A 142390-nucleotide genomic window follows, 5' to 3' on the forward strand; every position below is an offset into this window, starting at 1 on the left:
CCTGTTCCAGTGCTTGACAACCCTTTCTGTGAAGAATTTTTTCCTCTTTCATCTTGAGAAGATGGTCATAGATGAGGTACTAAAAATAGTCAGATTTAAGAGCGCATGCTCCCTCGAGGGGATCAAAGACTGAGATGCTGTTTAGACATGCAAACAACCAGAAATATCAAGAGCAGGAAAGAGTGTGGTTGAACCAGTTAGTGCACTGATAAAATCTGCTTACTTCTAGCTTCAGCACAATTTGTGAAAGTGATAGAAATGGAGTGCAGAACCCCAGGGAAAGAGATGAGTAAGGCAGTTCCTGTTGCCTATCCTGACATGCCTAAAGGAGGAAGAGAATTTTTCCTGTGCTATTGAGAGATTAAATGCAGAGGACGTTCTGTCAGAAAGTAATTCAGAACCCACAAGTATGGCTTCTGCTCTGAAGCATCTCTACAGGAGCCTGGCACTATTTGCTGATTATGTAGGAGACTGAAGTAAATTAATTGTGTACCTTGGTATTAAACTTAAGCAGGTGTAAAAACCCAGTCCATGCAGGGACACTGCAAAGGCAACTTTGTACCTGGGTCTACAAACCTAATATTGATAATGTTCTTTCCTTGTACGCCATCACCTTGGGAAACTTCCATTTTCCCCTTGGATTTCTCTTTCTGTTCTTTATATGACATTCAGATCTCGTGTGCAGAGGCTGAATAGTTTGTCTGAAAGACAAAGAAAGTCAGTGACAGGGAGTACCTTCCATCTACATGTTGCATTTTTATCCGAATCCAAGGTCAGGCAGGCTCAAGGAGTTTCCTCTTCTGTGTTCCTTCCTAGAGATGGGAGGTTTTTACTCTCGTCAGGATTGGCTTTTGTAGAAGTCCCTGGCAAAAATCATAAATAGTGCTGTTTAGTTCAACAAGATCTCTGAAAAATAGAGAAAAGTTTGTAATCTAAAGGAGAGCAATAGTTTTTTGTGCCATATCTGATTTAATAAGAAAGCAGTATTTACTTGAGAAGGAATATAAGTAAAATCTGGCTTTTCATTAAAATGGATGAAAAATTGTTAACTCAAAAAGGTTTAAAATTTTTATTTTATAGTTGAACATACTTTTTTTTTTTTTTTAAAATATCGCTACTGAAAGTTTTGCATCTGAGGCCTGGCTTCAGAAGGTCTGTCGCGTTCTCTGCCCCTCGCGTCTGACTTGCGGCACTATTAACACTTTTCATGTCTCTCTGTTGCACTTGTCTTGTTTAATAGACGACAAGGAGCCGTGTGGGTGACAGCTCTACCCCAACAGAGCCTTACCGACAGATGCTACGACTTCAGCTTGATACTCGCTCTATGTTTCACTTACTGCTGCAACTGGCACTTAAAAATACAAGCGCCGGCTTTTTTTCCTATATATATCTCTTCTATAATATACGTTAAGGAACAATTTCATATTAGCCAAAGAATGAGATAGGAATATGTTAATTCTTTTTTGTAATTTTGTTTGATTTGATGTTTAGTTCTTGTGTGAACAAGAATTGTCAGTTTTGGACGTAAGGTCAGTTGATTAACCAGACCATCCGTGGTCCCACAGTACTCCGTAATATAAAGGAGAGAAATAATTTCAGTTAAAATAAAAATTAGAAACACTGAGTGGAGATGCCCTCAGCCAGAAAATTAGGAACAGAAACCCCTCATACTTAGCCTGGAACAGCAAAGTCGTAGTGGGTATATTCCCTGAAAACTGAAAAATTAGGAATTGAGCAAGGAAAGAGATGTTTCTGCAGTATGGTAATTCAGTCTTGGAGGTGATAAAAGAATGAAGCCAATTTTTTATTTAGGAGCCTGAGTATTATTTTCTTGCACATGTAAATAAGGGTAAATATCTCTAAAAAAAATGGATTATCTCAAGGAAAAGAGCATAAGGATAAATAAAGAAATGGTTTAAATATATAAAGCAAGACTTGTTCAGTGAACCGCTCAAACATTTGTAAAAAGTGAGCAAAGTGGTAGCACAGACCGCTAAAGGGAAATGCATTTTAAAATCCTAGCAGTTAGACTTTAACTTCTAACTATAACTAGAGTGAACACGGCTTTGGAAAAGTTATACATAGAGACACAAAATATCCTCAACCCTGTGGTTGAGAAATGTCATGAATTTGATGGAAAAATACCCTAATGCTGTTCAGGGATGCGTGTTTTGGGGAGAGAAAATTCCTGTTTCTCTGATACCTGTATTCATAAACAATGAATTAATCCAAGCCCTTAAAGCGCACGAAACCTGTGTCTGTTTTGCTGCGAAACTCTTCTGGTGCCAAAGAAAACACGTACATGTATAAACCTACTCATTACACCGTTGTTAAGCTTTAGTGTTCTTTTCAGGGTTTTCTTTAATGTGCTTTTTGACTGAGAGCGTAGCTATGAACGTGTTCTTCTCCAGGCAGAGCTCCGGGTGAGCAGGGACCCTTCCGCGTCCCCAGGGCCACCCCTGTGTCATCCCGTTGGTTATTTCTGGTGCCGGCAATCCCTCTGGGCTCCTCTGATGTGGGTTCTCCTACACCCTGGCTGATAACGAGCCTTTCAGCTGCCTTTAGACAGACCCGTTGAATGTCCCTCTTTGACATCAGCTCAGCTTTGGGGACCAGTTGGTATTTTTCATGTGACCGATAAGGGGAGGTTTCCTGATACAGCCTTTCAAAGGAGCAGGAGAAAGAAGCCCAGCAGGATTCTCTGGGGGACATCATCTTTGATACTTGAAAGGGACCTTTTCATCTTGGGCTCTGAGAGACTGCGCCCAACGTGCTAAGGAGATTTAGAACATCCTTGTTTAGATTTTTGCCTCGGGAGATTACTGGCTGATAGTTAAGAACGAACAAAATCCAAGGTAAATTCTAAGTGTTTAATTGTTAGTGGAGAAAAAAAAAAACGCTTCACGTGAATTTCAGCCACGTGCACAAAACTCCATATGCTCAAGGTGTCAAGTGTGTTTAGGGAGAAAAAGGAAAACTGTTAATAAGGGGATATTCCTGAATGAAAATACCACACACCGTCTCTTCGGTAATTGGTGTTTCTGGTTAGGTGGCTGTATTGATACTTGTTATTTGTGTAAGAAACCGTTACGACTTGTGTGCACATAGAAAACATTGTGTGTTGTACTACATACACAATTTATATTTAGTGTAAAAAGAAGAAGGAGGTGGGACGCTTCATAAATGGCCAAGATAGAGATTAACGGTTTGGTAGCTGTGACCCACATATCAAATGGAAATGAATATTTAGCCTCCGTTATCAGTGCAGCTGATGAGAGCAGTGATAATTCTATCATACGAATTATGATGATGCACCAGAAATGACAGCTGCTGGCACGGAAGCAAAGCTTACTGGGAAAACCAATTTAGGTGATGCAGGTAATTCCCAGAATGCTGAAGAAACTGCAGTAACGGGGGGTTTGTACTAAGTCAGTTTTTTATTTTCTTTGGGTTCTTTGGGAAATTGGCGGGTTTTGATTGTTTGTTGGGGTTTTTTCCTGTGACTGGAAAGAAGTCCTGCGTGGGGGGTTGGAACTAGATGATCTTTAAGGTCCCTTCCAACCTAAACCATTCTGTGATTCTATTAAAATAACAAGTGTGGACCTATTTTGGAATAAATGACAACATTGTTTTCTCAAAGGTAGATCATAATGCTCAATATACTGATTTTTTTTTAGGAGTAATAAAAGGGAGCTTAATCCACTTAGATTCCAGTAACCGATATCCCACAGCAAATCGTTGTTGAATTTGGAAATGCTGGTAGTGAACACAAGAATTGCAAGGTGGCTAAAGCGTGGACTAAAAATAATATTCAAAAGAAAGTGACAAGGTTGGAGAAACATTACTAGCTGTGTTTTTCTGGGGTTAGTCTTGGAACCTGTTGTATTTAATATATTTACCATTGTATTTCCTCGCTTGCTGGTAATGTGCTATAAGTAAGTAGCCATACGTTTTGGCTTCAATAATAACTTCATCTCTAACCTGGGCGTTTATGAACTGGAAGTAACAGGGATGGAAGGATGAATATGATTAGACGATGGAGTATAATCATGGTAGAAAAGAGAAGGCACCCCTGGAAGGTAAGAGGTTTTTAACGGGAAGGAGGAAATATTGGTACCGTCTTACAAGGAGTGCTAACTCCTTCTGAGTTAACTCTCTCCTACAGCTGTGTTTAGCTATTTTCAGGCAAATGAACTTAAACTGTGAGAGGTGCAAAGAAGAGCTACAGGATGAGCCAGGGAATGAAGCTCCATCTTTTGAAGGGAAATTAGAAATGCCTCCTGTACCCAACCAAATGGAGGTATCCAGGGCGATGAATCATTCGTTAAATATACTGAGAGCAGGTATCAATAAATCAATAAGTTTAGTGTCCATGATCACCCAGTCTTTAGTCTCTCTGCTGAGACCGCTAACAAACCTGCCAAATGCTGCCCGTTCTATTAATTCGGTGTTAATTCCAAAAGTTCCTACAACTTTTGGCTGTGCCCCTGACAAGAGAATGGCTGGTGAGGCTATATTGTTATTAGTACTGTGAGAAGTATTCAGCAGCCTTACAAAATGCATACCATTTTCAAATCTTTGGCTGCAGGTTACTTACAGAAGAAAGAATTATTCTTTATTTGAGATCTTGTTGAACATCCTCCCGTTTGGCCTTCTGGGCTCGGCCCTGGTGGTGTCCCCTCCCTTCCCCTTGCCTGGGGAGCCGGCTCACTGCGATGACAGCTCCTGCCGCCTGGTTTTGACTTTCCAGAGCTCCGTAAGCGCGAAGTGTAATGACATCATGCTCCCTGGGGTGTCAGTTATGAGCTGCTAAAAATAGTCACAGGCAAACACAGGATAGAAAAATCAAATGTCTGCTTAAAACCGCTAGTAAATGGGAAGGTAAAGAGATAGAGCTCGATTGAGGGGCTTTGTATTTAAATTCAAGGGCAACGATGCTGGACTGCAGCCCTGGCAAACGCTGCAGATGATGCTTTAGGACTCGTGAGCTGGGAGAGCCCACAGCGACAAGTTCATTCCTGGTGCAATTCCCAAACTGTCATGGTAAGTGAGCTTTTTGTGTTTATTTCCCACTGGTTGGGTTATCCGATGTGAGTAATCTGTGTTTTGCAGTTCTTAATGCTGTGGGATTCACAGCACGGGAATGATGTCAGTGTTACTGCCAGTATAATCACGGTTCTATTCAAAAATAAACCCCAAAGCAATATTCATATTGTAAAATGAAGCGTTCAAAGGTTAAAAAATAATGTACAGTAAAAACTATAGGCAGGTGTAAATGGTGCCTCCAGTCTCCAAGTTCAGGAAAGCATCCTGCTCAGCATGGGTATGTTTGGGGGCTGTTTTGGGGTTAGTTGGTGCAAATTCTTTTGACACCACTTATGACCTTTAGGCCTTGATTACAGACTTAGGAGCTAAGACAAGCTTGAAGAGACAAGTCACATTTTCGGGTTTTAATTTAATTCCAGTTTTGTAGTGTAGAGTCCTGTTCAATGTTCCTGTGGTACCAGCAAGGTGTTTCAGATATTAAGCTGCTCCAAATTAAAGCTGATCTAATAAAGAAAACACATAGAAATACAGAAGCAACGTAACATGAAAGTTAAGATTAACGTAGGACTGGGTGTCTCACAACCTTTGCAAATCTCGTCCTGGGTTTTTTATTTTTATACTGAGGCCATGGGCAGAAACGTTCAACTAGGCTTGTTGTTAGAAGATTTTCTAACCTGAGCTACTCGTAACTGTCTTTTCTGCATTTCTTAAGTGACTGTCTAAGGGCAGGCAGGGGTAGAAATATGAAGCTGTGACTCTTCCAGACAAACTCTTCCAGAGATTCTCATTCCAAGTTACAAATGCTCGCCCTTGGGCCTGAAACTCCCTTGGCCAAGGTATGATCTATTTCTCACCTCTTTGGAGTCACCTACAAGAGCTTCCTGGTGATTCGAAACCATCAGAAATCACTTGTAATGAGCACCGGTCCCCTTCTCAGGGAGAATAACCTCTTCTCCCTCCAACTTTTGCACCCTGGCCCCAAACCTCCTGGTCTCCAGTACACAAGCTAAAAACCCAAGTCTGCTGATCCTCCAGAGCCTGAGTCACGTCTCTGCCAGCCCCTCGCGGGAGCCTTCCCCAGAGGGAAGGAAGAGCTTGATGGATATTGTACTGCAGGTTATCAGAGTGTGTGCTAATGAAGCCACAGATCCATTACAGTATTTATCCATTTTGCAAGATCCAATTACAGGAACTTTGTGAAGTATAAAATAGTTTGATTTTACCCTGTGTTCATCCTGTAAAAGATGATGTCTCTAAAAGATATTCCCATGCTCTCATTATTTCCTTGTGCTGATTCATCTTGTGTTCAAGATTGTTTGGAGCCAGGATTTGATTCTGCCTTGTTGCTGATAATGGTTTTTGTAAATCCATTTGATAATTGTTGTGGATAAAGCTGAAGAATCCCCGGGTCTTTCACTTGTGGGGTGTGACATGTAAAGTAGAAGTTTTTCTTGCAGATCAGAAGGCAGGGGACGGACGTAGGAATTATTGTGTGAAATTACATTGTCTCTGTTATGTAGGAATTCAGATAGCGATTGTGATAATCCCTTTTGTCCTTTGAAAATGAGAATTTATGACTCAAAAGGTGCTCCTCTGTCAGTCACAAAATTTTTACCGTTATACTGAATCTTATTGTTAATGGTATAATATCCTGTCCTTTTGGTTGCAACTGTGGTGTTTTGAATGCAAACTGATTTACAGTCATTTTCTTCTGTCTGCAAAACAGGCACACAAAAAAAAGATGGAAGAAGTTCTATATTCAGTGGTGGTGGCCGGAGGGCGAAAATATAATATAATAAAAAAAAAGCCCTTATTGAAGAATTTTTCCTCTTTGCGTGGGTTTGTGAGACTTATTTTTTAATAGGAAGAGGGCTATTTTTAGGTGACTCCTTAAAACTACCTGAAGGAGTAGCATCTGAAAGAGAATGATAATAAGAAATAGAAATACAGGGAAGTTTTTACAACAGAAAATGCATACAGTTTTTAGCAGGTGGCCAACCTGTTGTTTAGAAAGAGTTCTTGCTGCATTGAATTTTCCTTACTGTATCCCCCCAGAAGGCTGAACGTTGCCATCTCCTGCAGACAATGCAGCGGCGCCCTGATTTCGTACCAGCGAATGATTTTTCTATTCACAGGCTGTTTCGGTATTCTGGAGCATCTCACCGCTCCTGCATGCATTTCTCTGAATTTAAAGTAATTTATTCCTAAAAAAGATTATTCTCTCTTGGTTTGGGGGTTGCTGTTAGGGATAAAGGCACGGGCAGTAGCACAAACTGGGGTCTCTTGGCAGATTTTTTGTCTGCTTAACGCTTTCTCTGATGGCCTTGACACTGATTATAATTCCAACAGAGTAAAATATCCTCTACGAAATACAATTCCCTGCTGGCAAAGTAGTGCTGATGAGGCATACGCTTCCTGCGTCATCTGTAGGTGATGGCACTGTCTTCCATGTTCTCTTTTCAAGGTTAAACAAAGAAGTGTAAGGAATACTCTCAGCAAGAAGTAGAACTACCTGAGCCTTAGGTCCGGCGGTAGCTGAGCATCCAAAGGCTTGCGCTATGCTTTTTCTGTGCAAATTGACCTGCTGTGGGTGGAAATTCTCTCAGTTTAAATAGAAGGAACTGTGTAAATTAATCTGAATGGGTCTACCTAATTTTTGTAGCAAATCTAAAGATGGTGGACCTAAAAAAATCGATAAAATTAGGGTAAAAGTCTTTGTAAAACACCAGTGGAAGGACATATTTATCAGTTTTACATATCCCAAGCTAGATCACACTGAAACAATGGACAATTCAACAAAATATATGCCTGGAATGTATTTAGATCCAATAGCAGGAAGCTGAGTGCAGATAGAGTCAGAGTGGAAATGAGACGCATGTCTCGATTAGTGTGGGTCATTAAACGTTAGCATATCCAGGCAAGAAATGTGGTATTTCACACGCACAGTAAATTGAGGGGTTGTCTGCAGTTAATTGAGGGTTTATGTACATAAGACTACACACATGTAATCCGAATTAACATGGAGAAGTTAAGGGATCTGATGTAGGAACTACTTAGGGAATACCATCGACTCTCTTGCTGTAAAATGTCAAACGAAAAGATTAGAATAATCTCCCTGGGTGGAAAATAGACGAGTCCATCGCAATAGCTCTGTCCTGTGTGCGCACAGCAGACAGAGAGTGAGGAAAGGTTTTCATTCTGCTGCAGAAGATGTTAACAGCACCGTCTCGCCAGCAATTTTCACAAAATTAGATAGTTAGATCGTGTCAAATGTTGGCTTATCACCAAGGCTACCCGCCATAAAATTTCTGACGCCAGAAGAGGGACATCTACATTAAAGTGAAATTTGAAGACTGTCAAATAAGTAAGTTTGTGAGCCGGAGCACTTGTCCACAGAAAGAGTGTTGTCAGCAGCGCTGGTTGTTTGAATTAAAGCTGCAGATTGGATCTAGTCGTTGATGCTGATCTCAACTTTTATGTAGGACATAAATTGAATACATTACATTTCCTAACGCGCCGGGCCGGCGTTCTCTGACGCACATACCCAAGTAAATGGGAGCAGGCAGTGTTTTCCAGCCTGAGGTGGCAGGCCATTAGAAATTTCAGGTGCCTAAATGTAAATGTAATATAGATATCCAAGTTGAAAGATGTCTCGAAAATATGTCCAAAGATCTATATTATTTTGACAACACTCTGGAACTGGCTATTACTTCTGACAATGTGCCAACCCAGCAAAGGAGTCTTTTGATGTATTTCAAGAAATGTGTAACTTCAGCGTCCTGTAAGTGCATCCGTAACCACCAGCCTCTCAACTTGAGAAGGCTGGGTTTTGTTTTTTAATCGTTAACTTTGCACTCTTGTGCCTTCCTTCCTCTCTAAGCTTCCTTTTTGTGAAGATGAAACCTAGTGATGCAGTGTTTGCCTATAGGCATCCTTTTTCCTGTGAACGTAGAGAACCCTGAAGAATAAATAAACTTTTTAAGTTGCTGATCCTGCACGTTTGCAAATTCATTGGGAGATTTGGCTCACATGTAAGGACACAAGGATCCGGCTCCTGGGGAATAAACGTCAAAGAACATGAAAAGAAAAGCCTTAGTAGGCACTGGGACTATAAGAACAAAGAGTGCTTCCAGACTGCAGTAGTGAAAACCACTGGGAAATGTGGAATAGTCTGACAGAAGCAATAAGAATGATGGTTCTGAGTCAGGCACTGAATAAGAAAAAAAAAAAGAAGGAAAAAAAAAAAAAAGAGGCTTGATCCAAGTGAATTAAAGCCACTTATATTCCTGGAAATGAATTATTTCCTCTTTATCGAAAAGGAAAAAAAAGACAAATAGGTTAAGAATGTAATTATAAGTTGCAGAAAGAATTATATGGCAATTTTGGTCTGCCACGCTTATGCTCGGGGCACTAACCAAAACTCTGACACGCTGACAGAGTTTCTGTAGCGAGTCTCAGCCGCGCTGCCTATTTACTTTTCAGTACTTCCTCTTGGAGGCTTTCTTTTAGTCTGTGTTCTCAGCAGGGTTTTAGAGGAAGCTCTGGGTATTATTTTGTGTCCAGAATAAACAGAAAGCACGGTGCTGTCTTCTCTGCATAACCTCTCTCCTTCCCTTGGGAATTTACAAATATTGTAGGAGAACAAAACGATCACAGAAATAGTGTTTTGTTAAATGATCACTCAAAAGTAGTGCTGAGGACTTGGTTCCTTGCTTTGTCGATGAGTCTGAGCGTATCAGGTACATAATTTACTATTTATGTCGTGAAGAAGCCTCGTGTCAAAGCCTCTCTCCCTCCTTTCCTTTGTTAGGCGGAGAATATTTTCATTCCATCCATCTCTCCTTAGATGCAGAGTGTCTGAAGACTGTTGCAGAGTGTCTGTTTTCAACACACGCTGATGTTTTGCCAGTCCTATATCATGAGGGAGCGTAGTCCCACTGGTACGAACGATAGGACCATCAAAGAACGTGACCAGTAACAGAATCACAGAATGCTATGGGGTTGGAAGGGACCTCTGGAGATCATCCAGTCCAATCCCCTGCCAGAGCAGGTCCACCCAGAGCAGGTTGCACAGGAACGTGTCCAGGTGGGTTTGGAATGTCTCCAGAGAAGGAGACTCCACCACCTCTCTGGGCAGCCTCTTCCAGGGCTCCGCCACCCTCACGGGAAAGAAGTTCCTCCTCATGTTTAGATGGAACTTCTTATATGCAACTTTGTGCCCGTTCCCTCTTGTCCTGTCACTGGGCACCACTGAAAAAAGACTGGCCCCATCCTCCTGACACCCACCCTTTAAGTATTTATAGGCGTTGATCAGATCCCCCCTCAGTCTTCTCTTCTCCAGACTAAACAGACCCAAGTCCTCCAGACGATGGGTAGAAGTCGGAGGGAGTATGTTTTTGAGCGAATATGTGTTTCAGTGCCTTGCTCATCAGTTGCACAACACTCCTAAATTTGTTTCCTTGCGTTTACAAATGAAATTAAATCAAGGTTGTAAAACAGCAAATTACATTCATGCTCTTTGTAGATTGATGATGATAGATGTACCGTAAAATGCTAAAAAAGAGATCAGCTGCAATTAGGCTAGAGAGAACCTAATCACCAATATGAATTTGACAACCAAGATTTCAAACAGTTAACTTCTTTCTGTCCTATATACTCACTAAGAATGGCTTTTTGTCTTGATTTCATTGATGGCTGGAAGTTGGTTGGAAAGAATTATATTAAGATTGAGTTATTAATGAAACTGTATCATTTAATAAAAAAAAAATCTGTTTGTTTATGAATGCCTTTAGGTTGCTGCACTGAAGGTACCCAGACTCCCATCCTCCAGTCATCGAAGAGGGTCTCTGTCATTCTTAATTAGCTGAAGAGTAGAAGATGACTGGGGCAATTCCCTGTAGAGGTTTTTTCTGGCTCTCCTGGTCCAATGCCCTGAAGTAGGTGAGATGCTCCTGTATCGCAGAGATGACTGAGTTAACCAGGATGTAATTAAGATTACGAAAACAACCCCAAAAGCTTTACAGGGTTGCAAGCAGCATTATCTCTCATTATCCCAAAGAAAGTTTATTTCTCGCTATTTCCCTTGAGAGAAGAGTTAAAAATTGCTCTATTGTGGGATGAGGACTGCCCGATAGAGAGCCAAAAAAAGCCATCTGAGAACTGGCATGGCCAGTTGGAGCCCGGCCAGTGGAACTGGGACTGGTCATCCCCCGAAACAGGACTCTGGAGAAGGCATCCCCTTACAGGTGCCACCGAGAGATGCCGGTGACAGCCTGGCCTGCCAGAGTCCAAGATGGAGCAAGGGGAACACTGGGAAAAGGAATTAATCTTTATTTTGTGTGCTGGAAAGACCAAACCGCATTGCAGAGTTGCAGTGTTTTGAAGTACATTTTGTCTTAGGACCTGGCTCTCCTTATGCCAATTTAAGCCATCAGTTTAATACACAGTGATGCAAATGAGCATCAACCTCTTGCTTGTCTGCTCATACAGACAAACATTCATGTTGGGTCCTTGCTTTTTAGCACAGTCGGGGAACCAACGATGCTAAAACACCCTTTGTTTTGCTGTGTGGAGGGAACCAGCTCTCCCTGGAGCCACGTCACCAAATCACATTACAGCCCTTGGTCTAATGACATTTGTATAGATCTCCAGCTCTCCACTATTTGTCACTAATCAGAGCAGTCTGAAGATAAATCATCCAGGGACATTATCCCATTTGATGTTCCTTCCCTCTACCTTAGCTAATCATCTCTACCGTGCACTCACAGTCCAGCGTATCCCAACTTCTCCGGCTCCTTTTGCTATCTTTATTTTTCTTTCTTTTAGCAGAAAGACTTGAGAGATCAATGAGGTTATTGTGCCAGGTCTATTGCTCAACTCCCCGGCTTCCTGTTGCGGTGGGATCTAGCAGGAAACTTGAAGAAATCCAAAGAACAGCCAGATCTCTTCTCGTGTTTGCTCCGAGAGGCCTACCCTGCCTGTGCAACGGGGAGAGTCGAGCATGATTTAGCCTTAAAAGGTTAAATACCTTTTCATTACAGTATCTCTCGTCCCAGTGGAGACAATGTTAGGGTTTGTATTAGCACGACTGGGTGCTTTTGTTTTCTCTTTCTGTTTTCGCAATGCAACCCAAAACTTCCCTGTTACAGGTGCTTGAAACGGCCATGAATTTCATGAAGTGAATGGAATTGTTTAGGATTTTAATCAATGCAGCTGCAGGATTTGACCAGCCAGCTCAAAACCATTGCATTTATTTTTGATTCAGAATTTTATATTGATAATTTCAACAATTGTAGGGGATATCCTGTCGTATTGACCTTGATAATGTTATTAAACATAGTAAATGCGGCATTTCTTTGCTAAAATGGAAAGATGAGATGCACAGTCACTTAGAGCTTCATATGGTAATTGTCGGGAAAACAGCTCCTTTTTCAAGCACAGCTGTCAAACTGACAAGTTGCAAAAGAAACAGATTCCCAGCTACTCAGTAGTTAGAAAAAATCAAGATAATCCACTTTAATCAGACCGTGGAAGAGGGAGACTTGAATTTGTAGAATTCAAATCAGGTTTTTTTCTGTTTGCTCACTTAGGCTGGTCCTAACCCCGGGTTCATAAGAAATTCCTAATAAACTTCTGAGCTGTTACTCGTTCCGAGAGGGCGCTGACTATCTCACGGCTGTCAATTATGAGGTGGCAGAATAAAAATGCAAGTATCTTTTTTTTGAGAAACGCTTGGGGTTGATTGGAACCGCTTTGACATAAGGTGCAATTCTCCACGGGTGCAGAGAGCAACTGATTCTGGCAATCTTCGTACGGGAATTTTTCCAGGGGTATGTGATATAAGCAAATGGCTCTGAAAATAAGCTGCGGGTGCGCTAGGAGGATCATTTAGAAGTCTTTTCTGAAAAAAAAAAAAAAAAAAAAAGACCCCTCTGCGTCTGCTCTAGTTTAGAAAAGATTGTATAACTTTATCGATTCCTGACCCTTTGTCCCTGCCTGTTGCTCAGCCTCCACCACTCGAAACCAGCCTTTTCTTCTGCCGAGCTGTGGAAACCTTGGGCTGGGTTTTTTTTTTTTTCACACACTTGTGAAACACACTTATTTGCCAAGATACTTAGGACTTCTTTGCAAAGGTGCTGCTGCTCTGCTGATTGCCATTCAGCACGGGCAGGCAGAGCAGGCCAAGGAAAGAAGCAAGAAGCCAGAAAGGAAAAAAAAAACTTCAATTTTTGAGTTCTTATTCCAAATGTCTTTGAATCAGCAGCTCTGGGTCCTTTCCAGCTCTTGAAGGAATGCCAGTTCAGAACAGTGAGTGAATAAGGTGTGTGCGGGGGCGACTGCTTCTCTGTCAGTTGTGAGAAGCTTTATTTTAAAAAGTGCCTTTTTTTTTTTCTTTTTGCCGGCGTTACAGAGGTTTGAATGGTCTGGAGGAGCTGGTAATGGTTTAGGGAAGCTTTCTTGTTTATGGCCCGTTGCCCAGTCAAATCCAGCCCGGGTCATTAGTGACTAGAAACTGTTACCATGTTAACACGGTCTGATGGATGATGTGAACCGTGCCTGAGTCCGGTTTCTAGCAGAAAAAGCATGGCAGAAACCGGTATTGCCGTTGTCCCTAAGTGACTCCTTGGTGAGCGAAGGGGGACGGAGCTGAGCAGGGATAAACCTTCCTCCGCTGCCACACATCCTCCCCCTCCCTGCAAAGAGACAGCAGCCGCCCGCGAAGCTGCCGAGCTGATGCTTTCCCCGGCATCCAAGTGACACTTGGGGAAAACAGGCAGGCAAAAGGAATGAAAATTAAGGAGCACCTTGGTTAAGGAGCGCTGATACCTTCTGGTAAAAGCGACATGGAAGAGTGTGAATGGTTTCATTCAGAGTTTTGGACCAAAGCCCTGTGTGTATGAGGAAAATCATTAAACACGCCATTAGCAGTCATGCGTTAAAATGGAAATTACTTCTTTATTGTAATCTCTAATTTTATTTTATAATGTTTTTCTTTTTTGCATTTTGCTTATTTGGACCCCTGGTATCGGTCATTTTCACTTTGCTTACATTTAATTTCACTCCTTCCTTCGCCTGTTTGAAAAGCTTTCCTGTGGGGTACCTTGCCGGGCAGGGAGGGTAGAAGGGAGGCAGGTGGGCAGGCAATCTGAATTCTGATTTTTGGCTCTGCCACTGGTTGCTTGGCAAGCTCTTTACACGGCTCCATGCCTTACTTTCCCCCGGAAAGAGGCTCATAGTTGAAGAACAGTTTAAAATCTTTGACAAAAAAAGAACTGTGCATCCACTAGTACTATTTACTGAAGGAAAACACAAATTAAACTGAGTATTTTATTCCACGTGCTCCTTAAAGTAGATACGAATTAATTTAAACCCAGTGAGCCTCTGTTCTTCATTTTCCTTTCCTGGTTTGGGTCTAGATGTTGAGTCATCATCGACGTACGCATCAAACCACCACAGACATCTTAGCCTTCAAGTTGTAAAAAATCCCAAACGTTCTAGATTCTTCAGCCCGTTTAGCAGATGTGATGCGCAAGTAGCAAATCCCGGTAACCAGTGAAACACAGTTACAGCACAGATCTGAACTGGCACTGCAGGGAGTAGGTGTTGCTCTCTCCCTAAACATCAGTGTTCTCTCTATTCCTTCCCCCCCAATTTAATTTGGATAAAGTGGCCGCCAACAGGGCACAGTTGCTGTATAATTTTATATTACTTACAGTCTTTTAAAACTGTTGCAGATAACAATAGGAATAGTGTTGTTTTCCTGCCGAGGCCGCGGTGCCATTTCCAGTATCGTTAATTCTCTAGAACTGAAACCCTTTTCCCTCGGGAATGGCTGGGGTCACAGCAGCGACGTTGATGCAGATGCAGGTTGAGAGCCAGCAGCAGCATTATGCTGAAAAGCTTACTAAAAATTCTCTCTCTCTCTTTAGACCTGGAAAGCCAGCCTCTTGTGTCAGGTTTCCTCCTTCATGACCATAAAACTCTTCAGGTACCAAAAGTTCTATAAATTAAATTGCAAAACTTAAAAACTGCAAGCTTGAGTAATACTCCCGACAACTCAGTGTGAGCTCAGGCTCAAAGTTCAGAGAAATGATAAATATATCTGGAATTTGTCTAATGTGCAACGCTTGAACGTAGTGAAAAGTTCTTACTGCAAAAAAATTAATTCTTTCCTGGAGGTTAATTTAGATTCTAAAACTGAAGAATAAATAGCTTTTGCCATCTTTAAAGTAAAGCAGCTGCGACTCGCTGAGTTAAGCCCTTAGTTCTTGTATCGATCTTGGCCAAAGCGTTTGCCAGTGGCACTCTGCACTCTGCAGTTAGCAGCGTTGAACCGTGTTCGGTGGCCAGTGTTTTATCTGTACACAGTGGGGTCTGGCTGTGTAAACACCTCATTTCTTGGTGGCACCATGCGAATACATACGCTAAACCCCACATATACTATTACACCTATTATTTTCTAAGATATTGGGTGGGACGCAAGAATCTTCCATTGAAAATGGGAAAAGCCATTTGATTTTGTTGTGATTGGAAACCAGCTTATACTCGTAAGAATTTCTAAAGCTAATAATGGATCGTGCTTCTTCAGTTGGCTTCCTGTCTTGTTCCATCAAAGGGCCGAACAGTCTCTGAACAAAATAATACTTCTTTAATATGTCTTTCTTCCTAATTCTTCACACTTTTACTACCCATGTCAGTTACTAAATGCTTTGTTAAGCTCCTTTTATGACTATTCGCCTTTTCTCTTTTGTCTCCACTCATTCTGCTTTATACCAGGACCACGACTTTAATGTACATCACGCTCTTCATGTGTTGAAAAAGTAACTGAAAACTCACCAAAAGCGATCACTTGCTGTTCTGTGTGCACCCAACTACTCCATGTTTGCTCCTGGTTGTAAGATTCTTGGGGTTTAGGATCAGGTTAGGTATATGGTAAAGTAATTGTCACTTCCAAAGCCGGATCTAGAAAATACCATTCATGGTAGTGAGGGGAAGAGCTATTTAGCAGAAAAGGATTGGGAGATTTTTCAAACTGAGAGTTAAAAAGGGATCTTCATTGTTTCTGCCCCTCCCATCTGCTGTTCTCTGCAGCTGAAAATGGGGCAGAAAGCCAAGAGGATGACATTTGAGCAGACAGCAGTTTATGGAAGTGTCTATTATGATTCCGCACCCACACCCGTGGTCGAAAGGAGCTTCTCCCTGGCCGTTGCAAGCAAACTCTCTGCCAGAGAGTTACAGCTGATGGGAGGCTTCATCCCCTGAGCCTGGGATTTGTAGGCAGACTCTTAACATTTTTCCCTGTAGGTTTGAAATACAGCTTTCCCCTTCCTCTGCTTGCCTACTCCTCTCCCTCTCCAGAAGAAATCAAAAGAATCTCCAAAACACGCTGTAGAGTTTCCTCAGCCCTCGCGTGCCGTTATTACCGGTGGGTTGGACTGCGGCGGCGGGGAACGTGCAGAAACAGGGTGATTAATACGAGCATCCTCTTTTGCCTCTCTTAGGGATCTTAAACACTGGGGAAACACCTTGCAAATGACAGGAGGCGCGAGAAACCCGCTACTGATCTCTCAGCGCTGCAACTGGTCTTAGAAGGGAACAGTAGAGATCAAATGGCTTTTTCAGCCCACTTGATTTTTGTTGCTGCTTTTTTTTTTTTATGATGAGCACTTCCAGCGAGTATCCTTCATCATTCTCTCTGAAAGAAATATTAATATATATTCTTCATAAATGCATGCATACATATAGGCCATTCTTAAGGCATCTCTGCGTACATATCCACTCCCCTTCCTTCTATTTAAACAGCGTGCAGTGATTGTTCAGTTCTCTTTAAAGGATGAGTCACCTGGCTCACTCCGGAATCAGGAATCTACACTCCAAACTGTACAACCATCCAACTGTTGTAGCTTCCTCCGTTGTTTTACCGGACTCAAAAACTAAATGACTTCTGTGACATCCACTGTTCCTTCAGTCTCCTAAATAACAAGAAAAATATTATTACTGTTTCTCCCTACGTTCTCTTTCCTTGAATTAAATATTAGAGAATAAAAGGAAGTGAATTATGCTGGATTTGGCAGCCCTAGAAACTGAAGTTCCCCGTTTCTTGGTAGCACAAGGACATGAGTAAAACACAGCGAGGATACTCCCCTTTTGTGTCTCTGGCTCTTCATGAGGCTTGAATAAAGAATGACATGAGATTGATGGTTAATCACCATTTTAATTCCTAGATCTGAAGAGAAAGATGGAAACGTAAGGGGGGAAAGATGCAGCTTAGCGTTATCTCACCTGAATACCCGCGTGGATTGAGGGCGCAGAAGCGCTGTCAGACATCAACAAAGAGGGAGGACAAAGCCAAAGGAGAGCGGGCGATTTAGCCAGCGAAAACAACAATGACAAAAGGAAACCATCGTTGCCATTAGAGAGGTGTCAAGAAAGTGGATTGCCACATGGGTAAATTAATCCTGAAGCCTGAATGAGCAATTTGTTTTTTCCTTTTGTTTTCCTAAAGTCAGTGGGAGGGGCGGTGTGATTCAGTGACTGAATCCAGCTGAGGGGATTCCCTCTGCATCTCTGGCTCTCACTTATCTGGGTTTAGTGTTTTGGGTTTGGGGGTTTTTTTTTCGCTCTAACTTGGCTGCTGAACAAACACGATCACTTCATGTACCTCCTGAAGTGTTTCGGAAGGAATTAGATAAAGGGCTGATGAAATGTGAGGGGGCTTTCTGGATCGCGGAAAGTACCAGGCTGACAATGAACTCTGCGTTTCTCTGGAACCGAGACAAGACATGCAGAGACTTTAGCGGTATTTTTAGCTGTTTAGATTATATGTGTGTCTGTCCATCTTCATGCCTTTTGCTCTCAGGCCCTGCCAATACTGGAGGAGATTTTTAGAAACCATCTCGTGGCTTCCTAGTACCCGTTCGCTGTCCTGACAGGCAGCGTTTCACTGAATTTCCACCAAAAAGATGTTTCGGGTGCTGCTGGCGCAATCTTGGCCGAACTTTTCGGTTACAGCTGAATCAGCACAATCTCCTAACAGGTTCCCTTCCGCTGGAGATCTCTCCCCTTGGAGATGTTTCAGGGCAGGAATCCAAGCGCTGGGGGCCTCCAGTAGCATTTAATCTATCCAAAACCGAAGTTGCTGTGTTGGCTGGAACAACTCATCATTCAAAGAGAACCTGTTAGAGAAACGGATCTAGATATTGATTTTAAAACTCATCTGGCACCGTATCTCGACGTTTCTCTTTTCACCGCAGAACAAATTGATTCCTTATATAAATCCTAAACCAATACAAAGCATATTGCTGAACTGGCATAAGACTGGGTCTGTTAGGGGTAGCTCTGATTTTGCAGACTAGGGTTTGGCGCGTGAAACCGGGTGATCAGAAGCAGAACTGGTTGTAAAATATTGCCAGTAGCAGGACTGGGGGTTTCTGTTTTATTAGGAATTCCTAACTTTGTATAATAAATGGCTAAACAGACTGCACAATAGGTGGGGTGAGTTTTATAAGGAGAACCAAATTATTTTATTTGTATCGGTTGGTCTAAGAAAAGATATTTTTCTTTGCAAACTTCGCTTTGCTGTTGGCCTTGGACCACCAAGATGAGTTGCTGCAAGATGAGTTCCCTGCTGAGAACCCTGTCCTGCACACTTCATTTTCCCAGTCTGCAACTGAAGAAACTTCCCCGTCTCCCAAATGAGTCATGAGCATAAATTATGTCATTTTTTCATAAAATGTTTTAATTTGCTCCACTGGAAGGACAAAGACCCATAATTTCATAATATATAACTACCCAAATACCATCTGAACTTTTCTGGGGCTTTGCTTACTGCCTGTGATTTTCCAGAGCTGTTTCAGAACAGGAGATGAGAAATCACAGAATCACAGAATGCTGTGGGGTTGGAAGGGACCTCTGGAGATCATCCAGTCCAATCCCCTGCCACAGCAGGTCCACCCAGAGCAGGTTGCACAGGAACGTGTCCAGGCGGGTTTGAATGTCTCCAGAGAAGGAGACTCCACCACCTCTCTGGGCAGCCTCTTCCAGGGCTCTGCCACCCTCAAAGTGAAGAAGTTCCTCGTCATGTTTAGATGGAACTTCTTATATGCAACTTTGTGCCCGTTCCCTCTTGTCCTGTCCCTGGGCACCACTGAAAAAAGACTGGCCCCACCCTCCTGACACCCACTCTTTAAGTATTTATAGGCGTTGACCAGATCCCCCCTCAGTCTTCTCTTCTCCAGACTAAAAAGACCCAAGTCCCTCAGCCTTTCCTCATCAGAGAGATGCTCCAGGCCCCTCATCATCTTTGTAGCCCTTTGCTGTACCCTCTCCAGCAGTTGCCTGTCCTTCTTGAACTGGGGAGCCCAGAACTGGACCCAGTGCTCCAGATGGGGCCTCCCCAGGGCAGAGCAGAGGGGGAGGATGACCTCCCTCCAATCTGCTGGTCACACTCTTCCTGATGCCCCCCAGGATGCCATTGGCCTTCTTGGCCACAAGGGCACATCGCTTGGCTCATGGTCATCCTGTTGTCCACCAGGACTCCCAGGTCTTTTTCCTCAGAGCTGCTCTCCAGCAGGTCAGCCCCAACCTGTCCTGGTGCAGGGGGTTATTCCTCCCCAGGTGCAGCCCCCTACACTTGCCCTTGTTGAGTTTCATCAGGTTCCTCTCTGCCCACCTCTCCAGCCTGGCCAGGTCTCGCTGTGTGGTGGCACGGCCTTCAGGTGTGCTCATTCTGAGACCATCTCTTGTCAGCAGTCGCTACTTGGAGAGCTGAAAATCAAATTAAGAAAAACATAAGGGAGCAAGCAGAGTTTAAGGGACAACTCCCCTTGTGCGAATTCTCCCTTTTATAAGAAGTTCAGCGACTCGTACAGCGAGACGGTGACTCTGAGAAAAGGCTTTTTCACTGAATTTCACTGAATTTTTAGAGTTGGAAGGGACCATAGAGATCATCTAGTCCAACTCCCCTGCTGGAGCAGGATTGCCCAGAGCATGTCAGAGCATGTTACTCAGGGCTGCATCCAGGCGGGTCTTGGAGATCTCCAAAGAAGGGGACTCCACACCCTCCCTGGGCAGCCTGTTCCAGGGCTCTGGCACCCTCACCGTAAAGAAGTTTCTTCTCATATTTGAGTGGAACCTCCTATGTTCCAGCTTGTGCCCGTTGCCCCTCGTTCTCTCACTGGCAACCACTGAAAAGAGTCTGGCTCCCTCCTCCTTCAACCCACCCTTTAGATACTTATAAGCATTGATAAGGTCTCCCCTCAGCCTTCTCTTCTCCAGGCTAAAGAGTCCCAGCTCTCTCAGCCTTTCTTCATAAGGGAGATGCTCCAATCCTTGAATCATCCTCGTTGCCCTTCGCTGGACTCTTTCCAGTAGTTCCCTGTCCCTCTTGAATTGGGAAGCCCAGAACTGGACGCAGTATTCCAGTTGTGGCCTCACCAGTGCAGAGTAGAGGGGGAGAATGACTTCCCTCGACCTACTGGCCACACTCTTCCCTATGCAGCCCAGAGATTCCGTTGGCCTTCCTGGCCACAGGAGCACACTGCTTGCTCATTGGCATTTTCCTCCTCGAGTACGGCCCAACCAAATCAAGCCCGTGCCTTGTTGATTTTTGCTGCGCGGTCGCTCGTTAAATGCAGAGTAACCATATTGCTGAGTGACACCTGTCCTTCGGAGGCGGGCAGGACGGAGGGATTGCCCTGCGGGAAAGCACAACGTAGACTTTGCAACCAGGACAAAGCTATTAAAATAATGGCTTCGAGCCAGTTGAGGGAAGCGCACGAATGTTTTTTAAAACTGATTTAAGGTAAGCAATGAGGTGTTTCTTCGCAGGACGGACTGTGTGTTCCGGTACCTGCTACCATTAACCCCGAGCCATTTATCAGTAACGCGCTAACAGCTCCAAGATGGCTTTACCCGCGGGAGTTACCACACTCGTGTGAAATATTTGACGGAAACCTCGAGACTGGGTGGTGCTGGTGGTGTGGCAGATCCCTGCCGAGAGGATGGCCGATGCCAGTGTCCCGTCCTCGGTGTCGGAGCCCTGACCTGGGCCGAGGCAGTGACTTTCCAGAGGAGTGTCCCTGCGGCGTCAGGGTAAGCGGGGCCGCCAAGATTCGGGGAAGGTGTGGCCGGAGCATCCCGCAAATTCATAGATTCATAGATTGGTCCAGGCCGGAAGGGACCTCCAAAGGTCATCTAGTCCGACCTCCCCGCAGTCAGCAGGGACACCCCCAACTAGACCAGGTTGCCCAGGGCCTCGTCGAGCTTCACCTTGAATATCTCAAGGGAAGGGGCCTCAACCACCTCCCTGGGCAACCTGTTCCAGTGTTCCACCACCCTCACGGTAAAGAATTTTTTCCTAATATCCAATCTAAATCTCCTCTTCTCCAGCTTAAAACCATTGCCCCTCGTCCTGTCGCTGCCGGCCTTTGTAAACAGACCCTCCCCAGCCTCCCTGTAGCCCCCCTCAGGTACTGGAAGGCTGCTATGAGGTCTCCCCGGAGCCTCCTCTTCTCCAGGCTGAACAACCCCAGCTCCCTCAGCCTGTCCTCATAGGAGAGGTGCTCCAGCCCCCTGATCATTTTGGTGGCCCTCCTCTGGACCCGCTCCATCAGGTCCATGTCCTTTCTATATTGAGGGCTCCAGACCTGCACACAGTGCTCCAGGTGAGGTCTCACCAGAGCAGAGCAAAGTGGCAGAATCACCTCTCTGGATCTGGGATTAGCTACTCCGGGTGTGCGGCTGTGATTCCCTGGCTATGATGGGCAATTCGAGTGTGGGATGTGGAAGGGCAGGCAGCCCCGTGCCGAGACGGATCAGTCTGATGGCCTTTCCGCTCGCGTGTCACGATAGGGACGGCTGCGCCAGGAAGGGATGCGGGATCCCAGCTCTGCGAGGAAGAAGAACTGAGTATCCGTTCACACTCACCCCTTCTACCTCGTTACTGACCCGCAAAGCTCACTGGAATTACCGCTCGTGACAGAGAATCACCGCAGCCCACTGGGCGCTGAGGGCGAGATGGCACTTTCGCTGCTCCGCCAGCGCTGCCCACGGGGAGGTTATCCCAAAATGCGGCGCTTGGGGCCTCACCCGGACCCCGACACCCCCGGCCAGGCCCTCGCCCTGCTCCCCGGGGGCTCCAGGGCACCGAGGAACCGCGGCCGTCGAGTTCGGGGGGGCGGGGGGGGGGGGCGGCCGAGGAGCAGCGCGGTGCTCGGGAACGGGACCTGCGTGCGGTGCCGGCCCTCGGGGGAACGGCTCTCCCCCCGGGGGTGCGCGGTGCCCTCACACCGGGCTCCCCCGCACCCACCGCGGGCCGAGGGGGCCCGGCCCCGCCCCAGCACCTCCGGGGGCGCTGTCCCTTTAAGCGCTCTGACGTCAGCGCTGCGCTGCCATGGCAACGGCCCGTCACGTTGGCTGGGTCCATGCGGGAGGGGGAGGAGCTCCTCCCGCCGCGACCGAGCGCCATGGAGGCGGCGGCGGCGGCTCGGTGACCCCCGCGCGGACCCTTACCCGGCGGCGGCCAGCCGGCAGGTACTGCCCGCCGGGGCCGCGGCGGGGCGGAGGGTGCCCGCGGAGCCTGGCCCCGCCGGCGGGGGTGGGGTGGGAGATTAAAGCCCGGGCGGCTCTGCCCGTCTACCGGGGCTTGGCGGAGCCGCCCGGGGGCGGCGGCTGGTCCCGCGGGGCTGCCGGCGGGTCCGTTCCCCGGCACCGGAGCGCCTCGGCCGGGCGGGGCGCGGCGGCGGGGCCGGGCTACGGTGGCGGGGGGGGGGGGGGAAGGTGCGGGCCTCACTTCCTGGTCCGGCGGCAGCGCCGGCCGCCCCCGCCGGAGCGGAGGAGAAGGGTAGCGGGCGGGCGGCGGCCGCTCGGAAGGTTCCAGCGCGCTTCCCGCCCGGGGCGGCGCTGCTCGGGCTCGGCCCCGCCGCCCCTCAGCGCCGGGCGGGCGCGGGGCTCCCCGGCGTCCCCGCTGCCGCGCCCCCGCAGGGCCCGCCGGCCCCCGCCCCGCCCCTCGCGGGCGGCCCCATCCATCCCGCGGGCGGGGGGGGGGGGGGAAAGGGAGGGGGAGAGCATGGGCGGCACCACCGCGCCGCAGCGGCGGGGGGAGTGGGCGGTGCTCGGCGGGGAGCGCCCAGCCGCAGCGGGGGTGAGCGCTGAGGCGGCCGCGGGCGTCGCCGCCAGCAGCGGCCCCAGCCCGCCCGGTACCGCCGCCGCAGGTAAAGCCCCCTCCGCCGGGGCTGCTCTTCCCGCCGGGGCGCCGGCCGCAGGCGGAGGGTTGAGGGGTGGGGGGGGGCCGCCGGGGCGCCGCCCTGAGGCGGCGGGCGGCTGAGGGGCGCGGTCCCGCCTCAGGGCTGCGGCAGCCGGGAGCGGCCGGGCCTGGCGGGGGTGGGCGGCATCGCCGGTTTCCCGTCCCGTCCCGTTCCCTCCCCCCGGCTCCCATCCCCGCGCCCAGCCCCGTCGGGGAAGGGTGGTGGCGGGGTAGGGCTGGGCCGCCGCGGCCTCGGGGGGGGGGGCTCCCGGTGGGGAGGGCGGGAGGGATGGAGGGGCTCGTCTCCTCGGTTGCAGCCGCCCCGAGCGGGTCGGCGGCACCGGGATCCCCCCCCCGCCCCGGGTTCGTCTCGGTTCGGCCGAGGGGACCCCGCGGGGTCTCCAGCCCCGCCGCTGCCGGCTGCGAGCGGCCGCAGGCGGCGGAGAGACCGTCGGGCGGCCGCGGTGCCCCTTCTGGCCGGGGGTGGCCAAGGACGGCCCCGGCGCTGAAAATGAAGGGGTTCGGGGTGCGGGTGGGACCTAGAGCTGTGCGCGGGGGGGGGCTGGGGACGCCGCTGCCGTCCCAGCGGTTCGGGTGTCAAAGGCTGCAACAGCTTTTCCAGGTTTATGGCAGCAACAGGCAGCGTCCGGGTGTGCGGAATACAGAGGGCAACTCCCCTCCCTTCTTTTTCATTTCTGTGCCTACCGAGAGCTTGCTGGGGCTTTGGTTTTCTGTGAATTCATCTTGTGGCCGGGGGTTACGTGCATCGCGTGAGCGTGGTGACAGGGGTAGGTCTGAAGGTACTCCCCGTCTTCAGGAAAAGTGCAAAGTCATTAGATGCTTTTTGTGTCACACTCCGTAGGTATTGCTGGTTTCCACATCCAGATTTCTTTTGCAAAATCTGCTTGCCTTTTTTTTTTTTTTTTAATATATTTTTATTTGTACTTATTGCTGAGGTTATCAGTTTCTTCAATTTTTAGGTTGGTTTCAGTTGGGAATTGCGAACAGCATCCAAATTGCTTATATCTGGTAGGCAATAAGTTTAATTTATTCTGTAATATTATCTGAGCTGATGCAAAATAAGCCTCCAATCTGTCCCCTCCTGTTAATTATAGAGTTTGGGACTAGACATGTTGTCTTCTATTAGGCTGACTATTGCAGCTTGGAAAATACATGATTTTCCAGGCCGGTTTTCAGTTCTGAAATAGGAGCAGGGCAAATATTAAAGCTAAGTTATGAGCGGAGGAAAAAATTGCTTAGGGTTTAATTTGATTATATATATTCAACTTCTGAAACACCAGAATAGTAGCTGTTCTCTGTTAGGTAGAGAGTGTTAGGAAAGGAAGGGAAAAGAGTGGCAGAATGGTCTGGAGGGGAGAGACAGGTAACCAGCCTCTAAAACCCATTGTAAAAGCATCAGGAGAGATGAAAACTGTAGAATTTTGAGTCTGGTGGGGTTTATGTGTTCAGTGGAGTTCCGTGTTCTAGTTCGGTCTCTGCTTTGAGAAACATTTTGACCGTTTTCTACCGAGAGATGAGAGCGATTGCTGGGTGAGAAGCAATTCCCCAGCGAGAGCCGGCTGCTTTTCTGCTTTTACCAGTTGTCAGCACAAGCTCCTTCTGGTTTGTAGGGGTTGCCCTGCTTCACCCACAGAGTTAACCGCAAGAGCGTTTGATGTGCTTTCCGGAATTTCATATAATTCCCTAAGTATAAATAGAGCATCCGGAGATTTTTTTGGTAGTTCTTGTTGGGAGTAGTGGGAATATGGGGGGACAGGAGCCTGCAGAGTCATTGGAGCGTGCAGAGGACAACCAAAAGCTGCTCTCTGCCTTCTACTAGAAATATTGTAAAAGATGATCACTAATCTGACAATTAAGTGATAGATCTAGTAGGTGTAATTACCAGTTAAAGTTGGGGAAAGTCTGAAGTAGCGTTAACAGGAATAATAACTATATCAACAGATTAAAATGAAACAAAACCACATGAATAAACCCTTACAATCCTGAAAGTCTTTTAATGGGGTGGGAATCTTCAGTGGGTTCTCGCAATGTTTGTTTGTGATTCTGCAGCACGATAGCTGCGGTGAAGTTAATTTGTGCTTCCAAAGAGCAGACTGATTTTGTCTTGGAAGGATGGGGGCTAGGGAAAAGAGGGAGAACATAAATATATGGCTACGTCTCGCTGTGTGTCTAATATGGCAAAATATAGCCAATATTGAATTATGTATTGTTTCTTTACAATTGGCAGTTTTTACAGTAGAGATGTTATATAGATAGTAATATCTTGAAAAATCGGAGTTTCAGGCTACAGGGGTGTCTTTTTCTGTAAAGTGGAACAGCAAATACCTGCTGCTCTCTCTCTTCCTCAGCCCTTTCCCCCGTGCTTGAAAAGTTGGTCTCGTTTGACTGCTCAGATCATTGAAATCTTAATTAGAAGATTGTTAGCTACGGATGTCATCTGTCATATTTATGTTGGACAATGAAAGTCTCAACTATATCTTCCTGCTCCTTAGTTGAGTACTAATATATCTAGTGTTTAATTCATCCAGGTATTTTAGTTTTCCAACCAGTTTCTAAAGAAAAACCCAGGACTCAAAAACCTCATTAGGAAACCTTGCAAAAATATTTTTGCATACAGAACTGTGCATAGTTCTCTCCTAGAACATAGAACTTTTAAAAGGACCACAAAATTAATGAATATAAGATTTTGAAGGTGAAATAAGAAATAAAAACAATTAAAGACCCACAATGTGCAGTATGTTGTAAATCTTCCTCTCTTCCTGTCTTCTGTGCCAGAGTCATAAATTAACACTATTGTGTCACTGAAGACAGGGTCATTTGATTTATTTATTTATTTATTTTTTATCTAAGGAGTCACTTTAACTGGTCTCATCAAACCAGTAAGGAATTCAGAATCTCTGAGCTTGATGTGCAACGCTTGCTCATGGGATGTGAATACTGAGGGACAATGAGAATGCAGTGATTGTGTTTTGTACTTGATACTATCTGAGAATATTGATGCTCAGATTAATTAATGCAATTCCCAAGTGCCTGGAACTTGCTGTTTAGAAACTATGCATAGTATTGCTAATAAAAAAAAAAAAAATTTTTTTAAGTTCCACCAAAATTTTTCTCCCCTCTAATTGGATGCAGACCTGTCACTTAGTTCATCTTCTGAAGTAATTAAATTTAGTTGTTATTGTTTTGTTCTCGTATGAAACCTCCGTGTTTTGCAACCGGGTGTTTTGTAACAGAATTTATGTGAAAGATGCTGGGCAGAACACATGAACGTATGCCCTTCTCTTAAGGTTGTGGTTTGGTATCTGATACTGGGGCAGAGAGCTGCAGAGAGCTTTCTAGATAGCTGCACCTTTCATTTTAAAAACATCTATACTGTTTAGGGTTGTGTGAACGTGTTCAGCCATGTGTGAACCATAAAATGGTCCATCTTTGCAGAGAGCCTGAACCAAAAGACCAAGAGGTGAAATTCTTCACGTGTTGAATGGGTCTCAGCTTGGCTGCCATCAATGATCCTCCATGTTCTGGTTATTATGAATCGCTGCAGGTAGCGTGGGGAAATACCATGGTGAGAAGATGAATGGGAAGGGAGCTGAAGGCTTATAAAAAACAGAATTAAAACAAATATAGATGGACATGGAGTAGCAAATAGTGATGCTGTGCAGTGAAGGCAGTTTCATTTCCTTTAAGATGTCTCAGCTTCCAAAAGTATGTGAAATGCTGACATAAAGTGAACCCAACTCTGCTTCACTGTAGCTCTTGCAGTCTGTTGCCTTCTGAAAGGACTTAAACTGGAAAGGAGGGGAAAGAAAGAAAGCGCCTGACTGTAACGTAGAGAAAAAGGCACTTTCAATTACATAAAATCAGTTGTTTGGAGGCAAAATAGGTCTGCCAGTTTGCAGCAACTGCAGCTCTCCCCTCCTTCTGATGTTAGGTCTCAGACAAATATTAATCATATGGATTTTCAACATAAGCCAAGTGTTTGAGTCATTGTGAATCCTTCTGTTTTGAAACATTAAAAGAGCTGAGTAATGTTAAGATTAAAATTGTTTGTAAGATTTTAATTTTCAAATGGGGAGGAGGGGAACAAAATAAAATCATCAAATCAATCCCAGGACTGAATGTGTTTCTTAAATGTGATTGAAGATCTTGGAGCCACTCTTGATGACTGGTTTGGCGCCTTTGATGAGAACAAATAACCTCCCCAGGGAGCTCCTGGACCAGTTTGGTTTGTTCTCGTGGTGCAGTTACTGGTTCAGGTGGTCAGCATCTAGTCTAGCAGAGAGCACCCAACCAGTTTCAGGATAACTTGGTGACTTGATTTTTGTTGGGTTCATTTTTGTGTAAATTTTTGCTGCCCTATGTATATTTATATATCTTTACTGTAGTAACTATTTCTAACAAAAGTTGCACTTGTGTCACTTTACATATAAAAAATGCAATTTATGTGATATTTGTACACATTTACTTGCATTAAAATAAAAGGTGCTTATTCACGATCTATTACTAAAACACACGTGGTATTTAAAATCGATCTGATTAAAAGAAATATATGAACTAAGTGTTTTTCTGGTGACCCTTTGTTATGACTGATTGCTTTAAGTGATTGTTCGTGTAAACCAGTTTTCTCCCTAGTTCGGAAAAAGGATGACACTTTCCTTCCTTCAGGGTCTTGGTTTAAATTGAGTTTAGTTGTTAATGAGCTGAAAGAAATACTCTGATTGCATATATTGTCAAAATCTGATTTAACGCGCTGTAAATTTAGAGCCTCAGTGTGTATATAAGTTTGATCGGTTTTGGTGATTTGACTTAAAGATTTTGACAGTGCGATGCCATGTCAGAGTACTAAACAATTAATAATTCTGTGGTATATTAGGTTTTTGGTAGGCTTTTTTCCCCCCTAAAATAATAAGTTAGGTTTAAGCAAATGTTTTTATCTTGGTGTTGCTGTGTGAGAATGCAAAGTGGATCAAGAAACTTCTCCCTTGTGGTTGCGCTTTCTAGTAATTTGGATACAAAGTGTCTAAAAAAAAAAAAAAAAAACCAAAGCAAAACAAAAAAACCCCAAAAAACCAAAAAACAAAGTATGGAGAAGGAGGTGGGCGGGAAGTAAACCTGCTGCTTTGGGTGCCACAAACCCAACCTTCATCTCCAAAATGCGCAACAGAAGAGGGGAAACTTTTCTTTTTGTCTTAGAAACAGCCCAAAAGAGGGAGGTGGGTTGGTTGGTTTATTTATTTATTTCTTTTTGGACAGCAGCATAAAAATGTAATCCAAGTCCAAAGCGGCAGTGCTATAAATGAGTAAGTAATGATGTCCAGGGCTTGGTCGCTGGTCCCCAGTTTAGGAAAAAGCAGCTAATTGGGAAGGTCAGGTAGCTGGAGACAGGAACTCATTAAGGCATTTTTTTTTGCCTCTCATCTATTAGTTTGTTACAAATGCAAATAGATGGGCACGGAAAGCCAAACACGCGCCCTAGGAAGGGATGAAATCAAGAAAAGAATTGCCTTTTCCTGGTGGCGTTGCTTCAGAAGCTTGAGCAATTTTCTGTTCTCGGTCTCTAGAGAAACCTGGTGGCCCTGAATCTCAGACCTTCGTAGTAACTGCGATAAGAGGACAGCTGACAACCAGCATCCTCAGCAAACAGTTAAATGGCTTGAGAGTTTCGTTGGTATGGCTAGTGTTTGCCTTTTCGTTGTGTGTTTGTTTTCTGGAAGCAGGAGTTAAAGGATATTTTGTCACTTTTACTAATCTTTTGGTCACAATTGACTCCAAAATGGCAATATGCATATCCCAAACATAAAACCAAAAGACTTCAGAGAACAGCATCTGCTTTCTGGTGAAGGCTGGGAGCAGAGACGCTGCTGTTGACCCAGCTCACTCTTCCTGAGGGATGTAGGAAGTATTTCCAGGAAGAGAAGTTTCAGTGGATGGGAGAGGTGACCTCCAGCCAAGCGGGGTGTAGAGCCACAGGCTCCCCTGTGGCCACAGTCCCGGCATGTACGTTCCTGTCTGGAGCCTTAGGCTTTGTCTCCACAGGGAGATTCTGCTATTTATAACCTCGTAAGTGTCACATTTTCATAGAAAAGTTCTTGTATTAAAAAAAAAAAAAAAGTGATGCTTTAGGGAAGGCTGCTTCTACTGGGAATATTGTACTTCTTTCCTTCAGCATTTTATTTCTCTTCCATCCTCTTCTGTTGGAGACTTGATCTGGGGTCATTTTCCTTCCAGTAGCCAGGTGGGTAATTTCTGACTTTTGGCCACTATAATCTGTATGTTTAGGTGACCTGAATATATATATGTACATTCATATATATATATATTTTTTTTTTTTTTGGCTGTGAACTCTACAGATCCATTTGGATTTTAATGCGTTGTAAGTGCGTGAAAAATAATGAATCACAAGTTTAATTTGCAACTTCCTTTTAAATAACGTCAGCTTTATCTAGATAGGTTCTTTTATAAGAAGGGTTTTTATCTTGCCTAAAAGCTTTTTTGCTAGATATAATCAGTGTGTTAAAAATACTCCTACTATAAAGACAGCCTTCATTTTGAGAGCCCTGCAAGTGCGAAGACGGTCAGAAGCACAGTGATACATGTTGCTTTAACATAACATCTTTTTTATATACTATGTAGTTTCTTTTTAATAAGTAACCATTTGAAAACAGGCAATACTGAATGAGAGACATCAAAAGCAACTCAAAAGCTTAGTTCTATCAGTCTCATCACAAGTGCTACCCAAAGTAGTTACACAGCCCTGATCCCATACTTGCGCTAGTAGGGGTGAAAAACAGTCCTTAGGGGTTTTTAAAGGTCTATGATGACATGCATCTCAAATAAAAAAAATAAATTGGAAAAACCTACTAAAGTAGCCTGATCTGTGGAGGAGGATTTCATTTTTGTGGCTCAGAATCACAAATAATTGGTGAGAAATGTATTGTGAACCAAAAGCAAAATTAAAATTAGACCTGAGGGCAGTAGTTTTATCTGATTGTTGGATAATCAGTATTAAAAAAAAACAAACAAAAAACCGACCAAACAAAAAAAAACCCCAACAAATGTTGATATTCCCTTGTTTTCTTCTGAAAGAGTACAGCTGTATGCGAAACGTTACAGCTGCAGAGTTATGTGAAGGGCATAATGCCGCGCTGTAACTTTGGTACCAAGGGAGTGTGTGTGCGGTGCTGAATGGTGAGGAGGAGGGAAGGATGCTGAAGACTATGTATAGATCAAATGCATTTTCTTCCGCCCCCTCCCTTCACCCCCCACCCCCCCTGCCAAGCTGGTGATACATTTGAAAGGATGCAATGTGTGTGTGTAACTGGTACTGCTGGGCTTTGTCATCCTGAAGTGTGTAAGAATGCTCCACTTTCAGAAACTGGCAGCCATAAATTATTTCAGTCGAGTGAATAGTCATCGTAGTTGAATCGAGGCACTTTTCCTGTGGACAGTATTAGTTTCTCTTGATACGTAGCTTCTCCACTGACTTTGAACCTAAATTTTTCTGTGTACTTAGTGCCTTTTGTGCAGACCATGCAGTCTGCACGCTCTCAGAAAACAGGAGGCTGCTTAAATCATCTTTTGTGCGTGTAGGTGCCGGAGCAGATTTTATACACATGGTGCTGCTTGGCCCTGCAATATGCCAGTTCAGTACTTATCAGTGTCCCAGCCCCTTAAAAACATCAACAAACTCATTTAGCGGTGGATTTAAATACTAGTGGTCTTTCAAAATGACTTTGAATTGTCTTTTTACAGTACACTTTTCATCGCTAAACTTTTTAGAATAGCTTCTGGGTGTAGCTGGTTATTTGAAGAGGCAAATAATGTGGTACATCAGCTCACTCTGTGTGTCCACCTGTCTGTCCCCAAGGAAGAAACTGGACTGGAACCATCTCTGTCTGTCTTGTTACTTTAGGGTTATATCTTTTTGCTTCATTAAGATCTTTCTTGCCACTTCTTACATGGTTTGAATTGCAAAAACCAATAATAATTTGTTCAGTGCCCTGTGGTCAGTGAACCAGCTTTTCACTGGAGAATCGTTACTGTAGTCACAGAAGACAACAACTTGAATTTCACATGAAGTTCTGTTTGCAGGGAGCGTGATAAAAATAAATCTGTGCTTATGTACCCAAACGTTTTGACCTGGAAACCAACATAATGAATATAAGATGCAAGAATGTTACTTTTGGAAAAATCATTGGTTTGGCCTGTGAAATATTCACAACTTTTAAAAATTCCTTCCTTCCTTCCTGTGCTTTTTTCAGCTTTGTGCTTAACACTGAATTTCTTGGGTTTTTTTTTCTAGAATGTAGTGTGTGTGGGCAAAGAAGAGTAGGGGCTTTCTGTATGTGTTTTATGAATGCACTTGGCTTAGACTTAAAGCTGCTTTTTAGAAATAAACTCTCTTATCTCTGAGTTTATCTCTGGTGAACTGTCAGCTTATTGTATAAAGAAGGGTAAAAGCCTGATGTCACTGATCGCTTTTTAGTAGCAAACTTAATAAGAATTATTTCGCTCTAATTTCTAAACTGTGAATTCCTTTGTCTCTCTTGCGAGCGCCGTTGAAGGAAGGTGGTGTTTGTTGGTCTATTTGTCTTCCATGGCAACCGCAATCAGAGCAGGGATGGAGGTGAGAGGTGTGGGGATGCCACCGCCGCCCAGGTTTGCTCTCTATTCCGGTACCGATACCCACAGCGCTGAAGCCTGAAGGTGAACACGGATTTGTCTGACTCGACGTTGCTTCTGTTAATCCCCCCCAGTAGTTACTGCGGTAAATACAAACATTTTCATGTGGCAGGCTGTATTTCAGCGTTGTACCACGCTCCCAAGCCAAGTCGTTGTGTGTGTCTAAGGCGGCCCATGTTTCTGTTCTTTCTGAGGTGGGGGGGGCACGAGGTGTTTTCGGCGGTGGAAGGAAGGAGTGATATTGTTGGCTTGAAACTGCTTCTGCCCTGGGGTTGGTGGGTGGGGTTGTGTTCGTGATGTGGCCGCGTGGGGCTTGTTGGCACACGAAGAGGCAAAACTACTGTCCCATCCCACTCCTTTGGTTGTTCGCTCATGGGTCTCTTCTGTGACCTCTTCTTTTCCCGCCATACATGCAATTTTGAGCACATACATTCATCGCTTCCTTAAAATTTGGGATGGCATCTGTTGGAGAAATGGGTGTTTAAATAAGTTCTGCTCATACCCTTCCTCTTGAGAGGCGTTGGTTGATTGTTTCCTGTTTTTGTACTGAAGCTATACTGGAGACGTATCACTTTAAAACACTTCCAAAATGTGCAGAAGTGCAACAATAGCGCTGACCTCAGCGGCGAGGTCACACCCAGGCTGCTTCCTGTTTTCTTCTTGGGGAGCCCGGGGCCCCCACCATGGGAGAACTCGCCTCGACGCCTGCCCCGGGGGGCGCGGAAATCACTGACAATGAATTCCCTCTCACAAAACGAAAATTTAAAAAACTGAAGGAAAAGACTCGGTTAGGATTTCCAAGCTTATTTTCTAAATAGTAACCTTTATTTTTTTAAATTAACCATTATTCTCTCTTTTTTACTGAAATATCCAAAGATGTTCTGCAGGTAACACACCCCTCAAAAGTATACGTTAAAGGTACAGAAGGGAAGGAGATGCACTGAAGAGGTTTGAGAGAGGAGAGAGAGGAAGAAAGAACACAATGGCACAATTACAGCCCTTATATACTGTTATTTCCACTTACGCCCCTCTCTGCTCGGATTTAAGTATTAGTTGACCAATATAAAAGCCCCTTGCTTTGTTGTCTTTGTTTATTGATGCAGTACAGCCACAAATCAGAACAAAGAATTCTTGGGAAAATGAGTAGCTGGGAAGGTCTCTTTGAGAAACAGAGGAGAGGCAGCATAGGGCCAAGGTACAGTTAAAAAAAAAAAAAGGCATTAAAGGTTTAATTTTCCTCAGCGGAGAGCTGAGTGTGTGTGTGGTCCTCAAACGGCTCTACTATAGTGAATATATTACGTAAAATTCCAACTGAAATACTTTTATATATGAAGGAATGTAACTACAGTGTAGTGTTAATGCGTTTATTTTAAGTGGCTGTTGTGAAGGCAGAGATTTCAGTTGGTGTAAGGCTTTGTCCACTATGTCAACGTCTATAGATTTTGAACCATTCTTGAATATGTCAAATCCATTCCCTTCAAGCCGTAAGAAATAAAACCTATGTTTTTCTTCTCTATTCATGGCTTTGGGGAGACATAAATGAGCAGGCAAAGCTGTCCGAAGTCTTAATCAGCGTCAATGAAGGAGGAAATGTTTTATCAAAGCCGCCTTTGGCCCATCCCGAGTATGGAAAGCGTTAGTCTGAGCCCACGGCTGCGGGGACGGCGAAGCCTGCGGACGCTGGTGGCAGTCACAGAGGACAAGCAGGTGGCTTCACACGAGTGAATTCAGCATATAAAAGTGTTTTGGGCTGAAGCCTGAATGTGTGAGTTACCAATATAGCTCCCTTGAGAGAACTCTGGAGTATTTCTTGGTGTCTTTTTCCTATAATTAGTAAAGCTCTATAGTTAGCATTCCTTATGTTTGGCCACCTGTGTGCTCGCTAGTAGGGATGATCACCCGAAAGCCATGTGAAGCCTCCTCTCTCCCTCTCTGCTCGGAGATCTTACTGCATATGAGTTGAAAAACGGAGATTGATATTTATGGGTAGGCACTTACTTCAGTTCTAAAGGGCTGGGGTTTTTTTTGATAAAATATAAAATTCTTTCCAAAATAAATCTTTATTCAGTAACTCTTAAGAATCCGGTCAAACTGTTCTTTCTGCAGTCCCTCTAATCTCTGTATATTTGGCACAAAAATGGCAATGTGGTGTTGTGGGGAGGGACCTATTTACGCTTTTCTAGTCTCTTTTTTTTCCCCCTCCTGTCTATATTGTGATTTTACACAAGAATAAGCTAAGATTGCTGAGGGAAGGGAAAATGCCTTTTTCTAATTTATTTTTTTTTAAAAAAAGAAACTGAATTACTTAGCATCTTGGTTCGTAAACTGTAATCTCTGAGGCAGAAATAGCTCTGCTGTGAAGAACTAAAGGTTCCTATCACTACACACCTGACTATTGTTTCGAGTAATCTGCTAAATATCAGCCCAATTTCAGAGCCCCTTTGCCAGGTACCTGGACTGGGATGAAGTCCCTGCATCCTGGCTCGTGCGGGACGTGTCCTGCCCTGTCACCCTCCCACGTGTGACACAGGTTCCTGACTCCCTGAATCTTCTTACAGCACATTCTCCAGGGCCTTTGGAGAGAGTTTATCCAGAGAAGAGGGTGTTTTTCCATCCGCAGTGTTTGAGTCCACAGGTTGTGGAGAAAGTGCTTTTGGAGACAAGAGCCTGTGGTAATTAGTCACTGCCTGCCCATCTAATGAAGAATTAAACTCTTAGCAAATGATGCTGCTACTGAATCAGGAAGGGCGTGAGGGGTAATTTATCTGTGGAGCACTCAAGCCTGCTGCTGGCTTTCTTGACGCTTGATACACTGTGGAATTTGACTTAGTTAATTATTTTGCCTCGGGGGGCACTTTATTTTGGTCTCAGTGAATTCACTCGTACGAGTCCGCTGGGGAAAAACTGCGCTGAGGTACAGTTCAGCCTACAAATGACATTGCTTTTACGAGGGCAGAGATGTGCTGCCCTGGTTCCACCAGGGTTCCTGCCCTGCTCTGCTGCTCCTGGTGGGAAGCAGCTCCTCTCCTTGACCCCCTTTCCTCACCGCTTGGGTGTCCTGTGGTGGAACACCCCCTGGCTACCAATGGCATTAAAAACTTCTTCCCCTTCCCGTTGCTCATCCCCTCGAAGCCTCTGTGCCGTAGCAGGTGATATTATTCATCGTGCCATTGCCTTTGAAGGGAAGCATCTGGCTTCTTCATCAGGGTTTCTACCTGTGAATGTTGAAAAGCAGATACTGCTGCATCTAAGGTAATTCAGAATACTTTTTTCTCTGACTGAATGTTTACTAAAAATATTAGTAGATCAGGGAGGTAGAGGTTATGTTGTCTCCAGTCTCCGGAGATGGCAGGAGGAATCCCGACTCTCGTTCTGCCCATGGAGGTGCAGGACCTGATGGCTTCTCTGCATGTGCGGCCGAGTGCGATGCAGCTGGGCTCCTGCAGAACTTCCCCTTCGGAATAAAGACTCTTCCAGGCTGTGGAGCAATGCTCCTTCCCAGCAGTGGACTCACTGATATGCTTAAAAACTAATTACAGCAAGTAAATCGAGTCTGGATTTGACCGGAGTTTGAGATGCTGCTCTGCTGCAGAGCTAGTGCGAATCTGGGAAAGCATCCATGAGAGCTTCCCCTCTCCCCACTCAATTTCTGTAATTTCCTGTGGGCTCCTGGAAACAGGGCTTAAAAAAAAGAAAGATCCCAAGTGGAAGTATCTTGCTTACGGTTCTGCGAAATACTTTATGGTGGATGATCATCCAGAGACAGGAGTGGTCGTGGTGGGAGCTGCAGCCAACAGAGCGTTGGAGACACTTCAGTTTAATGGTTAAATGCTGCGCTTAGTTTGTTTACTGGAGTTTCCCGGTGTTTATAGATAGCTTAAGAATATCTCAAAGTTTGCTGTTCAGCTGCTGCCTACTGGAAAGGAACTAAAATACTTAAAGCTAGAATAATCCAGTTCTAAAATGAATCCAGGTTTTAATAGAAACGCCTGGTGGCTGAGGTATAGCTTGACCTTGAGCCCCTGATACATTTCTGCAATAATGCTAACGACCTTGCAAATTAAGAACATACTGATGTTGCTAGGACTTTTCAGCTAAAAAAAAAAAATTATTTCAGAAAAGTATGAAATACTGTCCTTTAGTTTGCTTAGGAATGAATTTTTAAGCTAGAGCTTCTGAAGCTGAGTTGTGTCCGTGTAGGAACTTGTAGAGGTATAACAGGATTCCAAGCTGTTCAGCTGCAGGTGCAGCCCGGTACAGAAATGGCATCAATGATGAACAGTACTAATAGGAATGACATTAAAGTCGTTAATACTGATTTTATGGTTGAAGCGCAGCACGGTCGTTGATGGGCCTTGAGTGCCGGGGCAATGCTGCAGCTAATTTTCTAATGCTCATAGTTTTACCTATCAATAAAAAAAACTGCCCTGACTTGAGCTACTCGTGACCAGCCATGCAGGCTTCCCCTTGAATGGTAATGTCATTTTCTTTATCATCGATTATTCTCTGTGTTGAAGTTACTGTTTACAGGGCACTGAAGTGTGTGGCACAGCACGGGGCAGAAGCTGACTTCCCTTCTCAGAAAATTAGAGATACATCAACTTCTCTGTCAGGAATCTTTATCTTCTGTTAAAAATAGCACGTGAGACGGCTGAAACGTTGGCAGATACCATGGCTGGCTGCTTTAGACATTTGAGTCCATTATTTTGTTTGTGTTACCTTTGTGTAGGTTCTAGACAAAAAAAAAAAAAAAAAAAAAGAGGGAAAACATTTTAAAAAGGATAATTTGACAGTTGGAACTGAAAGTGGGGCTGTGTTTCACGGGGGTACAGTGTTCCAATCAAATATATTAAAATTGTAATTAAACTTCAAAGACTATAAAGGCATGTGATCAGCATGCACCCTGAAGTGATCACAGTTTTTAATGCTTGATTTTTGAAATTGGACATTAGTGTTGATGACTCCTACTTTATGCCTGCTGTGCATTAAGCAGTATTAAATAGTCTGGGCTGCTGAAACAGGAAGGTGATGGTAAATAAAGTAGTATCTTAGAATATTCACATACGGATTATGGTGTCTTTGTAATTGAACAGAGCATCTGTTTAAGGAAGGGAAAGGTGTGACCTTCGTAGTTTGCTTACGTATAACTGAAAATATTAGTTAGACCTTCGAAGTCACCCCTGGGCTTTTACCAATTAGGATGTGTTTTGATTTGGAGATGATCCGATTTGTTTATATTTGTGGGTTTATTCTGAAATGGACTTTGTGGAAAGCTTGGAGGGGCAGCTTGAAAGACAAAAGGAGCAGATGGATAATTAATGGAGATACACTTGGCTTCTTGAGTAGCGAGAAGTTTTGTAGCTCTTAAACACTTGTGTAAGTTGCTGGTCCAAGGGTGATTATCTTATTAGCAAGTTACTTTGAACCAAAACCTTTCACTCTTTCCATCTGTGAAGTGTCACGTTTTATAGATGGAAAAAAAGCCTTCCGGAGTGTGTCTCTTAGGGCACATCCTGCTGAACTACAGAGAGGCAGTAGCTGGACCAAATAAAGGGGTTTTCCTGGAGGTCTACAACTTACCAGACACACTGACCTCTCTTCCCCTGTTCTTTAGCCATTTTTCAATGGACTGAACTGGGGGGACACTACTGTATTGTCTCTCAGACTTCAATAAAAAGCTTAGAATAACGTTTTTAATAGGTTCTTCTCCCACTTCTTTTCCTTCCTCCCTCAATTTTCATTTTGTGAGCGGTAGTCTGACTTTCTGTATTTCTTCTCTATGCTAGAAGTGTTTCAGGTTTTTTAGATAATGTAGTGGGTGGTACCAGCATGAAGATGCTTTTAGGATAGTTCGGTCTTTACTACCCCTTCTCACTGTGTGGGTGCTTTTGAATTGAAAACATCAAAAAAATTCTACCAAAAAAAAAATTGTAGAAAACCTGCTATTTCAGCTGTAGTCTAGGATTCATAATTTTCATCTTTAATTAAAAGCCACCTTGGATGTGCAGGTGCAAAGGTGCTTGTATGATATTGGTTGATATTGACTGTAGATATTGATGCCGAGCTCCAAGGTAAATGTTTAAGGCACCGCCGCAGTCTTTGCTCTCTGTTGCCATCTTGGGGTGAAGACTGAAGAGGTTTCCGGGTGGGTGAGAAGAGCGGCACAAAAAATGCGTTAATAACAGTATTTTAAAATAGAGTGGGTGCTTCTGTTGACGGTTGCTTCTCTATTCAAAATATACTTCATTTAATTCTGCTTTTCGTGGCAATTCGGGAATTGAAATAACTGAGGTCTTGCAAAATTTATTGGGCATTGTACTAAAGCGAGTATCTATTTGGAAGCCTTTCTAAAAGCAGCATAAATATATATAGGTTCGTGGGGTTTATTGGTTTTGTTTTTTAAAGAGGAGAAAGTGATACTGAAACTTATTTTTTCTTCCCTCATTGGCAGGTTTTCTTCACCAGTGGAGTGTGAGAAGTAGAGAGTGAAGATGAGTGAGCTGGAACAGTTACGGCAGGAGGCCGAGCAGCTGCGAAATCAAATCAGAGTAAGAATTGCTAATTGCTTGTTTTTCATGATGAAGTTCCTCCTTTAAAGGAATAAAGTGTAAAGATCGCATCTCGTACTTGCTGCTGTTTAAGTTGTGCAGAGCTTAAAATATTTTCAGGCTGAAAAGTAAGCCATTGGTATAATGAAATACATTCATAATATTTCTTGAACAAAATGTTTTATTTCTTATTGAAGTTTACTGTGTTTTGTTTCTAGGCATGTATGTGTCTCTACACATTTTTTTTTTTCGGATTTTAAAAAAAAAAGGGTGCAGCAAAATTCTAGGACCTGAACACAACGGGTTGGAGTTATGGGTATTAGAAAAACTTATTTTTGGGTTAAAAGTCAGCACTGCGCTGCCACTCTTGATAAACGTGCAAGTCAAAGCATGGAGTGGGAGGGAAGAACCTTCTGGGTGGATGTCATGTATTTTTTTTTTTTTTTGTTGAAATTACTCACTGAAGATAAACCGAGTATGAGCTGTCATGCCCAAAGCCGGTTTACCAGGAATCTGTTGCGACATGCCTGTGTGTTTGTGTTTCAGTGCTGCAGTCTTCAGTAGAGAGACAAGTACAAAGTATAATAAGGATCTTCAGAGCCTGTTTATTTTTCAACAAAACTTCATTTTCCTAAACATAGAGCATTCATAACTCTGATTTATATGGGAATGTCTTATTTGCAAAGATTCCTCTCAGCTAAGACTACAGGCTTTTATGTGTGGCATCTGCTGGCAGGAGTTCATAGAATCACAGAATGGTTTGGGTTGGAAGGGACCTTAAAGATCACCTCGTTCTAGCCCCCTGCCATGGGCAGGGACACCTCCCACCAGACCAGGTTGCTCCAAGCCCCGTCCAACCTGGCCTTGAACCCCCCCAGGGATGGGGCAGCCACAGCTTCTCTGGGCAACCTGGGCCAGGCTCTCACCACCCTCACAGCAAAGAATTTCTTTCCCAGATCCCATCTCAATCTCCCCTCTTTCAGTTTAAAACCATTACCCCTCGTAACGTAGTGTTTGCCTCTTTGGATCTGAGTGCAGGGCTGGACACCTTTTGCTTCGTTTTAATCTCAGATCCATATGCAATTAAAAACGCTCCTGGTGACTTAATATTCAAGAAACTCTCTGAACAAATAATTCAGTTTCATATTTGTATAGGTGACTTTTATTAAATAATTGCACAGTTTTCTTTCTAAATAGGCGTTTTGTTTGGGAGGGGTAAGAGGAGAGGTACAGGATGTAAAAAAAAATAAGTTGGGTTTTTTTTTGAAGTGTGTAGAATATATAGTGGGCTGGTAATTTTCAGGTATTATTTAGGGGGGTAAAATAAGATTGCATGAATTTTGAGTGCAGGAAGTTTGAAGGATCAGTGAGCGATGAACGATAACGAGATGGGCTTATGGTTAAAGTTGATTCCCAGTTCTGTCTACAATAAAGTTCCCGTGTGACACGTGTCCTCGCTTTGAGGGTTGAAATTCAGGATGGGATTTTTGGAAGTGTTGCCTACTTGGCACAGCGTCACTTGAAATTGAGTGACATTTTAAAAAAATACATACAGTTTGGTAGAAAAACTGAGATCTGTAGCGTGTGTGCTAGGAAATGATGGGGGCCGCACGTTGAGTGAGCGGATGGATTTTTCTCGCAAACACTGCATTCGTACTGCGGGAACTGAGAGAAGTCTGCAGTTATAGTTACACAGAGCAGCTTTTTGCTGTTGTGACGCTAATGATTCTGTTCCGATGGTGCATACGTAGAAGTGACAGTTAAAACGTGAGAATTAAAATAGCCTGTTGAAACTTTGCTTTTCCTGCACCTTTGCCAATCGTACGGCAAGTGTTACCCTCAAGTAGAGGTGTTGCTAATGGCCATTTCTTGAAGAAAAATGGCTTTGTTTTGTTCGGCCTGCGTTCAGAATTCATTTTCTGTTGAACATCCTCAAGTATTTCAGCTAAACTAAACAACTCAAGTTGTTTAAAATCCAGTGTGTTTCTTCCTGTGGCTGAAACAAGTCCTGAGTGCTAGGGGATTTGCTCCTCTGGTATTTTAAACCCCTCCTGATTCCAGATGTCAACATTTTATAAATATTTCTACAGTTCAGACATCTTAAAAATAAGTTGAGATAACTTAATCCGCTCTCAGGCTCGCGTTCTGGGAGGAAAGCTATAAAGGGTGGTCAAAATAAACACGCGCTGAGAAATTGTTCAAGTTGTAATGTCAAGTAACTCTCAAGCAAGAGCTTGAAAAACTTTAGGATCCTGGTTTGAACACGTTGATGCTGTTCCAAAATGTGTGCGTAAATGTTTCCGTTCCTCCTCTCGGAGAGGACGTGGCCATTCGTGTAGGGATCGAATGCTTTCTCGGGGTGGGGAGACGCGGGAATTAGCGGTGGAGGGGAAATTGCAGGGAGTTAGAGAGGGGCTGGTGGCCCATCCTTCAGTCCTGCTGCCCATAAGCTTTATCTTTTAACTTGGGCTGTAGAAGCTCCTGTCTCATTTTAAGCCAATTATTTAAACCGTGCTTCTCAGAAGTGGTTGCTCACGGTGCCTATTTCTGTTTCTCGAAGGCGGGAGCCTGAGCAGGGGGAGTGTGGTTCAGTCGTAACCGAAACCAAGCCTTGCACAACACCAGTGGTGCAAACTGGGCTGAGTGGGGCTGGATCAGGTCTCCAGGCTGTTCTCTGGTCGTACAAACCAGAATACAGTCTGTTTTCTAGGTAGGGTTGAATAATATGCAGGAAGCCAGCCATATGCCCATAGAATCTGAAATAATGGAAAAAAAAAAAGATGGAATATCTGTATGGAGACCTGAGCACCATCCATTCCGTGAAATGAATAAGTGTCACTTGAACTTTTTTAAATTTTTTTCTTCATTTTGGAAGAAGTTCGGCAGCAGCTTAAGCTTTGCTAAGGCTCCTGTCTGTCCCGCTCGCCAGATCCTGCCTGTTAATCTTCATCCCTCCTCTCCTAACCGCCACCGTCACACCCGCGATGGCAAGGGCCTCACGTAGCCCCAAGTTTGCTAATCCCTTATAACCTGTGGTTGCTTTTCCAGGTGGATCAGTTCTTCGGTCCTTCAGGCCCAAGCGGGGAAGGAGAGCGGGGCAGAGGGTAGGCGCTGGGACGTGGGGACGGCTCCACATGCCTTCGAATCACACAATTCTGTGATTCTGCCCCTTCTGAGGTCCCTCTCCCTCCCCTACCCCCAGTTCCTGTGCCAATTCTTTACATTCCTTGGATAATAAAACATACGAGGGTGACAGAAGGCACTTTGGCATGTGAGATCCTTGTGGGTTTTTTGAGTGTGGTGAAGTTTAGCTTTAGAGTTATTTTTCTTGAGACGCTTTCTCTCGGCGGATGCTCGGTGTTGCCTTTTAGATTCAAATTGTTCTGTTTTTGTTGCAGGATGCAAGGAAAGCGTGTAGCGACACAACTCTTGCCCAGGTATGTTCTGGATTCCGTGTGCAGGCTGTTAATCGATCCATAAAAACCATAAAAATCCCTACACTTTATGACTGTAACGTGTTCCTGTTCAGTAACTGAAAGAATGAAGTGAAAGAAGCCTTTGTAAACGCACTGTATATTTACAGTTATTTAAAACAAAACAAAACAATCCCACCAAAAAATCCAAACAAATAAGACAGCAAAAAAACCCCCAACCAGTCAAAAAAAACCCCCATCATCTTAATGGGTCCTGTTTCCAGTTTTCCTTTTAAATAGACTGTGTTTATTGTGCTTAGTATATTTAGAAAGACTTAAATAAATGTCTTTTAGATGTATTTTGGAAACAAAAGTATTTTGCATGTTTAAGTTCTGCCATGCTTTAAAAAGTAACAGCGCAGTAAATATTGGAGGACTTTCTTCCGTTGGGTTTTAATTGAAAACTTTCAGATTTGATCATCTGAAATAGCCTCAGTATTACATAGTAGTATTTTTTTTAAAAAAAAAAAAAAAGCCTTCTGAAGTTTCAGGCGAAGCCGTTGTGAAGTGTGTCAGTTTATCTCTGTAAAATCTGTTTTGCATGTACTCAATCCTGGCTTGTACACTAGTATCCTTTCTTGTTTTTAATGTTGCATGCCAAGATGGATTATCTTCTATCAGAGTTCAAAAGTCTTCAATTATCTTGTGTCTTAAAAATAGTTCTCAGTATCTCAGGGGTTTGTTTTGTTTATTTTTAGATCACAACAAGTCTGGACTCAGTGGGTCGAATTCAGATGCGAACAAGGCGTACGCTTAGAGGTCACTTAGCCAAAATCTACGCTATGCACTGGGGATCCGACTCCAGGTTGGTACAGGCCATCCCTAAACCTGCGGATTAAGGTTTAGAAATCAGATGAATTCAGAATTAACACCGGGTTTCGGGAGCCCGTGCGGTATCGGTGCCCTTGCAGGGGGATCACAGACTACGACTGTGGTGGGTTTTTTGTCTTTAGTTTTAGTTTGCCTTTTTAAAACCATAGTGGGAACAGAAAAGGCTCGACTGAAAGGAGAGGTACTTTGTTTGCTCTTGCCACAGATGTTTTGCCTTTTCCTCCTTTTGATTTTAACTAAATTCTTTACTCTATTTAAGCAGAGGAGGGTGTATGTGGTGAGCCATAAATTTGGAATGATGCATATTATATTTTCCAAGATGTTGAATAATTGTGTAACTTCTGCGACAACATGGATTTAAAAACTTTACAGACAAATTCTATTTCATTAAAAAAAAAAAAAAGAGATCCTTTTGTACATCGCGGGAAAAGTTATTTAGCTTTCAGGAGGGAGTTCTGTTACGCAGCTGATGGTCAGATGTTAACAATGCCTCGTGGTCTGCTCTCTGTCGTGTAGTCCAGAAAGAAATAGAGCTAGAATCTGCTCTCAAGATAAGATTTATTTTCCCCTGATTTTCTTGTTTATTTTTGTGTAGCTGTATAGCTAAAATATTAATGTATGAAAAATGAAAGCAGCTGTGGAGAGTTCATAAAATGGGTTTCGGTAAGTTGTTGGGGTTTGTCCGCTGTTAATCATGAGTCCCTGTGGACACACGATTCTTCGGTCAGGCAATATATAGATTTTTGCAGAGTTTTTCCGACAGCTGCTTCCCCCAGCACCCCCACAAAACAAAAAAAAAAAAGCAGAGGGTAATAAAGAAATGAAATTTCTGAATGACTTGGGAATCACGCGTGATGGATGTCTATTTTGAGATTTTTTTCAGTTTGTTGTATGTTAACATATTTTATTTTGTGTTTGTATTTAGGCTACTAGTCAGTGCTTCTCAAGATGGAAAATTAATTATTTGGGATAGTTATACAACAAATAAGGTAGAGTTCTTTGTAATCCCTATCAATAATTCGTGCATAATTTGTGGGTTTGAGGGGGCTTGTGTCTATTTTTTCTATGGTTGCAAAGCAAAAATTAAAAGAAGTCGTCTTTTTTTTTAATGCAGACATAATCTTGTTGGGTTTTCTTCTCTCCTGCCTGGGTGGTTACTAGTGATGTGCTGCAGGTCGTGTCTCAGCAGGAGCAGTTCTAGGTGATACGTGATATTTTCACTCTGATTTGCTGGTGCAGTAGCTTGTAGCTATTGCTCTCTGCCTGCGTGGTGTTGCTTCCGAAACTAATTTGGTTTTCAATTGTAGAAATACACAACCTCAGAATTTACAAGAGTGTTTTGTGTGGAAGGGCAAAGGAGGAGAAAAAGAAAAAGGCAAAAATGAAAGAAAAAATGAGAAAAGCTTAGGTAGAGTGTGGAGTTGTGATCTGCTGCTGTAAACTCTCCCGTCTCCATGGGTACAGCCATCCCTTTTATAACCTATAGTTTACAGATGTAGATGAATTGGACAAAGAAACCTAAGTGGAATAAACAAATGTAGTAAATGTTTAAATTTAGAATAGCTTTGCTATTAAATAATGTTGAACTGAAGTTCTGTGTACCTACCCCGGAGACTACTGGTATTTTTCACCCTGGGATGTATGGATGTGTAAATACGAAATGGGTGGTAATACGTTGTACAATCAAAATACTGACAATTACGATACACAGTCGTCTTGGTGTGTTTGATCCGCTATAATCCATTAATTGCTATGAATGATTAGCGGAGAAGTGGCAGGTAATGCGTGAGGTAGCGCTGATGAGCTGTGTCTCCCCAAGATGCACGCCATTCCTCTGAGATCCTCCTGGGTGATGACCTGCGCCTACGCTCCCTCGGGGAACTACGTGGCCTGCGGTGGCTTGGACAACATCTGCTCCATCTACAACTTAAAAACCAGGGAGGGCAACGTGAGGGTGAGCCGAGAGCTGCCGGGACACACAGGTCAGCCACGCTCCCGCTTCCGCTCCGGGGCTTTTCATTGCACCAAATAAAACAAATCCCGCTTTGAAGCCTATTGTGAGCTCTGAAATAGTTCTGTTGGTTACAGACCGGCTGGGGGAGAACTTCAGTCGCTGCTCTTGGGTTTTTAAGCTTCAATTTGTTAATCCTGGGTCTGAGACTAACATAATTGTTTTGTTTTTAGGATACTTGTCCTGTTGTCGCTTTCTGGATGACAACCAAATCGTCACTAGCTCAGGAGACACCACTTGGTGAGTTTTTGAGCTCTGTTGGCCTTTCTTTTTTCTATTTTCTTTTTTCTTTTTCCTTTTTTTTTTTTCCCCTCTCCGATGCCTTGGTTCGTATTTAAACCTTAAAATCTCAAATCACCACATCTATCGTATTAATGCCGTCGCTTTTCTCTGCAGCGCTCTGTGGGATATCGAAACTGGGCAGCAGACCACCACCTTCACTGGCCATACTGGCGATGTGATGAGTCTCTCCCTCAGTCCGGACATGAGGACTTTTGTGTCGGGCGCCTGCGATGCCTCCTCGAAGCTTTGGGATATTCGAGATGGGATGTGCAGGCAGTCGTTCACCGGGCACGTGTCGGATATTAACGCCGTTTGTGTAAGTGTTTGTATTTCCCCAGGGGAATAAAGGGGGAGGATAAAAGCGATGGTTGCATGAATTCCAGCTTATCCTCTACTGGGGTACCTTGATTTAAAATCAATTACTTTGTTAGAGACTGTTAAATTATAAGTAACGAAGAAGGTTGTCTAATCATTTACAATCTAGTTTATAACTAAATTATTATTACCGTCATCTCTGATGCATTGAAGCGTTCTTGGGATAGTTTCAGCTCTGGTTTTCTTCAGTAACTGAAACCTTACTTTTTTTTTTTTTTTTTTTAAGCAGCAAAGAACGGAGGAGGGGAAACTTTTTGCAGTGTGGCAGTGTGTTAAAAACTGAAAATTGTAGATGAATGCGATTATACTGAGAGGGAGTGAAATAGCCCAGCATCCTCCGCTCCAAGGATTTTGTTAAACGAAAGTGTACTTGATATTTTCTGTTGAAAAGAGCTTTCAGTGAAATATTCTGGAAGGCAAAGTTAAAATCAGTACTGCTGTTGAATATTCATCCCTGGAATCACTTGGTAATATTTATAAACTGGATTATATTTCCTCTCTGTCATAGTAACACTATGTTCTGATCCGCAAGATACGAGCCCTGATAAATAGGGAACGAAATCGAGGTCTAAGCTGCATCTGTTTTTGATAAACATGAAAAATTATTAAGGCTGAGAAAATACCAAAAGCATGACCAGCAGAAAAATGCGGTTCCTATACTTAGACCTGGATCCTGAGCTCTTTCCATTCCTGTTTCCATCGATATGGCTGTTGTGAGAATGGCTGGGATTTGGAATGGGTTTTCGGGGAATGGAACTGTTCCCTCACCATCTCCTGCGGTGGCTGAGCCAACCTGGAGGGAACGGCGTGTCCGCGGCCCCCAGCTCTGCCCGGCCCCCAGCCAGGGCACCGCAACTCCCTTCTCCTTCCTTCTGTAGGAATCACCCCTGTTCTTCCACAGCCAGGATCCGTCTGGGTAAAATTCCAGTCATTCAGGTGTTACCAATGCTGTGTATACGCATTTTTTTAACATGCAGATGGCTTTTTTTTTTTAATTTAAATAACTTTTTCTGCCGTTACCTGGTCACCTCAGCAAAATAACCCTCTGTTTTGTGAACAATCACAAACAATGTATTTTTTTCTGGTGTCAAACTCCCATCTCTTCATTAAAACTTGCAGTTCTTCCCCAACGGACACGCGTTTGCCACCGGATCTGACGACGCCACTTGCCGGCTCTTCGACCTCCGCGCGGATCAGGAATTGATGATGTACTCCCACGACAACATCATCTGCGGGATCACTTCCGTGGCCTTCTCCAAAAGCGGCCGCCTCTTGCTAGCGGGTTACGATGACTTCAACTGCAACGTGTGGGACACTCTGAAAGGGGAGCGAGCGGGTGAGTAACGAGCTGCAATTTCCCATTTTCAGGGATAGGGATATTCCAAATCCGTGCAAAACAGAGAGCCTCTTCATTGCCGATGGTATGGAATCTGCTTGCATCCTTCTCTCTTTTTTTTTTTCTTTTCTTTCCCCTTTTCTTTTGGAGTGGTGTCCTCTTGTGTTATTGGGTTTGGTCATATTTTCCAGCTGTTCCATTGCATTAATGGTCCCGTCTATACGATGTGTGGGGTAAAAGCTCCAGTGGGTGAAATCCTCCTATTCCTTGCTGTTGGCCATTGTTATGTCCCTGCGCTGGAAGATGCCATCTCTCAGGGCTGAGGAGCAGCCTCCAAAATTACCTTCCATCTCCAGAAAACCTATTTCACTGAAGTGTGTGAAATTAAGTAATACAAAATTACACACTTGCATTGCCTTCTGCAGCCCTCAGAGGAGGCAATTCAGAGAGCAGTGAGTTAGAGGAGCACCTTCTGCTTCGGGGAGCGTAACTTCCTGCTGTTGGGAGAGAGGGGAAGTGGACGCTTTTAGTCCTTGGAAAAGTCAGCTTGTGTCAGACAGAGACCTGTTTAGAGCACAGCTGCGGCTTTAAATTAAATGATGGGACCTGGTTCTGTTCCGAACCTCGATCCTGCTGTTGAGAACACAAACGTGTCCTTTTCCTTCGGGGACAGGGACGGGCTGAGGTTTAACAACCCTCGGGAGAGCAGAGGAGTGGGAGGACGGGAGGGAAAGACACCACCAGCAAAGCGGGAAAGAGACGCTGCTTTTGGAACGGTCACAACAGACACAACACATGGAGGGGGGATTTAATCCTTAGGGCTTGCAAAACACAGGAAACTGAAGGGAGTTAGATGGAGACATCGCATTTGATCTTTGAAGTATTTGATGGCTGAAATTGTGGGCAGTGTTGCGGAAAACGGGGAAAAAACCTTCCGGATTAGGAAGTAGAGAGCCCCGTTAAGGATGAGGAGGTCTTTGGGGCAGAAAGGAGGAGAAGTTGCGAGGGCAGAGAGAAAAAAGGGGGGTAATACGGTGTGTACAACCTCATCGGTGAGTGTCTTGCTCTGGCTGTTGCGATGTGTGTCGTTCTTCAGGGTAAAGCACAAAAAAGGACGATTAGATCTTGCATCTCGTGGCTTTTAGCAAATTTGAAGACTCGCCTGGGAGAGAGAGCAAGAGCTGACGTCCCCGACGTGCTGTGAATATTAACTTCCATCGCTTCTTCTTTTCCAGGTGTCCTTGCTGGCCATGACAACCGTGTCAGCTGTTTAGGTGTCACTGATGACGGCATGGCTGTAGCTACAGGGTCTTGGGACAGTTTTCTCAGAATCTGGAATTAACTGGGAGCCAAACACGTACATTCTCCATTTGAGACCTGGAGAGATCAATGCTGCAGCCTATAGCTGTGAAATAACATTTCTACCTTGTATTTGCAGGTGAAGTTTTTCTATTCACTGATTATTACACACAAACAAAAAAAGGCTTTCTGTAAACTAGGAAAAAAAAAAAATCAAGTGAAGAAATTGGGGAGGGGGGAAGAAATCACTGACTTTTTAAAAGGGGCCAGCACACGGAATCATGGTGACCGACAAACTAAGAGCCAGTCTTTTTGTTTTTGGTGGTTTGGTTCGATTGTCCTTGAAGGGTTTTTGCTTGTGCTCAGTCTGCTAATCCTGTACTTTTATTTTGTACATAACAGAAATATACACATTAATAGCAGCCAATCATGTAACATTTGTCTGTATGTAAAGAAATACGTTTGCATTTTTTAAGGAAACTACATTTATGGCTTTGCTTTTAACCCCAGATGTCACTTCTGAGTTTTGTAGTGGATGAACTAGATTTGCTGTTTTAAATGTTTTTGTGAATTTCCTGTAGATAAAGTGAAGCCAATGGTATGTATGTGTTTTTATAATGGAAGGCATTTGAATTTTTTTTATTTTAAGGCCCTGGAGACTCCCAGTTAATGCCTACCGCCTTATTCACTCCCTCCTTCACCCTCTTTGCCTATTTTTAATCGTGGGGGTTCTTCCTTCCAGCCAGTGGTTCCCGGTTCATCCATTGGCAGTGAGTGGCCTCCAGACACCAAGGGGTTAACGCCAGGCAGACTTGCAACAGCGGCAGAAATAATTTAAAAATAAAATTTAAAAAAAAAAAAAAAAAATAATCCTGTTGCAGAAGTATTAGCTTCCTCGCTGCAGCTTTTCGCAGGGGTTATTCCACGCCGTCCTTGGGTGTGGAAGCCAGGCCACCTGCGTCGCTGCCATTAAGGGGCTGAGAGCTTTTAATTTGGATAATTCAGCTCTAATTAAATGAGGGAGTTCGGGCCCATCCCCAGCTCCGGCTGATCTGTGCTCCCAAGCCCATTCGGCAGGGTGCTGGGTGTGCGGGAAGCGGTGCCTTTGCAGAGCTCCCTCCCTGACCGCGATCAGCCGAGACGTTCAGGAGGACTTTGAAATTCTTCTAGATTTCAATTAAACGTGCGGTTAATCACCTGTAATCCCCCTCCAAACGAGGAGGCGCCCGCAACCGAAAGCGCTTGGTGTCGGTGCAGTGCAGCGGGAATTGTAAAAGGAATTGTGTAACTTAAACGGAACCGAAGCAGCTCGTTTCCCTGTGGGAGCCTTTCGGACCCCATCCGATAGACACAGAGCTCTGGGCCGCGGGGGCTAATTGAGACGCTAATTGTTCTGCAGCTCCCACACTGTAAATAGCCGTTTCCTGGTTTTATTCTGATTTTGATGGCAGTCGCCTATGAGCGGGAGGTTCTGCTGGAACAGAGTTGAGTGTAGACAGAGGAAAATCAAGTGACCGATGCCCATCCATTAACCGGGGAGGTTAATTAACTTCTTGGTGCCTGCGCTGGCAACGGATGTTCCCTTGGGAATCCGAACCTCCGTGGCCGTTTTGGGACGGAGAGTTCCAGTCTATTGGCTTCTCTTAAGTGACTTCTTATTTTAAGGATAAGGTGAATTTTAAATGATGAGGTTGGGAGGTGCCGTTGATCTGCCCCCATCCGAAGCTCTGGGGATCTGTGGGGCCGGCAGCGGCTACGAGAGCCCGGTGTCTCGGATCGCGCCACGCAGAGCTGTGGCTTCAGGTGACCGTTTGTCAAGTTTCTGACATTTGTAATCCAAAATTATTTCAGCACTTCCAGTCTGTGCCTGTAAACTTGCCATGTCTGTAATGGTGAAGGTGCCAATAAATGTACCAATCACAGGAAAGTCACCTTTTTTTAAAAAAAAAAAAAAAAAAAAAAAAAAGAGGGGAAAAAAAAAAAGCGCATCTTGTGCTGGAAAAAAAAAACCCAACCCATTTCCTGCCCCCAGGCTGTGGGGTGGGACCAGTGTCCCCCCACGCTGTACGGCGCGGGAATTCCTTGGCGCTTTGCTTCACACTCCGTCTGCGTGAACAGAACTATCGCGGGATTCTCCTTACTCTCTGAAGCGAGCAGCTCCTTGGATCTTGCAGGCTCGCCTTATTTTTTTAGTGGTGCACTTGATTATTATTATTTTATTTTTTTTAACTCACAGCTGCCTTGAGCGAATCGGTCTGAGATTTGTTACTAAGGGATTTTAAGAAAATATTCTTTTTCTAAAAAGGTTTTTTTTTTCCATAGAAGTGCATTTTGAACCAATTTCCTAGTGAACCCCTTTGCGGAGACAGGTGCCATTTTTACATTCTGGTGTTAAAACTGGTTTCTGCTCGTGAAACTCCAAAAAAAATACCGATTTTTAGAAACGTATATAACTTTCCTGAAAAGTTGAGGTGAAGGTGGCAGGGGCTCTCCTGCGGGTGTTGCTGCAAATAACTTCATCCTTGTTCCACGGGCGATTCTCTGTTGGATTCAGCTGCTTTTAAAAGAAATAATTAAGGAATGCTGACAGCTGGTTAACGAGCTTTCCAAAAGCATCACCCAGGTGGCTGCTGGATTTGCTGCTGGGGTCCCGCGGGGGGGACAAGGGGAGGTGGCAGGAGCCCGGCCACGGCTGGGGATGTGGGAGACCATGCTCCTTGGGAACCTGTAGGAAGCTTCTGATGGATCCTGCCAAGGTGACGTTCGCTGTTTAATTACTCTCCTGGATATAGTTTAGATCATTTTTCTTTTAAAGCCTAGAGATTTACTGTCACACGTTGTTATTATGAGGCCGAATAATGAGCTCGCGCAGGTTGTGGCGTCGCCTTTTGTAATGGGCCACCGGTGACCTCTCGAGGTTGATGTCCCTATAAAAGGGGTGCGGTTTTAACGGTAAAAGCTCAAACTCCGCCTACGATGAGGAAGATGATAAAATGAGCCTTCGTAGCTTTTACTTAAAAGGTTTTATTCCCCGCTTGGGATCTCAAAGAGAAGGATGGAGGCCGAAGGACGCAGCTCGTGCGGTCTCTAACTCGCGCAGCAGATTTTGCAGCGCTGGGGGCTCCAGCGTAACCGCTCTTTGAAAGGTTGGCAACAGCCAAGGGGCATCGTTACCCCAATTTCAGGTAACTCGGGTATAATTACAGCAACGGAGGAACCAAGAACCTTGTGCCAAACCGCTCCCAGCCCCTTCCAAAGGGTCTCTTCCGGCTCGGGAAGGAACCGCGGGCTTTTGTGTAACGAGATGTAGTTTATTCCGGTACAGGTTTTTTTTTTTTGGGCAGCATTTTCTAATAGTGCTTTAACTTTGCGCTGGAGAATCCCAGCCAGGCAAGTGCCCAACTCGGGTTTGTTCCCACGCAGCCCTGGATGTCCCTTTGTTGGCTGAGATGCTGGAAACCACGAGCAGGTTCCGAGTGGCGCGGTGCAGCCGTGAACACGCTTTCTCCGGTACCCCCCGGCCTCTTCCCATCCTTCTCCAGAGCTTTTTTTCCCCTTTTCCCACCATGGCTCTCCTCTGCCCTCGCTGAGCTGCGGAAACGGCGCCGAATCTGGCAGATCCAGGAGGTCAATGTGTCACAACCATATTTATCGTTAGAAACGGAATAACTGGGCTTTTCCCATGGAACCGCTGCGGGAGCCGGTCCCGGTGCGATCGCTGTAAGGCCTGGGCTGGAAAGAGGAACTCGTTAATTAGCGTAACCGCTAATTGTCCCTCAATGACGTTCACATGAAAGGCAGAAGGAAGCCATCATGCAGACATTCCGAGAGCGCTTGGTCTCTCCCCTCCGAGGACGCTGTCACCTCCCGCTCGGTTTTTAGTGCTGTGCTTTGAGATGTCGGTGAGAGTTTTTTGGCTAGTTGGAGTCGGTTATAAATGCTCGTTGTAGCGGAATGACTGGTTTTGGTTTATTTTTTTTTTTATTTTTTTTTTTTTCCTTTTTTGAGATAGCATTTCCTGTCCAAGTAATTAAAGCATGGGTTGATGGTGCACTTTGTATCCAGTCCCGGGGCGTGCATGCGGGGAATCGACGTCCTTCACTTCACAGGCACCACGAGCCTTTTGTGTTGGTGTTGGTGGTGTTTGGTTTTGGGTTTTTTTGTTTTGTTTTGTTTTGTTTAAAGCCGATGCGCTGGTTCCTGTAACAATCCCTGCGGGGTGTTGCCGCGGTGTTGTTCTGGTAAATGTGTGAGCAGTGTTCAAAGCGATAGAGCCGGTACCAGAGTACCCGTGCCTGCCGTTCTCATACCACACAGTATGGTTAGGTTTTAACTAATACGGACTTTGGTGGAACAGTCTTAGATATTTCAAGCCTTTGTTTTACTTACACGATGGTGCTCGATTTGTGTTTTTCTCCTTTTTTCTTTTTTTTTAAATTTAAAAAAAAAAATAATAAAAGCATCTGAACACTCGCAGTACGTATGGCATCCAAAGGAGTCCAAAACAAAGTGCTTCTAAACTTGCTTGATTTTCATTTGCCGTTAGTTTCCGGCGTTTCTCATCACTTACGGTTTGGGGGTTGGGTTTTGGGTGGGTTTTTTTTTTTCCCACTTGTTGCCGACTACTCTGGAAACCCTTGGGTATCGTTACACCGATTAGGAAGTGATCCTGCACTGCCTTTGGATTGTGTATGTATTCAGAAAACAGTCTTAAAAGCTTTTATTTAAGCTATTAAACAAACCAACCAACCAACCAGGGACTTTTGTGCCATTTGTTCTCTACCAGTGCTGTTGTAAAGAGACTTCCCTGTGAAAAAAAAAAAAAAAATAATCCCTGGCTCTGAACTAACTCTGGTTATAGCTTTTTTGGTTTTTTTTTTTTTTTTCCACGATGGATCTTTGTATTTGTACAGTGGCTCAGTGAAAGATGTTGCCATGAGTTGATATTGTAACCAATAAACAAGTGCTTTTAACCAGAGGGTGTCACTCGTGGGTGCTTCAGCGGAGCCTAAAGATCCCGCTTCTCGGGATTCTCCTGCAATTAATTCTTGCTGCTTAATTAGCTTGTGCCAGGGGACGTGTGATGGATGTTAAACAGCAAAACGTTACCCGAGGAAACCACACACACACACACACACACACACACACACACACACACACACACACACACACACACACCCACACACACACACACCCACACACCCACACACCCACACACCCACACACACACACACACCCCCCTTCCCTGCAGGTACCAAAGAACTTCCCGGAGCCAAGGGGTAGGATTTCTTTTTAATAAATAGCTGCAGCACACATGCACGTCGAGTCTCGGCTCCATACAACGTCCACAAAAGGGCTCCAGAAAAAGAGCATTAAATCCCACACACAAAGGCCGGGCTCTTCCTCATTCTTGGATTTCACAGTTTCCCTCCAAACCCCGGAGCCTCCTGGACGCTCCGAGGGCCAGGAACAAACACCAGGTGCCAGCGTGGTGCCAACAGGGTCCTTTAGCTTCAAATAAGTAACTGCCTCTAGCAACAGATTTTAAATCCATTTAAGGTAGCCCTTAGTTACTGGAAAACGGCAAATCCCCACAGCTTAGTTTTTAAAGCTGGATATTTCATTTAGTCGTGTTAACGCTGCCATAAAAATATATAAATATTCTGAAAAGGCTTTCTCTTTTAAAATAAGTTACTTTTAATAAAAGTCTAGTTAGAAAAAAAAAAAAAGGTGTTAAATGATTGCAGATGGCAACAGCAAAAAACATTTTTTTTTTTTTTTTTTTTTAAAAAAGAGGCTTTGTGTTGCTGGAGGTGACGCTGCTCCCCCTGAGGGCAGAACCCGGGGCGGCCCCGCAGAGCACACGACTCCGAACCCCGGCTCGGGAGCTCCAGGTTCCAGCCCGACAACCCCTGTCCCCCTGAAACCCATGAGAACGGAGCCAAGGCCACCAACTGGGCCCCTTCTCCCGCCCCTGGACACCAGAGCGTGGTGACACCAGTGGCACACGCTCTCCTCAGCCTGGGGTCCAGCAAGTGCCCATTTCACCGCTCCACACACTGTCAGAAATCTGCCAAATTTGGTCAAATGAGTTTATTTTTACTTAATCAGCGGCAGCTTGTCTGAACGCGGCAGCCGGAGGGGAAACCAGCGCCTTTCATTAGTGAGTTACCATCTTCCACTCAATTTGAGGAAGGGGAACTGCTGCCCAACCCCATTTCATTTGCTTCCAGCAGTCCTTGCCCCGCGCTAGAGTTTATATTTCCCTTCATTAAACAAAAACACACACAAAAATCCTCCTCCATCCCTGGCTAATTCCTAAGCGACTGCAAAGAGGAGCCGGTGAGGCCGTGATAAGCTCTCTCTCCCTGCACGAACTCCTGGATGCCAGGAAGCGAGACTTGCCACCGCTAAACACTAAGGAAAAAACCAATTAAGGATTCGGGTTTTTATTAAGTGCCCAAAGATTTTTAGTGTTTAAAGGTAATTTTTTAAACTCAAAATTTGCCAGACAAACAGAGCACTCGGAGTACCACAACTCTTCCGTTTGCTTCACCCTCCCAGTTTTACAGTAATTAAACAAGTGTCATCAAAGTAACATTTAAAATATAAATCATTTCATGTGACTCCACAGAGGAGAAGCGTAATTTGTAAAATTCCTACTTTGTCCTACAAAGGATCACGGGGAAAGTCAGCAACGATGCTTCATTTACTCTTTTGAAGAAAATGCCTTGTAAAGCCATCTAGTTCATTCTCAAGGTGAATGGCTTTATTTCTGTAAAAACAAACAAAAGCGAGGGATTTACTTCAGCGCAGTCGCGTTGGGAGGAAAGGCAGAATCCGCCTCAAGCTTGAATTTCCCTTCCTCTGGTCCCGAAACCCAGCGCACGAGAAACTCGAGGCCGAGAGGCCGCCCGGGGCCGGGGGGGAAAGAACATGGAGTTAAGGCCGAGGCTGCTCCTCAGGCCCCGAACCAGCTCCCGCTGGGAGTTTCTCTTCCACAAACACCAAATAGAGGTCAAAAATAAAACCAGTATGGCACTGACTGACTCCCAGTGCTGCTCTTCTCCCAGGGGAGGGGTCTGTGGGAAGCTGCCACCCTAATTTACCTACAGATTAATACTCTTGAGAAAGCCACCTCTCCCATACAATAAAAAAAAAAAAAAAAAAGCCAAAAACCATCTGAGAAAGACTATTTTTGGAGCTTTGCTCACTCCCCTGTGTAGAAACACACATTTATTTAACTCAGCCAGAGCTGTTCAGGGACAGGTAAAGAAAAGGGGTGTTGCTGCACAGCCGGCTGCACCCTCTGCCGCCTCCTTTCACCTTGAAATACCAGCAAACACCAACCCCTCTGGGTCCTGCTCCCGGCCCCTCACACCCACACTCACCTCAGCTGCTTGGAGCTGCTCTGGATGTTCTCCAGCTGATCGATCTCTTTGGAAAGCCTGGCGATTTCTTTTTCCAGGTTTTTCTGGGTAATATCCACCTGCTGACAGAGCCGAGCAAAAGTAGTGGCCATTTCCCTACGGGGAAAAGAAGTTTGTAATCACGGTTCACAGAAATTAAGCAGAAAAAATAATAACATTAAAAACAAAAACCCAAGAGATGGCGTTGCAGGGTGCAGCAGAGCTCAGCAGAGTCTCCAGCTGTTGAGGGAGTACAGAATAGCAGAAAGCAGGAGAATTAACTGGTTTTTAAATTAAAAAAAAAAAAAAGTAAATGTACAAAATGCACCTCAGCCTACGCCAACATCGCCTCTGGCCATTCTCCACTGAGCATCAACGGGTACCAGCCTGAGACGGGGACTCTGGTGGCATCACCTGCTCACAGGGCACACGAGCCCTCGGCAAGGTGAGGGGTGCCCCAGGCTTGATCTCCTCCATCATCTGCTCCCAACCCGAGTTCCAACGCTCCTCCTTACACAAAAACCACCCCAGTTACCATCCCAGGCCAGCAACTGGGGTCTCCCACAGGAGGGGAGAGGTCTCTCCTCTCTGTTTCACCTCCCTGGAGCGCTGGTTTGAGTCCAGCTCTTCCATGTCCTCGCAGAGACACGCAGCTGCTGGGCACAAGGATGACGCTCTTCCTTCTGCTGAAGCTGAACTTTGTATTAGCAAAGGGTTCCCTGGGCTACACGGGAGAGGTTTCTGCACCTCTCATTTAGCAGGCCTCATTCTCTGAAATAATAATTTAATCAAAACACACTGTTTCAACAGGAGAGGCCGATGGAAACAATCACCCAGACGTTGCTTTGCAGAGGCAGGGGGGAAAGCATTTAGGAAAGAGGCACTTAAAAAAATAAGGAACTGTTCATAAAGGCTCTTAAGTTCTTCAGAAGAGCCAGGACCTGCTGCTTCGACCTCACCAGTACCAGCCCTTGAGGCAGAACCAACGCTCACCAGAACAAAAACTCATCATTAAACTGGTTCAATGCGAACCTAAAAGCAGAGCAATTTAGATTCAGGCTCCACTAGAACCGAGCCACGTCCCTCGGCTTCATAGCAAGGTGCTGGACAACCAGAGTCTCCACCTGAAGACTCTCACGCATACACACACACACACACACACAGAGATGTACATATTGATTTTTTTAGGTGGTCGTTTCAAACTCTTTAAAAACTCCCTCATAATAAATGCCGAGGGACACTAAAGCTGCCTTCCCACACCACGTATGGCCAGTCCCCGCTCCCAGGACACCACAGTCACCCCACTGACACGGATTTCTTATCCTAGGATTTCTTATCCCAGGATTTCTTACCCCAGGGAGGGGAGACACCAGTGCGGTACTTACTGTTGCACCTGGTGGCTGCAATTAGCGCTGGTTAGACTGACGATCATCTGCAGCTTTTCGGTGGCGTAGTTCACAAACTGCTGTTTGAAGGCTCTCTCCTTCGCTTTCGTGGTCCAGGTCAGTCTCTCATAAAGGTACAACAACCCGTACATGCTTAAGGAGAGAGAGATGAGTTTCCAGCCTACGGTTCTCCAGATCTGACAAAAAAAGAGGATTCTTCATTAGCTTACGGAAATTGTCCTACAGAATAAAATCTAATTCCACCCTTTCACCAGATTAGTTTAAGAAAATGTTATTATTTCTATGCTGTGACCGCAGAGCGATACAGCGACATTCAGACGTGGAGAGTATGGGAAGCCTGGCTGCTTTTTAATGAAGGAGGAGGGAGAAAGCAAAGCTCCCCCTAAATCCAGACTGAAGGAGGCACCATCAAATCACCCTTTAATTCCAAAACTGAACACAGCAGAGAGAATACGTCCGACTACGCTCCGAGGCATTGGGCTAATTTTCTCCCTACACCCTGACTGCGGGTATCCAGTGTCTGCACACCCTCATCCAGCCCGGTGTTAATTACAAAGTCCATCACATGCTTCTTGTTGCACCCCAAAAAAGGAACGACCAGCTCAATCTTTGCCATCACTTCTAGCCCAGTGAATGTTGCTGAAACTACTTGCCACTCCGCCAACAATGATGATGCTCATAGAGGTCCGCGACGTCAGCGAAGCCAAACTCATCACCAAAGGAACCATAAAATCATCCTGGGCCGAGTTCTCCGGAGTGAGGGCAGGAAGGGTGGCAGCAGATGGGGTGGCAGCTAAAGGACGAGGGATCTAGAAGGGGGGAACACGGCAGCCTGAGTCAAAAGCATCAAGGAACTACCAAGCAGACAGGTTTTATTTTATTTTCATATATTCAGGGTTTGATTTACTTAAAAGAAACTTTCCAGCAGAGATAAGCAGTGGAGGTTTTGGCAGCTCCTTGCCAAACGGGGGACTGGGATGGAATAAGGGTTCTGCAGAATTTTGGCTCTGCCGTAAGGATCCAAAAGTTACAAATGAAAAGGTTACCCAAAGGGCTCAGTCCGAAAGAAAACAAAACTCAGATTAACGGCTGCAGAAAGTTTAGGAAAGGTTTTTTTTTGTTCCATTCTCACCCTGAATATAATCCAATAAAACCAACTTTCACCAAAAATATTTCACACGAAGGGACTAGGGGAAAGTAGCAGCAAGCATGTAAATAGCACAGGAAAATACCATAAAAATCAAGATATTCTCCTCAAGGTAAAACAAAGCACTTAAAACGTCAGCCTAATGCAGCACTCACTGGTAAGTTTGGATCTGCCAGTCCCAACAGTACTCTCTGGGCTTGTTTAGGACCCAAGAAACGGTTCACTAGCGAAGTCCATCCCAAGGAAAAGTGGAACACGATATCCTCCTGGAAATCTGCACACAGGCTGTGGCAGTTCAGATCATAGCTAAGGTCAAACCTCCTGCAGGGAATTAGCAAGTGGAGCTGATTCTGAGCATCAGAAGGCAACAGTGGTTTCAGATTTTCTATGAAATAAAACAGAACAGTAAAGGTGAGTTAACATCAAAAGCTTTACAGCATATTCACAAGTAGGACCCTGGCTCTGCTGACCAGCTTTGTGAACTACAAGAATCTAAATGGACCAATTCATTTATTTATTTGTAAAATCAGGGGGTATTTTAGCGGTATTGATCCTCGTAGAGCAGGCAATGTATTGCTCTGATAAAAGAAAACAGTCACACAAAATCAACTCACAGAGAGAGCACTGCTGGAAAAAAATGTCAAATTAACTGAAAGATCCCTGTCAATGGTCAAAAGACAAGGATGGACGAAGGAAAAGTTGGTTTATCCAGTATCCACATACAGAAAAGGCAACATTATTGCATAAGATGACAGAAGGCTTCACGTAATTCCATGATCTTGCTCTGAATCTTTTATTACCAGAAAGAGATCAGAAGAGAGAGGTGGATATGCAATAACGTTACTACTTATAAAGAAGAAAGAGAAGAGGGAGTGCACAAGTACTTTGTGAAACTGTCCTGTTTCGCACTCAGAACCTGGAGGGACCCAGGGAGAGGATCATACTGTAGAAACATTATCTCACAATTAGTGTGTATTTCATATACCTGTTGTGGAAGCCAGAAATTTAAATGGGTTTCGAAAAGGATTAGCCAAGTTCCCAGAGGACAGGTCCATTACTACTTGCTTAAGCCATTAATCCAGATGCAGTATCTTTGCTCAAAAGTCCCTAAATTGGGAATGGATCACTGTATTTACCCTGGTTTGTTATTCTTCCTCCCCAGGGATCTGTTACCGGTTAATATCAGAGACAGGGCTACTGAGCTGGACACAGTGTTGATCCAGGATGGCTTTTCCTTTATCATTTTATGGCGCTAAGGTTATATCACGATCAGAAAGAAAATTCTTTTAAAAGCAGGTTTCCTTAAATTGTTAAAAGTCTTCGCATTCCTCCTTCCTCATCATTTCCTCCTCTTACCAATCATCTCCTGCTGCGACTGATGCATCGACTGATTGACTTCGCTGGAGCAACGATCAGCCAGGTTCCTTCCCAAACCGTCTTCTATGTGTTTGTTCAGTTCCTGAGGTTTTTAGAAAGAAAATATGCTCATCAATTTATATTTAGTGACTCAATTACATTATACAGCACAGACACATGTTAAACACCAAGCATCGTTATTTACAGTGGGAAGAAAAGCATGTTGCCATGGAAATACCATGCTTTTAAACTGCACTAAGTTGGAGGAGGACTTTACAAAAGTTTAATAAAATTGTCTTTTTTCTTAAAAAAAAACCCAAACCAAACAAAACCCCCCGTAAAGTGCTGAGTATTCTCAAGCTCATTTTATTTTTGGGTCTACTTCATTTTAGGAGTAGTGAAAATTGTTTAGGTAAGGTCTTTATTTACTAGAAGTGAAGATTACAAATCAGGATGTCAGTGAATTAAAGTTTCATAACCGCTCCAGTCAAAAAGACAGTTGAAACAAAAATTAATTTCTTTCCAAAAACAAAGCAGGGAAATATTTTCAAGCTTTTCCAGTTTTAGGTAAGCAGAGTTATGTTTATGTCAGAAAGCAAAAGTCCTGAGATTAAGCTTAAAGAAAGCGTCACATAAAATGCTATGTGAAATTATGAAAATACAGAAGGAGAAATGAAAGGGAAGACCAAGGGCCTGGCTTCACACCATGCAAGGAAACTTACTGTCTTATAGAGCTTCAATACTTGAGGAGAAGGGTGAAAATCGGAATAAAACTCATCAACTAAAACGGAAAGTCGGCAAATCTCATCAGTCATGGCAGAAGAGACCTGGAAAAATGTAGGAAACACATAAAATGTTTCTCCTGCCTTTTCCAGCCACTGCATTAACTGTTACAATAAACGATTCAATCACCTGATAGTCATGAAAATTTGTCATTTTAGATTTTTTTTCTTTTTTTTATATTGCAAAAGGAACATACTAGACTCTTCAGAAGGTGGGTGGGCACCTCAAGGAGCTGCCTCACAGAAGAGGCAACGCTTGAACCTGGGAGATTTTTCACACTGTCTTTACTTACTTTATTTTCCACTTCCTCAGTAACGCGTTTGATTTTTTCCTTCGTATCTTCCGTCAAAATGTTCAGCTGATTTCGGACAAAGTCCAACCTATCCCTCTGATCCTCTCGCTCTTCCATCGAATGGACTCTAACACAGCAGAAGGGAAGTCATCGTCACCAGCAGGAATTCTCCCAATAACAAAACAAGCCCCGCGGACCACCCATCCGATTTAAAAATAATTAAAAAAGGATAAATCTGATCAAAGTGTCCCACTGCTGCCACACCGGCACCGCTCGCCTATTCCTTAACACCGACACGGGCCTGAGGACTCCGCAAAGCAAAGGGGAGGCAGCAGAAACTAACCTTGTCACCATCAACTCTCCACCTCCCATTTAAGTAAAAATTGCTTAAAATCTAAAGCAGTTCTAGCTCGAAGGGCAGAGCAGAAACATCAAACGGCAGCTCAGACTAAGAGGGTTTACTCCACAGCGTCTGGGAGGTCAATTGGCAGAAAGACGTAGAATATCAGAATATTTTCAAACATTTTACAGCATGTTTTCATAGCACCCGACAAGGTGAGACGGAATAGGGTGTAAACACGCAGTTTGTAAAAGCTGATATATTCGGGAAGATGAGTGTGTTTGACAGGCACAGGGGAGGCTGTTAAAAAATAAAGACACAATTAAGAGACACAGAAAGGAGACGGATGGGAAGGATTAAAGGTGACAGCAAGTTCGCTGTGTACAACAAAGACAAGAGGTAGCAACAAAAGTGAGGAAAAAAACCCATATATGTGCAGACCTCCAAGAATATATGAAACTATCAGACAGAATAAGCGAGCTGCCATCATCAGCACTAAAAGGATTACAAGAGTAAAGAGAGAATAAACATATTTAAGGAGACAATCTGGAAAGGGCCAAGAGGCCAAGCCTCTGTGAGCCTGGGCTTTCTCATCCCTTACAGGATTCTAACCACTTGCCAATTAAAGTGTCTACATCCATTTATTTTCTCAGCGTTACTGTTAACAAAAAACTTAGGCCCAAACATCATTTCTGAAATGTTGGATACAGGCAGAAAAAACTTAAAATTTCAAATATTTTTCAAAAAAGATTTGAAAAGCCACAGAGTGCCTTTGTAATGGTAAGTTAGTAAGAAAAAATAACAAAGCAAAGCGAGATCTCTAGGCAGAAGTCGCAGACCAAGGACAAGGCTGAGCAGCGCAAGTGCAGAGCGGTGACATGCCAGAGAAGCTCTCTATTTCTTACCAAGCAGGAAAAGTGAATTTTAAAGTCCGTAACGACCCAAGAAAACCACGGCTCCTCAGAGGATGTAGATAAACCCAAACCAACCAGCCCTCCAAGAAACCCACCTACCTTTTCTCTGCTGCTGCTACGTTTATGGCGTCCATAATGTTTTTCACAGTATCTATTATCTGTTTAGCTCTGATAGTGTGCTGCTCAAACTTGGTTTTCACGGCTGACTGCGAGATACACTCCTGCGAGGGGCCCAAGCCACAACACATTACTGCAATTCCATGCCAACACACTCAGGAATTTCACTAGCAGAAAGCACACGCTGCTTATTTTACCAGGAACTTAAACAAACAGGAAATAAAGAGGGGACAAAGTATTTAGAAATTAAAAGACAACAGAACTGAGTCCATAGCAGCAAATCTGTACCTTCGTGTTCACTCACAGTAATGTGCATAGGTTTTGATTCTTTTAAAATACATTAATAGTGTAAAGAAAAAGGAAAACTCAGATGAATACGTAACATAAATCTAGCTCTTCAGAAAAGTTTCCAAATTATCTCTTTGGAATTATAAATGCCTAACAGGAAAGCTGGCAATATTGCCTAGCTTGAGTCTTCTTTCTTGCAATAAATATTCTTAGTTTCAAGGAGCAATTCTGCCAAAATTCAACATGCTCATGTCAATACTGACCATCCAGGAACAAAATATAGAATTAGGAATAAGAAACAAGGACTCTCTCACAGGATAAAGAAAAGTTGTTAAGTAGTCCTTAAAGTATCAGCTTATTTGCAGATTACTGAAGTGTTGAACAAGTAGAAAATGCTCTAAAGATACAATTTCTAATCAATTTGCAATCTTGAATATTGTAGAGTGATTCAGAAATTACAGGACACTGAAAAGACACAAATGTTCAATTTGGGCAAAAGCAAATCAATGGTGACAAGGCATAAATTAAGACTTCTGACTTTTTTTCAAGCAAGTGCACATCCTAATTAAAGCCAATTAAATGCAGTCGGAATTCAACCTGTGATAAGTCACCACAAAGTAGCAACACCTTCATTGTTTGAGGGGAAAAAAGCAAGCAGATAGTTTCTTTATACCAGATCTATGAGGTTTTAAATTTGTTTTTAATCTATGGATGCACCTTTCATAGGACAAACGGGTTTAGGTTGCTTTCAAAAGGCTTGCCTATGACCTTAGCGTATGCTGGAATAACTGGAATAATTTCAGCTATCTGAAAATAATAGATCGAACCAAAATAAACAAAATGGGTAAAATATATTCCCTCGATGAAGCAGATCTAGAAATCAGCAATGAAAGGCCAGAGTTTCATAAATATCAGCACATTGTAAGAGCTAGACTGGGCACAGAGGAAAGAGTCCTCCCAACATTAGTAGGCGGTAGGTAAAAGGATGACAGTCACTCACAACACAACCAGAAAATCCAAGTTAGAGCACTAGGAAAAACACAAAGGTTAGTTAAACGGCTGAGAAAGGTAAGAGGGGGACAGCAGCAGTTTTGCCGTTAGCCTGTAAATAAGTATTTACCAAAAACAAAGAGAAAAGGTATGTTTCAACCATGTAATCAAAACCAGTTACCTTCCAGCCCACCTCCAGCATAGTCTTTAAGCACACAACTTACTACATCCCGTGCAGTGTTAGGGAAGGACTCTGCAGTAGCAGACTAATTCAGGCTGAGTTATTCACTCCCATTTACAGCCAGAATTACAGAATTCTGCCCTGCCTCCCTCCTCCACCCCCCCACCCCCCCCATTTCTGTTACCGTTTTTTTGAAGAAACTTGGGAAACGCTACAACCTGAGGAACAGTGGGGTTTGGGTTTATGTAGAATTTCCACTAAGGACTACTGCTGTTTTGATAAGGCATTTCTATGTATCTCGTAAAATTTCAGAAGATACACAGACTACTTTCTGCCATTCCACAATATAAAAATTGGGAATTGATCCACAAATCCCACCCTTTCATTTAAGGCTGCATTTTTTTTTTTTTTTTCTGTTGCAATACAGCTGACATACACAGTAACACCACCTTTTAAAGCTGCTACACGAATCTCTAAAACCTTAATTTCACCCCTGTTTACAAGTGTTTCTAGTAAAGCCTGGACCGGCTTTTCTTTCAGCAACTTTAATCACCCTGTGGTTTGCAGAAAAACATGTTCTATCTATTTTTGGAATGCCTTTTGCCCTCACACAAAAGTCTACATAAATGTAGTTACAAACCTTAGAAAAATGGTCCAAATTTTTCCCGTATCACAACAAAGTAGCACTGATGGGTGGTGTCTAGATTATTAATTTTTTTTTTAAGATTCTAGCTATACTGAGCTCGTATCAGTCCTGGGATGAACAGGCTTTCCCATCAGGGAACTGATACTAAAATCAGGAATGTGGAAGTACTGGAGAAGTAACAGTTCCTCCTCTCAGTCCTTGTGGAAAAGAGGAGGAAGTCACCCAGTTTTAGTGGAGACAAAAGCAGGGTGAGAGAATCCAAGAGGAGCAAAACCAGCAGATACGGCCAGTGGGAACATGGAATGCATGGATGGGTTTATAAATGAGGTGATGAAGGAGCTTAGAGGGATGAGAGAGTGCAAGAAATGTGTGGAAAGTCTGAGCAGGGCACCTGAACAGGGACAAGGAGCTAAAGGCAGGACAGACTGACTGAAGCAGACACACTATTGTCATCAGTTACTTCATCAGCTCAAGAAACGGCAATTTGAGTATTAGGTCTGAAGATTTCAGACCTGGTGAACCATTTAAGTATGAACCTTGCTTTAAAAGCAAATAAAATGCCATTATAACTTAGGAAATTGCCCACAAAACCTGAATGTGCTGCAACATCAGACACTCAAAATTTAAATTGCGTTGGCAATGTTAATTTAGCAGATGTTGTCATGCTCTTTAAGTGATGGGATCACGCTCCAAAGCCATTCATGATGATTTCAGGATGCAACATGGCTGTGTAGGGAAAAACCTTACAGAATCCACTCTCACTGGTGGGAGTCGGAAGGTGCGAAGCAAATGAAACGGATAATGTGAAAGAAGAAAAAAAACCTTGTTTTAAGGCCATTCAGTGCTGCCACAGAGCTGGTTTTCGCCCCTGCCTCTGCCAAAGAAACTTGTTGTGGTTGTGACCTTGTGATGGATGCTTCGCGTTTCGGTGGCCAACTCGAGACTGTGACATCCCATTTACAGACGGGCTGAGCACTCAGAGCATCACATCATCTAATAACTCATACGTCCATCTTAATCTTGAAACATCCTAAGTGTTGAGTGCTAAACCATAGTTATAAGAGATTTTGTCAAAAAAGCTTTGGGTGCAGCACATGGCAAAATATGTTAAAGAACAATAATTGATACAGAAGCTTAATTTCCACTTTTTTTCCTACTGGTTGAAAGCTTCCTACTATATTTCTAAGGACAAAAATTACAAACAAAATCTCACGTTTGGCTACAACTAAAAATTTCATGCCTCATGGACTCAGGCCCTGCCAATATTGTGAACCAATCATTTCAACGACTCAGTCATCTACCGTTAAGAGTGAGGATAAGAATTAAATTTAAACTTGAGCCTGACATTTCCTTGCTTGTGCAAGACAGAATCAAGTCATTTTAACACCTTATTGATATACACACATCATTACATAACTTGGTTTTGCTAAGGTCAAATGGGCTTGTTTGTAATGAGAGAAGAAATATTTTTTGGAGCCAGTTGGATTGGGTTTTTTTAATGTACCAAACTACTTACTGTTTCAGGCACAAAGAGCCATCTTGAGAATTTGCTGTAAAACTACAGTCACACCGTTCAGGCTCATGTTACATGAGATATGCCAATACATACCACAGAAAACCATCAAGGCATATCCAAAATGCCTCATTAAGATATCCAGAAATGGCTTTAATTAATTAGATTAATCAAATTCAGCAAGACAAAGAAATTACTCAACTGCCTAGCCAATCTTACTTCTGAAGACACTGTGAACTCCAACTATGAATGTAAACTGAGGGTGAAGGATGGATTCTGTGCAGCAACAAGGGTGCAAAAGTAGGGTTAATGTTCAGAGAAACAGAGCTAAGAGGTAGCTAATGAGATCATTTCAAAACTCTGGCTTTAAAAATGCAAGTCAGTATTTAGATTGACATTGATGAAACAGAATTTCTTACTATTTGTGTCCTGAATTACAGCGACTAATTACAAAGCTACAACTTCAGAGCAAAATAAGGCTTACTATACAGCAAATATTTCACCAGCTCACAGTTATAAGTGACATAATCCTTTCTAAGAGCATCGTCTCTTTTTACATAGACTATATTGGTACTGAGATCTCAAAACATGAGCTAAGAAGCCAGTTTTGGCCCCTTCCCGCACCGAATAATACTTATTTCTAACAACCACCTGCTATTCAAGGTGAGAACAGAAGAACAGAGCCCACAGATAAGGCAAAGGTGTGAGACGGTTTGAATACCTTACACTCCTCCACTTTTTAACGTGGATTATGTTCAGTGAAATTAAGCTAAGCATAAACAAAAGCTGCCTTTGCATTCAAAAACAGGCAGTTTAAAAAGCCCATCATAAATACCTCAAATATCTGCTCAAAATGTTGAAATTCCTGGAATCTTGTTTGGAATCCTTCAGCAAGCGCTCCACCTGTGAAACACAACAGACCGTAAGGAGGAGAGCAACACCTCACAGCAGTAACTGCATCTTAAATATTTTTGTTTATCAGGTTTTATGCTATTTTTCTGTGTTTGAGAAAAAGCAAGAGTTTCTACACACCACCCTCTGGCATTCCTTGGGCCTTCTGTCTCCTGGCACTCAGAACTTCCTTTGCTGAAACAAAAAAGATGCGATTCCTGGCTTCTACAGGATCAATAACTTTGAGCTCATCGACTAGAAAAGTCAGACAGCGCTCCATGTGCTGCCTGCGCACCTACGGGAAAGGTAAAAAGCTCGTGAGAAAAAAAGCAAAAATTGAGCCGTCATCAAATCAGAACGTCAGAGTCAGAAACATCATGCACACATTGGAGTTCGATTTGCAGGTTGCTTTTTGCTCTGAACACGGACTAAGTGATTTCCATTTTCTCACCAAATAACTTATCCTTTGATTAGTAAGACAGAGCTGGTGTTTTCATGCTAGTAACTGCATTAGCTAGGCAATTTAGCATGCTTTTGTGCATGTGCAGGCCTTTTCTTTATATAAATATTTTATTATTTTCATTTTTTTAAACATCAACCCAAATAAGAACCATCAGGTCACTCACATCTTCCATATACTCGGGTTCTGATGCGGAGGCATCCCATCTATTATTCAAGATGAAGATGTTCGGCTTGGAAAGTCGCTCGTTCACTTTATGGAAAAAATGTTTTTCCTAAAAATTAAAGCACAAACAGAAATTTCCCCTGACATCCCTACCAGAGTCACGCATTCTTCTGTAACAAATTCTGAAGTTAAGCAAGCTTTGAAAAAAGTTTCCTATTAAAAAGAATTCATTAGCACTAAAAACCACAGATATTCAACACAAAAAGGCTTGTGACAGTTCAATAGTCAACAAATGACTTAAAACCGATGCATTTCCTATATGGGATGTATGACTTGAGCCACAGGAAAAAAAGCCATCGCTGATGTTTTGACTTTAAAAACAAGACATGCAGGTACCTGAAAACATATTTGGGTCCCTTGCCCGTACCTACCACCCATCGTTGCTATTTTCATACTCATAATGGAGCGAATCCCCACTCGGCACAGCTGAAAGAGAAGAGATCTCTGTGCTGCCATGAGCTTTTTGAATCTGCAGCAGGACACGACCACATATTCTGGACACAACCACCGGAGATACTTATTTCCTGATTGATGAAGACTAATGTGTATGTAAACAAGATTATTGTTGTAGAAATAATAACTTTGTCTGAAGAGAATTTATGAGGGAATCTTAGAAAAATCACATTCACGCAAAAAATCTGTGGCTGTTTAGCAGCTGCCAAATATTTGCAAACCTCTTACGGTAAAAATTCCCCTAAGGAGGATGAGAACACAGTTACCGTGTGTTTTACCTGAAGGATAAACCTATGTAGATGAAGAAAGAAATTACCATTTGCTACAACGCAAAGCAAAATACAAATTCTTTAAAGCAGCGACATAACTGTCAAAGGCAACTTCATTTGTGTCTACCAGGCTGAAAAAATTAAAAAGAAGAAAGAGTAAGAGTGTTTACTGAGCCAAAGCCTCAATCACAGCTAAGATCTACTTCCTGTCCCTCCACGATACACCCTGGACACGGTTATTTCCAGATTCTATAATTACAAGGTGCTCAGAGTTCAGAGAAGATTTATAGGCATGGCAACCAAAAAAACTCAGCAAGACTTTAATGCTTCAACTAAATTGCAAGACTAACCTATTTCTATTTGGCAGCTTTCAGCCGTGCCTGACAAGTTAAAAAGACTGGCCAAAAACCACGCTGAAAAGCAGAGTAGCTCTTCTGTGACTGGGTGTTACAGATCAGACAAATTCAAAATTAGCAGAATCATAGCGTATATGTCTTTCCTGCATATTTACTGTCCCACTCAGGTTGGTTTTATTGGGTCATTCCTCCTGAGCAAATGAGAGAATCAAATAAAATTTGGCCTTTTCTCCGTTACTTCATTACACCAAACTGAAATCTGGCACGCAGTTCCCTCCTGTTTCCATGTTTCTACATAGTAATGAGGTGTTCACTAAAAACCAATCTTTTTTTCATCTTATTTTTTTAATTAAAAAAATAAATCAAACTAACTATAGTATGTACATAATGCAAACAATTTCTAGACTCCTTCCATACTAAAAGTCAAAAAGCATCCTTCACATGAGATAATAGAGACGATAAAACCACAGTTGTGCCAAATCCCCTCTTTGCCTTGGACCCTGTCAGAATCTCCTCTCCTTTTAAATCACATCTTTTGCATTTGAGTCTTTGTGGATTTGGCTCAGAAGTTGGAATGTAATGTTTTTAAACTCATTTTATGTTCTTCTCAGATTTCTACTAAACTATTCTAATTTGCTACAATGCAAGGAAATATTGTCTTTGTACGCTCAGTTCTTTGTTGCATTAAATTGTCTCAATAATTAGAAAGTTCAAACACTGGACATCAGAACTATGCTCAGACCTATCAAACCATTTTACTTGTGTATAGTAGGCTTAATAAAAGTCTTCAAGAGATTTCTCAGTAGCATTATACTACATTCCAGCAGTCCCACTTCTAGTAACCTAGAAACCTTCTATTGACATTGTCTGCATCCACAATACTTAAGTTTAGTCAAAACTGGAGATCACTACAAAATTAAAGCAAATCTCTGGTCTTGTATTTTGAGTATCACAACAGCTCCTTTGGCCACCTTGTATGCTCTCCTTCAACGAGTCATACAATATTTAGGCTGCAAGGGACACAGAAGTCTTCTCTCTCAAAACAAGGTTTTCTAGAATAAAGGTGTTAAAACATCTTCAGCTCTGCATGTTGCACAAACCACACAACATGAATGCTTATTGCCTGCATCTTCAGAAGAAACACAGTCCAATGACTGCAACCTGTAGCCCTTGTCCTCAACACAAGGTGTACAAGGGAATTCACCCTCTTCTGAGACAAGAACACATGAGGAGATTCAACTTCCTTCACCTACTTCGTGTATTTTACTGAACTTCTGGATATGAAATACTCCATAATTTATTTCTTTGATAACACAAATGTCTTCAGCTGACAAATATCAACAAACTGTAAATCCAGACAAGCACTACATCATCCATTTATCAAAAAAGAAACTCAGATAGAAAGGACAAATGTGACGCTCAAGTCAGAAACTTGGTTCTCCTTTCCCTAGTGAGGAATATACCTTGTTTCTTGCCTCCCACCCCCAAATCCTATTTGCAAGATCCAAGTGCAACGATTCATGGGAGCTTCAGTAAAGGTCTAAGAGAAGTCATTTCAGTTACGGAACTGCTGAGTATTTAAATCAAAAAGCAACAAAAAAACATTGCACGTCATACCGTGTTCATGAGAGTTGATTCAGAATTGGCAACCAAGACAAACACGTCAGCATCCAAGCAGAATTTGTCAATCCAGCTGTCCAGCTCTGTAGTGACATCTGTGCCGGGGCTGTGAAGAACAAAGACCACAAACTCGTATTTACACACAAAGGAGTATTTGATTTTTAGAAACTGATAAAAATAGAGTGGGGTTGCCTATGGGCCTTGTGAGAAGATACAAAGCTCTATATCTTTAGACTGATGCTTACCTCAACCTCACGCTTAATGCAAACATAGCAAAAGCCAATTACCATTTTGCATTTATCACTCACTAACTCATTGGACCATCTACTCATTCCAAAATGCAGTTTCTAATGAATAAATACACAGAGCATAATAGCCAAGGGAAGGGACAGGTAGTTCGTCAGAAATCCAGGCAGTCTCACAGAATGGTCCCCATCCTTCTATCTCAAATTTTAGATTTTAATCAAAATGTACAGCTGTTCATAAAATATTTTTTTCCATTAATAAAGGCCTTTTTTAAAGTGGTATGTTATGCAAGCTGGTCATAGACTTAATATGAAATTAAAATGAAGTTAAAAGTACAGTGCTGTCAGCTTTTAAAAAATAAATGGAATATGAGCATGAGGTCATGTTTGCAACACCTCATTTATTGCTGGTTCAAATTTGCTCTTTTTAACACTAAAAAGATTATTTTCTCCTACAAGTACCCATTCTTTCAGATTTCAGGCTGTTTTCTTTTTTTCCCCTTTATGTTTCACCCTTAGCAACCAAGACTGCGCAGAGCAAATCATGCCTTGGTATCGTATCTATGCACAGATCCCTTCTGGGCTTCCAGCATCCTTGTGCTACACACGTGTCCTCAAGTAACAGCACAACTGCATAAGCTCAGAAATCCAGAAATGCATCAAACCAACAGGCTCCCTGCACCAGCCGGGCTGGCCTTCTCTCCCACTAACACAGGACCTGAGTTTGCACCTAAGAAAATAATGACAAACTCCCAGTGATTTCAAAGGTGCAAGATTAGAGATGCAACAAAAACCAGTACAATTTATCAGAGTACACTCTGGATATGAAGAAATCATACTTACAAATTCACTCATACGTGAGTGAGTCACTCTCAATCTATACTGATTCACATATGAGGTATAGATCACCTAACAGCTTGAAAACGTATTACCAGGTCATATCTCATAGCGGCCAGGAATACGGGCATTTGACAGAGAAAAAGCAACAGCTTTCAGAATTCTTTAAATACACAAACTGTAGGAAATGCTCGCCCAACACCCAGGCGCACACAGCCAACAGTCACAGTTATGTTTTGAGGTCACCCACTTGATATGTAGGCACCGCAACCCTTATCAGAAGCTTTTAAAAATGAAGTCCAGATGGCTTATGCTCCCTGAGATCAACCTGAAGCGTTTAAAGACAGGAGATGTGCCAAAAGCTGTTGCTGCAACAACCCTGTTCACACTTCCATACTGTTGGTTTTAAAGGTAGAAGTATCCTCAGCCAAAAGCCAGTCCCGTATTCAGCTCAGTCACAAGACACTCGTTTGTTCCAAATGTTACAAGGCCAAACTCAGTGGGGTGATGACAGGCAGCAGGATACACAAAAGAACAAACTCTGTACTCTCTCTCAAAAAAAATAATTAAAAAAAAAAAAGCAGCAACCTAACAACCAAAACACAATCAATCAGTAAACCAGTCTCATCTCTCAGGATTATAATGGCTAATTTATTTAAGAAAATATTGACTAAACCAGAAAACATACCTGTCCACTAAAACCAAATCATCTCTCAGCAGGGCACACTTTGACTTGGGCCAGAAGACATGGACCAGACAGCCAGCTTTCAAATCTTTATCCATGTGAAGTGCATGAGCCAGCTGATTGACTGTCTATAAAGAGAAGGCAAACATGAATACGCAGCACAAACAAGCCTTCATACCAGTCTAATTTGGTTCTCAAGCAAACCTGGACAGATCTTGAACAGAATTAAGAGAGTTCATACTTCTTTCCGGTGAATACTTGTGATTTATTATTTGTTTTTAACCTCTTAGACTCACCAGCACCTAAAGAACACATCAATGTGGGCAGCTAAATAAGCTAAGGGCTGTAAGGCTGAATGAGAGGCACATTCCAAGTCTTTTAACAACTAACAGAACTTACTCTCAGTCCTATAAAAATAGATCACTCAACATATGCTACGCTACAATCAGACACACATTTGTTGTTTCTCTGAAATATCAAAGAAAAATGCTAAGTAGGCAATTTTAGTTTGATATTTATTCCCTCCTAACTAAGAACTTAAAAATGCAGAATGAGTTAGCCGTATACTTGTGTTAGACCTGAAAGCGTTGTTAAAAGACAAATTTTTGAGATATGGTTACTGTGAAAAGTAGCATTAATCACTGAAAAACTGTACCTTGACACTCTTCTTTTCATCGGACCCTTCTGTCATAAGATAAGCCTTATCTCCATCTGTCCCTTCCACGCTGAGAAAGCAGTTAGTGGTGTGGCCAATCCCACTAGGAAGCACCTTATCCCACAGCATTGCATTAATGACTGAACTCTTCCCACTGCTTGTTCTAGAGGGGAAAGGAAATAAAAAGCGCTCTGAGCACAGTACAGAATCACCACTAATACCGTTGTCTTCAACTGAATGCATTCCCATTTCGTTGTCAAACCCACATACTGCGAGCTGGTTTGGGTGACAGAGCTTCAAGCCAGTACAGCAGAGCTTGACAGAAATAACAGTGAGTGCAGGAAAAGTTTATCTGAATAGATCCACAAATCTTTCTTGGTACAACATCGCCCATGCAACCAAGAAAACTAATTTTCGTTTGCGTAACACATACTGGCTCAACAAGCCAAATCTGTACTGGTGAGTATGATTTAGCTGGTAAACCTCAATCTGTGTAAGAAATTTGTAAAAGATACTGGCTCAACTTTGCTAAGCTGGAAAAAGCATCTAGAATAAAAAGATGTCTTAGACCAACTTAAAGCGACTGCTAAATCACGGCATGCTCTCCCACATCACGGGGCAGCCTGCCCTCTTCTTTGTGCCAGCCCTGGCATTCCTGTGGAAAAGAACCAATAAAAAATATACACAACGTTTTGGGCAGAATTATGTTCTGATCAGACAACAATTCCACATTCCTGCTCTATCTAATCTAAATGAATTCCAGGGATGCCACAGGAGGATGTGAGAAGGTCATGTGACAGGGGCAGGGAAGGACTACCCTCTATAGTGGCAATCAACTCCTTAAAATGTTTGTGAAATTATCACCTCGGTAAGTTACTGTCTTCAGACAAACATCTTTTCTTTACCAGACAGGAAGGAAATGCTGCTTCTGACAGTCCTCTAGGCATGGGATGAGGTATGAAAGGAGCATCACTGTGCTAATGCCTTCAGATACGTTTCAAAGCGTTGCTGTCTGGGAATTCTCATCACAGCCAGCAATGACAACTCAGAACAATTTAATGGATGATAATCTCAACTGACTGAAGATTTCTACAGTAAGACGTGAAACAACATGCAGAAAAGCCTCTCAAATTTATTTCTTGTGCGTAATCCTTATAATGCAAATGCTGTCTTTAATAATAGAACTTGAGCTTGCCCTTATTTCAGGAAGAAGAGGTAGCTAAATTAACCAAACCCCTGTTGATTAAAAGGAACTGTTCAACAATTCAGGATTCTGCAAGAACTTGAAGTTCTCAGTCATGTCCTACTTCACACTAACCCTCCACCCCTCACCCATAAAGATTCGAGGTTTAAGTATTACACAACAGTATGAAGTTACACAGACTATAACTAATTTTTGAGCTGCTACTTCTGCTAGAAAAAGCTCAACTGTACAACAGTTCACAAATTTATTCAAAATGCCAGAGGGAGAGTTAAATTCTCTTTTTCCTGCTCTGAACTTTTGCACTTGGCAAAAGCAACTTTTATCATACATCACAGCTTGTAAATGTATTCAAACTTCTAACTTTGCGAAATACCAAGGCTGAGATATAACTAATTTCTTTATCCCAGATGCTTTTCTTATTTTTCTTTAAACAGCTGAAATATTTTTAGCAAAGTGAAGGTAAGACAACTGTTTTACACTTTTTTTCCAGTACTATTACAGAAATTTTAGAACTAAAACATTAACATTCATGCTCCAGAAAAAGATATGCAACCGCATACTTAAATTTAAGCACAGAAAAATCAATCTTCCTGAAGCAAAGTGGACTAACAGACCCCAGACTATCTAGGCACATAAAAGCATTTGAAAGCTCCGGAACTGAGTCTTTTAGAAGGACTTTGCTCACTGAATGTAAAGTCAGATGTGAGAAAGGCACATTTTCATCGTCTTTCTACCCCCTCCAAATTTGACGAGAACAGAACGGCACAATGTTTGGAAGGCAGACAATTATTGGAAGTGGTTATGACCCAGTCAAAATTTCTCACTGAAAACATAAAACTTTTTCACTGAGACTGAAATGCAAACCACGATACATACAGAGCAGAGCCACATAAAACCTCAGCACTTTGGGTCTAAACACCTGACAGCATCTCTTTAGAATACTTCTCGTGTAGTAACACATTTTGGGTGCAACAAATACATTTCCTTTTAACTCCCCCTTTTACTGCGATAAAAATAAAAAAAAAAAAGTAGCTGAGGTGATGCCAAGCTGACCAAAGTTAAAAATTTTTGAATACTGAAAATATGGGTTTTTTTTAGAACAGAAGTTAATTTAAATCATCTATAACTTTGGAAATGCTATTGAAATATGCGAAAGGTTGGACACTTGGGTCTGTAGTAATACCCCTAAGGACTGTGAACCAGAACTTTTCCCAAGCAGTGATTCGGGAAGGCAGAAATTCACAGCTTCATTCAGATTGATCTGTAACATTGTTACTGTTGTCCCTTGTAATCATCACCCAGATCTATCAGACAAAGGGTACAACCAACAAGGCAACCGTCTGTCTAATTTCCTTCAGCTGCTAATAGTCAGAAACATAAACAGATCAAAGTTTAGTTCTTCTCTTAGCACTTGTGATCAAACAAACAAAAGTTCTCAACAGTAACAGTACACTAAAAGAAAGGTATTAAACAAACAAAACCACCACCTTAAAAAAAGAAAAGCCACTCTGGAGAAGATGACGACAAACTCAGACCTTCCCAAGTCAAATAATTGATCTATAGAAGATAATTATTAAAAGTTTATAAATGAAAAACATGTATCTACATCTACATCTAATTGTATCTACAATTAATCTTCAGTCACAAAGCAAGATGGTACCAACAAAATATTCAGCATCAATTAGATAAGAATAAACGTGGGTTTATGTATATTTCAAACAACAATTCTACGATGAAGCACTAATTCCAGAGCATTTAAATTAGAAATAAGAACACTAAGCCCTACAAGAAAAAAAAAAAAAAAAGATCAAATTAAGTTCTGGTAATTCTGTTCGTTACCTGCCAAAAAATGCCACTTTCATGTGTCTCCGTGAAAGCACCTCACCGATGACTGCTAACTTCTTTTTATATGCCTGTATTTTTGCTAGTTCATCTTCTGTTGCTACATGTTCAAGCTCTGGGTTCCTGTACGTTGCTACATATAGAAAAAGAGTAACATAAAAGCAATCACATATAGGGTACATGCCCCAGGATAAAAAATACAGATTATCAGTACTTCACATGCCAACAAAGATTTGTGTAAATTTTAATTATATAGTGGTAAGAAAACAAAACGAACCAAACCCCGCTACTGCCACTGATATTAGCCCTTGTCATTTGACAGCTCCACCGCGGGCACTCGTGAAACCATGACATAAATCACTTCAGATTAATGAACACTCCAGCTGCTGGATTCCATAAGCCTGCGAATAGAGCCTGCAGCGCTGATTTGCCCTGCTTTTTGTGACACCCGCCTCCTTGAGAAAGGAAAACTGGGAGCTCTTGTGGATGTAGCAGTGAGGCTGGGCTGTCTTCTCCCTGCAGAGCTCGCCGGGGTGATGAGCACCCAACTCCATGCGGCGACACACGCGTCTCCACCTCCTTAGAACTTCTGAGGGTGTAACCAGTGGCTCTCTGCGTTACATCACGCTGAACTACTTTCCTACTGAATAACGGCAGAACCTGTTTGCCCTTTCTTCTACGTGAAGGAAACCACAACAGGACTATAAAGGCTGGAGCTGTTAAGCTTTCACCTTCATGGAAAAGAGGCCGGGATACCGGCCCAAGCGACGCAATTAGCTTTCATGTATGCAGCCATCCTAGGCATTCCTGCTAGCCTAAGTTTAAAAACTCAATGTCAAATGAAACACGCGACTACTTCTGAAGGGGTATGTTTACACGAAGAGCATACTGGTGTAATGGACATCGCGCTGCCGTAAAACATATTCAAAGCAAGGGACAAGGCCCTCGTGCTCCAGGTGAAAGCCGACCTTCCACAAAAGTTGCTCCCTCGGTGACGTAGTCCAGCAGCTGGTCGAAGATGGCAGTGATCGTCCTTTTAGCCAGCACAAAGTGCTTCAGGGGGGAGACGGCAGCTTCTGCCATTATGCAACTGCAAGGAAAGTTACGTAAAAGTGACCGAAACACCCAATTCCACGAAAAGTCATACACTTCTCACCCAGTCATTTAAAAAAAAAAAAAAAAGCCCGAAAAAAAAATCAAAATATCACAGCGCAATACCGGTAAGCTTACTTTATGCCGGTTCTTTCTGTTACCCTGGCAAACTCTTCTCTCTTCCCCTCGCCACAGGCGCCGGCGGCGGCCGAGGAGGGGTTTAAACCGAATCGGTGCGGCCCGTTCCCCACACACGAGGCCCTTCCCCTCACGGACGGCGGCTCCCAACCTCCCACCGCCCGGAGGACAGCGCTGTCCCCTCAGCCGAGGGGGGACGGCCCCGCAGGGCGAGGGACCAGCGGGCGACCCTACCGGCTCCCGCTCCCTCACGGAGGCCCAGATCGTTCCGCCGTTACCCGGCAACTGCCGCGCCGCCGGCGGGGCCCTGCCGGCCGCCACCGCCTCCTCCGGGCCCGCCGCCGCCGCCGGGACGGGGGCGGACATCACTTCCGCTTCCGCCCCCCTGGCGGAGCCGCCGCGGGGGGCGGGGAGCGCGGCCGCCATTTTTACTGAGGGCCGAGGGGGTTGGGGGGGGACCGGCCGCCATCTTCAGCGAGGGCAGAAGAGGAGCGGCTGCTCGTGAAATGGAGACCGGGAACACCCCACCTCAACCCCACGGAGGGGAGAGGGGTAAGTCGCCCAGGCGCCGTCATGGCTCGCCAGGGTCTCGCAGGGCCCGTGAGGTGGATGGCGGGTGGGCCTCAACGGGGACTGAGAATGGGAAACCAAGGCAACGCTCCGTCAGCACCGTGCTTTAATCAGAGTCCGCTAAAACGACAAGCGCCAAGGGCTTTCAAAGAGTTCAAAAGCACCGACAGTTTATACATTCGATACAGCACCGTGAAAGAGCGGAGGAAGATGAGGGCAACCACAAACAATGAAAGTCAACGACACCGAATAAGCATTATATTACAGAGAACACATTACCAACTCGCTGCGTTTTCAAGTTCTTGCAGTGATTAGTGGGGTTTAAATTTTGAAGTCAACACAGTCTTTCATATATAAAAAAAAGTTCTTTTGTTCACTAACATGATCCAGAAAGATGAAATACACGACACACATCTAACCTAAAGTCTCAAAAGTCTGAAAAGAGAAGAATGAAATACAAATTATTCCCCAAATACAAAATATTTTCAAAACCCATCTCATGATTTTGTATAGCTTTTAGTGTTCCTGAAGCAGATGAACCTTGCAGGTATGTGTGTAATGAGTAACTTGAGTTTGATACACATATTGTGTCAGAGGAAAAAAAAAAAAATAATATTGGCAAATATCCGATGGCTACAGTCCCTTTCTCTCACTCCAGAGGATGAATTGCTCCAGCGACAGGGTTAAAGACGACTGAAGGCTCTGGCTGCATCCACGTGCTCTCGGTTCACCTCGGTTCAGCGATGTGCGAACGGTGACCTTCCCCTCACACGCTTCACATAAATAAACCAAACTCTTCCCTTCCCTTCAATGGGAACAACATGCTGTCCTTGACGTGCGCGGTCATTCCTTGCGGCCTTACAGCTTCTAGGCGGACTCCATTCACTGCCTATTTTTTGTACTACTTAATCTTTCTTGTTTTAGCATGTGGAAGCCAATATCCTACTTGTGTTCCTGAAGAAGTAAAATGAGACCAGCTACTCATGTACATTTCCATTAACTTTCTGATACACATTGAAAAGCTTACACTAACATTAGTCCCTTATTTATAAAATCCAACCTAAGCTAAACTTGAATATATTCTTCATTTGATACCGTGGGGTACATTTTGGTTAGGAATTATTTGACTTCATAACATTCCTATGGGGTATTTTCATTCCCGGTTTAGAGATCAGAAATAACACAAGTCAAAGTGAGACAAGGCTTTTCAGGAGTCAAGGAGCAAGTTTTCTGTATCACAGGGCTCCGTGCTTTTACAAGAGACCAGCCTTTCCTGTACAGGAGACAATGCTGTTCTCTACAAACGTACACACTTCTTAAGCCCACTTATTTATGTTTTTGGGGTTTTTAAATGTTGATTTTCCACTTCTTGTCACTTGTCCCCTGGAACAGCTTTGTCTCCAGAGCTCAGCTGTGCTGTTCCACCTGGGTGTCCTCACCAAGAGCAGGGCTTTAAGAAAACCAGCATCCCCCCCCTCAGGAAAATTAATTTTCCGTATATAAATTAATTCTTATTAGTGCTTTGTTAATGACATCATTACTACCATTTTTAGCCAGCCAGGATGAATGTGTTCAAAATAGGAAACCAGCAATTCTACTACAGACATTCATTCTCTATACAACGGACTAATAAAACGCAGTTGGGACACCATCAGGTTGCCCTTCTCAGTGACGACACAGAAGATTTAGTAGTAAATCAGCATTTCCAAATGACAAAAAATGGTCTTGCCTCCTACAAAGAAATACACGCTAACTGGTCCTTGGCTTTAAAAATCAAATGCAAAGACCCTTGAAGCTCATAACATCAAATCTCACCCATCAAGAAACATTTCATACATTAATTTTATCTATACAAAGCTTGCATTGGACAATCTTACGTTAGAAATTTACAATCACTGCAGAAAGAAACGTAAACTCCGCCACTAATTTACGGGTGATTTCAGCCTGATAACTATCACCATCTAAATGGCCTCACCCTTACTTTCATCTGTCCAAGGATCCATTCAGAAATATGTCTACAGAAGGAATCGTAAAAATTCACTTGTAAAGATTGTAACAAGACAGCACTATCAAGTGATCTTGATTGGCAAGACAGCACTATCTAATCTGAAGAGATGTGTGAAACCATTTGAAAGTGATAAAGGTAATAAAATTTTAGTACTGTACCAGTGATTTAAGCCAGTATATAGAAGTTTAAAATTTAGATAATTAACTTCTCAAATTACTAGCGGTGGAAAGGTAGTTATAAATATACAGAATAATATAAACTCATAGAAGCTTGCTCTAAATGAGGTTGGTGACATACATCGTTTCAGCGAAAGCTAAATCAGGGTTTTAGATATGAAAGTCACACTCTGTACATTCTCAGCTGGATCACCCTGCAAACTCCCTTACAATTACTCCTTAGAAGATAATCTACACACAAGCGATGTGATTTCCTTGGTGCATTAAAAGATAGGAACCAAAGGGAAATATAAAGGAGACAAAAATCACGTGGGAGGGCTGTAGTAAATGTGCAAAAGAGAGGGTTGTTGGACAGTCCCACAGACAGGAGCTGATATTAAACACTGAACAAAGAAATAGGACGATGAGGTGTGATAAGTTACCCCAAGAGAAAACCAGGACAATTTTAAAAGCTTATCAAAAGTGTGAGGTGGGGAACACAGGCTGGTATGTGAATTTGGAGAGGTCCATGCCTGGGAATTTTTGGGAACACCCTTATCTTTGGCCGGCTGGTGCAATTTGCTAAACATCAGCACAACGACCTGCTGCCACAGAGGGTAACAGGAGCTGGATACACAGCTGAGATCACTGTGGCGTTACGCATGGAACTAGATGTTGGCTTTTTCTCCCTTTTTCAGCTCCAGATCTGCTCTCATACATCAGGTGTGAAAGCGCAGGATGACCATGAGAACTGCTATCACAACATGCAACTACTCCCCCTGTCCCTCCCCCCGAAATCTCACACATCACACTGTAAATGCGATTATTCCTATGGAAACCCCTAGGTGAAAATTCACACCACCAAGCTCTCCATACATGCTTTGCTGATATAAAGAGAAAAACATTAGAATTGTGTAATTGCTGTGAAAATTATATTTAATATCACATTTTAGTGACTGGAAATTAATTCCAATTCTAACAAATTGATTACAGGGAAAGAAAGTAATCAAGCCGTCTCATGTATCTGAAGATGACTTAAAAGATCTTTCTCATTTCCAAACCTCATTAAGCAATCGGTACATTTATGAGGCAAGTCTGCCGAGTGCCTGAAATCCAAGTGAGTTTTAAGGTCTTCGATCTGTCCTGTTGAATATTCACAGTATTGACACAAATAAATCCCTTCAGATAAATGAGAGCTCAAATGCTTGCAATATTCCAACATACCTGAAAAGCCCTTCCCACAGTCATCGCAAACGTGGGGGAATATTTTGGTGTGTTCGATCGCTACGTGCCTGTTGACATTTGTGTGCAGCCTGCTCCGAAAGCCGCACACTTGGCACACAAAGAAGTTTTTGCATTTGTCAAAAGTGATTTTGTTAATGAGGCTGTACTGCCCGCGCTCCTTGTTATGGTAGCTGTCACTCAGCTCGATCAGCCGACAGGCGTGTTCGTTCACCACGTGGCTGTGCAGATCTTCTGGGTCGTTGGTTTCGTGCTCGCAGAACTGGCACAGGTACTGCTCGTCGCAGCTGTGCTCCTGGAAGTGCAGGTACAGCTCGCTGCTGGAGGAGAACTGCATGTCGCACTGCTCGCACCAGTAGAGGTGGTCGTTGAAGTGAGTGTCTGCTATGTGCTGACTCAGGTTCTCGAATATCACCGTCTTGTAATCGCAGTATTTACAGATGTAGGGATCCTCCTCGTGGAGTTTGACATGTTCAATGAGCTGCACTTTGCTGGAGAAGCTTTCCTTACAAACTTTGCAGACGTGGGTGTCTGCACACGTCTTGTGCTTCAGGATCATGTGCTGCTTTAAATCGGAAAAGTACTTGCTATTAAACTCACAGAGCTCACACTTGTACAAGCCGCTGCTGTTGGCTCTCAGCAAAGGCCATTTCTGTTGAGCCGTGATATTCAGCGCCTGGTTCTTCTCGAAGATTTTACAGGTTTCCAGAGGGATTTCCTCTAGGTCCTCAGCTTCCAGCTTCTCGGGTGACACGGTCTGTGTTTCTATATCGTGAACTTCCACAGCGTTCACTTCTGTCGTGGAGATTTCCACAGTTTGAATATCAAGAGGTTTCTCCTCTTCCATAGGGCTGTCACTGAATATAGGTGAATCGCATAAGTCCCTGCACATCCCATTATTAGTACCTTTATCTGCCGGGGGAAGTACATAATGAAAACAAACAGTTAAGAACAACCCTACTATACACCTGGGTCCTTATTTCACTTTTTAGTTAGTTGCAGCAGCTTACAAATGCAAAAAGCAGTTATTTTCCCTCAGCCAGACTACATATTATGTTTAACTAACAGATAAATAACACAAACTACAAATCCTTCGCCTCTTCTATCAAAGCAAAAGTTACATTAAAAGCCAGCAGCCGTGCTCTCCAGCTTCCCAGCACCTGAGATGTAAATCCACATTTACCTCTACCTTTATCCTTCTTTTTAGGGTCTGAATAGTGCAACCCCACAACGTTTGAATGGGACCCACTCCAGTGCGAGGTGCCAGCATGCACTGGGCTCCCATCGTCGTCCGTGTCAAGGCTCTGCACGGGGTTGTGGAATCTACCTGCAGAGAGAAAACAAGCATTTTCCTGTCATCCTTTTGTCTCTTTAACCATAGATCTTATTTACTATTTATTCTAGTTGCATAAATTTATGTTTATATACTAATCGCATCACAGCTTACATTAAAGAAAGCAGCAATAAATACCTTAGAAATTATTTCCATACATACAGAAGACAAGAAAAAAAATTCAAAATGTGGCAACTCTGTCTTTAAAGTGTCAGCAAAAAATAGTCGATTATACTGGAAAAAACTTCAAATGTGAAGTTTCATTTAAGGATTTTAAAGACAATTTAAAAAAATATTATTAAATATTTCTAGACATTGCATTTTAAAATATAATGCTTTCTCAGACTTCTGGAGACTTGCTGGCTAATTTATTAAGAGTGAAAAGAAAAAAGATAATAAACAATCTACCCTCACATTTGCGCTGCTAAACTTTACATACACCAGTGGATGTTTTATGAAAAGGCATTTTGTTTTCCATAACTACAAGTACAGCTCAAGGCAATTGCTGGTAAATTCCATCGGAACTCTTAGGTTATTTACATCAGCTTTATGTTACCTTGCTAGTAGATGTTTAGATAAAGAAGTCTGATCATTCTAAACGCTGTGAAATTGAAGGATCTTTTAGCTGTCACCATTTTTTAATTTGAAAATCACATTTTGATTATAGCAATTAAACAACTTTCCACCAGTCTAAGGCATGTGAGATCACAACGACGCTCAGAAATCACCCACTGTATAATTTATATTCTACTTGTATGAGTAAGAGCGTGACACACTTAGTCAAGAACTGCAGAACAAGACCCCAAAATGTAGTCTTACCTCTGTTTTCAGAAAACTTTATATCTGGCTGTTTCATAAAACAGACGCTATAGCAGTGGTCTGAGAATATTCCACTGTTGTCTATGTATTTGCTTGCACCTGAAGAATCTTAAAAAAAAGAAAAGTAGTAAGTTTTAATAGTAAGAGATTGCTACAGCTACATATGTATTTAGCGTGCACCAAAATTCTCTCTTCGCTGGCTGCATTTTTAATTCTTGTGCTGGGAGAACTCTGCGCTGGTCTGATGTTTAGAGTCTCAGATACAATCATTATCAAACTGCTCCCGCTGAAGACAGTGACAGGAGCACAGTTGGGCCAGTGCTGAACATTTCTGGACACCCCCACTTTTACAAAATTCCTCCCCTTGTGTGTTAGGAGAATCATCTTCATTTTATAGCTTGAGCAAGTTCCCCAGTTTGCAGGGAGTATGGAATAGAACGGCTCAGATGCACTGACCCAAAGTGGCTGAACAGCAGAGCGGGTACTCAATACATGCGGACCAAGACTTCTTATCCCACCCTTTATGTTACCAATATTCCATACATTAGCACATGTAATCCCCTCCCATAACAAAGTAATTATTTTGAGTAAAAATAAACTTACTAAAGTGCGCGTAACTCAAGCTTTAGACTGACCTGAATATCGAGAAGGGTGTAGAGTCTTCCTTTTCCTCTTTTTAGGATGTTCATTCATTTTGAACAGCCTAAATTAACTGTAAAGTGAAAACATTCAAGCGTTAGGCAGACTTGTTTGTAGGCAGTTTATCTTTTGCTACTTTATGAAACAATACAAACATTCTGAAAACCCTCAGGTTAAACACAAGAGGTTTATTCCTACTCCCCTTTCTCACCCCCCCAGCCCGTTTTGTTACAGCGAAGATGAAATTCACACAAGAAGCGATGTCCAGTTTCACATTCCTGCCCTGGAACAGAAGAAGGGTCACCATGAAGACAGACAGGGCTTCAGGCACTCGGTGTGACCTACAAGGCAGCTCTTCTGCACCCTGTTCCTTCTGTCAGAGACCACGTATTCTGAGGCACAGCCCTTCAGGTAAAGCTTTAATGTGGAAAATACTAACAAAAGCCATGCTCTCTTACCAAAAAGCCCTGACTCTTCGGTATCAGCAAGCAGAGCAGCTAAGGAGCTGGTGGCTGGACAGCTTCCAAACGTAGGAAATACATCAGCTTGAGATTTTTATCTACGGAGTGACAGCATTTTAAAACACTTTAAAAACTTGAACACAAAATAAAAAATGAAAACAGATCCAGATATGCAAGTATTACAAAGAATGAAGCTATGGAAATTGAAGCTAGAAAACAACATTAAAAATTGGTATTAATGTTGATTTAGAGTATCCAAATTAATAAGGCAGATGCAGTAAAGTATTTGTTTTCCTTCTGTCCCAGGTTACTTGGCTTTTGCCACACTTGGCAGCTCCCGACAACAGAAAAACAGACGGAGACACCAAAAATACTTAAGCTACGTATTGGCCCCAATAGTTCGGAAGGAAGGGCTGCAAACAGGGGCTCTGCTGTGGTTTATCTGCAACACCAGAGCGCTCGTGGGCCCAGGGCCTTGCAAAGCCAACGCCATCTCAGGTGACAGCGGGGGAAAAAAGGCCCCTCATGGAGCAACGCTCTCCTCAGGAGATGAAAATCTTAATTCAGACAAATTACTTAAGAGGAGAATAACATGGAAAAGACAAGGCTTTTGATACTACATCGCGGTCTGTAAGTATCAAACACCCTCCTCGCTTCTCCCCCACTGGGAGGGGAGACCCCGCAGCACCCCCACAACGAGCTTCGCCCCCGTCAGGGCGGCTCAGCCTTTTCCCCGCGGATTGGCCCAACGCCCGTTACTCCTCTCCGGCGGCTTTCCCCGGGACATCCCTCATAACGACGGGCTCGTAAAGGCCCTACACTCGGGAGGTCCCCAGAGCCCCCCGCCGAGGCCTGCGCGGAGGCCGGAGCCGCAGCGGGAACGGCGGGCGGGAGCGCCCCTGAGGCGAAGGCCAGGCGGGAAGCGGGCCCGGGATCGCCGGAGGCCCTGCCCCGCCGCAGCCTGAGTCAGCCCCCGCCGGCTGCGGCGGGGGACGGGCCCCTCGCCTCAGGGCGGCGGGTTCGCGCTTCAAATGGCGGCGGGGCCGGGGCTAAGATGGGGGCGGGCGCGGGGCCGCGCCCGGCGGGGTGAAAGGCGGGAGGAAGGGAGGGAGGCGGGTCGCCGGCGGAGCCACCCGGGCTCCCCCGGGGTGCGGGCGAGGCCGGCGGCCGCTCCCCTCCCGCCGGGACTCACCTTCCGCTCCGCCACCGGCCACCGGCCGCCGCCGCCGCCCCCGGACGCGGCGCTCCCCGCGGGGGAAGGGGCGGGGCCAGCGGTGGGGAAGGGCGCCCCCTGGGGGCCGCGGCGGCGCCTCCTCACCCCCGCCCGTCGCCATGGCAACTGGGGGGGGGAGATAAACCTTTAATTTATCCTTTAATTTACACGCGACAGAGTTTAAGGTCAAAGTGCCGGCCTCAGACAGCACAAATTCACTCTTCGTGTTGACGTAGAAACTGTCCCTTAAAGCTGCTGTATAGGAGAGCCTATATATATATATATACATACTATAAATCAAGCAATATAAAATGAGGGCTGGAGAATTTAAAGAAGCGACTTTCCCCCATTTCAAAATGTCCCAAATTTATACTCACAAAAGAATCCCCCTTTTTTCCTCACTTCATCTCACTTTTTTTTTTTTAAATGCCACCATAAAGAGCAATAAGTTCTAGTTCCCCCCAGAGCCGAGTATTTCAAGCGGCGTCTTGTTATTTTGCAAAATAATCCAGTTATTTTCAAGACACGAGGGAGGCCTTTACAGTCACTTAGAGTCTGATGGTTTAACACAAATCACGGCATTTTACCAAGCGTTTCATTCATGGAGCTCCTCTGCTCCAGCTTAGCCTGAAGGTACCTTAAAATTAAGATCAAGCTTTCAATTAGCAGAGAATCTGCAACATCCCTAATGTTTTTGCTCTGGCGATTAGTTAAAAAATAAATAAATAATTATGCCCTGATGCTGACATCCCAGCCCTGATTCCCTGCTGTGGATTCCAGCGGCAGGAGCCGAGGTCTCTCCAGGAGAGGTTGTGTCAAAGTTCTCGTAAATTGGCTGTAGCCACCCAAACGGGCGATGCCCACGTATTTCTCCCCTCTATTCACCGAAATGTTTTGTGTGATTATTCCACACACAGAAAAAAAAAAAAAAAAAAGCAGCATTTTCCCCAGTTCCCAGCAGAGGGCAATAAGGAGAACTTAAAAATCCGTTATTTGCCAAGGGAAAGGGAAAAAAAAAAAAACAACCAAAACCCTGAAGCCAAGGCTTTGCTTTGAATTCAGCCCTGCTCAGTGAGTCCATCTCCGGCTAATTAAAGCACAATAAATTTTCTGTACCTTTTGCCCGATTTCTTCTCCACACCAAGCGGCCCAGCCCAGCAGCACCTACGTCAAAAAAAAAGAAACAAAGACCTTGAGAAGGAAAAACATCTGAGCAGGATCCCCCTTTGGAAATCCGTCTCAAAATCACTGGCATCAAACAGTGTCGTCAACGCTTTGGACACAGAAAAGTCTAAACCAGACTCGTTTCCTAAACCATCACGTGCTCGGGACGTTCAGAGAGCTCTAGCGAGGGTTTTAATCCCCCAGAACCCATTCTGACTGGAAATACAGGAAAAACCATGCGATATTCACCTTTTTTAAGTGGGCACCACAGATGATGCTCGTTTCAATTAGCAGGGGTGCATCCTTACCGAAATAAGAAGAATGGAATAAACTCTTTCTTCAGTGAAAGCAATTAAGTGTAGCTCATGGTAACAGTCTTTGCTGAAGGTAATTGATTAGTCTTTCCAAGGCCGTACAAGAGGTATCCGAGGAATCCCGTCCCACATCAGTTTTCCTGCTTTTTTCTGACATGGGTTCAGATTTTGGATTGAGTCTTCCCAACGCAGGCTGGAAACCAGGCTGATCTCCGAGCCTGAAACCAGCAGGGCTCACCGAGATCCCCGTGCTAAAGCAAACTGCCCACATGGCAAACCATTCCTCCAGTTCACCAGCATTATTTTTGCAAATTTTCCATATTTTTTTTGATGCTTTAGGGATGGAGAGCTGAGAACTACCACAGAAATCATACCCTGGTGACGGCAGTAAATAAAACTTGCATTTGAAGAAGAACTGATGATCCCCTTTCCCTGAACCATCCAGTGTGTTTAAAACCAGGTAGGAACCACTCAAAACCATTTCATAGTTACTAGAAAAAGGTAAAACTCACCTTGTGCTGTAATAAAGAGAAGTTTAACCTGTTATTTCAGGTTATTGAACTATCTACTTCAAAATCACTTGCTGGAACTCAGCCCTTTTCCAGGCTGGGCTGTGGTGATCCCAAACAGCATCGACCAGGGCAAGTGACCCGATTAAAAACCCTGACACGTCCCTCATCTCTCCAAAAAAAGGGAAAATTCTCCAGCAATAGAACTCAAATCCCTCCCACCATAACAGCTTGTTAGCAATCGAAGCCCAAAGGAGACCAGCCCGTCCACAGAAGCAACTCCACTGCAGCCTCATACTCTTATATTGCAATATATATATATATAATTTCCCAAATACGTTTCTCACTCTTTCAAAATTTGTATTGGATACAAAAATACAACCTAGTTTGGTGTGGTTTTTAAAATATAGTTTTGGTATCACATAAGGGATATTTTTAAGAGAACAAACCAGACTGATTTAGCAGGAGCTTTAAAACCATCCAGCTGAAACAACTGCTCTCTCGCCAAGAGTTTTACAGCCCACATCCAAAAGAAGTTACTTATTTTGAGGCTCAACGTGTACAACAATGAATGCCACCTGCATCTAGGACTTCCCACCCACAAATAACACAAATTCTATTTCTGCCCCCCCTCCCCAAATTAATGCAATTTCCACCTCCTTGTAGCATTTATAGGAAGAACAACTTCCAACAACAAATCACAGCTCCCAGACTGAAGATTCCTTCAATTCTCACTTCAGAATTCACAAGTATACCAACCAGAGTATTTTAATTTAGTTGTTAGTATATACATTAACACTCAAAAGTGGGATAAAAAAACAAAAGTAGTTTTTTTTTTTTTTTTTAATAAACAGCATGTGATACAGACCGCGCCGATAAATAAAAAGCAGACTTTTTACAGTTTCCCATGACCAGGAACTACAGTATCATAGGCCAAACCTTTGTTACTTGAGTAGCAGAGCAGAAGGGGGAAAAAAAGGGGTTTTGTTTTAAAAATGAAATAAAATTACCGCAAGACTATTCTCAGTATGACAACACATGCATCTTGCTGCATCTTAAATACTTTTTTTTTGGCCCGTTATTACTAAAAATGTCTTGCTTTCTACCTACTTTACCACAGGACCTTTATTACAGAGTGACACACACAGCAACACCCCCTCCCGACCCCCCCTCCCCCAGTAGTGGTTATTTCCAAGATAATTGTCTCATTTTTAAAAGATAATTTAAGCACTGGTGGGTGTTTATACCATCCTTTTGATGCAGAGATGTAACTGCTAATTAGCTTTGAGTGACAAAGTGAGATATAAGCATCAAGAATTACTCCCTCCTGGGCTCTATTTATCCAAAATGCCCCCCCCCCGCCCCCGACCCTGGGCTGCCTAAGGAAGAGCAGGGGAGGGAGGTGAGCCTTCATCCCTCCCCTCTGCCCAGCACTGGGGAGGACACACCTGGAGCACTGGAGCCACGCATGGACATACTGGAATTGGTCCAGGAAGGGCCATGAAGATGCTGAAGGGGTAGGAAAGAGCTGAGGTTGTGTTGGACGGCGAGGAGAAAGCTCAAGGGGCTTCTTGACAATGTACATAAGTAGTTGATGGAAAGGAGTGAAGATGACAGGCGAGGCTTTCCTCACTGCTGCCCACGGAAAGGGCATCAGGCAACGAAACAGAAGACGTTTCATATAAACATTATGAAAAAAGCTTTTACTGTGGACTGTTCTTTCTTGGACAGACTCTAAACCCAACTGGGCAATGTCCTGGGCAACCTGCTGTAGCTGACCCTGCTCCCAAGGACCATCTCCAGAGGTCTCTGCCAACCAACCTCAAGGATTCTCTGAAAGTTCTTGCAATTGCGGTGCCAGTTACAATGACAACAATTCCAAAATTTCAAGCCTGAGAATCCAGGCCATCAGACTGCAGCCACATAGATTTTTAAAGCCTTTTCTCCCCCAGGGATGTGGATTTTGATGGCATACGTGGATATTCACAGCTAAAACTTGCAGAGGTGTGAGAGGGAAAGGATGATACGTCCAGAGGATGAATTATACATTTATCTTCACAAGAGAAGATGAAGAATTTGGACCACAGTGGCTGGAGAGAAGGAAGAGGAGGATTCATAGAATCTCTTCCTTCCTCTTCTTTCCCCTGCCCCAAATGAAACAATAAGACAACTCTGGGCAGCCCGGGGCAGTCGATAATTCAGGATACAGAACATGATTAATAAAGCCTGGGGATGGATTAAGTGGATTTAAACCAAAGAAACAAACCAGAATGAGATCGCAGCTATGAGTATCTGTGTTTTGGCTCTTATGGACTAAAGTACAGGGGACATAAGATCCTCAGGAGAAACAGCTTCTGCTTCAATTAGCAGAATTTTCTCTAACTTCAGCAGTACAATTAGGTCAGGTTTAACTGTGATTAATTCAATACTGGGAGAAGTTCCTAAGAAAATAGACGCAGACACACTGAACTAAATGGTTCCTAACCAGTTTTTACCGGGGAACTGGCACTAGAATTTCAGAAAAGTCAAGAAAGTGTTATTTTTGGCTGAAGGAATATTGCAGCAGATACAGAAGTGACAATAAGGACACTTAAACTCAAGACACATTGATGCAAACCAACAGGAACAATAAGTTCAAAGTCCAGACAGAGCATTGCTTCTCCTACAAGTATTGTATGTTGTTGTTATGATATGGGGATGTCCCTGTTTAGGGGAGAGGGAAGGGAAGAGACAGGGACACGGGAATCCACCGCCAGCTTAGAGTCAGGAGCACTCACACAGTAAGACCTTGTACTTTTAAGAGCCTATCCCCTAAAGCTCAGAAATCAAGAATACTGTACTGCAAATTAACAACCGAGTTTTTCCTGAGTGTGAGTTCAACAAGTCCTTATACCATAAAAGAGAAGGAAGAGGGAACATTTAAGCCAGCAAGCAAGAAGAATGCTGGAAATCTCAACAATGAAAGTAACCATAGACAAGGTGAGAGCTATGAATGGGAGAGCTGAAGAGGCCGGTTAGTAAAGACTATTCCAAAGTCAAATTGTCTAGTGTTAATTGAGCTGCTGGTAAACATTCCTCTCATTAAGAGAACACCTTTCATACTGAATCGTATGAATAAGTAACGTGGAACTTCAATATACATATAGTCTAATTCCGATTTCACGTGCCGTTGGAAAACCAGAGCGATGCTCATGCAGTCAGTGTTGTATCAGCATGAAGTAAAATCAGAATTTCTCAAAGAGGAGAGCACCTATAGATTTGGTTAGTGTACACAGAGACACAACTGCTAGATCCATTTCCATTGGCTTCCCTTCATTAATACAGATGTAAAAAATAAAACAAAACAAACAACCCCCCCTCCTCAAAAAACCCCTCACCAACTGGAGGGGCAGCGAGTTATACATCATTTTGGACAGATAGAGCCTCACCCTAAACCAAGACAACTTTCAGCACAAAAAAAAAAAAAAATACAAATTCATTATTTGTATGAAACATGTATTGCAAAATTAAGTTGGGATTCAACAATCTGCAACAACATCCACAGCTATATAGTATTTAAAAAAAAAAAAAACACAAACAAGTGTGGTTCTTCTTCCATTCAAGTAAAACTAAAACAAGATAATGAAACATGGAAGTTTAAAAAAAAAAAAATATATATCTTAGAAGCAGCAAGTTACAATTCTTTCTGTAATACCACACCATTTTCATTAACTTGAAGCATTTTAAAGATGTCAAAGACATCAACAAAATCGTAATTAATTTCAAGTGGCTTTTTTGATAGGTTTTTTTTTTTTTTTTTTTGAATGGGTCCAGCCCAGGTCTGCAACCTGTACAGACACGCAAAACAGGAGGAATTCACAATTATTATTACGAACAGACGCTGGAACATGCCAGTTATAAAATGACAAAGCAAATAAAATACCTTCAAATTGTCAACAAAGGTGGGCTACTGACTGCTAAAGGGCATTTAATATTTTACATAAAAAGGAAAGTTGGAAAAAAGAAAACAAACCAAACCAACCCCAAAAGAACCCTCCAAACCCTCAACAGCAGGGTCATCACATATAAAGTTCTCTACAAGCTTGGTAATTTCTATATTGCCCTTAATACACAGGGTTGTATCTTCTCCACGAGATGCCAAACCACTAACAATTCTGGTTTTATTTAAATGTGGGGTGTGGTTTTTTTAAAGAATTATACTGAACATCTGTTTCACCTATGAAGAAAACTACCATCACACCCCCTCAGAACAGAAAAGTGTGTGTAAGTCAGCACACGTGCTTTTTCTACTACTTTTAGGAAAGCAAAGAATATATTTTTTTAGGAAAACTAAATCAGTAGCAGCCTGTTCTGTCATGAAAATCAAACACAGTTTCACAGTTGAAAAAGTCACTGTTTCGAAATTTGTGTTTCACTAAATCACCGCTTCCCTAACGTTTCGTAACAAAACCTACAGCCCGAGCCCGGGCCAGGATTTCTGCAGTCCCACCGCAGAGTTTTGCGGGAACGAGGTGTTTGGATTCAATTCAAGCTCAAAATAAGGTACTTAGTGTTTTGCGCATCTGACTCTCAGAAATAAAGAGGTGGGAACATTAAAACCTCCAGGAGGCGGGAACAATTAAAAAAAATCAAAATCCAAATTCCAAGCAATCTCTGTAAGAATCTAGAGCTTTCACAGTCCATCAGCAGATCTTATTTCTGGTACTGAGAACAGGCGACATCCTCTCATTTACGCCGATGGAAGTAAACGGTACCTTCCGCTATTCTTCAGTGAAGTTACCTCAGCACAAAACTGGCATAACAAGATAAGGTAATTAGGGTTTAATGCTTTGAAGCTTAAAAAAGGATTTTTTATTTTTGTCCCTGAAACACTGGCAGAATGTTTTTCAAATGCCCATCCTGCTTAGTGTAAGCACTTAAAGCCCACAAGCCTCTCCAACTTTTTTTTTCCCTGTAAAGGCTACAACAAACCCAAACCATGTTATTCCTGCATCACTGTGAAGTTTCCTTTCTTTTACTGTTTGATGCCAATTGCATTGATTGCACACGTCATAATTGTGTTCGAGGACAACAACTAGATTTACAAATATATATTACACACACGCACGCACACACACAAAACAGACAAAGCTATAAGATGTTTGGTAACTCCACATGCTTTGAGCTAGCCAACGTTATCTGCCGTATGGTGAACTGCTTATTATTGATCATATCGAAAAAAAAATATCTAAAATTGCTATTTCCGACATATTTGTTACTGGATTAAACAGCCACTTCCAAAGGAGGAAGAAAAAGAGGAGAAATGGTGGACCCAAAGGTTGAGGGTTTAAAACGTACGTTTCCTTGAATAGCCAAGATATCACTTCAGTAATGTCAAGAGTGATGCTCAAAATGTTTTTTTGAAGAGACTTAGGCCAAGTTCACCTCTGGCACGAGTGGGAGTTATCTCCCACTACTTCAATGGTACTTGTGTCCTCTGTCACCAGGGTTGAATTTGGTCCTAGGAGTATTATCTGGTCACCTTCAGTGACGTTAATGGAAACGGGAGTCTTGGACAGATAGAACTGGGCTGCAAAATTAAAAGAGTGAATATTGGACAAATCATGTAAATAAAGAATATATATTAATAATAGTTCCTATTATATAAATAGCCTTTATAAAAAAATAATCTTTCAATAATTTTAATAACTCACCTTTCTTTAGGTTCTGGAAAACATGTATGAAAAAAATCTATTCAGTTCAAGTTAGATTAAAGCAAACCTAAGATGAACACTACAACTCTCTGTTGCACGAAACCCAATTCTGACCATTCAGTTTCCAGGTTAGTCAGTTTTTGGGGACGGGAGGGAGTTTCTCTGTGAAGGTATGAATTGCACCCCTAGAAATACCGAGCAGAAGAAACACCATGCTGAATGGGCCTATTTCCTACCGCTTTCAGAAACTGTGCAGGTGACGGACCCAGAAATCAAAGGGTCATCTAAACCCCGTAAATGTTAATGCCTCTGAGCACATTGAGAAGGCACTGTCCTCTCACTTATTGTTTTAGATCTTTGACCTTAAAACTCCTTCCCTTCAAACTATGCTGCATTTAAATATTCGCTATCACTTGGATTCTCTTTCCACTCCTCTCAGTCCAGCATAGCCTCTACCTGCTGTACCAGATCTAAGGTAAGATGCGATGGACTCTATGTTCATGCTAGCACTATTTGCTTTTTCCTTCTAATTTATCCTATCAAATGAAAAAAGGAAACATTCTTCCAAGTTTACCTTTTTGGGCTTAAGGCATAACATGAAGTTACACATCATACTAAAGCTTAATTTTTTTTTCTTTTTTTTTTTGAAGTGTACAATTTTAGTGCTCTCTGAAACCCTGTTTTACATTATTTTTTGACAGTTCTCTGAACAGTTCATCTCTTCTCTTGCCATAAATTCTAATGTTGTTCGTGGTTTGTGCAATTCCTATGCAACCAGTCTTTTGCTGCTAACGGGTATTAACAGTGCAGTACCCCCAAAGCGGGCTCTCAGTTCTCGTTTTCTTTGTTTTCATTTCAGTTCAAAGCGTGTTGCTTTATTGTGTGGAAGATCCAGTCCATTTTCGTTGTCCAGCCACCATGGTGAGCATCATTCATTTGCTTCATGAAATACTCCAGAGCTTCCTGCTCCGTTTTGTCCAATGCGAGGGTCTTTCGAATGTAGGCAATATCGTCAAAGGACTGCAGTTCCGGCATTCCCGAGCCGAGCATCATGGAGAAGAGATTGATGAAGAGGTTGGCATGCTGCCGAATTGCCAAATAAGCCTTGTAACACATCTCCTGAAACCTGGAAGAGACAGGGGAAAAAAGCTCAGTGTATTTCCCTATGAGATGCATTTACTTCTTCACCTCCAAACCAGTTTTCAGGTAACTGGACAGTCTTAGCCTAATGACACCATAATGTTGCTGAGAAAATATCCTCATCTTCCTACTTTATCTTCATTTCTGCAAGGATTAGTAGTGGTCAGACTAACCCAACAGCCAAACTGAAGAGGGCTTTCCAGGTTAATCCTCATTTGCAATTCCTGCAAGTGTTCCACACGAGTTTATGGGATTTCACAGGGCCTTTTTAGTCATTGCCACTGATATTTCCAATTTCAGAGCACATTCCCTGCGGCAAACAGCGCTTTCTTGGTTATCATCAGATACACGCTTCTCTCCTGTAGTTTTATGAGGGCACTACCTGCTGCTCCTCAGATGCTCCGGGGGACGTACTGAAGCCAAAGGCATTTGCTGTACCACAACAGTAGGTGAGAAATGCCTGTTTATGCTGAAATCACTAATTTAAGTTAGATTAAGAAAAAAAACCACAAAAAAAGATCCCCTGCAGCATTTAGACAGACGCTATACCTTCAAATCTGCCTTTTCCCCCTACCCAACAACATAATGAAATTAAGATTAAAATGGAAACCTCTCAAAGACTGGATCTCTGGAAAGATACTAGGAAAAACTACACCAACAGAATTTATTTATTATTACTATTTTAAAGCTCTCATTTCTTAGCAGGTTCTGCAGAGCATCACAAACTACACAAGCCAGAGAAAGGAGCTGGTATCACAGCAACTACAGGAAAGAGAAGTATTGCTCTGATACACATTACACCTGACATTTAAGAATTCTCAGTTTTTGCAGTTATGCAAAAACCCAAGAGGATTTTGTTTTAAGTGTTAACTAAAAAAAACACCAAAGATATATAAAAAAAATTATCTTTATACACGTGCTGGCCCTGCAAAGCTCAAGTGAGGTTTCATGAACCAAAGGCCATGTAAGCGCTAAGATCACCTACTGATTTACGAGTGGATAGCTGATTTTCCACTCAATTAGAATGTACCCACTGCGAGCCAATTAAAATACTGCTTTTCAGTTAAAAGGACTAATTATTAAATGTCACCAGCAGTAAAGTGCATTTTAGGTACAAAATACTCTGGAAGTTAAACAGTTAATGAAAAGGGCTCACCTTTCAAACTCCCTTGTTTTGGTACATTCTTGGGCTCCTTTACTAATCACTATTAAAAAGTCTTGTGTTAAGACAAATGGCACACGCTCTCTTTTATAACCAAATTTTTTCTTCTTGTGATCGAGGAAGTGCCCAAAGTCAATGTGAAACAGCTTGGAAAGACAGAAAAAGTATTTCAAGATTAGTAATTCCTTGTTTAAATGATGTCACAGTAAAAATGATCGTTTACTTATAGTTCAGATGGATTTTTTTTTTTTTTTAAAACAAACTCATGTCAAGGTGAGAGATAACATCAGGTATGTTTTTCTAAAAACATATCTTACTTGTCCATCATCTTTTACCATGATGTTACTATTGTGGCGATCACCGATGCCCAGTATAAAGGTAGCAACACAATAGCCGGCACAAGAACGTGTAAACAAGTCAATAGCTGCATCATACCTATTGAAAACAAAAAAAAAAAAAAAAAAAAGAGACATTTTCCTACAGATATTCTAATAATACAGAAGTGCAGATTTTCTTCCTTTTTTTTTTTTTCTCCCCTTCTCCATTAGGGAAGGGCCAACTTCTACCATCTTCTCTCAACGAAGCAGAGTTCCTGGACTTTTTATTGCTTTATTAAAGTAAGGAAGAAATTCAGAAATACTCTAAGACCAGAAGTATTTATAGTTAGATCACAGAGCAGTAAGCACAATATTAATGTGACTGTCCCTCTTTTGGAGGCCAGCAGTTTCCATTTTGATAAGCTACTGTTAAAATACAGACTTAAGCCATATCTTCATAGTTCTAACTCCAATTTAGGCTTTACTACTGAGAAGTGACACAACAACCCAAACTAAGAAGAGCTAAAAACAGAAATACAAGGCGAAGAAGGGCAGGGGAAAAAAAAAACCAAAACCCACAACCAAGAACAAATGGACATAATTTCCCACTTGATGAACTTTAGTTCTCTTGAAGTTTACATCAAAACGAGCACACGAACAAGAAAAACAAGCAAGAGGAAACCTCACATTTCTCCTTTGTTCTTGTCCTTGAGCCACTGATGCAACGTGTGGCTGTTGAACTGCAACGCTCCTTTTAAGCCCCCTTTACACTGAATCTGCATGATGGTGTGAGAGCTCCGCACCACCTCGATGAGCCCCACGCAGTCACCGATAGACAAACAACCGTAAGGCAACATCCTGGAAGACAAAGGGTTGTGGTTTTGGGGTTCTTTTTTGTTTGTTCGGGTTTTTTTGTTACAGAGTTAAGTTTAAAGACATCAAGCAAGAAGCTCATTTGATAACCCTTATCAGGTAAGCGTCATCTGTTACTTACTTTAGGATATGAAAAATCTCTGTTAATGTTTTATAAGTGTATTATCATTAGTCTTGTGGAAAAACTGTACCAGACATTAGTACAGTAAAATGCCAGCCACTGTATCACCAACGTCGTTCTTCAGTTTCATACCAGGACAAAAGGTTAAGAAAAAATTTTAATAACATATTCTTGGAGGCCTTCGGGAATACACTGGAAAAACTCTTAAAAAAGCACTTAACACGATTTAACGGGATCTATTCAACTATATTTCAAGTGAAGCACTAGAGACAATCTAATAATTTAGAAAGGAAACGTTAGGATTTCACGCATTACTGTAAACAAGCAGCAGATAATACTTTGTATGGAAAACCAGCTTGGGACCTTCAAACTGAGTTTCCGAATAGTACCTGAACATATTACAAAACTGCATTCTGCAGAAGGTACTGCACCCACAGACTGTTTAGAGGTAGAGAAGCTGTGTTCTTATCACACTGGGTAATACCTACTTTGTGTACGGAAATGAAGATACCAACAGTATTTTTCAAATACGATCTTATCTTTACAGAACCCAGTAGTTTAACTGAAGTGTACTAAAAATATTAAAAGTCGCTCTAACATGTACAAACATGCTTATTTATAGCATTTCATTTATTTCTCTTGGGAGAACGGAAGCAATCTCCAGCAACAAACCAATGCAAAAGCCATTAAGAACAGTACTGCTTGAGAACGACCTCTAATGCTTACCGAAGATCAAGACCCTGATTTTGCCAGATGTTTTCCATAATTCTAATTATCTGAAGTGTCAACATGTCCTGACGCAAGTCTGGAATAGTCAAATACATAGAGAATGGAAATTTCAGAACACCAGAACACTTTGTTACATCTTATTTTACTTTTCCCCCAAAATGTATACCTGAAGAAAATGAGGCTTGTGTAGTTTAGTGTAGTTTTTTTCTCTCAATAGAGAAACACAGATTTTAAGTAGTTGAGAATGAAGATAAATTTGCAATTTCAAAGCTCTTTAAAAATATATACTCAAAACATGACAATGGAGTGACAGATGATGCATCTGTAATATCTTGAAGACATTTTCAATTAAAAAACCCAAAGTATTAAATAGTATCATGTTCCACCACAACAGACTGAGCATCTTAGAACACCCAAAATTTGTACATGACTGAGACAAATACTTATTTGTACATGCTTAATTTTTCCAGAAAAGAAAAAAAATAATCATCTGAGCAAAGCAGTTAAGTTTTTTCCCCAATATATGTATTTTACATGCTTAGAAAAATTACTAAACAGTAAGTTAGGAAAACAAACAGATATAACTTTTGGATTACACTTATTTTTCCTTACCGTCTCCATTTTTAAAGATTATCTCATTGTTCTGGAATAACAATTCAGACATAATATCTGGGTTTTCCCAGTTCAACCACAAAGGCCTTTTTGCAGATGACATTATCCTGCACTCCTCAAGCCTATAAAAGAGAGAAGATTCCTATGAAATAGGCACAATTTGATTGTCATACTATTTTTCTGTAATACTACTAAGCTCCTCCTGTTTTCTAATTTGTTAAACCACTAAACTACCTCATTCTTTATCAATTACTCTACTACGAATTTTATTCGGTTAACTTCAAAGGTACTAGCATTTAGTATGTTAAACATTTAACCTTAGCATCGCTAGCGTTAACTTTACTGAGCATTTACTTAAATATCTAGAGAAATTTCAAAACTGAAGCCAGTACCGAAGATTTCCCAGTTGATGCGCAGGATTAAGAGGAGAGATAAAACCTTGCAAAGCGTCCATGAAATCTGGCCGTCTCATTTGTTCAACAAGAAACTTCATCTGTACCTGATAAATAACCACATTCGGGTTTTGAGAACACTAATTCCATGTAAATAAAGGTAAGTATCAGATTTTAGCTTTGGTTTTAAAGCACGGTTTTGCACAGTTTCAACATAAATTGAAGTTACGCAAATTGAAACCCTTAACTTTAGTTTGTTTGCCTTAAGAGGTAAACAATGGCAATGGATACACAAAATATTACAGCTTCTAGGAAAGCACACTATCTACTGAAGTTAGCATTAACACTTTTCCAGTTAATCAAATAAAACACAGTTCTGAGCAATTCCTGTGACTCAACAGCAACAGTTTTGGTATGTGGACAGCTTATAATACCTTCTGGGTCTCATCTTTTTTTTCCTGCTTGAGAATATCTGTGAGGTTAATCAACTTCTCCATAGCCTCCACCTGCCTGCTCAGATGCTTTAGGTACATTCCACACGCTCGACAATAGGACTCCAGAAGCAAACCAAACCTCTGACTTACAGTTTTATTGTGCATTTCAGACCTACACAGAGAGGAAGAACAGTTATAGCTTAAAGACAAGACCACTTAGAGGTGCCAAAAATAAAGCTATACCTGTAACATCTTCCCGAGGGCTGCTTATGGATCCTTCTTTTCAGATAAATAACTCGTACTGACCTCCCACAACTCACCTCATTTTAACCAGACTGATCAGACTTCAGTACCATTTACAACTAATTCAGCACAGAGTTTACAGGCTTTTCCCCTGTTCCTTCTTGCTCCAGAAACCCCATAGTAAGCCTCAAGCTTTCAATTCAAGTTCTGGGTTTCTTTGCCGAGAGCAAAACTAACCTGTTTCATTTTCTCCTTGTCTCATTTACCCACTCCCAGGCCATGGCCCCTCTAGTTTCCTTGTTCTTACCTACTCTCAGTCTTTGAACAGTCCTAAAATACCACCTCAAACAAGCTGATTATAACACATAACATATCATATATGTTATAATACCATAATAACAATGGTATTATTCCATTATCCTTGATGATTACCAAGGGAAGCAGAAAACTGAAAGCACAACAAAGATTCCTTGCTTCTACTTCTGTGTCTGATCACACTGTCTCAGAAGAGCATTTTTAGGTGAGATCTAGCTAGAACCCAGTATTACTGTAGGCTGATTTATGCTCAGCCTTTTCAACAGCAGGAATTCCAAAAGCCCATTTTATACTTAGTAAGGAAGAACACTGAGATATTTTGGCTATCAAGCTCTATAAAGTCTATAAAGGTGTGAACAGCTATTTTTCAAAGCCTTATCTGGTCAAATTAGGTGGCTTTCTCTAGGCCTCAGCTATTTCTAAAATTTTCTGGAAAAAACTGGTAGGGCTCTGGCATACAAAATAAAGTTAAAACAGCAGAAATCTGTCAAAAATGTAAAGAGCTAACAGTATGGGAGGCTCCCAGCAATCTCGGACTACCTTGCTTTTAGGATAATCATCATTAGACAAAAAGAAGTACAAAACAAAGTATCTATTATTAAACAGCTTTTTAAACTGCAAGGGATGACTTCTATTACCAAACTATGCATTCAAACTCTTAACCAATATAAAACAGACTTTAAGTGGTAGTATTTTCCTAAAAAAGGACATTTAGTATGCCAAGCCTTTAGAACTAATTATTTACAGCCAATAGGAGTCCCACCACCCCTTAGCATGATACTAAGCTTACTTTAAATGCCAAAAGAAGAAGTGTCCTATCCTTTGGTTGGTCAGTGCCTTCTTGAGTAAAAATCTCACAAGCTGATTATCTAAATACTGTTCGTATTTCAGAACCTAGTTAAGGATAAAGAGAAAATAAAAAAAATTATCAGGTGCAGTTATTATTTCTATGAAACATATACGGATTAAAGGCAGTTAAATAAAAAGCAATCTGTGTTTTATGTTAAATTTTGTAGAATGACTGATCTTGGTATTAATATTTGCCTGTGTTGGGATCTGAACAACATCTGCTAACAGTGCATTGGCTGCCTCTATTTCAGGAACTCACCATCTGACACTTTTTTTACTGTTACCAAATATTTTAGCCTCAACTTGCTCAAAATTTCGAGAAGGCACTTCTGCTCATACTTTCCCATATGTTAGGGCAGCCGAAATAGCTGCCTGTGCCAGTTGGCAGAACAGTTTCGCATCTCTACAGAATTCTGGCGTTTAATAACAAAGCAAACCCACAGCACTACAGAAAATGAACTGCATTTCATCTCCTCCTCCTAAATAATCCGCAATGCAAACATACTTTTAATGACCTCTTTTTCACATCATCTTAACTTTTGCTGAATTTTAAGCCTCTGTGATTATAGAACATACACAAGAGATCAAGTATACCCAGATATGTTCTGTACCTGTACTAGCTGGATTAAGTACTGAGACAGTTTGTCGTCTGTCAAGTACTTCTCTAGACACCGAACTGCAAAAGCTCGCACCATTGGGTCTGGGTAATTACAGTCCAAAAGCTCCATTGCTTGCTCTGGCTTGATTGGAGGCCAATCTTTCACCAAACAGTACATCTGTGGACAAAAAGTCCAAGCACGTTACACATCGGCATTGATTAGGAAGAAGTTGTAATGAACAGTCATTAGAAGGTATCGTCAGACACAGTTTGTGCCTGAGTAAAAGCTCAGACTCACCAGGCCTCTCTCAGTAAACAATCTGGCATTAGTTGCCAGCTGACTCATTTTATCCACTATAAAAAGAAAGTAAACAAAATCTCACATTTAACTAATTAACAAATCAGGAACATAACAAGGATTCAAGTAATGCCACTAAGAGAAAAATCTTCAGACTCGGACTGAGCTAAAGAACAAGAACTATGGACCAGACTCAGCAGTCCACTAAAGCAGCAACTTAAATCATCTCAGTTTTCATTCAATATATTATGCACACATAACATGTTTTTAACTTCCCGAAGCTTTCTTTAAAATAGTGTTTTTTAAAGCTTTTTGAAAACATAAAGCTAATTCAGAGCTATGTATTACCTGGGCCACTTCATCTCTAGAATTCCATTTAACAGACAAAAGCAATTTGGGCAGAATTTCTGGAGTATTCACACAATAGTGTCTGCGAAAGAGAAAAAAAGTTGTATGTACAAAAGGGCATTTTTTCCTTCGATAACCATCCACTACGAACCCTCAGTCTTGCACCTTTTTCCTTCTTTGTCAGCAGAATTCGACTGATACCATAAAGTGGTGTCAGGATCCAAGCATGAAGGTAAGACCGCAGTAATGGGGAAAATGTAAACTAATTCAACAATTTCCTTTTCTCCATGGCCTTATGCACCAAGACATATGATGCAGAATGCTTTAAAAGCCTTTTCTAAAACACTAAGCCCAACACTGCAGAATAAAGGGAGCAAAACCGAAGACAATCATGAAACATTTGTAGTGAATGGGGTGAAGTCTGAGTGTGCCAACAAGGAGTTCTTCTTTGGTTTGGTTTTAGTTTTTAAATACCTGTGGCTCCAGAGGAAGTCCTTCTCTTGCTCAGTGATTTCAGACAAAGGATCTCGCGTACATATGGCTCGCAGTTGCTCCTTGTCGCTTTCTCTTAATTCGTTATCTCTAGCTATTCTGTTACTCTGCAGAGAAAGAAAGTGGTCCATTAACCCTCCACACATTTCCTTCTCGTCATACAATATACGTGAATGTTTTTTAACAGCACGGCAACACTTACAGCCTATGTCATGAAATACTATCTCGTCGTTTCCTTTTGTTATAGCTGAGGACTTGCAATTTAAAAACAAAGAGAGGAAAAACTAGGCCTTTGATTTCTACAACCACTTTTAGGTGCTACCGGGACAAGAAGAGGTACATTTCAACCACATCAGCTGTGTGGAGAAAGAGCAGCAGGTGACATCTGATGAACAACAGGACACAGCACAAAATGAAACTGGTCATTTTTGTCTCCAGTTTTGAGATTGCTGAAAGGAGTGAAAAAGAATCAGAACTGAAAAAGTGGAGTATGGGGATGAAGGCAGGTGAATAAAAGGTAGAACACTGTAGGAAAGCCTGATTAACAAGACGACTGGAAAACATTAACCAAAATTAGTGTAAGACATTCCCCAAAGCACACAGAAAACAGATCTGGTACACGCTGAAACTAATATTATCTAAGACTTCATCTATTAGAACCAGCTTAGACCAACGGCAGAGGTATTGAAACTACTACTACTTGATTTTTCACAGCTCACATGCCAAGTTCAATTTTTCTCCTATACTTGCCATTTATTTCATTTAATGTGTTTTGTGCAAAGCAACATAGGAAATGATGCAGCTCCTGAGGTTTCAACTACAGAATCAATTGCACTGCAAAAAAGGGAAATCTTAAGCAGCTTATATTATTGCCTTTAGTATAAAAATATGACTGTAATAAACAAGTTTGACACTTAAGATGAAGCTAACCCAAAAATTCTATGAGAGTTGAACAGTGTTTTTACAGTGGACTCCCATTTTCACACCAGTATGATACCTACTACTACAAAAGAATAAAATCAACCCTTTTCCAAGTTCAAATTGTTTAAGCTGTAGAACCACAGTCTTTGACCTCTTGTTCTGCTCCTTCGATTTCTACTGAGCACGTTAAACAAGACGATGAGCAAGAATGAACTGAGCTTTGTCTGCCAGTTTTGTTGATGGAAATTTTCAACTGGTGGAACTTTGAAACAGAAATACCTCCATCTCTTTTACAGAAAGTCTTTCCAATGCATCTAGCTTTAAAATAAATAAATATTAAAAAGCTGAAAAGAACAATCTGAAATTTCCAGGTAGAAGATCAAGGCACCCTTTAAAAGGTGAAGTGGTGTTATTTTTAAGAATATGCACAAATATAGAAACAGTTGTCAGGTTATACCGGATGGTATCTACTCCACACTGGAAGTTTTCTATTTTACACTTATTTTTAAATACCTAAATTATGTGTTCTACAACAGGTTTACTACTATTACATGGGACAAGAATACACTGGCCTTCAAGCTGACATCTACCAATATTAAGGTATGAATCAACCAACTCAGAGGATTTTTAGTACCTTGTCCTGTTAGTGTGATAGTCTGAGATCTTAGCGCACCAACATAGTTTTTTATTTTATTACCGTTCTGAAGCACATGGACTGGACTTAGAATTATTCAGGACTACTCTCTAGATGCCACAGGAAAATTCCTAGAACACATTCTTAAACATTATGGTAACAGATACAGTGCAAGTAGCAAAGCCAGAGTCATTCTGTAAGGAAATTAAGGGATAAATGACTTTATAATCACCCTACTCCTGACATAAGATCAAATAGTTGATATTGAACAAGTGATTTATTGTACATATTTATCTTGATTCTGAAAAAGTCATCCTAAAGAGTAAGTGAAAGTCAAAAAAGTGGAAAATGTACCTGCATAGTGGGTCAGAAAGATCATAGTTTAGGTCAAGCCCAGAAGGAAAATGCATTTATCCTGTTGCGGTCAACACCAAAAACTTGAAATTCTATGAATTGTGGGACAGTAAATTAGATTTAATATTTGAAAATTCTTTCATATTCGAGATACTAATGGACCTATAAATGATCTCTTATAAGTATGTATTAATTGATTTTAAATGCAGCCTAATGCATTTCAAGGTTAAACAAAAAAGTTATGCTCTTGGTATCATAACAAAAACATTTATACAGAAATCATACCTCAGTGACTGCTTTGCTGATTTTTGACCATTTCAGACAAGCATTTTTTTTACCTCTTTCAGATACGGCCTAGATCGGAATCTAGTATCTGATTTTTGAAAGAGTAACAACGCATTGCCTTTTACCTCCCTAAATATAGTTAATATTACAAACAGCTATAAATACAAACAGTATCTGAATATAGAAAGTTTGGCTCCAGACCTGAAGATATCACGCATTAAAAGATAAAGGGGACAAACACAATACTAAGAAATATAGTGATGTTCAAACTTACCAAGCATTTAATGAAATATGATTTAACAAAGGGTAAGTAATAAGAGGATTTTGGCAGACAACAAGGAAGGTTGAACGAAAAAGCAGCATGAAAATGAAAGAGAGACTAAAGCAGTGATAGAGTTTGTTGCCCTGTCAAATTAGTCATTGATGTAAATAGGCTTTCTGCATATTGACCACTTTCTACACTATTTTAAGGATTATCACTATAATTTGAGACTTTATCACAATTCTCTCTTTTTTTTTTAAAGTGTAAGTTGATCATTACTTTGTCACTGAAGTAAGAGCTTATTCTCACCATTTTCTATTTTTGCCTACAGATAGAACAAAACAATGAGTTGAGCATACAGAAGCCCAGGTAATAGGCTCTGTTATAGCAAAGGAATGTGATTTACCAAAAATTCAGCTGTCCTTAACCACTTATTAAGAGCCCATGTAGCACTGCTCAGTCACAATTCATATCACAAGCAGATATACCACTGTGCGATGGACTTCTTGTAGAGCACCAAGAGAAATCAAATGCCTACAGCTGTTTGTTCAGGGTATGTTGAGATAGGACTGCTATAAGTATCAGTAGAATTCCCAAAGTGGAAGTTTACTGACACCTACGCACTTTTTGGCACAGCGGAACTTTCCACCCCGAGACTCTTCTTCTCACAGAGCACAAAGCTCTCCTGGGGAAACTCTACAGTCTTTGAACCGGCCTCCAGAGGAAAAAGCAAAACAGACCATCTAATGTCACAGCCTTATCTTTAATACATAGCATTTTTAGCTTTACTGCTTTTCTTTTTTTCTCCTTTTAATCATCCAAATTGTGCTTTTAAGAAAGCTCCAAACCTCACCAAAAAGCCAACTGTCAATGCATAGATTTTCTTCACAGAACAGAGGCGATAAAGGACTACACTCATGTGTTTGCCAATCAATTACCTTAGAATTCCCTGCACTTATGGCCATAACTAGCCCATTAAAAAGCCAATAAAGGGTTATAAGCACCTTTAGGTTACAAAAGAAAGCCTACCTGTAGACATGAAACTGCAACAAAATAAAACAGTATCATTGAAGGAGAATTACAACTTTTGAGAAGTCTTTAAGGTCCCTTTCAACTCTAACGATTCTATGATTCTAAACTAAGTAGTTTAGACATCTGAATTAGCAATATAAAAACATCAAAAAAGGCCCTAGCAGTTTGCACAGTTAAGACAGTTTCAGGTGTTTTGGTTGGCCGGTGAAACACTAGGTCAGTTTACTGGTAATCCAAAGAAATGGGAATATATCATTCACTTTGTTAAACATGAAACAAAGAACTGATTTCTTGGCTTTTATAATAAATCAGGATACATGAAAAAAAAAGTTCTCTTTATCACTAATCTACTGAGTAAAATAAATAAGACTTTTGTATTTCAGTAGCTAACGTTGGAAGGGGAGTTTGCCTTACCAGCCCCGCATAGCTGTAGTTAAAGCCCAGTTCACGGGATATAGTCCAGTTGGCATGTTCTTCGATCACCGTCATATCCGGAAACTTTACAGGATTGCTAAACCAATCAAATTCCAGCTCTAAACATGGAGTTTCCTATATAAAGGGAATTCAAATTACTTTTTCTGTTGAACGATACCAATTATAATACCGCATATTTTGAAAAGGTACCCCTAAAGAGAAAACTGGCATGCAAATACTTACCTTATTTGGATTTGACCCAGTAACACCAATAGGATTCAACAAATCCTCCAGCCCATGAGGTACTGCCCAAAGATTCAAAGCCATTTTCCCAGATACAAGAGTGTCTGTGTAATCAAACATGTTTATATTTCCCCAAGCCAACGGACAGTGCTCCTTCAAGAGATTAAAAGACCATTTTTCAGTGTCATCTATTAATTATTGCAGAGTGAGTCAGGAGAAATAACATTTTCAGCCCAGATCAAGCTCTTACATTCCCAGATTAGCTGAAAGCAGGTTGTGGAAGCTGGACTGTATATTTCTATGAATGACTATCATGGCAGTCATTTTGCAGAATGGTATCAACACACTTGCAAAAGCATGCTAACGTTTTCCCCACATCAAAATAACTCAAGATGATGGAGAGAGAGGGTTTTTTTGTCAGATAGAGACTTTTTACCAAGGCCTGTAGTAACAGGACAAAGGGCAACAGTTTTAAACCGCAAGAGAAATAATTAGATTGAGCATAAGAATTATTATTATTATGTTTATATTTTACACGATGAGGGTGGTGAGAGCCTGGCCCAGGTTGCCCAGAGAAGCTGTGGCTGCCCCATCCCTGGAGGGGTTCAAGGCCAGGCTGGAAGGGGCTTTGAGCAACCTGCTCTGGTGGGAGGTGTCCCTGCCCAGGGCAGGGGGTTGGAAATAGATGGTCTTTAAGGTCCCTTCCAACCCAAACCATTCTGTAAGATTTGTAAACCTGGTTGTAGCCAAAAAAAACCCCAAAAACCTATCTAGTACCTGTGACACACACTCAACCCCAGAATTTAACGATGCCAGTGGCTAAAATTAAATGCCATATGTAGATTTGTAAAAATTACTATCTGCGATCTTACATCAAATGCTAAAGTAGCACAAATTTTCTTTATTTTAAAAAAGAACTCTAAATTCAAGTATAAATACTGCCCTATTTTAATACATAGGTAAGTAACCTATGGGTTTAGAAACTTGAGTTTAACGGCACTTGCACCTCAAAAGACTAACAGTGATCTTTGTGTCTGGCAATACAGTATAGACAGGATTTACAGCACTGAATGGATAAGCTTTTTTCCACGTTGTTTAATTTCTCACCACAAGAACATGGTAGTCTGAATTAGATACAAGAAAAGACAAAACCATATTTCAATCAGATTCAAATCAAACACTGGACTAAGACTCGTTGCCAGGACAGCATTTAGCAAGTATCTTCCCAAATTTTACTTAAGTAGCTTTTGTTTCTTAGTGTATTAAAGCCATCAAGTATTTTACCTCCTTAGCACCCTTCCGGCCTTTAACCGAACAGATAGAGAGGCAGAGCCGAGCAGCACGTGGAAGATCAGGAATGTACATGTCATACAGCAGCCATTCATTCCATCTGTAAGATTTGAAAAGCAGAATAAAACTAGGTTAAAGGAGAGCATGAAGACAACTGCATTCAAACAACAGTTATACTAAAAATCATTTGTGATATTCCTAACTAAACCACGTATGTGCATAAAGAGCTCACTTTCTTACTGAAGGAGGCTCCTCCCACATGTATTTGACCACATCATCTCCTTTTGGGAACGGAAACTACCCAGATCAGCCTTCTAGCACCAACACAGGTTAAATAGTCATGCTAAAACGTTCAATTCCTGCAAACTTAGTAATTGGTTCATTCACTTTCACTCTTGAAAACCTACTGACTGCAACCATCAGTGTAGGGATAACCTAAAGATAATGGATTGCTCATGCGCTACACGAATGTAAGCTTTAGCTTGTGAAATATTTTTCACTTCAAGGAAAAAAAAAAAAAGCGGAAAAAAATGCAGCATGGCTTTCAGAACTCAACTAAATTTGAACTGCGAGAAAATAAAAAGATAACTACAAGATGGGAATACAACACAGCAATCCAAAGCAATATTCCTAACCCAGGCATCATTCTATTTACCATAGTAATAAGAGAACAGATTGGTTCTACAAGAATACACATTTTGCTTTCATGAACTTCTCCAAGTAGACTTTATCTCTCAATTGGCAGAACTGGGCTTTTGAAGAGGAACTTCTGAACAGGGTGTATTTTCTTAAGTGGATTGCCGTGCTGAATTTTCTCAGCTGGAAGAGGCAGCAGCTTCCAAGGACAGCATTAAGTTTTCAATGGGTCTGGAGCTACTAAAAGCAGAGTTTTACAAAGGAGTACCTGTCCAAACCCTTCTCTGAGAATGAAGAAATCAGCAGATAAACTTTAATTCACTTTTCTTATGTGTTCATTTCATATAATACAGGTCCTTATATATATGATTTCAAGCCACACCTTTCCAAGAAGATTTTCTCTCTAAACCAGTTAAACTACCAGTTCAAGTAGAGATATCTTTGGGGAAATCCAGGAAAGTTCTTAAAAAAACTTAAGGCAAGAATTCCCAGCAAGGAGCTCTACCTGAATAATGGCAAAGTTGAGCTTTTACTCTTTCAGTGCTATAATTCATGATGCCCTGGAAGTCAGGTTCTATATAGTGGTTCAAGTACTCAACTTACCTGGGATTAGAACAAGGTACCCTTTGAGTATTCACATTGTCACACAAAGGTTCCCCTCCGTGGTAGATACCTGTTCTAACATAAATCTGAGCACAATGTTGATATTAGTACTATCTTTGAAATGTTACTATAAACAGATTTTTTCACTGCTATCAACATATACTACAATTACAACACATTACCCCTTAATTTCCATTAAGTAAAAAACAAAACTAAAACTGAAAACCAAACAGCGCCACCACCCCCCAGCCCAAATTCATTCATGCTCTGCAAGGTGTGAAGCACAATACATAAACATACCCTTCTAGAAAAAATTGTCTTGGTCTTTTTCCTCATTAACTGAAATCTGAGAAATCAGATTTATTATGAAATAAATCCGATTGTAGCATGACTTCAATGGGACTGACCCCTACATGCCTTTTCTCCTTGATCTTCCCATACCTCCCTTTTTAAAAACAAAGATAGCAGCTCGGTCTCCAGCATCCCCTCATCAAAAGTATTCCCAATTATTAGACATAATAATTATTTAGAATATAAGTAACACCATGGGTTTTGTTCTATCCACTACATACCCAGCTGAAATGAACTATGCAAACTGAGTTTTGCCTTCTATCAGGGAGAATATTTAACTAAATATCCCAACTCGTGCCTTTTAAGTAGTACACAAAAGTTTTCAGATGCTAAAACATGGCTGTAGTTTATAGAATTAAGTGCTTAAATTTAAGTAACAAAGTCATCTCATTTTCTAACGTGTTAAATAACATCTCTTTTCCAACATAAACTTGGGAAGGAAGCTGTGAGTTGCTGAAACCATATAGGATGCCATACTGCATTTGCTTTACCTTGTCAATGTCTCTAATGTTCACATTTACATAGGTTGCACAAAGGATTCTAATTCTGAGAGCACTATTTATAGTCCAGAGGGATTTGGCTGTGGCTTCTCCATTCATGTAGGGTGTAGCTGTAGAGATACGCCTGGAATACGATGGCATTGTAAAGGTGTCCAGTGGTAGCTGGGTATAAAGGCTTTCCTTAGCCATCAGCATCAGATTGGGCATGCGACCAAGCATTATACAGCTTCTTATGTACTGCAAGAAAACAAACTCCAAATTCAGTGCGTTTTCAAAGTGTATACTCTTGATAATCTATACCTAAAAATATTTGGGAAAATATAAAAATAAAGGTATATTTAAAGAGATTATCATTGTCCCTGTATGTTTATAGTTATAACATCCAGCAGTTTGAATACGTTGGATGGCACAGTAGTGCTTCATACAGATTTTGAGATACGAATAACATCTGTGACAGTGGAAGGTTGAACTGGAGACAGAGACAAGTCAGGTTTTTTGTAGTGCTCTTTAGCTCCGGCGCTGTGTGCTCAGCACCGATCCTGACAGACTCTGGCCGTCAGGCTGCACGGTGTCCGTTCAGGTCCGAGTGCCCACAGCATTAATCTGGCAGAACTACCACAAAATACAAGGCAAAGCCAGGTCCAGCCCTGGAGTGTAATTAGGAAGCTCTTTTGCGGCACAGTAAAGGCATACCAGATACTTCTAAGAAACCACGCTAGATCAAATAGGTCTAGTGTTTGACCTCAAGATGACGGTGCAAAATTATTCACGTATGGCTGCGCTTGTTCCCCAGCTCCCACGGAACAGAGCTGCTTTTCCCATTATTCAGGATCCCCCACCCCCCTTACTGCTCCAGAGAGCAGCTCGTCAACCATTTCAGATGAAGGAATGGAAGCTGTTTATTACAACAATACATTCCTCAAAGAGGAAGCAGCAGCAGCCTGTCAGGAAATCTACAGGGTAACATTGTCGCCTGCTCCAGAGAGGGCTGCTCAGATGCTCTCCCACCAGCAGCTCTGTCTCGCACCAACAAAACCCAGGCAATGGAGGACAGAGAGCCACAAGAAAGATTTAACAGTGATTTGTGTGGTGCTGGAAGTTTATCACCCCTTTAATAAGGGAAAAAAAAAGTAAAGATGCAAGTAACAGGAAAACAAATAGTTGTGTAGATTTTTTTCCACCCCAAAGGGGAAAGGGACAAGATTCAGAGTAGCAATGGTTGCTTCATAATTTAACATCCCATCAAATTTCCTTTTGTATTACATCGGCCCCATTCAAGCCTAACTCATCTCTTGCCATCACAAACCTAGGGTATTTCTGAAAGTACCTACTACTGATTTATCACTAATGTTAGAGGCAAACTACTTCATTCAAAGAAGGAGGATTACACTAGTCATTTAACCTACAATTTATATCACATTTTCTCCCCCTCTCTCTTTCGAAGCACGTACAGCAACAAATATGCACACTACACTCATGCATTAGCCAATTAAAGATGCATATGCTTTAAATTCCTATGTTTTGAATTAATTTAATGAAAAAGCAAGCCAGTCATAAAATTAATCACTTTTCTTCCTCATAAATTTAGATTATTTCGGAGTACTTCAAGATAAATCCATTATGTTACTCACCTTATACTGGCTCAGTGGGTATTTTTCTAGCAAGTATTCATCACAGCCGCACACTTTTAAAATGTATTTCCCCTGGTACTCCAAGACGCAAAGTTTCAGTTGTTCAGATGACAGCAACATACTCCGCGTTTTCTTCCTAATTGCTTCAGCAATAACTTGCTCAGGCACACAGTCGTGATTGATTTTTAAGGTGTATTTCTGCTTATCGTTGTTTGGCGAGACGATTACCCATATCACCACTATGATTTGCCCTAGAATAAATGTAAAATAATGTCATTTTCAATACAGTTTCAAAACAACAAAAAAACCACCACACAACCCAAACAAACCCAAAAATGCCAATCAAGCAACTCCCCCTACCCCCGAGAACAGCTTGTAGATTCAGAGTCCAAACCGACAGAGGGTTTATAACTTCTGCAAGGAACTATGTACACGCAGTTTATTTTCGACTCTAGTGTAAATTCAAAGTTTTACTCCTTGAGGTTAAGAATTTATCTTTTTTTAACTAAATACTAGTGACTATTCAGCCTTCAAGAAAACAGCAGTGCCCATTTCAGACGAGGACTGCAAGATAACTCAGTGAATCAGCATCATTTAACTCCAGATTTCTGAGAGTCAGAGAAAAGAAAAATGCAAAGCTAACAACCTGTTTCTGCCCATTAAAAAAAACTACCTCTATTTACCAAGTTATATTGCAAGATTTAGTTATTAGAATAGCAAAAAATGTAATTTTAAATCCCTGTTGTCTTCCTTTTGAATCTGCTCTCTATTAGTTATTCTGAATAACTTAAGGTGTAAGATCTTGCTATAGTGTACTAAATCCCATACATAAAACAGTGATTTGCCTAAGTCACCAGCTGTACTCTTTGATTTCAATCACTAAAAAAAAACCAAAAAAACCCCATTATGTTTCTACCATAAATATTTATCTTACCTTTATCTAGTTTATTGTATATGTGTTTGGGTAGCTCAGATGAAGACTCTACATTTGGAGGACAGACATATAATGCTCTACTATGTGGTGCATTGGCATCTCGAAGATCCACCGCTTCTTTACAAACATTAAGAATATTTCTTCTGAAGTCTTGTACTTCTGGATCCTTAACCATGTCGAATTCACAGACAGGCATGCCAATAGCAAAACCTAAAATATTGAAGAAGCATGAGGAAATGCTTGTAACTGTTAATTAAAGCTAAAGGTTCCTTCTACCAATGACAGAAAAAACACGCTTTAGGCAAAACACAACCTAAAATATTTGTGTTAATCACTGTCTTCTGCTTGTATACATAATTATTTTATTTAGAATTATGTTGTTCTTGCATTAAAGTGAAGTGCACTCAGCAGTCACAAAAAAGGTTAGAGAACAGGTGAACACGCACTGAAGATCCTGGAAGCCTTAAACGAGCACCCTCCCAGCCCATGCTCCTCCTGGAGGAAAAGGACCAGTAATAAACTTCCTTTGAAATCAGCACAAAGTTTCCCCAGTGAACCAGAGGAGCTGGTGGTATCTGATTTTTTCCTAAAACCTTTGTGGCATGGTTTGACCACAATCAACTTCTCTTACAATGGAATGACAACTATTCAATTTTATATATATTTTTTAAATGAACTACGCTACTTAAAAATGTGCCAAGCAGTCCAAGAGATATTTCAACTCAAGCTCTTTGGCAGAGATTCATGTAATAAGAGTCCATTTCTCTCAGGTCCTCAGCCTCAGATGCAATCCCATTTACTCTAATGAGATTACTTGCACAAATAATTATTTATGCATGAATGTTCAAATGGAACCTTTCAGTTGTCCTGGTGCATGGTTCGCTAACCACTGTTCTCCCAAAGTCCTGAACTGGTTAAGCTTTACAAAGCAAAAGTAGTTTACTTATGATGCATTCACAATAATTAAATAATTTAACAATTAGGAGCACCCCAGAACAAGTATTTCCAGTTCAGAAGTCTCTACCGCTGCAATACACATCTGTTAGCAACGAAATGGGAGTGGGTATGTCTGAATTTAGATACTTAACCCAGATGCTGAAACATGCGCTGTTCTCCCTGGGCTTTCTCAATGGATAATGGAAAATAATAAACTACTCCAGAGATGATGCAAAACGTTACAATTTTTCTCCCCTCTGCTACTCGTATGGTTTTGTTTCCTTCCCCATGCTCTTTTTGTAGGAAGGGAAAGGAAAAAACCTCACCCAACTTCTGAAATTTTACTTTCTAAGCAACATAGAGAAGTAGTAAAACATAAATGTGGTTTAAGATTTGTAGTCAAATCCAGAATTTACAATTCTGTAAACTTCAAAACAAATTAAGATTGACTTCCCAGACAACAGAACAGGCTCTGCTCTGTAATACCATGAAATCCAAATGAGAAATATCCTCTAATCCACATAAAACTACACACAAAGCAAAGACTTTACATGTGAATGAAACAGAACAGCAAAAAATGAGAGTTTAATTCACAGTTTCCAAATGTCAGCTTTACTGTGATCAGCACCTTTGGATATTTGATGCAACAAGTTATGAAATGCAAACTTTGACAGACACAGGTGACAAATACATCCCATTTCACTTCTTGCTTTTGTATTTTGAGGAGAAGCCAGTTAAACAAATTAGTCGTGTTTAAATAAAGATAATCTCACCTATTTCTCTATTAAGAATCTTTTCTTCTCTGTTACCTACTGGTTCAATGACTTTTAGAAAAGGCTGAAACAGTCGCAGGTCACAAAGTCTCCGTGTTTCATCAAAAAATTCTTCTCTTTCCGCTTCTTGTGTAACACTTACAAAAATGTAAGAAGATTCATCTTGAAGGAGCTGATAGAGAGGGTATTTTCTTGCTTCTTTAAAGAGTTCGTGTTTAATAGTTAGTAAGGTGGCCTCACGGAGGCATTCCAGAGTCACTATCATTCCATTTGGGAGAAGACACTCCACAAGGATCCTCGGTGGCATCAAGTGGATGCCCCATAGTTCACCAGATGATGGTCGTGGAGGCATTTTTAAGTCTTTAGATAACTTTGTAGTGGAAGTTTTTCAAGCAGTGATTCTTAGGAGTAAACCTAAGTGAAAACCAGAAATTTCAATATTAATATCTAAAATACGAACATCACAAGGAATTTCAGACACAATTGTTCAAACACCACTTATAGTTGTAGACGAATATTCATGGCTATACTTTACATTCATAAAAAGACAAAGACTTGATAAAACTGATGTCGGAGGAATTGTATTTGATGTAAATATCTACTCAAATACAACAATTAATAGCAGAACTACATTAGTTTGGAAAAAATGCTAATATGCATATGGGCTTAAAAAAATACAGGATTAATTTTTCTACCTGATTTATAATTTATTTTTGGAACACTTAAATAGCATGGGGGATGAAAATATCTAATATTCAAATTATCATTATAGCAATTTTTAAGCAAACCTCAAACCCAGTTCTTCCCATTTTTATTTTGGAAAAGAGAAACTTTTATTATCATTTGGATGAGATAAAAACCAAGCCAAAGGAAAAGGAACATGCGTCGGACCTTCTGGCAGCGCTGCCTTAGGCCAGCTTAGAGAAGGTACAAGACAAGTTGTCTCTGGACAGAGCAGATATGTCTTATGGCCCAGTGACCACGAACAGATGCCAAACAACGAGCAGAACTAGGCAGGTGCAGTGATACTTCATCAATAAACTCTCCTAGTCGCCACCTATTTTTGATTTCCTTCAACCAGAGGCAATATCTATGTATTTGTTAAAGAAATCCATCAAGAACTATTGAGTTTGTTCAGGAAGTTTTCACAAACTGTTGGCATCCTGTGACGGGAGCAATGAACATGCCATGTTACAAAATATTTGCTTTTCTTTGTTCTGAAGCCTCCTACTTTCACCTGACATCCTAGATTTTGTGTAACGAAATGAAGTTCCTTATCTTTGCATTCATTGCTCTTAAATTTTACAGAGATCCATCAAGTCTTCCCCGCTACCTCTTTTCCATAATAGTCCCAGATTATTTAGTCCTCCTTTGCCCAAAAGTCATTCTATATTTTGGTTAATGTACCACTTCCTTTACCCTTTGTGCGATGTACAGGGCGAACAACCAAACCTGCCCACCAGATTCAAGGTCCAAATTGGGCACACGTTTACACAGTGACAGAACATTTTCTACTGCTTTCCTAGTAAGTTGGTCTTCTAAGCAGCAAGACATTTTCACTGAACCATAGCACAGACCTAAGCTCTCGTTGCAGAATAATAAGTTACCACAAAGGCCATAATACATTATGCAAATTTTGAATCGTGCATTACCTACACTTAGCCCCTAATTTCATTAATTATTAATGTATCTATATATATAAAATGATATATAAAAAAATATACATGTTAAAAAATAAAATCACGATCCTCATTTCTGCACTACTATGCCTCAGTACTTATTTTCTGAAAAGTTTTCTTCCCAGTACATCCAGTACCTGCTTTTGCCACACTTCAGTTCTTAAAAAGAAGCATTAGAAAGAAATTGATGTTTGCCCAAATCCACTGCTTCCCAAGCAACTCTGAGTAGCAGGAGGGTTGTCTTTTTAAATCCCACCTTTGTAGTTGTAGGCTTTGAAAAATATCAGCAAAAGTACTAAAGTGCCATGTAGGTTTAGAAAACTGCTTTTCCACTAACACCTCATGCATATTTAGAAGGTTTTTGCAACTGACTACTTTTCTTAAAAAGAGCTTAAAGAAGCTGTTTTATTATCCTCATGGTTGTAACAGTCTCAGTGAGCGGATGCTGACTTGGAAAGTTCTAAGGACACTCACAGTGCATTTAAGAGCCAAACTTGGAAAGCTTACCAACTACAAAACACTACAAATGAACCCAAATAACACCGCCATCTAGAGTAACTGGGAGAATTCCGAATTCCCCATAACTATCCTCAGTTTACCAATAAAAAGAAATACACAGAAGGCTAAATAGCATCCTTTTGATCAGGCAAAGCATGAACAAGACTCCCTTCTCCATACCGGTGAATCACATGCTTATTTACGTTCCTTAATTACAAGCATAAGCAGAAAAACATTACTGTTAAGGCATATACCAGCATTAAATAAAACCCAAACAAGAACATGCAGTTGTAAGAACTTTTCTGTCCACACATACAAACAATGATACTAAAGATGGACCACAGCCAAACGAAATATTCCCAACACAGACTGAATTTATACCAGCAGCCTTTTAAGTCCAGCTCCACAAGGCAGGCGGTTGAGGCTCCGCTGAGCTGGTGGCCGTAGGAGCTCATCTTCTCCCTGCCCAAGGCATGTGTTCTCATTCTTCATCATGCTGGGGCTCCCCAAGCCAGCTCATTACAGGGTCAGATGGATTAAAGTGGCAGAGAACGACTCACTTATCCTTTCTTGCTTTAGCTGCCTTATTGAGATCACCGTGGAGCCAGATGAACACCAGGTCTACCCAGGGGAACAAGCAAGTTCAGCTTCAAGTATGGTGGTTTGTCCCACTGCAAGTTTTTCCTCCCTCCCCACCAATAATCACTAATGAAGAAACAGAGGCAGAGCTGGAGGACATATATAGATATTAAATCCTTTTAAACCAGTATATTTTCAAAATAAATGTCAACCTCGGCTTTTTAAAAATTTCAAAACATTCAATGCCAACTCAATGCCATCCATTAAAGACTTGCAAATGGTCCAAAAGGGACACTCCAAAAAAATCTTTATTTTTTTTTCTGCACCAAACCAGCAGCTTTTGTTTTAAACTGGGATAAAGACGTGCACTGGAACAGCGCAGAGCGTCATTCTGTGTGCACATTCGTTTTCCTTGCACATGTAAGCACGCCTCCAGGGTTTGGATTTGGAAAGCAAAAATATAAACAGAAAACAGTTTTGAAGTACAGTTGGCAGCTTGTGTTTCTGTGTACACTTTCAAATCTGGAAGGCTGCCTGGAATAAATAGAATCAATTACATTCTTCGACAGTAAAAGAACTATAATTTTAAAGAGAATTCTAGAGAGACGGTTATTTAAATCCAACTAATGGTACACGCCAACACTTTAAATGAACAGTACATCACACCTGCAACCCCTGACCTTCCAAAAACACCTTAAATTTTTTGCCCTGGAAAAGCTTTGAGATACCGCAGATGGTCAGAAAGGCCAAACTCAAAGACACCCACTGACCAAATCACATTCTTTTTAACTCATTACAGCCTTCCTCATCCATTCAGCACATCCTCCGCCATGAACCTTGCTGAGCACCCAATCTAGAACCTTGGGAAATTCAGTAGGAATTGTACTGCAGGGAGAGTTAATATTGGTTCCTAACATTAGCACTCAAAAAAGCGCTTTCTATGTTCATAACTGAAGCAAACTAAGCTTGGAACAAATTAACTTGAGTCAAAAACCCACATATATTTTCCCCTAAAGACACCTGAAGCTGTTTTCACCTCACTTCTACACATTAAAGCCCTGTGCATCCATAGCTCAGCAAGATACCCTGGCAGTAATTTTTCCACTGTGTTTTTTCTACATTAACATTTTGCCAGAAGAATCTCAAACAGGAGCACCACTGATCGAAGTTTTGTGTCTTGCTAAAAGGAAGGACTGTTACCCTTCAGTACAGACAGAATCTACATCACAAAACAAATTAATGACCTTTCCTGAGCTCTTCTACCGGAAAGTGTGGAGAACCCTTTCTTCCTAAGAGAACACTCATTTTTACAGATTACCTGCTTACAGATTAGATGAATTGATTTTCACTGTCTAGAAATTACTCAGAAATGTTCTACCAACTCCACAAAGATGTCAATATCTGGCAATTAAGACATAGGTATATATATATTAAAGTATGGTTAACTGATATGGCTTTTTTTTCCCCACTGTTTTGTAAATTATCTGTGGGCATGTTCTCCAAAGGGAGGAGCTCCACCTAACAGTAACACATATGTCTTATAAAGCAGGTGAAGACTCACTGTGCCAGTCTGTGGGTTAGTTTAGGGGGAAAAAAAGACAATTTGTTCTCTTTAGGAAATACTGTTAAGGCTGTCTGCCATCAGCACAAGCACCTACAGTTACTCCTCAGGTTCTGCAAGAAGGAAATTCTTCCGTCTATGATATACCAGGCAGCAAGAAATCTAGTAGCATAGAAGGAAGCAAGAAGCAGAAGTGTACTGCGCTGTAATTCTGTATTAAATGTATATATAAAGTATGGGATGCTTATGCAGAGATACGCATACCAGGGACTGAGAGAGGACTGAGTAACTCTGTATTGCTATAAACATCAGTTAGTGTTTCTAAATCAATTCAGAAGGATAGACTAAACACTCAATACAATTTTATCAGTCTATATATGAAGCTGAATTAGTCATTCAGTAAACTACTACACTTCAATTAAAGTCCATTGGTTTTTCCAGTCATACAAACAAATCCCATGACATTGTTTCATAGGCAGGATGTAGCAATGTTTTATAATAACTTGGGGTATCTTTAGCATGAAAGAGCTGCTCATTAGGATTTGTGTCTAGATTTGCTTTATTTTCCAGGTAGAAGTTTCCTCTAGACACTTAGCATCGCCTTAGGAAAAAGTCTTTACGCATTACACAATCCAACTACGTTTACAGATTCTGGTTTACTGCGCACTCACATGTAGGTTATATGATTTTCTTGATTCTCCATCAAGCTGACAGAAGTATCAACTACAGGTATGTCCCCAAATAACCTTTTTTAAACTTCTGTGGAATCTCCGAAACAAAAGTTATGGGGGTGGAAATAAAAAAAATTCCTGGGACAAGAGTAACACTTCTCAGAATGCAAATCCTGTATTTCACTTTGTCCCAGACATTTCACACTTTCTAAAGACCAAAATGTTTTATTCTCATCTTCAGACACATCCAAAACTCACCATGAAAAAACCCGGGCAGAGTTGCCTGTCTAATTTTGCTGCTGAACAAACTCGCTGTGTGGTGACAGCGAGACTGCCCCAGACGAGATATTTTCAGTGCTGTCCTTTTGTTCTTCCTGTTTGCCAAGCTGGCCTTTTTCCAAAATCCAGGAAGACTCAAACAAAGATGTCTCAAATTGCCCTCTATGAAAGCATTATTACACACAGATTTAAACAGTAGCAATACCGTGTTGCGTAGAATAGAAAGCAGGAGACTGTTACATTGCAGTTATACCTTCGTATTTCTTACGTATTACTGTCATCCTTATTATTTCACAGAAAAGGCGCAGATACCCAGAATTGCTTATCTGATCACAAACAGCAGCTCAAGGGAAACAAACAAACAGAAGGATTTAACACTGTGGAAAACACATCTTCTTACCATTTAGCTTCCTTCTGAAACAGGAAAGCATTTCCAAACACTCACAGTTTTATTTGTAGTTACCTACTTCTCCCCTGCAAAAACCAGCACTGAGTACCTTTGCCTTGTTCTAGAGAGAGCTAAAAAAAATTAACATTACTGGAACCATCTGCAGAATTATAGTACAGCAGAAATGTAAGATAATTCTTTCCCATGAATGTAAAATCTCACTGGAAACTAGCAAAAAGAAGTTTCAGTTTAGTTAGATACGAGAACATGGGTTGATTACTTTTCAAAGCTGTTTTCTTTAAAGTTAATCTGACATGCAGATTTTTTGTTTGTTTCTTTCAGAATGTAATATTCTTGGATTTTGGTTGTAGTGACTTTCAGATACCAGGAATAAAATTAATGGTAAGGTCATCCTGAAAAAAGAACTCACTATAAAGTACTGTCCAAGAGGTAATACATATATATGTCATCTCTTACTAAAAAAATATAGGATTAAACAGCTGAAATGAACAGTTTAAAAATATTTACTATTTTTCCCCAAGAAAACCAAAAGACCTTTGTAAATTCTTCTTTTCCAGTGCCCTTGCTCACCCTCCCCCCTCCAGGCACATTGTTTATAGCTTCACTCACTATTTGGGAGCCATGAAAACAGGATCACAAGAAAGAAACATTTGCAAGTTGCTGGTGACCTCTACAACTCCCACTACGATTGTGCTTTTTCCCTAGGGATCCTATGACATACCAACAGCAGAATGCCTGTCCTAGAACATTTTCTTCCAGTTAAAGACAGATAATTTTTCCTCTTTGTTAAAGAAAAGAAAGCCTGCAATTAAATCTTCCCTTTTTAGCCTGAAATCATTTGGTAATTCCATTTCTAGCTTCACCTCAAAGGAAAGGATTTTGTTATTTATAGAATACTAGTAGTCATAAAGAACAACAAGGAATTAGAAAAGCAAAGCATCTTCTCTTTACACTTCACGTATCTGCTTACTCATTATTTCAATGATTAGCTTGGCATGCTATGTAGCAGGATGAGAATCACTCTCTCACCTGGCTCTGTCCTGGTTGGAGCTGCTCCTCCACAGCCCAGTGTGCACACTGAAGCTCAGTGAGCAGCGCTCGAATTCCTTCATGCTCTTTAAATCAAAAACCTTAAAGTTCCGCAACAAATCAGAGCCACGTGCCGTTTCGTACCCATGGAAATAAGGTTTTCCTCCAATTACATATTTTTCTTTAATCCTCTATTTTATACGGGTGAAAAACATTTTTTATGTGAATGTCAGAAAGAACACAAAGTAAAAACACACCACAAACCATCTTCTGCTCCTTGCTACAAATACCAAGGGCTTTAATATCAGTTTTCACACACAGAAACGTTCTGCTTCTGGAAATCAGTGCAAGATGGTGTAAACAAAAGATTACTCTAGAATGTCTTTCATGAAACTAGGTTAGATAGGTAACAAATGCTGAATATATATAAAAATATAAAACTCTGCCTTAAAAAATGTTGTTTACTTTTCTTTCCATGTTTCTTCCCATCCTCCCACCTTCCTGGGATATTTGGAAGCCAGACAGCAAACAGGATCTCCAAAAACAGGAAGCGCTGGCACACAGACAAGGACAAGGAGCAGAGAGAATCCAGGTGTTCTGCGCCCTGCTCTAGTCTGAATCCTCACCTAATGTGGAATGGAGTTGTAACTCAGACACCGGGCCCTTCCTGGTGTTCATCTCCCCCAAACACGTCACCTTGGCTTTGAGAAGTAACTCTCTCTGCTGCGGCAAGATGAACCTCCAGTTGTGCTGAAAAAGAGGAAAGATTTCCTCTCCCACTGTCCATACCTAGAAGCGCAGGGAAAGAACTGCAATAAAATACGGGAGGTACCAGAGTCCTCACACCGCTACACTCACCTCGACCACAACCAGCAGCATCACAGAATGATATGGGGTTGGAAAAGACCTCTGGAGATCATCCAGTCCAACCCCCCTGCCAAGGCAGGTCCACCCAGAGCAGGTTGCACAGGAACATGTCTAGGCAGGTTTTGAACGTCTCCACAGATGGAGACTCCACCACCTCTCTGGGCAGCCTCTTCCAGGGCTCCGCCACCCTCACAGGAAAGAAGTTCCTCCTCATATTTAGATGGAACTTCTTGTATTCAAGTTTGTGCCCATTTCCTCTTGTCCTGTCACTGGGCACCACTGAAAAAAGACTGGCCCCACCCTCCTGACACCCACCCTTTAAGTATTTATAGGCGTTGATCAGATCCCCCTCAGTCTTCTCTTCTCCAGACTAAACAGACCCAAGTCCCTCAGCCTTTCCTCATCAGAGAGATGCTCCAGGCCCCTCATCATCTTTGTAGTCCTCTGCTGTACCCTCTCTACAGCAGTTCCCTGTCCAGTTCATCCAACCAGATCCTCTGGATTTAAGGCACAGAGAGAAATGTGTGTCCAGAAGAAAGCTTGACTGAGATTAGGCCAACTTCTGTTCATAAATTTACATCCCCCTTTACTCAAAAGATCCACCCTGTGAGCCCTTCCTTTCCTAAGCAGCAGCTGAAAAAGACATCAAACTCTGAGTGACTTCCAGCATATTGCATACTTCCCACATAACATTTCTTAGGATGGAGTCTGACAGCAACTTTAAATTGAGATAAAAGGGTTTCTTCTGCACTAAATTACTCCAGTCCCTAAAAGCAACAAATGTGTAAAAAAAAAAAAAAAAAAGAAAGTTTTAGAGTGGCAGTGGATAGCAATATTTTTGCAACTTTGCAGATTTTTAATAGAACAGTGAACTGGAAGACAAAAGTTTCTGTTCCGTAGTCCAAATATAAATGAGTTTTCCATTTATTCTATCTTAACTGCCTTCTGTAAACAGCGTTTAGAGAAGTATGGGTTTACTCTGCATGGATGCAGTGAATTCTGTTAGCAAAAATCATTATGTTTACTGGCAAACGGGACAGGATGCAACTTCACTTTTGATAGAGCATTTGTAAAGAACCAGATGCCTCAGCAAAAGCCATGGAAGTAGTTTTGTTTTCTTTGTTTAAGCTCCTCAACTGAAAAAACAAAACAAGACATTCTCCATTGAAGTATTTCTTAACCCCCTTTTTAAAGCCATTTGTTGAGAGAAGGAAGTTTGTGGCAGAGCTAACACAAAGGCATGGCCACCCTAATGAAAAATGTCAATTCTGCAGCTAAATAGCCTCGCCCTGTAAACAGCTGAAATTCATACAGTCCTTAGCAAATTGTCCTATACTAAGAAACATGGAACAAGACAGCAGGAAACTAAATCCAGTGCTTTGCAAACCCTGCCCTGTAGTTTCCTACTTCTACACAAGCTATAATCGCAACAGGGAAATATGATGGCTTTTTAAGAGTCAGTTAGAAATAATGAAGCACTACTCCCTAGCAGACTTGTTTGTGATGCAGAGTCAATGGTGATTAACTAAATATTTATTCATCAGTAGATAACAACCCTGCTGAAAGATAAGCACCATCAGTTTTCCATAAAAGATTATCAACAAACCTTTATTTACTACCACAGCAGCCCCAGACCATCCTGCTTACCCCACCCACCGAGTCTGTGCATGGCACAGTGCGATACTATTCGGCTGCAAAGCATCTAGCACCACGACATGCTCCCATCGGGCTTCATCTCCCCAGACGTCACAGATCACTTCGGTGGATTGCACCCAAGTGCATCAGACAAGCAAGCATTCTCTGTGAAGCAATACTGAATCACTGAGTTTGTAAGCATATTTGACTGTTTTATAGAAGTTACAAAGAAACCAAAGCTCTTCCAAAACCTTCAGGAGCATAGGTTTATTCTAGTCCTAGCTGTTGACTCTGGTTGAACAGGACTTTCCTCTGCATTTACAGGTCAAATGCCAAAGCAAGAGTCATGACTCGAGACACTAACGTATTTGCATTTGTGTTTAAGAAGTGCAAACAAACATGATTCATTGGGACTATGTGTGTCATTAGGTCCTGCGTGCTCCAGCCTGAAGTATAAAACCAGCTACGGTAAACTGTGACACATGGTTCTTCAGCGTGTTTAATCAAATGTTTATCATTTCTGTGTTTATCTGTTAAAAGCATCTGCTTTGCAAACCCGTTGTGTGTCCAAACACGAAAGCACGATTTCAAGCGTGGGGCTACTGAGACATTCAATTTGTTGTCAGTGTACCCCTTTTTCCTGCATTTCAAGCTATTACCCAAATTGTTTCTCTAACGAGGTCAGGGTACCAAGATTGGCATTTGCTACATCTGAAAGAAATGTCTAATATTTGCCTAAATAGATAATGTTTGCAATTAACATGAACTTTCCAAAGAAGTGACATAAGCTCATAGGTATTTAAACAGTGAACACCAGCAATATCTCCACAAGAATTTAAAGATTTCTCAACTTCCCAGCTTGGAAAAATCAGTTCCATATCCAGATTAAACGCTTTGGGACGAAGGCACATGCTGCCTACTACTACAATCAGAGCTCTGTACGAGGGTTACAGTAAAAAGAATGAACTTTATTTAAAAAAGCCAAGAAGATACTGGTAGTAGTTGGTCACCGCTATTAAGAGAACTTCACATATCCACACAAAGAAGGAAGTATTTTTAATACATAGTTCTCTGAAAACATTCCGTTAATGTTTTTGTAGGTGTGTATATTTAAAAAAGACTGAAAGCAGTTTTCAGCCTGGTGAAGTTTAACCCTGGGATAGAACAGAAGACCACAAAAAGCTTATGTGTTTTGGATTTAATTTCAAGCCATTAAAAAAACATCAATTAGGGAAGGGTAACTATACTGCAAATCAACCTTTTTTGTTGTTTAAACAAATAACTTGCTCACCTAGCAGGACAGCAAGAGATCAGAAGCTATAATAATGGTTACACTTCTGTCACCTTGCAGTTGCTCACGATACCATCCTATCTGCCGGTGTACAATGAAAGGCTTGGAAAAGAGATGATGAAATAAGAGCTAAAGACCTTGATTGCGAAGTAATTTGACAACACATTTAAAAAAGGGTTTCCACAGTCAGGAATAGGTTTTGCTGCCTTTTCTTCATGTATCAGCTCTGCTGTTTCTCTGCTCATTCGCTTCCGTTTTCATCCTTTATCTCTTGGTGGTAGTTATGCCATCTTCCCCTGCATGTCAAAACATTCCAGGCTGGAGGTATCCAAGATCAAGGGAGTGCTGCTGAGCAGCGATAACGACATCAGTGCTTTATCCTCCATTTCAGAGCAAGTTGAAGAGGAAAACAGATTATTAGAATTTTACTAACCACAACCTTGGTAAACAGTTAAACGTGAAAAAAACCCACCTTCTCAATTAAAATGTTAAAATCAACTTGAAGTGCTTTCTTTTAGCTAGAGACCACTTATAAAAGAATTCACACAACTGGTTATCATTGTCTGCAATGACAACATTTCAATTTCACAGATTACTATTTTACACCAGAACACAAACATAACTTACTATAAATCAATCTTTGTAACAAACATGGCACTCACAGGCACCCTATTTAGGCACCTCCTCAATTACACACCACAATCAAGACTATTCAAGATGTCTGGATGTCACCTAAAAATTAGCTTTTCCACTCAGACTCTAGAGGTTTTCTAGGGACAAGTGCTCTTCTACAGTACTTAACATCAAAAGTGAAGGAGATTTCAGAGGTGACAGCATGAAATTGCAAGAAGATAATATACAATATATTAATTTCTTTTCTCCCACCAGTGGAGACTGCCTTGATAAACTGGTAAGTGGAACTGGTTATTCAACATCCACATAAACTTTTCAGAAGGCAGCAGAAGAACATTTTTCAGTTTTATTAGTATCACTTCTACTTTTATAATCCAGCCACAACATTTGCTGATTATTTTGTTAAGAGCTGGGAACATAAATACAAAAATGAAGAATAAGTGGTATGTTTTATAATCTAAGCAGCTTAATGACCACAACAAGCATATTTTAGAGTATTATTTGGAATGGAAGTTTTTACTTCCTTTTTCCCCAAAGGGAGCTAGCTCTATCTAGAAACTTCTCCTCACATTAGCACTATTAACTTTAATCTTCTAAATTATGCCTGTAGTCAAGAGTCAAGTTAGTGTTTTCCAGCCTTCATGAAAAGTAACTTAACCAAAGTCGGATAATAACACACCACATCACACAAAGCGTATTTGTAGAGTTTGAGAAAGAAACAGCTTTCTCAGCAAACCAGTCTTTACTCTCTGCTCATTCTTACTTTTTTTGCACTTGTATTTTCAAGTGTTTAGTTTGCCAACATCTTTGCAGAGATCAGTCTCCTCACTTTTCTAGTAAGTCAGATGTCAAAATCCCAAGGTATAGAAAATTTTGTCTTATTAGATTCAGACCACAGAACAGGCAGGTATTTCTACTTATGGCTGATTAGTCTCAGATGAAATGCTGAATCTTGAACATTTTCTTTTCAGTAACATTCAAGGCTTCTTGCATTTTGAGGATGTTCAGGAACTTGTTTCTTTCTTGACTGCTAACAGCTAATAGAAGGAATAAGGTTGCAACAAGGAGTAGTTTTGTGCTCGCAGATTTAGCGTCCTCTGCAAGAAACTATCGGCTGTGTGTCAAGACACTTTTCCAAGACAACAAATTCAATCTCAGCAGAAAATCCATGCTTCTGGACCATGATCATGACCCAAAACCCAAGTTAACAGCAAGAGTTAAAAGTCAGGAACAGACTTGGAACACACTGGGCAAGAGTTATTCATCACCATTAACTGCCACATTACTATTGGCAAAGGACTAACTAATTAGTATGGAAATAACAAAACCAGTTAAGTCTTAATGACAGATAAGATTTTTTGACATGTAGTACAATCTAGGAGGCAACCTTCCAGTTTTCTTTCTTTTCTGTTTGGACTTCGAAAGAAAACACCCGAGGGATGTTTCTCTACATTTCTTTGCCTTAGAAGAGGGTCATAATGTACAGCCAATAATGTGACTCAGCTGTCTCAAAATTCCAGGGAACTTTACAGTAAGTCTCAGGCAATTCAGTAAGTCTCCTCTATTTGACAAATACACTTTGTGGGTCACAATCCTCAAAAGCTACATTTGCAACCATTTCTTTAATTGGAAGCCGTAAGCAAAACTGTCAAAGTTTTCCTACATAAAAACCAGGAATATATGCTAATTTCAGGAAACGTGCTAGTGGGTAGACAAAAAAAAAAAAAAACCAAACCCAATCTCTTTGAGGTATAACTAACCTCCTACTGGTAAAAAGCAATGGGGCATGAAACAAGAGATCACTGAACCTTAAGTTCTGTTTGACCCAACTGTGCTTAAACTTGACTGCAGTAGCAGTCATTTACGCCTATCGGTGCAAGTTCGCAACACGCCAGAGAGGCAAAAGCGTCACTTTACATCATTTTCTCCCCTCCAATTTCACAGAGGTAAGCTGCTTTCTTCAAATTTCATTTTTACATTTTTAGAGTTCAGGTATTTGAGCACAGTTTTTCAAAGCCAGACTATAAATACTCCCAGCAAGTGTACTTGGTCATTTATGCCTGCTAAGTGCTTTTATTGCCCGCTTGACCAGCTGTAAGAAAGGAACGCTCTTAATAGAGAAGCGGCGATGGTGTCCACTGCCCCTCACATTTCTTCTTTGAAATACACAACGTTCTTCAACTGCCTTTCACAAAATCTGTACCACAATTAACTAGAAAAATACTTTCCTAGAATTAAAGTGTAAATACATGCTATATAAAATAAAACATAGTTACCACAAAACCATTAAGTACTGCGTAGACTGAGAAGACAGATCCAGGGTTACATAGACTGTACCCAGTCTGTTGCACTTCTGTTTGACCACAAGTTAACTTATAAGATTTATAAAAATGCCTTTTTTTTAAAAAAATAGTTTAATTCCCTCTTCCTCCCAGTTGGCCTTGGGTTTTTTTTTTATTATTATTTTGTTTTATTTTTAAAGTTAATCCTATAGCAGCACCGCAGGGGGAAAAAAAACTAAACCAGTTAATACCTCAGAGCATTATTTCTGGTTCATTTAACACCACATTAACCATTCAGAAAGAGATTTATCGAATAAATTCAGCTGGAAGGAAACTCTGGAGGTTATTCTGGACCAACCCTGTACTCAAAACACTTTGCGTATGTTTTGTTTTTCTTAATACTTATTTGGACACTAATCTATTTTCTCTCTCCACTGCTCACATTTGGATTGTGATACTACAAAGAGAAACTTGTAGCAGGATTCCTTGCCATGACACATTCAACTTAAAGGGCAAAAGAAAATTCCCATCCAGTTTTAGCGTAAATATTTTTGTGGCCCCTTCTAGCCATAGCTACAATTTCAGACAGGCATCATCACTTGGAGCAACTGGATGTCTGGCTTTTACAATGGATGAGACAAAACTCCTACGAGCATGGAATGCAAGGCATAAAAAGCTGCAAAAATCACAACAAACCCTACCTTTGCTTCCACTACAAGCCACGAGTCTGTTTCTTCAGTTAGCCAAGTACAAACTCTTATTCTTTCCCTAGTGCTCCCTCTCAAACTCAATCACGCACACAAAACAGGCACATACGGCACATTTTTCCTCAACTCAGATTTATTAGATTTCACACATTTTTCAGTAATTACAAAAAAGTAATAAAATACCACTATGAAACTGAGTTTTGTCTTAAGACTAAACTGGAAAGACTAATTTTTGCAGTATTATTCCCACACCAGTTATAAACCATAAAAATCAGTTTCACCCAAATACAACATTTTTCAGGTGTTTTATTAACTACAACCTTTGTTAACTTTGATTAACGTACTCAACTAGGCCAAGCAAACCTACATACAATACCCATTTACGGGATGCCACTATTTCTTGCATCATTTGGAATTCATGTATCATCACCACCATTTCCTTTCTCCCAAAACAGGCAAGAACAGCAACAATTTTCTATTTGGAAGAGATTGATACTTGCAAGGTGTTCAGGTATCTGAGTATTCCTGGTACCTAGAAGAATCTGCACCAGCAGTCTAGAAACCTACACGATGAATTGACTTTTTACGTAAAACATTTTTAAGAGAGCAGTTTTTGCAGACTGAACATCAGCCTTAGGCTTGTTGTCTAGCCAGTTATAGATAACTTTAAATTCTTTCCGAGTTAAAACTATGGTATCATCAAGGTTTTACAAAATTGTATTAAACCTGACCAAGCCATTAAAAAGCATGCTGAGGAACAACTGTGATCAGGAAATCCATTCTTTACACGATAATGCCTTTTCTTTTCTTTTTTTCCTAGAACATTTGTAGCATGTAGATCAAAGGTTTAGGGCTTCTTGTCTTTTCTTGAACCCACAAGCAAAGCAGCAAAACAGCCAAGTTTTAAAAGATTACAAATCATTAAGAAACAAAGCAGACAAAACATATAGTGTTCCCTAGAGACTCGAGACATGAAAGCATCTGTGTTGTGATGTATGTACACAAAATCTGTTGGGACTAGACTTAGTTGTTCCGTAGGACTTGGAATGCACTAGGATTCCAATCTCCTGTTGTAACTTTAAGGAATCAGCCTATATATTTTTGCAACAAATCCCCCAAACTCTATGTCTGTAATGGAGTTGAACCTGTCCATTACTCTGGACTCAGCTTCAGATTTTAGGACACTGATCTCCATCCAGATTTTAAGTACATGTCTCATAATACATGTTCTACTTGAAGATGGACTTTGCTTTACTTGTTGTATAAATTCCAATTCTAAAGCTTCCAGCAACTTTCTAAAAGTGGGTTATCCAGGAAGAAGTATCCCCAATTTGCTTCCAGAAAGCAGGAATAGCCTGATCATCAGAGAAACAGTTAACCAAGTATTGAACTACTTTATGACTTCCAATAAAGCACAATTGCTTTGTAAACAGCTCAGCTCCATCACCTTTTCCAAAGAATACTCCAGGAAAAAAAAAAACATTCAGTTTCATTATTCGGGCAAGTAAACTGCAACAAGAAGCGAAACAAATTTGCCATCAACACAGTAGGATAATTTGAAACGGCGAACAATGTAACATCTTGGCATGGATTTGTAGGCTGGGCTTAGTGTGCTTTGAAGAAAAAAAACAGCCAACCACGAAACACTGTCTCCAGGTTGCTAAGATTGACAACAAATTAACACCTATGAAATGTGGGGTATCTGCTGCAGTCAAACTCCCAACTGCAGCTCTGAAGTTGTCGTATTTATTATCTTAATTAAAAACGTAGAGTATTTCACAGATTACATAAGGAATTGTGTGGTTTCATAAATTCCTTCGCAAACACTGTGAGTTTGGTTGACGTGTGGTTTGTCTACGTGATGACATTGGCTAAAATATGTTTCCAAATGGCAAACTTTTTCCAGAGTGGTTAATGTTATTGTTTGAGAATAAAGTTATTTATTGTGAAACTTTAAGTTCACATGGGGTTTTTATTTCAGAACAGCTTGTCTAGTCAGTTCCCCACAGCAGACAAACCATTAAATCCCATCATCCTGAGTACTGGAATATTCCTAGGAACTAACAATCTTTATACACAACAAGAGGTGGACTTTGATTATTCCACTGCATTAGAGCAGTGCACCATGGAAGCAGCTGAAGCAACAAGTATGAGAACATCTCTATAAATTAATTGTGAGGTAGGAGAATGATTCAGGTCATGATAGGAAAGTTTCTAACTTTATCAGTGTGATGAATTTGAAAGCCTGCTAGAGCTCAAGGCAGGGATGTGAGGGTACAAATAACTAACAGAACAGAGCCAGGATTTCTTCTATTAAGTACTACAAATCCAGATTCAGAATCCAGTTCACCGCTCCTTGAAAAGTTTGATCCTAACTGCAGAATTAACTCAAGCAACGCGTTATAGCCCATACTATCTACTTTTAAACACACGCTTTCCTTGCTCTGAATAGGCACTGTTAATAAAGCAACCTCTGTTCAATCAGATTTTTAAAGTCAACAAGAAGAGTTACAGTGGAAAAGAGTTTACAGAGACATACCAGTAACAGCAGCTGAAGTAACAGGTCTGATACCTTACTAACTTAAGGCATGCTGAAAACAGCAACAAAACCCCCAAAGAAAAACAAACACGTAGTTTGTATTAGTTTGGTGAGACTTTTGTTAACGTTCTGTCTACTAGAAAATACAGAAGCACCGGTAAGAAACAGCAGTTTCATATTTATCCCCAATAAAATCAAGTCTCTGGATAGTATGAAGTAAGAAAGGAGTCTTTACATGCAGTGTAGATGTGATGCTGCTACTGTAAGTTGACTGCAGCCGGGAACAGGAGATGGTATGCCACCGATCCACGCACACACCCAGTCGGAGGAGGCTCTGCTCCCAGTGTCACCAGCTAGCCCAACCATGAGCCCACATACACCCCATCACAAAAGCTACTGGAACATAGTTCTAGAGAACAGCTATATGTCGGGGTGAGCCCCACTCAAGAGCGACAAACCACCGCGGTTTTTCCTCTCCCGGGTCGCATCCCTGCGAGGGGAAACCCACAGAGCAGGATTCGGCGGAGGAACGCCCCGGAGCTCTCTCAGTCGAGGGAAGCAGCCGCGCTCCGACCTCCCCCCAGCCACCCGAAGGTGGTGCTTTCCCCTCCGGCTACCGGGAACGAGCCAGACACCCGGCAGCCCACAGCAAGCGGCGCTCCCCTCCGCCAACGCCCGACCAGAGTACCGGAACGCCACAGAGAGCGCTGCCCGGCCTCAGGAGAGCCGGACCGACCCCCGCCTCACTCACCTCACAGGCGCGGCCTCTGAGCCGGGCCCGCAGCCACCGCCCCGACGGGCCGGGCTGGGCCGGGCAGCGCCCCGCAGCACTCGCAAACCCCTTCAGCAGCAGCCGTCGCCACCGCACCCCTCGGCGGGTGACCGTGCGGGTGACCGTCCCGGTCCCCCCCGGGGCGCTGGCGGAAGCGGCGCCCCCGCAGAGCCGCCTCCCTCACGGGCAATAACAGGAAGGGAGCGGGGGCCCTGACCCCGGATGGGGATGGCGCCCGCCCGCCCGCCGGAAGCGGAACGGCGTGACGTCATCGCGCCGCTCGCTTCCCGCCTCTCGCCCCCGGCGCCCTACCGCCCCCTAGCGGAGCCGCCGGTACCCACGGCACCGCGGCCTGACTGGAAAACGCGGTTTTTGAGAGGAATAACGGGCCCGTGCGGCGGTTCGGGGCGGGACGGGCCCGACAAGCGCTGCCGCTGCCCTGTTTACGGTCGTAAACTCATTAACGGGCCTCCACGCCCGCTCCTTGATGGGTTTTTTTTGGACTTTTGTGACACCCGCCGGGCTGGGCCGCGACGGGCCGGGCCGGGCCGGGGCAGGCCGGGCTGTCCTGTCCCGTCCCGTCCCGTCGCGTCTCGTCCCGTCGCGTCCCGGCCCGGGCGCGCAGCCGCCGCCGCAGTCCCCGCCCCGCCGCGTTGCGGTCACTTCCTGCAGCTGGTCCCGGTACCGGCCGTGCCCGCCGGCCCCGGCCCTCCCGCCGCCTCGGGAAGCGGGCGGAATCGTGAGAAAGAGAAGCAGCCTAAGGAGGGGGGGCCGGGGCCGTGTGCGGTAGGTGCGGAGGGGCTGGGGGGGGTGCGGGCCTCGGTGGGTGGCGGCACCGGCTCGGGGTGGGGGGGGCGGCTTTGTCGGTGGGTACGGTTTTACCGTGGGATTCGCCGGGTTTTTGCCCTGTTCAGGGGTTGCTTAAGCTGTGTGGGTGGTGGGGATGGCGGTGTCTGCCTCTCCTTGGTGCCGGATGTATTTCTGCTTTGCCAATTCCATGGAATTCTTGCTCAGGCTGCAGTTATTCCAAGGTAATAGATACCAGGGCTTTTGATTTTATTTTTTTTTTTCCCTTAGACTCCATCTTCAAGACTTTGCAGAAATGTCTGTTAGAATGTCAGGATTTACAGCGTGGTTTCTGATACCCCCTTGACATAAGAGATGATAAATGCCTGCTTTTTCTGGGTGACTAAATATGCATCCTCATCAGCCGAGGGTTAGTGGGCCTTGTGCCGTAAGGTGGAATTGTGTACGATGTGTGTTTGTCTTCAATCCTTGCGTTATAAAATTATACTGATTTGGTGTGCTGGCTTCGATCCCTGCAGTGTTATAAAATGACCCGGCCTTTCAGAGTGAATTTCTGTGGGCATAGTCTATAGCCAAGGGTAAAGTTTCTGGCAAAGTTAGGTTAAGTGGTGTCACTGTTTTGAGTTACAAGCGGACTGGAAAAGAAATGCCTCCTGTCTTGAAAAAAACCCACCAAACCCACAACTTGTTCATCATTTGTATAGATTTCTATCACTGTTATTAGTTGCCTCAACTGCATTTAAAAACTGATTCTGGTGGGGACACATGGCATGTAGATGTCTGGTTGTGATTTGGGACTCTTTATGAGGAGTGTAGTGATAGGACGAGGCGTAATGGTTTTAAATTGAAAGAGGGGAGATTTAGATTAGATACTAGAAAGAAATTCTTTACTATGAGGGTGGTGAGACACTAGCCCAGGTTGCCCAGGGAAGCTGTGGCTGCCCCATCCCTGGAGGGGTTCAAGGCCAGGCTGGATGGGGCTTTGAGCAACCTGGTCTGGTGGGAGGTGTCCCTGCCCAGGGCAGGGGGGTTGGAACTGGATGGTCTTTAAGGTCCCTTCCAACCCAGACCATTCTATGATTTTGTGATCTGTGCCGCCAGCAGTGCCTGGGTCCTACCAGGCTTTGGTACTTAGGGCATGGAGGCTGGGTCTCCTCCTTCAGTGCTGCCCTTGAGATGTCCCAGTCTGGAAACAGTGAAGAAGGCTGTGTGCCAGTCTCCCTCCCTTACACCCACTTGAGGACAACGGGCACCAAGTGGAAGTACATCATTGCTGATAGGAGGCACGGCTGAGATCTGGGAGATACTGTCTTGAAGCAGAATATCTCCTCAGCTCACCCTGGAGAGCTGTAGGTCCTTGCCCTGCCTCAGGCTGTACCGTTATGGGTCCTGGTCACAGAGGTTCCTCATTCCTTTGCTGTTTTGTAGTGTAAAGATTTTGCAGCTTGTCATGTGAAGGTAAAGGAGGAGTCAAAGATGTCCTGTTACCTTCTCCTGGACAGGGTCTCTGTAGCAACCAGCAGTGGAGGGCTAAAGGGACATGTAAATAAGCTGAATTGGAGTGGTGATGCTTTTTTCCTTTTAAATAATATCTGTAAGAAAGAAATCAACGTAATTTGAGCAATTTCAATGATGAAAGGATGACCATTAGAAGAAAATCAGTTGCATATGCCAGGCCAGGAAGTTCTAATTTTAAAAGTGCTCATGCAGCCTTAATTTTATCTTCAGCCTACCATTTGCTTTAAGGAACAGTAAATAGCCTCATAGTTAAAGATTTTCTAAGAATATTACGTTATCCTTTTCCCCTGGGGGTGCAGGTCCTGTAAGCACTGTGTCCTCTCTTGTATATGAGAAATCCCATCCGTGACAGTTGCGTATGGAAGACTTGATGCAACAAACACTCATGCAAAATTAAGCAGATGGATCCCAACTGCCATTTACTGTAGATCTCTTTCTATTGCTCTGTGAAGAATTCAGCTGTAATTTACTCCCATTTTAAGGTAAAAGGCCCATTATGGTGGTGAAATAAAACTCTGAAATTGGATGGCATGCTTACCTGCTCACATAGTTCATCTAAACTGCCTTGATAGGCCTGCATTATAATGTATTTAACCATCATGAATATGAACTTGTTTTGTTAGTAGCCCCACTGAAATCAATTAGACTGTCTACAGAGTACTAGCCGAAGAAATTAAAGATAGCAAAATCTTTGTCCGTAGTTCCACTTAACCGGGAAAGCGAATGCTGACTGTTGGAGAGAAGTTAGGTAACACCACAGCATTTACACTGCTGATGGATGACTCGCACCGCGCCATTCCTGTGTCCCGGCTTCCTCCTTTGTTGTGGATTCCATTTCATCTTGGTTCAGTTAGTTTTCATGACGGTGGTTTTGATTTTTACGGTCACATCATGTTAGGTTTAGTTTTACTGGAATTTCTCAGAGCCCTGATGGTGGAGGGCTATTTAAAAACATAAAATCTCCTGGCAGCTCTATTACTGTCTTAAAAGCTTATCCACATGCTCTTTTTTTAAAAAAGAAATTTCTTTTTTTCCTTACCTTTAGTTACTAGTAGTAACTAAATTGTCTTCAGTCTTGTATTATTTGGAAATCTGTTTTTAGAGGTAAACATTTCAGAAATGCTTGTGTCACCTGAGTGCTTTAGTCCCACTGATTTTCCTGTTTTTCTTCTTTTTTAAATTATTTTTTATTTTTCCTAAGAGAACATAGACATCTCTGGAGCCAGGCTTTCAGAGGTAATACAGTACCTAAAAATGCAGGCATCAACTGGGATTTTCCAGAGCTTGAATGTAGCAAGGTATTTATCTCCTGCTAATTTTAGCAGATTGAAAATCCCAGAAGTTATCCCAGATAAATGCTATCTGCTCCTCCAGGTTCCTAAATGCCTTTGAAGTCAAATTCTATTTTCAAAAGCCACTCAGGAGCAAAGGTGGCATTTAATTTACTTTTCCCTAATTTTCCAGAAGTGTTATTTTAAAATGTAGATGTGGCTCACTTTGCTTAAACAAGTGAGCAAAGCCCAGAGCATAAACGTGGTGGCTACCAACGCGGCCCTGGCTGGAAGTGATCTGCAAAGGCCAAGATAGTGCTTCTCTCTGTCCTGGTGTAACCGTGTAACCGTGAACAGGATTTGTTATGATAAGAAGTTAATACGACATTAACAAAAGTAGCTGTGCCTTGATTCATAATACCAGTGCTCTGCATTATTCCAGCAATGTTCATCTGGGCTTTAGATGTGATATATAAACTTTAATTAAATAAGCCTCTCGGAACCCCTTGTTGGAAATGTAGGGTTACTTTTAAGAACTGGACTTAACCGAGAAATAATTGAATAAAGGTTAATATGGGATAAGCTCTTCATTTTGCAGAAGAAGAAGATACGCCTTTAAATGGTGCATCAGTTGTAGTTAGCACAGGAGACAGGAGAAATAAGTCAAGGTCATTCAGCAAGACCATGGAGGAGAGCCCTTGGGAGCTGACTGCGTACAACAAGGTGTGCTCAGGTTGATTCCCACTCTTCTGCTTACTGTAGTATTTGTTTGGAGTGATATAAACTGACTTTATCCTGCTTGGCATTATGAAAAGGCATAAAGTAGAGGCAGTGAAGGTACAGAAGTGTCCCCTGGCTCGTCAGTGTTCCTGTTAGCACTGCTTATTTCAGCATTTGTGTCTCTCTGGTCTAGATCTGAAGAAGACTCCTCATCCTTCAGAAGTAGCATGCCCACAGTCTTCCTGGCCAATGATTCTTCTACAGCAAGCAGGACTTCTTCCTCATCCTGAGCAGCCTTCATCTCTTCCTATGTCAGTGGCTACAAGGCCAAGAGCCAGCTCACCACTGTCCCCACCAAAATCTCTCGGACTGGGGCCATCCTTTCATCACACACAAGAAGAAGAGCTTGCAAAGGTGGTGGAGCAGGACCCTATGCTGGAGGAACTATGTAAGCCCCTGTGCTGTAAGCTTTGCAATGTCACTCTGAATTCAGCACAGCAAGCCCAGGCTCATTACCAGGTAAGGAGAGGAGCAGGAGGCGCAGCTTTCAGGGCTTCTGCATCTGCAGCTTCTGTAGACGTACCTACTGCCAGTAGCGTTGCTGTGGCAGCACAGAGTGGAGTGTGGGCTCATGCACTAGGACTAACTTGGCTTCTCAAGGGGATTTTGAGTGCTACATTGAGGTGGTTACACACCAGCAGCAGCAGCATTTGAGTTAGCTCATCTGAAGCTACCTCTGCACCCTCTAATGGGCTGGAAGCTGTGGCTAGAGCTGCTCTGTAGGCATATCTTCACCCTGCTTGAATTTGCTGGTCGTACAGACTTGCTGCAGGGCTTTCATTTAAGGTGTCACCACTGGAGCATGCTGTGAAAACTTTGTTTGCAGGGACAGAGAAGTTTGTTTGCAGGGACGGAGAAGTAGTACCAAGATGGCATGGGTGAAAAGACAGACGCTCATAATTTTCCTTTGGTTTATGCAATCTGTTTTCCACCTGTACCCTCATCCAGTAAAACAGAACGTCTGATTCCACAGACGTGATTTTGTGAGACCTGGACAGATATTTTCTGCTGGATCCAGCAGTGCAGTTGGGAAAGGGAGCTGCTGCCACATGCTGATCACTGCCTCCTTCCTGAGGTTATGCACATGACTGGTCTGCTGATGGGGCCATTTATGCAAACTTTCTCTCATCTGCTTTGGACAGCATCAGCTGGGCCAATTAATTTTGTTCAGGCTGGTCTGGTTGATTTGTCTGAAATGGGTTCGGGACTGTTTGCTTATGCTTCTTTGCTGAGAGATCAAATATTTCACAGTCATGTGTTACACTATTTACTAGTACCCTCTCTTTCTAGTGCTATATCTGTGTGACAGTTTGAGATAGTAACTTTCTCCGCCAGCAAATCCAAAGGGGTGGTTGTCCATATCCTCAGGACACAAGACTCAGATCTCAGATTCGCTGTTGGCCCTGAAAAAGTGGTATCGTGCCAGTGAAGGGGTAGATTGAATTACTGTTGTCCTTAAATGTCTGATTTCTGCAGTATTTCTGCCTTGAGGGGGCAGAAGGGCATTTATAGCACATAACTTGCATTTATGCATGTGCCTTACGCTTCCACATACTCTTGTATAGCTCTATCAGGTTCTCAAAACACCAAAAAGAACTATAGTATATGTTGTCCAAGAAAAAATAAAATACAAAGCAGGGTTTTTTAGATTCAATCTCATGTTTTAACTCATGCTTGCAACCTCCTGGAAAGAAGTGTGTGTGTGTGCGTGTGTGTGTGTTTCAGGCTTATCAAAAAGCTATGCAAAGCAGTTAATGTTTCATGTTAAAAATACAAAATACTATTTTTAAGTGAAATAGAACCAGATTGAGGAACTAATTGTAACCTTATTGATTTGAGAAAATAAATTGAAAATGAGGCCCGATCATGGTAGGCGATGAGCATTTTGGAGAAAAGGGGGGATGCCAGCATCTCGCAAGTTCAGAGCTGTTATTTTCTGAGCGGCAGCTCCTTTACCTGAGGTGCCATCTTCATGGCCACTTTCTCGTTTTGGTCTCTGAATTCTTTTTCTTTCAGTGTAAGATACTATTATTAGGACCTTGATTAATCTGGGTTCTCTTTTCAGGGTAAAAACCACAGTAAGAAACTCCGAAATTACTATGCTGCCAATAGCTGTCCGGCACCTGCCAGAATGAGTAATTCGGTTGAGCCTGCCCCACCTCAGGTTGTCTCCCTTCCAGCTCAGGTAAGGCATGGGAAGGGTGTCTGACATCATGCTGCTTACCTGTCACCCTGGCCCCCAAAAAAGAGTAACTAGATCTCACGCTTTGAGGATTACTGTAGGAGTTGGGAAAAAATTTTCCTTGTTGATGGTACAGGATGGTGGAAATGGCCTGTTGTGAGCTGTTTGCTTTCCTTTGAAGCTGCAGATATTGATCTGCCCTTGCAGCAGAATATTGGACTTGGAATGTTCTATTTCTGTATGGCAAATACTTTGATTCCTAGCTAAGTCTGATGTGCTGCTGCTGGTGGTTGTTTAAGGGCAGGTATAAAACAGCGTTGTTGGAGCTGGATTTGGACGCGAGGGTGTGGCGCCCGCTGTGCACAATCATCCCTCCATTGTATGAGGGAAGCCTACATGGAAAAAAGTGCTTAGGTGCTCCTACACCCATAGCCCAGGGCTGTTACCTAATTCCTCTTTTGTTGCTCCTTTTGCAGCAGTCATTCCTGTGTGTAGCGTGAATGGATGGGTCTCTCCGTGATCCAGATTAATTCTGTCTCAGGCACATTAAAAGCAAAAGAGATGATTTTTGCTTTCTTCTTCATCACTTCTGATTGTCATGGGACTTAACAGCTCTTGCATGTGACTGTGCAGGGAACCACAGCTGGGATGGAAGCTGTGCCTGTCATTTCCCAAAGCATCAGCCTCTGTTGTCTGTAGAAAAGCAAAGAGCTTTTGCTGTAAGCGGCAGACGGTTATACAGGCTGTTGGAGCCGGCAGAGGGAGACTCGGTCCCGTGTAAATTGACTTTGCATCTCACAGAATGGAATCAAGAAGGCATGGGGTCCAGTCCTAGGTGATGGGAGGTGGGTACTGTACCTGCTAGGGGATCTGATAGATTTTATAATGGAGAAAATGGTCCATGGCAATAAAAACACTACTCTGGGGCCATGTGAGGATTCATGTTGTAATGCAGAAAGTCAGAATTGTGTGTGTGTGTCTGTTAAGCTTGAACAATACCAAAGGATATGTGAAAGAAAATCGACTTGGCAAGTGCTGCAGTGAGATGGCTGTATGAATCGCTGCTGCTGCACTGTTTACAAAGCACTTTTCTCTGGATGATACACACCGAGGAGACGTGGTTGCTGCCCCGATCAGTGTGTGGTCTGACTAGAGAGGCAAGGGATCCTTCGTATGGCAGGAGCAGTGTCTGTGAGGCTGGGTCTTTCCTGAAGTCCTGATCCAGGTATCCTCCTACCTGCAGGGTAAGGATCAGAGGCTTGGCAGCTCTGCTACTGTGTTTTTGATCTCTTAGCGTGGTCAGGGAGCTGAGTAGAGACAGGGTGCTGTGGAGGGATTAGGAACGCTGTAAATAGGAGAGAGGAGCACCTTCATCTTTCAGTGGGTCTTCCTCAGTGGGAAGGGCACTGTTCATCAGCTCCCGGGAGTCAGGAGTAGAGTTAAATCATTGCTGTGAGGTAAACAAGCCTCTGTAGCTATTGCAGAGGTACCGGGGGTTTGTTCAGATTGCTTTCCTCTCCGAGGCCAGGGATTTGTCTAGATCTTGAGGAGTTTGTAGATTTTCCTGGAGGATGAGGCAGGGAAAATTAAGTACTTGTAAGAACGGTTTGGGGAGCACTTGACAGTGTCCTAATCCATATGCTCTAGTTCCAGCTCTCTTGTTGCCTGATGATGACAATACTGGTCTCAGTCCCTGTGATTCAAACATTTCAACTATTTAACCTTCTTGTATTTCACATGCTGTCTCTCCCTTTGCTGCTAGATGGGATCCAGTAAACCAGGTGGCCGAGTGATCTTGGCCACAGAGAATGATTACTGCAAGCTTTGTGATGCCTCGTTTAGTTCTCCGGCTGTGGCACAGGCTCACTACCAAGGGAAAAATCATGCCAAACGGCTGCGTCTTGCAGAAGCACAGAATAACTCATTCTCGTAGGTATTGTTCAACTTCACGCTCAGGCTGAAAGCATGCGGCAGTGTCTCTGGCAGTCTTTTTCTCAGAAAACTCTGAATTGCAGCTGTTCATATTTGTTTCATCTTCAGGGATGCATCGGAACTAGGCAAACGAAGGGCAAGGAAAGAAGGGAATGAATATAAGATGATGCAGAACAGAAGAAATATGTATACAGTTCAAAACAACACAGGTAACTGGGAGCTTGCATGTGTTCTGTAGTTGGAATAATAATGATGAATAAACAGGCTTGTTTTTCTTCCATTTCTGAAGTCTGTTTTTAGCAGAGACAGGTTGTGAAAGGAGCAGGTCCTAGCTCTGCTGATCCTTCATGTCGCATGTTTTTTTTCCCAGCTGCTAAAGTTGCTTTGTTTTGTCAGCCTGCTTGTTAGTTCGGTTTCTCGGTTTGTAACTTAATTTACCATCTGCCTGTCTCTAAGGCTGCTCTAAGTGGTGACAATTTTGCTGCTTTATTTTCGTGGCAAGCGGCCAGGTGCTTTGACTCCTACTCTAGCATATCGACCTGTGCTTGCACTCCCGTGACCAGAATGAGAGAGCATCTTAGCCTCCCTCTAAGACCATCTGTTCCTAGATTAGAGTCCTTCCTCAGGTATTAGATACTAACTTTGCCTCTTTACTATGATTTAAAGTATGTTTTATAGTGTCCAGCCCAGAATATGTTTCTCTTTTTCATTTTGAGTTGTGTTATGAGCACGTATTAACTGAAACCCTGATTCTTGGTGAAGCTTGGTTTAATCGTGTCATTCTAACCACTGTCACGTGGAAAAGATAAATCTTGTAAAGTTCTATCAAATACCACTTTGTGATTACTTTAAACTGAGGCAGCTTATTCTAGTCAAAAGACGGTTCTAATTCTGGAATCGGAGGGTTAAGGAAAAAAAAAAATCACAGAATCACAGAATCTTCTTGGTTGGAAGGGACCTTTGAGATCATCGAGTCCAACCAACACAAAAAAAACCCAACAAAAAAACGCAACACCAAACACCAAAACCAAACCAAAACAAACCACCACACACCACACCACCCACAAACAGACACAAAGCAACGATCTCAGGCACTAGAGCATGCCCTGAAGTGCCATGTCTTACACGTTTCTTAAATACCTCCAGGGATGGCGACTCCACCACCTCCCTGGGCAGGCTGTTCCAGTGCCTGACCACTCTCTCAGTAAAGTAATTCTTCCTAATATCTAATCTAAACCTCCCCTGCCGCAACTTCAGACCATTTCCTCTGGTCCTGTCGTTATTCGCTTGGGAGAAGAGGCCAACACCCATCTCTCTACACCTTCATTTCAGGTAGTTGTAGAGGGCAATGAGGTCTCCCCTCAGCCTCCTCTTCTCCAAACTAAACATGCCCAGTTCCCTCAGCCTCTCCTCATAGGACTTGTTCTCTAGACCCCTCACCAGCTTGGTGGCTCTCCTAAGACTCATCACTTGAATGATTAGCTCCTAATTTTCAAAGCCCTGTTGATTCTTATGAAGACCGGGGCACTAAGCCCACTCTACTGCTTTAGAAAATATCAGCAAGTACCACTCCCCTGTGTGCTACACCCCTGTAAATCTGGATCTCAGTTGAGAAATCGTGGGGAAATAAGGTTCAGACTCTAATCTGTTAAAGAAGCTAATATTTTTAAACATTTTTGGGGCTTAGAGCTTGTCATTGAGCTGCCTCAAGCTTTTCTTTTCTTTCTTATAGGTAAAACAGGTTTTTCTGTTGTCTCCTCAGGTCCTTACTTCAACCCCCGCTCACGCCAGAGGATTCCTCGGGACCTGGCCATGTGCGTCACCCCCAGTGGCCAGTTCTACTGCTCCATGTGCAACGCTGGGGCCAGCGAGGAGATGGAGTTCAGACAGCACTTAGAGAGCAAACAGCATAAAAGCAAGGTGTCCGAACAGCGGTATAGGAACGAGATGGAGAACCTCGGCTATGTACAATGACGCGCCACCCTTGGTAGTAGTTTGCAACTAGAGCAGCTTGTCTCTCGCCTGCTGTTTGCCACATGCCCTGCTTTATGCTCCATTCGATAGGAGTATGCTCTCGAGCTATACATGTAACACCTGCAAACTTAACAGTATGGTTAGATTTTTTTTCTGTCATAGTTGGCAGGACAACGCTGTGCAGGACATGAAGTGTTTTCGATGTTTGTTTGCTAATTATCTAAGGCTCTTCATTGTATCGAGTGGCGGGGAGGACTTTGTCTTCTCCCCAGCCTTCTGCATGAATATGCAAAGCCCAAGAAGTGCTGGGAACTTCTGTCGTTCTACCACACAAGGTGGACTATGTGCAAAGCCCACTCCCCTCTTTGCACACTGCAGAGCAGTGCTCCAGAATGCCTCCCGACAGCAGACTGAATCTCTGGGCAGCTTTTAAAGGAGGGGCAGGAAAGGGGCCTGTGAATGTGTGAATTAGGTGGTGTACTCATCCACAAATTGCTGCTTGTGGCCCCTGTTACAGCCCAGAGTAAGTTCTTTCCACGTCATTGTAGAAAGGCTGCGCATGCCTCTCCTCCTTGGAGGGTCATGCCTCTTACCGCTTCCCCTGTGATGCAGATTTCATTCTGAACATCGGACATCAGCTGATTAGCCCCATTCAGAAATACTCTCTTCTACCAGTTAACCATGAAAAATTCTCGGTGTTGTTGGCTGGGCACCTTAATGCACTGTGAGGGTAGCTCATCTCCCTGAAGAGAGTCTGTGGGGGTCTCAGTGGCTTAATGAAGTGAATTGCAAAGCAAACCTACTCAAATGAGATGTACTCTGCTTTCATTCTGCCTTAGACTGAGTAGGGTTGAGAATAGGTTGGAAGGAGCTGTCAGCTGTGATTTCTTTGCATACTGATGTAGAAGAGAGCAAGCTTTGGTCCCTGGCCTGCAGATCTGTTGCTCTGGGAGAGCAGGGCTGCCCGGACCTTCGGGAACAGATATCAGTGTGTCCCACTTCCATGCCATTCCCTGGACAAATCCCAATGGGTGTTATAGAGGAGAGGTGAAAAGCTTATTTAGACTAGAGCTACCAATATATGATTAATTTTTTCCCCTCTTTCTTTTCCCATCTGTGAATGAGTTTTAATTCCATTCATTGATGTGAAT

General features: G+C 42.3%; 5 protein-coding genes across 9 annotated transcripts; 2 read left to right on the top strand and 3 right to left on the bottom strand.

Annotated features, from left to right (window-relative positions):
- Positions 1-4821: 4821 nt before the first annotated feature.
- GNB4 (G protein subunit beta 4) lies at positions 4822-50088 on the top strand. Of its 3 annotated transcripts, none has more exons than XM_074153921.1 (10): positions 4822-5043; positions 38445-38541; positions 41940-41978; positions 42713-42819; positions 43771-43834; positions 44665-44827; positions 45030-45096; positions 45253-45454; positions 46633-46849; positions 48085-50069. In XM_074153921.1, exons 2-10 carry the CDS (start codon positions 38485-38487, stop codon positions 48189-48191), a joined length of 1023 nt encoding a protein of 340 aa, XP_074010022.1. In that variant the 5' UTR covers positions 4822-5043; positions 38445-38484; the 3' UTR covers positions 48192-50069. The 3 variants fall into 3 exon arrangements, with proteins under 3 accessions (XP_074010022.1, XP_074010020.1, XP_074010021.1); XM_074153919.1 differs by lacking the exon at positions 4822-5043 and adding an exon at positions 22469-22578; XM_074153920.1 differs by lacking the exon at positions 4822-5043 and adding an exon at positions 23146-23258 and having other exon boundaries at positions 48085-50088.
- A 3332-nt stretch (positions 50089-53420) lies between these two features.
- MFN1 (mitofusin 1) lies at positions 53421-76845 on the bottom strand. 2 transcript variants are annotated; one of them, XM_074152939.1, is made up of 18 exons: positions 76737-76845; positions 76241-76362; positions 75270-75405; positions 72227-72389; positions 71575-71699; positions 69802-69910; positions 67048-67155; positions 66563-66716; positions 66366-66433; positions 61895-62016; positions 60542-60668; positions 60189-60293; positions 59467-59569; positions 58266-58495; positions 57617-57772; positions 56943-57139; positions 55540-55674; positions 53421-54923 (listed from the first exon to the last, which is right to left on the bottom strand). In XM_074152939.1, the coding sequence occupies exons 2-18, from the start codon at positions 76353-76355 to the stop codon at positions 54854-54856; spliced, it is 2223 nt and encodes a 740-aa protein (XP_074009040.1). In that variant the 5' UTR covers positions 76356-76362; positions 76737-76845; the 3' UTR covers positions 53421-54853. The 2 variants fall into 2 exon arrangements, with proteins under 2 accessions (XP_074009040.1, XP_074009039.1); XM_074152938.1 differs by having other exon boundaries at positions 76503-76839.
- A 317-nt stretch (positions 76846-77162) lies between these two features.
- Positions 77163-84981, bottom strand: ZNF639 (zinc finger protein 639). Of its 2 annotated transcripts, none has more exons than XM_074152940.1 (6): positions 84922-84981; positions 83727-83827; positions 83265-83341; positions 82630-82737; positions 81661-81804; positions 77163-81389 (listed from the first exon to the last, which is right to left on the bottom strand). In XM_074152940.1, exons 3-6 carry the CDS (start codon positions 83320-83322, stop codon positions 80242-80244), a joined length of 1458 nt encoding a protein of 485 aa, XP_074009041.1. In that variant the 5' UTR covers positions 83323-83341; positions 83727-83827; positions 84922-84981; the 3' UTR covers positions 77163-80241. The 2 variants fall into 2 exon arrangements, with proteins under 2 accessions (XP_074009041.1, XP_074009042.1); XM_074152941.1 differs by having other exon boundaries at positions 77169-81389; positions 81667-81804; positions 84922-84969.
- Positions 84982-90736: 5755 nt separating this feature from the next.
- Positions 90737-113758, bottom strand: PIK3CA (phosphatidylinositol-4,5-bisphosphate 3-kinase catalytic subunit alpha). Its single transcript, XM_074153403.1, has 20 exons — positions 113345-113758; positions 111636-111845; positions 110702-110952; positions 109062-109307; positions 108220-108305; positions 106975-107080; positions 105691-105843; positions 105448-105582; positions 101528-101652; positions 101054-101135; positions 100421-100585; positions 99751-99854; positions 98403-98574; positions 97969-98075; positions 97577-97698; positions 96962-97040; positions 95929-96099; positions 95242-95359; positions 94919-95070; positions 90737-93748 (listed from the first exon to the last, which is right to left on the bottom strand). The coding sequence occupies exons 1-20, from the start codon at positions 113694-113696 to the stop codon at positions 93478-93480; spliced, it is 3207 nt and encodes a 1068-aa protein (XP_074009504.1). The 5' UTR covers positions 113697-113758; the 3' UTR covers positions 90737-93477.
- A 21582-nt stretch (positions 113759-135340) lies between these two features.
- Positions 135341-141536, top strand: ZMAT3 (zinc finger matrin-type 3). The gene is made up of 5 exons (XM_074153783.1): positions 135341-135610; positions 137217-137336; positions 139096-139262; positions 139374-139474; positions 141028-141536. Exons 1-5 carry the CDS (start codon positions 135341-135343, stop codon positions 141237-141239), a joined length of 870 nt encoding a protein of 289 aa, XP_074009884.1. The 3' UTR covers positions 141240-141536.
- Positions 141537-142390: the final 854 nt, after the last annotated feature.

Source organism: Numenius arquata, chromosome 9 (assembly GCF_964106895.1).
Source record: "Numenius arquata chromosome 9, bNumArq3.hap1.1, whole genome shotgun sequence".
Classification (NCBI taxonomy): domain Eukaryota; kingdom Metazoa; phylum Chordata; class Aves; order Charadriiformes; family Scolopacidae; genus Numenius; species Numenius arquata.

What these genes read in the sequence shown, in the direction of transcription:
- MFN1 (XM_074152939.1), bottom strand. Translation starts at nt 76,355, where the DNA reads ATGGCAGAAGCTGCCGTCTCCCCCCTGAAGCACTTTGTGCTGGCTAAA. An exon ending in GGGAGCAACTTTTGTGGAAG is followed by an intron (nt 75,406 to 76,240) that starts GTCGGCTTTCAC and finishes TTCTATATGTAG; the next exon opens with CAACGTACAGGAACCCAGAG. An exon ending in ATGAAAAGAAGAGTGTCAAG is followed by an intron (nt 71,700 to 72,226) that starts GTACAGTTTTTC and finishes TTCTCTTTATAG; the next exon opens with ACAGTCAATCAGCTGGCTCA.
- GNB4 (XM_074153921.1), top strand. Translation starts at nt 38,485, where the DNA reads ATGAGTGAGCTGGAACAGTTACGGCAGGAGGCCGAGCAGCTGCGAAAT. An exon ending in CACTGGGGATCCGACTCCAG is followed by an intron (nt 42,820 to 43,770) that starts GTTGGTACAGGC and finishes GTTTGTATTTAG; the next exon opens with GCTACTAGTCAGTGCTTCTC. An exon ending in AGCTCAGGAGACACCACTTG is followed by an intron (nt 45,097 to 45,252) that starts GTGAGTTTTTGA and finishes TTTTCTCTGCAG; the next exon opens with CGCTCTGTGGGATATCGAAA.
- PIK3CA (XM_074153403.1), bottom strand. Translation starts at nt 113,696, where the DNA reads ATGCCTCCACGACCATCATCTGGTGAACTATGGGGCATCCACTTGATG. An exon ending in ATACAATAAACTAGATAAAG is followed by an intron (nt 110,953 to 111,635) that starts GTAAGATAAATA and finishes CATTTATTCTAG; the next exon opens with GGCAAATCATAGTGGTGATA. An exon ending in ACTTAATCCAGCTAGTACAG is followed by an intron (nt 99,855 to 100,420) that starts GTACAGAACATA and finishes ATCCTTAACTAG; the next exon opens with GTTCTGAAATACGAACAGTA.
- ZMAT3 (XM_074153783.1), top strand. Translation starts at nt 135,341, where the DNA reads ATGATTCTTCTACAGCAAGCAGGACTTCTTCCTCATCCTGAGCAGCCT. An exon ending in GCACAGAATAACTCATTCTC is followed by an intron (nt 139,263 to 139,373) that starts GTAGGTATTGTT and finishes TTTCATCTTCAG; the next exon opens with GGATGCATCGGAACTAGGCA. An exon ending in TACAGTTCAAAACAACACAG is followed by an intron (nt 139,475 to 141,027) that starts GTAACTGGGAGC and finishes TTGTCTCCTCAG; the next exon opens with GTCCTTACTTCAACCCCCGC.
- ZNF639 (XM_074152940.1), bottom strand. Translation starts at nt 83,322, where the DNA reads ATGAATGAACATCCTAAAAAGAGGAAAAGGAAGACTCTACACCCTTCT. An exon ending in AAAGTTTTCTGAAAACAGAG is followed by an intron (nt 81,805 to 82,629) that starts GTAAGACTACAT and finishes TTCTCTCTGCAG; the next exon opens with GTAGATTCCACAACCCCGTG. An exon ending in AAAGAAGGATAAAGGTAGAG is followed by an intron (nt 81,390 to 81,660) that starts GTAAATGTGGAT and finishes TTCCCCCGGCAG; the next exon opens with ATAAAGGTACTAATAATGGG.